General features: G+C 35.5%; 10 protein-coding genes and 1 long non-coding RNA gene across 16 annotated transcripts; 6 read left to right on the top strand and 5 right to left on the bottom strand.

Annotated features, from left to right (window-relative positions):
- Nucleotides 1-5,611: 5,611 nt before the first annotated feature.
- Nucleotides 5,612-7,713, top strand: LOC124632033. The gene is made up of 2 exons (XM_047166687.1): nt 5,612-6,048; nt 7,043-7,713. Exons 1-2 carry the CDS (start codon nt 5,811-5,813, stop codon nt 7,711-7,713), a joined length of 909 nt encoding a protein of 302 aa, XP_047022643.1. The 5' UTR covers nt 5,612-5,810.
- Nucleotides 7,714-30,319: 22,606 nt separating this feature from the next.
- Nucleotides 30,320-31,718, bottom strand: LOC124631998. Its single transcript, XM_047166649.1, has 3 exons — nt 31,598-31,718; nt 31,052-31,507; nt 30,320-30,960 (listed from the first exon to the last, which is right to left on the bottom strand). The coding sequence occupies exons 1-3, from the start codon at nt 31,716-31,718 to the stop codon at nt 30,320-30,322; spliced, it is 1,218 nt and encodes a 405-aa protein (XP_047022605.1).
- A 75-nt stretch (nt 31,719-31,793) lies between these two features.
- Nucleotides 31,794-37,343, top strand: LOC124632032. Its single transcript, XM_047166685.1, has 10 exons — nt 31,794-31,828; nt 31,895-31,958; nt 32,030-32,188; nt 33,013-33,109; nt 33,191-33,320; nt 34,417-34,501; nt 34,584-34,755; nt 35,197-35,382; nt 36,033-37,168; nt 37,233-37,343. Exons 1-10 carry the CDS (start codon nt 31,794-31,796, stop codon nt 37,341-37,343), a joined length of 2,175 nt encoding a protein of 724 aa, XP_047022641.1.
- Nucleotides 37,344-37,943: 600 nt separating this feature from the next.
- On the bottom strand, nt 37,944-41,819 carry LOC124632152. Its single transcript, XM_047166839.1, has 8 exons — nt 41,691-41,819; nt 40,625-40,774; nt 40,007-40,103; nt 39,699-39,831; nt 39,529-39,619; nt 39,049-39,214; nt 38,424-38,963; nt 37,944-38,350 (listed from the first exon to the last, which is right to left on the bottom strand). The coding sequence occupies exons 1-8, from the start codon at nt 41,817-41,819 to the stop codon at nt 37,944-37,946; spliced, it is 1,713 nt and encodes a 570-aa protein (XP_047022795.1).
- A 1,418-nt stretch (nt 41,820-43,237) lies between these two features.
- Nucleotides 43,238-52,646, top strand: LOC124632178 (ribulose-phosphate 3-epimerase). The gene is made up of 5 exons (XM_047166894.1): nt 43,238-43,299; nt 51,350-51,700; nt 51,835-51,942; nt 52,087-52,308; nt 52,424-52,646. The coding sequence occupies exons 2-5, from the start codon at nt 51,464-51,466 to the stop codon at nt 52,532-52,534; spliced, it is 678 nt and encodes a 225-aa protein (XP_047022850.1). The 5' UTR covers nt 43,238-43,299; nt 51,350-51,463; the 3' UTR covers nt 52,535-52,646.
- LOC124632179 lies at nt 49,148-51,059 on the bottom strand. Its single transcript, XR_006984593.1, has 2 exons — nt 50,920-51,059; nt 49,148-49,212 (listed from the first exon to the last, which is right to left on the bottom strand). It is a non-coding gene; the product is annotated as an uncharacterized LOC124632179 (long non-coding RNA).
- On the bottom strand, nt 52,642-54,162 carry LOC124632177 (putative methyltransferase C9orf114). The gene is made up of 3 exons (XM_047166893.1): nt 53,497-54,162; nt 53,130-53,402; nt 52,642-53,057 (listed from the first exon to the last, which is right to left on the bottom strand). The coding sequence occupies exons 1-3, from the start codon at nt 54,045-54,047 to the stop codon at nt 52,664-52,666; spliced, it is 1,218 nt and encodes a 405-aa protein (XP_047022849.1). The 5' UTR covers nt 54,048-54,162; the 3' UTR covers nt 52,642-52,663.
- A 27-nt stretch (nt 54,163-54,189) lies between these two features.
- Nucleotides 54,190-62,587, top strand: LOC124632176 (bifunctional purine biosynthesis protein ATIC). 2 transcript variants are annotated; one of them, XM_047166890.1, is made up of 11 exons: nt 54,190-54,318; nt 56,448-56,572; nt 56,918-57,134; nt 57,226-57,501; nt 57,696-57,808; nt 58,072-58,295; nt 58,622-58,870; nt 59,284-59,505; nt 60,939-61,116; nt 61,480-61,643; nt 61,925-62,587. In XM_047166890.1, the coding sequence occupies exons 2-11, from the start codon at nt 56,551-56,553 to the stop codon at nt 62,042-62,044; spliced, it is 1,785 nt and encodes a 594-aa protein (XP_047022846.1). In that variant the 5' UTR covers nt 54,190-54,318; nt 56,448-56,550; the 3' UTR covers nt 62,045-62,587. The 2 variants fall into 2 exon arrangements, with proteins under 2 accessions (XP_047022846.1, XP_047022847.1); XM_047166891.1 differs by lacking the exon at nt 54,190-54,318 and adding an exon at nt 54,434-54,531.
- A 1,795-nt stretch (nt 62,588-64,382) lies between these two features.
- On the top strand, nt 64,383-85,764 carry LOC124631759 (nuclear factor NF-kappa-B p110 subunit). 2 transcript variants are annotated; one of them, XM_047166341.1, is made up of 22 exons: nt 64,383-64,765; nt 66,097-66,239; nt 67,194-67,339; nt 68,093-68,198; nt 69,382-69,514; nt 69,714-69,818; nt 70,768-70,879; nt 71,247-71,428; nt 71,682-71,731; nt 72,154-72,213; nt 73,004-73,247; nt 73,516-73,553; nt 73,639-73,695; nt 73,912-74,043; nt 77,767-77,876; nt 78,120-78,295; nt 78,575-78,712; nt 80,009-80,187; nt 81,147-81,260; nt 81,596-81,763; nt 83,522-83,692; nt 84,350-85,764. In XM_047166341.1, exons 1-22 carry the CDS (start codon nt 64,600-64,602, stop codon nt 84,446-84,448), a joined length of 2,829 nt encoding a protein of 942 aa, XP_047022297.1. In that variant the 5' UTR covers nt 64,383-64,599; the 3' UTR covers nt 84,449-85,764. The 2 variants fall into 2 exon arrangements, with proteins under 2 accessions (XP_047022297.1, XP_047022296.1); XM_047166340.1 differs by having other exon boundaries at nt 83,519-83,692.
- A 694-nt stretch (nt 85,765-86,458) lies between these two features.
- LOC124631705 (origin recognition complex subunit 2) lies at nt 86,459-91,281 on the top strand. Of its 2 annotated transcripts, none has more exons than XM_047166255.1 (8): nt 86,459-86,631; nt 86,754-86,933; nt 87,250-87,477; nt 87,595-87,686; nt 87,760-87,927; nt 88,015-88,546; nt 88,708-88,938; nt 90,997-91,281. In XM_047166255.1, exons 1-8 carry the CDS (start codon nt 86,580-86,582, stop codon nt 91,200-91,202), a joined length of 1,689 nt encoding a protein of 562 aa, XP_047022211.1. In that variant the 5' UTR covers nt 86,459-86,579; the 3' UTR covers nt 91,203-91,281. The 2 variants fall into 2 exon arrangements, with proteins under 2 accessions (XP_047022211.1, XP_047022210.1); XM_047166254.1 differs by having other exon boundaries at nt 86,748-86,933.
- Nucleotides 91,277-96,943, bottom strand: LOC124631706 (acidic leucine-rich nuclear phosphoprotein 32 family member A). 3 transcript variants are annotated; one of them, XM_047166257.1, is made up of 7 exons: nt 96,753-96,943; nt 94,736-95,112; nt 94,473-94,558; nt 93,678-93,815; nt 93,436-93,507; nt 93,186-93,305; nt 91,277-93,099 (listed from the first exon to the last, which is right to left on the bottom strand). In XM_047166257.1, the coding sequence occupies exons 1-7, from the start codon at nt 96,798-96,800 to the stop codon at nt 93,017-93,019; spliced, it is 924 nt and encodes a 307-aa protein (XP_047022213.1). In that variant the 5' UTR covers nt 96,801-96,943; the 3' UTR covers nt 91,277-93,016. The 3 variants fall into 3 exon arrangements, with proteins under 3 accessions (XP_047022213.1, XP_047022214.1, XP_047022215.1); XM_047166258.1 differs by lacking the exon at nt 93,678-93,815 and having other exon boundaries at nt 96,753-96,937; XM_047166259.1 differs by lacking the exon at nt 93,678-93,815 and having other exon boundaries at nt 93,436-93,501; nt 96,753-96,937.
- Between the last annotated feature and the right edge of the window lie 33,941 nt (nt 96,944-130,884).

The following is a 130,884-nucleotide window of genomic DNA, read 5'->3' as shown; positions in this document are numbered from 1 at the left end:
CTGATTATCGAGATAGCTGTAGTTTTTTTATTCCGATGGTAAACTAAAGTTAGCTAAGTACTTATCTGTATGTGACCCTGACTATTTCATTTAGAACACACCAAAAAACAGTACGTAGGTACTAATACTAATGAAAGCCTACAAACCTACTTACCGGCCGACCCAACACATTAGGGCTCAATTACATGACGGTGATCGCTACACGATATACAATTAGAGATACTTAGCCGTAATGAAAACGTTATATCTACATTTTGGCTAGATTCACTCAACTTTAGAACGATTTAATGGGTCCTAACTCTAAGCCACTCAGTGGTCGGGATTTGAATGTTCGGGAATTGAAATCCCTGAAACGTAAATAGATGACCCGATTGAAACGAAAATACGGATAGGGATTTTCAAAAGCATATAAAACTAAGAATCCATTTTTGTACTACGTAGTAATTATAGCCTGAATTGTTCAGCACTAGATATCCAGATCCAAGATGTGATCCACTTAAATCTTCTTCAATCAAGTAATCTCCGTTTGATAACTTATCCTAAGATAAGCTTAGCAATTAACATATGCAGATTAATCTAAGATGACAGACATAGACCCGTTTGCGTGCTATCGCAACTCCTTAACTCCTTAGCATACCTATGTCATTTTCATATTTCCGTATAATTAAACTTTCGGTTATCTCGGCACCCTATATATCATGTCCTATGACACGCCTCATGGTTTTTAGATCGTATCTATGTATACTAATATTTTAAATCTGAAGAGTTTGTTTGTTTGAACACGCCAATCTCAGAAAGTACTGGTCCGATTTGAAAAATTCTTTCAGTGTTCGCCCGTGGTGTTAGCCCATTTATCGAGAAACGCTATAGGCTATATATCATCACACCAAGACTTATAGGAGCAGAGCAGTAATGAATAGTGTTTCAAAATCGGGAGATATTTTGTTCTTTTGAAAGCTTCTGCTGCGTGCGCTGCGTAAACGGTTAAAGTTTCGCTAAAATGGTGTATGACAGGATTGGTTCCCTTTAAAAGTTCTAAAAAATGTCTCATCATAACCTTTACACAGGGATCTTACCAAAATCTGTTCCTCATGGGGTGAAACGGGGGTTGATAGTTCGCATGGAAGTCCTATTTTAGAAGTGAGGGTCTTAAAATTTGTAGTTAGCCCGCTTACGATTAAAAAAAATTGTAAGGACTAAGTCGCATGCGACCGCTAGTAATAGATAGCTAGATATATCAGATTCAATTCTCAAAAGGTTTTCTACGAACTGAACGTACGCGAAAACTGTGATATTATTCCAAGAACCATGTTTGACAATAAATTATAAGGAACCCTTTTAATTTTTTATTTAATAATTCAAACGCATGTAGGTTTTACTTACGTTTGCGAATTTTTATTATAAGTTACAATAAACATTCGTTGTTTGGAGTAGAAGAAAAAAAAACTAATTTACACACTGCTTAAATAAGAAACTTCTGAAAGGCTTTAAAGTTTAAAGACACTCGAATTATATTTACATACGGTGGTAAACTGAAAATGCTTTCGAAAGCAATTTAAATTTTAGCTCACTTAAAATGGTTTTCCAAATGGTTTTTGGAAAAAAGAACTCAATAACTTCTTTTAAATAACTTTAAATGTTAAATTAACAGTTTGATAACTAATCACAGTTCAATAAGTTTAACATTTTAAGGATTGTTGAGATTATTAGCCCTCTAGAGCTTGAGACTTTCCAAATTGAAAAATTGATTAAGCGTTTTTCCAACAACCTAAATCGGATTTCATTTCAAGAAACTATGTAAGAACTTAAATCCTGGCATCAAATCATCATTTCGATATTGGATTCCAAATGTAAAATTAATTTGTTGTGATTAAGTTAATTGAAAACAAGATTTCAAATTGTATGCATTCTAGAGCCGAGCCTGTCAAGTCTGAAAAGGTTACGTTAATATTGTTCTTCAGGTTAGAGTAGAACTACTTGCTTTACACCACCCAAAATACTGGAGGAACCCTAACAAAATTGATAGCATATCTGTCCTGCTGTCATGAGTGAAACCAAGGAACGGATTAAAATTAATTGTTTCTAGAGATTAATTGGGGCAGCCGTCATTTTTATCCAGTACTGAGTACCCATATAACATAGCTTTCTCATAGCACAAGTAAGGGACTTACCTACAGAAACAATAGTTGATTCGAAGATGTGTTCAAGTATTTCTAACATAAATATGATTTTGAAACTGTCAATTCATCCCTTGAAGCTAGTTTTTGTCCAACTTAAAAATCACATCGTTATCTCTCACGATCATTAGTGAATTAGGACCACGCCTAACGTTTTTACGCAAACTAATTTGCGTGGGATCAACCTCAGTCTGGTATATCAGTCTAGTTTTTGTAAAAACTTCTTAAAACTTTTCCCTAAGAAATAAAATTGGCCGCAGAAAGTGCTTCAAATATCAAAAGTATTTTATATTTTACGCCAACTACGTACCACCCCACGTGTTTTTTTTTTTTTTAACAAAGAAAATTTACTGTACATAACAGTGAGATGATTAAGGGCAAGATATTGCATTACTTTCGGCTATTTGAGCTAAGCTTTTAGCCAACTAAAGAAACAGATACTAACGAAATTAGGACAATATTATTGTTTGTTATACGAATTTCTTCAAAAATTATAATTTATTTTATTAGTAACCTTCATTTCCATAGACTATGTGTAATTGTAAAAAAAAATCGGTATAAAAGCTTTTAAGAGCTCAATTATACAGCATCTCATCAGATTGCATGAGAATACATATTCATATCCACGCGTATACATATGACATTATACGTAGATATACGTTAAAGCCACAGCCGAGAAAAAACATGAGTATAATAAATCAAACGATTTTCGCACCATAACATCACGTACTTGGAATACATTATTTTTAATTATGATGTTTTTTATTTGTCTGTAGATAAAAAAATAGAGCCATGTATATTTTACAGAAAAAGTGTGTCTGAGGTACGTTGAGTATAGCCTCTGCAGAAGTGTGTGTAATAAATCCTTTTTGCTACTTCCTTTCTTTAGGTAGGTATTACAAATCAAATACCTGTAACACCTAGTGGTAAAAGCATAGCCTTTGGAGTGCGGGTTCGATTTCAGATCAGGCCAGTAAAAATGTAATTTTTCTATTTCCTAACTTCTTTTTTCTATCTTGGGAAAAAGTGAAGTTAAACATCTTAAGGAAACTTAGAGTAGGGACCCTAAAGCGAGACGTTCGAAAGACAGACGCTAAAATAATTAAATACGTTGAAAAATCGAATCCCCCACGTGCGAATCGCAAACGTGCGTTTTCCTGGAACAAAATCCATCCTCCGAGCCTTTTTCCCAATCATGTTGGGGTCGGCTTCCAGTCTAACCGGATTCAGCTGAGTACCAGTGCTTTACAAGAAGCGACTGCCTATCTGACCTCCTCAACCCAGTTACCCGGGCAACCCGATACCCCTTGGTTAGACTGGCGTCAGACTTACTGGCTTCTGACTACCCGTAACGACTGCCAAGGATGTTCAATGACAGCCGGGACCTACAGTTTAACGGGCCATCCGAAACACAGTCAACGGTGTCTAAGATATACTTAGAAAGTACATACAAACTTAGAAAAGTTGCATTGGTACTTGCCTGACTTGGGATCGAACCCGCGCCCTCATACCTACTTGAGAGGTTAGTCCTTTACCCACTAGGCCACCACGACAAACCTGGAACAAAATATTATGTTCCTGGAACAAAATATTAAATAGTTATTCGCCAAACACTTGAAGCGCCGAGAGCAACTGTAAATGGAATAAAATAGTCCTATTCGAGTTAGGTCCGATAAAACGATTGATTTTCCTGACATTTTATGAAGCAATAACTAAGGAAACTAAGGGTTAGTATAATCATCGGCAAGGATATTGAGCCCTGACCTTCACCTGCGCAGAAGCGATTTATTGGTTTATTGCCTTATGAGTACAATGCGCAAAGCGATCGCCACTCTTCCGCCGAGAGCTCATTATTCGTGCCGATAACAATACAATATTTTACCTAACGCTGTATAATGCTACGTTCACACGCACGCCGCGCAGCCCGGCGGGCTGCTTGGCGTGCTGCGCGGCGTGCAGCCCGTCGCGGGCAGGCGTACATCCAAGCTGTTCACACGCGCGCCGTCGTGTCAGTCAGTGCAAGAATGGCGAGCCGCGAGGATCTCGGTGTTGTTGCTGTCATAGCCTTTGGCTTAACTTATTTTTATTGGAAAAAGAATCAAAATGATGAACGACGTTAACCATTCCGCCATGTTGTAATCTCCGATTGTAGCGACTTTCTTAGAACGTTTAATCGTCACGAAAGCGCAGGAGAGACTGACTGCCCGCGCGCGTGTAAACAGTCGCCGGGCGCCCGCACATTCATCCTTTGAACTTTGCCAAAAAACCGACACTCGACCGATTCGCGGCATTCACGGGCACGGGCGCGTTCACGGGCTCGGGCGTACCGTTTACACGCTCGTGAACGTGACTGTGCCCGTTGAATGTCGATTTGAACGCGCGCGTGTGAACGTACCATTAAATTTGTAGGCCTTTGACAACTTGTATATCCATGCTCTATAGTTCCTATTTAATATAAAAAAGGGGATAGGAAAAATGATTTCACTGTTGGGAAACCAGTGACCCGGGAGACATAGGCTATATTTTATCCTGAAACGGGAAGAAGTTTTCACGGAACAAGAGTGACAGATAGTCCCTAAAAATGGATCCATGGTTTTATACAATGACGCTTTTTCTCTTTTTACATTTTATGCAAATCCTGCGGTCAAAATTATATTTGCTGGAAGAATATTTTTGCATCAAATATTCTCTCGAAAGTATTTTGTGTTATTTCACTTCAGCAATTTCAATATGTTCAAATTACTTACTTTTAACCGAAAATAAAAATGTTTCCAAAATCCCAAAGTATAAATCTTGAAATGGTGAAATGTTATTCAATTTGTAAAAGCATTTACTTTGGGTATTTTGTGAATCTCTCCTTATTTGCACTTCAGGGATTATTTAATAACAAAACAAAAAATACATTTGTCCTCATATTATATCTCGTCGTTTTAGAGAATGATAAAATAAAATACAACTAGTTTAATCCTTACAATTAAGCGGATGTGTAAATACTTAAGTGACTTAAAAATATAAAAGAAAATCAGTAAAATAAAGAAAAGCTCCACAAATCGCTGAGACAAGGAAATAAAGATTTTCAATGAGTCAAGCAATACATGAAAAAGGTGTTCACAGACCATTTTCACTAAAAGTTAGACTACAGCAGAACATTTTATTACACAACTGTAGCAAACAGAAGCGTGCTGTTGGGGCCAATTTGGCATCTTATTGCGACTCTAAAGACGCGTAATTGGCAAAGTAACTAAAATAAGTAAAACAATAAATCTTACAGATGGCAAACATAAAAGTGACAAATTGCTTTGTAACTGAAGTCGGTATATTAGCTAAGTTGAAGGACGTCAAACATCGAATGTTGTAGTAATTGTTTGACTTACGTAACTTGCGAAGAGTCCCTAACGCGGTGTCCTGCGTGAGCGACGAACGCGACGCGACGCGACGCTGCGAACGCGACGAACGCGATCAACTCAACGGCATGCCCTACATGTGGCCTATGTGACAGTCTGCGGCAAGACGCGACGTAACGCGCACTTGATTTGAGTGCGACCAGATGCGACAACACGAACTACAACGTATGTGGAATAGGAACTCATTTGTGTATTGGTAACTTTTTAGTATTGTTTTCTAAACTGAGAAATGTCATGGCAGGGTTGTCAAGATTTGATAGGTTGTAAGATTAGAATAAACAATACAGAAGTGTTTATTTTTCAACAAGTGACCCACATCGTACATATTGTAATGGTTGATTCAGAAGCGTTGATCGCCGCAGTGCGTGAGCAAAGATTGTTGTGGGACAAAAAACATAAACATTATAGGAATCGTTTATTAGTACAAAGAAGTTGGAAGAATGTTGCCGAAGCAGTAGAATGCACAGGTAAGTTTTAATTACATTATTAACAAGTTTAGTAATTGACTCTTGCAATCATTTTGTTAATCTTTACTGGCTGTTCTTCTGGCCTGCCGCTTCCGCTAAGTGACGAAACCTTCAATGTTCATTAAAATAATTCGCGAATATCTCTCTTGTATGTATGGCTGCCTGACTTGAGGCATTATATCTTCTTGATCTTCGAAGATCAGGGGATGAAGTTGACGCCAAATTTTCGCAATTACTCTCAAGATCACGTATTATATTGTGAAGTAGAGTTATAGCTTTTATAGTGTTAATTGTATTTTCAATATCTGTCTCAATTGGCGTATTAAGTAATCCAAATCTTGACGCTATTGAACCAAAAGAACACTCAACGACCATCCTGGCTCGAGACAATCTATGGTTGAACCGCTCTTTAATATCTCCCTCACTGACATTTTTTTGTGCGTAAGGCTTCAGAAGGTATGTTTTTAATGGGAATGCAGCATCACCCGCAAATACAAAAGGCGCTTTAATGAGGGTATTAGGTAAAAAGTCGGGTTCCGGTATTTGTAATTTTTGATGTTCTATTGCTTGTTTTAAAGTACATGCGTCAAAAACTCCAGCGTCGTTATCTTTTCCATAGGCCCCAATATCAACCATTATAAATTTATAGTTTGCGTCAGTTAAGGCTAGTAATACAATAGAGAAAAATCCCTTATAATTGTAGTACATAGAACCAGATTTTTTTGGTTTCTTAATACGTACGTGTTTGCCATCAAGGCTACCAATGCAATTAGGAAATTGCCATTTCTCCCAAAAATCTTTTGCGATACTTTTCCACAGTTCCGTTGTAGGTATAGGCATATGTTTTATTACTAAAGTCTTCCAAATTGCAGTACACACTTCTTTCACTATGTTTGAAATGGCAGTTTTTGATATACGGAAATTGAATGATAACTTTCTATATGGTGTTCCAGTAACCAAATATCTGTAAATAATAATATTGTTTTAATTTCAGCTGATGATGTAAAAAAGAAGTGGAAGAATTTAAGAGATTCGTATAACAGAGAGCTTAAAAAAGTAGAAAAGCCAAGATCGGGTTCGGACGCAGATCAAAATGGTCAATATCAAGGCGATTGGCCACATTTTGAATCAATGCAATTTTTGAAGACAATTTTGAAACCTCGTAAAACGACGAGTAATATTCAAAATAACATATTAGATGAAGATGACATTATTGATGATGATACAATGATGTCTATTCTTTCTGAGCAATCGGCATACAATACGCAAACCGATGAATCGCAGTTCAATACAGATGATACCAATTTGGAAACAATTGATGGCCCTACGGCACAGATACTACATGATACCTCGACACCTGGACCGTCGTATACCCCATCGCGAGCTATTGGAATGTTGGCTAACCAAAAGGTACAAGAAGGTGGAGCAAAAAGTATTGAAGAAACCTTAATAACACTCGAACGAGAAAAGATAGACCTAATGAAGAAAAATTTAAATGAAGACGACGACGACTTGAACTGGTTCAAGTCTATAATGCCGTATGTGAAAAAACTACCATCTCTGAATAAATTATTATTTCGGACTAAGGTTCAAGAGATGCTCATCAACGAAATATCAAAACTGAATACCCCATCAAACACAGAATCTTCAATGACCCCTCATTGAAGATTCTGTTTTTGATGGGGTATTCAGTTTTACTACTTCACTTCTGGTGACTCATCTCAGTGATAATTTCATTATAATTAAAATACACATTTTCAATAATACAATATAATGTAGTTTTATTTCCATGTACTCACCGCAATGTCAAAAGTAATCTTTCTTCAATAGAAATGGGTTTTTGAAAATTTGTTGTTTTTAATTGAAATTCAGACTTGATATAACAAATAATGTAATCGAAAGTAGTCGGTAACACTCCACAATATTGTTTAAACATTTTAGAATCGTTTCTTAATTTTGGATATAAATGATGGAACTCGCCAAATGTGTTTCTTTGTAAAAATATTATATTTGTTTTCTTTCTGTGCTTTTTACGATATTTTTTTAAAAGTCTGTACTTTAAATATGAACTTTCAAACAAAATTGTACTGTACTTCTCCATGATTCGAGAAGTAATGACCAAAATCACGTAGGACATCTGTCGCGTATAGCATCGCGTCGCATTACGTCGCGTCGTGTCGCGTCGCGTCGCGTCGCGTTCGTCGCTCACGCAGGACACCGCGTAAGACATGTTGGCTATGTCCTATGTCCAGACTGTCGAAGGCAAGCGCCCCGGCCCAAAGCCGTGTAACAGCTAGCCCCTTTATTTCGTAGTAGGAACGAAGGAACTATAGAATTATAAATAACACATCATCATCAGCCTATTGCAGTCCACTGCTGGCCATAGGCCAAAGTGCACGCCACTGAGATCGATTTTCGGCTTCTCGCATCCAGCTCCTGCCAGCCGTCTTGCGCAATTCATCACTCCACCGTGCCTGAGGACGTCCTACACTACGTTTGCCGAGGCGTAGTCTGCACTCTAGAACTCGTTTACCCCAACGGTTATCGGTTCTTCGGCTAATATGGCCAGCCCACTGCCAAATAACACATGCATTCAGTAAATTACACTATCGCAAATATAAACAACAGTGCATACCTATGTAAAGCAGGACGCATGCCCTTGGTCGGCTATAATTATGTTTAATAACCAGGCGTATATAAAAATAAGCTCTGCAGCCATTAAAAACTACAATTGCTTGTAAGTATTAAAGTGTCTTCTTTGTAAGTATTCATCTTTCAATTTCCTTTCTTCAGAATTTCGAGAAAATAACACAATTTTTATGCTAATATTGCGAAACCTGTGATTTCAGATTTGAAAACACCTACTTACCTATTCCGGCTACTGGGATAAAAGCTAAGTAAATACGACACGGTCTGAATTATATTAGTATTTCTTTGAACTCCTGGTATTTCGAGTAATCATTAAAAGAGAAAATATTTTTGAAATATCTCTTGCAGCGCTTCCCACTAGCCGATTCTCAGTTCGGTTTTTCTCAGTAACGTTGCTAGGTTTATCGGTACATACGCGCGACATTAAACTATTGACGACTACCGGTGCGAAGAATTCGAGCAACATAATTATTTTGCCCTCCGAAATATGTCTAGCGTATACCCACGATATTACTGCCCGCGACAGAAATCCGTAGGTGTAAAAGTATTATTATGTAAATCCACACCACTACAAAAACAATGTCTACAGTCTACAGTGACACGATACTTATCCGAATGACAATCTTAAAACTTCTGAAACAATATTTGTTACTGATTAGAAGTTAAGTAAGTACTATAGTTATAGCAATTCGCATTATTCATTGGTGAATATTTGCTAAGCCTTGTAACCGGAGGCAAGTTTCGCCTTTATAACCAAGTTCACAATCAGTATTATAATAAATCCTACTCACTGGCCCTACCTAGGTAATATTCTCAGCATCCTAACTTATCTTTATGCCTTTCGTAAAACAGCCCGCCTTGTGGCTCGAATGTTTACTATAACTATGAAACTTTATAACATTTGCTTCAAGAGCCTAATCGTAACACTGTCTTGATACATTTGATTCTGTCAATTTCAAAGTAGTCGAATTGTCACTTGTTTCTAGTATTGTAGAGCATACCGACCTTTCTTATGATAATACCGCGGAGCCGAGACTAGAGAATCTAATACCGTTTACTGTTTCAATGCTGTTTCTATTCCTGAAGTCCCTATTGTAGCTGGTGACGTCACGGGCTGTGACGCATGTGGTGCAACCCTTTCAAACAAATGAGGTCGAACCTTGCTAAATTCTGAAGGTTTACACCTTTTTTAAACGTTTAAGATATAAGATGTCTGAATAAAACTGTTTTATTATCGAGTTGAGAATGACTTAACAAGGTTCGTGTATACATATTTTTAAATTCAAAAGAAAATGAGTAAGCTGGAATCTTCAGGTAAGTGGAATCTGAACATTTCCAGAAAATATTTTTTGCAAAAGCATGTCTCTTATTCTCTATTATGACGTTTAATTTAATAATATTTAAAATGTTTGGAAAACCGGCAACAGGAAAACAGGAAAGAACAAAACCGTCATACATCCTGTATTTAAAAAATAAATAACGTTGCGTTCGACTTAATCCTCACTTCGGGCAAAACTCTAAACCTATATTCCTTTTTTCTTGTATAAGACGAGATTCGATCCAAAGTTACATGGATTGTTCTTTGTTAAATCAAATTGCGCCAAATCTTCGAGCTTTGTGTTTTGTGTTCCCTTTCCCAACTTCTTGTGAGTGATACACTAAACCGGGTCGTTGGGCGATTACAAGTAAGTGCTCCACTTTGTACCCATCTTTAGAAGATCTCATTACGAAATATAATTGTGTCAGTCACTTCCTTACGCTCTGAATATATCTTTACCTCATTTAATTAAGTTATTTGTGAAGGTTAAGCTCTACAAAAACATGTTTAGGTTTTTTTTCGGAAAATGTTTTGTAAATTAATACGAATCGCGAATTAGCGAACACTAATTGACGTAAAAGGTTTTCCGATGTAGTTACAAGTTTGATACGAGCGGCATTACCTACAGACTAACTAGACCTACGGATGCCAAGTTATTGATTAATAGTCATTGACGTTAATTGGACACATAACCCAGTATTAAATAAATATTTATGTAAAAAGTTTCATAACGAACACAAGTTGGCTTTATGGCATTCGTATTTTTACAACGACGCAGCACATTGTATGGCTTAGATAGGGTAAAACATCTTGCTTAAATTTCTTAGAACATTACGTAAAGTTGCCCTTCTTAGCTAATCGGTTGTGATAATGACGACATCAAAGACTAAGAGCTAAAGCTTTCAAGTAATGCAACGCCGAAGAAAGAAAAAAGTTTGTGCCATTAGTGGCAAATTAACTTGACACAGGTATTTACTTGCTTTTGTCTTGTAAAAGTTCACATTCTAGTTCATTCGTATACCAAACAGATACTAGATAAGTATTACCCCAAAATACAGTAACTTTACTTCCCTCTCTTATAAGGTCTAAAAGCTGCTTTGTCGTCTGATAGTTTGATCGAGCCACGAGTGAGATCATAAATCAGTATGAAGATAAATCACAGTGAACCGATGGATATCAGACGGACTTACAAGTTTGTTCGGATTCACGATTGCCTTCAAAATAAAACTATCATGCAACCATCGGGCCAACTATAGGCTGACAATTTACTCTGCTGTGTGCGGGGCTCTTGTTTTACTTCAAAGTATTTCTGTCGCAGCAATTTAAAAAGTTTGACACTACCCATATAACCATTTTTGCGAACATAACGTAACCGTTTCGACACTTAGCGTCGACACTGATCTATCTCGAAACATAATCTCGTCGACGTTCCGTGTTAGCGCCGTCGCTGCAACTAAAAATGGGGAAGATCTCGACACAATAAACAAGTAACATTTGGTTTCTAATTTACGTCGCCGTGTCGTAACATTGTTACCATATTTTAACCAGAGTTAGCACTAATCATTCAATCATTCATTCGTTCGATCAATTTCGTTGGCTCGTGCGTGAGTGACACGACGAATACAAAATACAAGAAATCCCATAATGATGGTTTACTTACCTTGAGTTGATGAACTCAAGGTAAGTTAACAAAGTTTTGGTTTTCATTAATTAATATGGTTTATAATGCTCAAATCTTATTGGGAAAAAAAGTTTACTGTGTAATTTCTTTGAATATGTTGATATTTCCAACGCGCCACCGTAATATCATGTTTTCATAATTCTGGCGAAAGAAAAACTTATGTTAAATAAAATAAAAATATAAAATTATGCACATCGAGTGCTTAAAAGCTTCCATTTAAATACAATATCAAATATTTTAATCCTAATACAAATTATTTTAGCAAGATTTACTCATAAAATTGATAAATAATGAACTATGAAAAAACATTTTTGATGTTTGTTATGAAAAATATGCTCGTCGCAACTAGTCACAAAGTTACGATAATGTGTCGACACGTGTCGACATGTTACGGTAAATTGTTACAAAATTACTAGATTTTTAAGATGGTTTCTCTTAATATTTGGTTACAGTGTTTCCCAAAGTTTTTATCAAGTCAAGATGCCTTTTTTCATTGTTCTAACCAAAGGAGGCTCATCAGAATTAATATCGCTTGTGCCGAGTACTTGAGTTAAAGACGAAGACGTCTTGTTTTGGCCGAGAAAACGAAAAAACAGCGATTTGGAGCTCGAAAGTTGAAACTTTGGCACTAGGGACTATACCACTAAGCTCCTCCACTAAATTCCGTACTGTTTTCCTGTAAATGGCCTAGAAAATAATAAGTTTTAAGTTCAATAAAATGGGTATCCGTCAATGTGCCCTACCAACAATGCACATCATGAAAAAAATATTAGGTATTAAAAAAAAAACGACGAGTACAATTAGGTACTTGAGATATTTTGGGACGTACTTATTTCTTTAACTCTTCTGTAAAAAGTTGAAGTCCATCGGAATTTACGTAAGGTTTTTGGTTGTTTACTTATTAAATGGTTTCATTAAATGGTTGATAACGGCAGAAAACATAGACAGTTTGAGAATAACTGGCTCTCGTCATGTTTTTATATATGCAAGTTATTGTTAAAGTGTTCTGGAACATCGACTACACATGTTACTACCCAGTTACAACACAATTGTGTCAACATTGCACACTGGTTACAAACCAAACGCAAAGTTTCTAAAATGTGTGGTTACAAATTAAGCTGTAAAGTATCGACACAGCGACCACACAAAGTTACTGAATCTAGTTTCCGTCACATTTTTACTGAACCGTTACAACTCATAAAAGCTAATCCCTACACAGTCACGTTGTGTCGTATCAGTTACGAAACTGTTGCGACTTGTTACATCTTTATCATATCTGCGACCAAAAATGGCTGTATGGGTACAGAATAATGTCTGAGCAGTACTTACAAGTGAGTGACGTTGCAGTATTGAGCCGCAGTAGCCGTGATTTTGGAACCAAGTTCCCCTCATTTAAATGGTAGAAATCGTCAAGTGGGTAATGAAAATGTCTCTTATGCACGCCTTGTGCACACAATCTACGCAGGATGAGAATGCTGAGAGGCAGCGAGAGCGCCAACAATTGAGCGACACGGATCAGCAAAAGGCTGTATGTGGCATATCCACTGAGCTGGTATTATGTATTGTCATCATCAAAATAACTATAAGAATTCACAATGTATAACGTAACAAAGGTTGAAAGCTTATGAACGCCTCAAGTAAGTACCTGAGTCAGTTACGGAATGCACTTCTTTTTGGATTTTAAATCGTTCCAGAATCATACACATACTGCAATGTTATCAAGAACCAACCTTAACACGAAGAATGTGCAATATGTTTTGCATAATCTAGATTAGCCATGACTGATGGGTCACCATCTACCCTTTTCATAACTTAAATTATTTTATACTGTGAATATGTACGTGTTTAAAGCCTGGAAAGTTGAGTACCCGTAACAATTTGTGCATTTTTTATTTTATCAAGAACAAAAATGACGTACACAAAACAGGCTGCTAAAAACGTAACGGCACTCTTGACCTCCTCCGTCTATTGTAATTATTCAGCAATTTCCATTCTAATGTCTGTTATAATCTTCACGAAGACGCCGTTTCATTAACAGATATTTCCGAGTAGATGGAAAAATCTTCGTTATGTACCACTTTTTAATGTTATATACTCAAGCTGTTTTAACCCACAACGTTAAATTGATGACCAATGAAAGTTTAACCACATCTTTATGATAAAAAAAGTAATAGATAATGTCATACATGCATCCACTCAAAGGCTTTCCTTTGTCCATAATAATAGCCAGCTTTTTGGTAACAGGAAGTGCGACGGTTTAGATAGAGATCATTAAATAGAGTATAGTTTAGTTTAGTATACCTTACTTAAGTCAGGGATATCTACTTAAAAAAAGATACCTGCAATTGCATAATATAATGCCGATTCTTGACGATTTTAAAAATTAATCAACTATTTTCTCCAAGATTCTGTACCCTGTCATGATAATTATACCAAATAGATACATTAGAACACTGGAATTAATTATTAAGTCGGTATCCTTCGTATTCCGTATCACATTGACGCCCTCACAGTGAGACTTAACTGAATTCATTATAGGTAGGTACCGAGTAATATTCCGAGCATATGCACAGCGTTGCAGCTGACAATTCTACTATCTAGTTACAGAATATGTTGCATATTTTGAAATACCTTGTTAGCTGGCTCTTGGCTGACAAATATTTTCACTGCTTAAGTCTCGACGTAATCCCTTTCGCTATCTTGGCTACAAACTTGTGGAACGTTGACTTTTCATTACAAAGATATGTATTTAATTAAGCTTCTCAGACGTTCGTTTTAAATGAGTAGCTGTCGTAAACTCACAATATAGTATTGCCACCTCTAACCACATCACTTTTACTCGTATATTCTTGTACACAATTATACAGTACTTACCGCTAACTACAATATGGAGTTTACGGAACCGGGTTCATCTGCAGCTTTACATTAAATGCGCTCTAATCCTATAGTTATTGCCCCCATGGCACATTACAACTTAATACAGGACTAATAGAAGCCTCAAGTATTTCAAATTCTACTTGATATTTCACAAAATACTTACATATAAATGGAATTTGATTTGATGAAGAGACACTACGAGGAATTTTCAGATTCAAATTCTTGTTTGTCTGTAGCTCGTGGACATCTTATATGTGTAATCAATCTTATGTGGTCAATGTTACACCCCTGAGATTGTAATCCAAAGCTTTCACTCTCCATTACGCGGTCGCGTACTGCGGATCATTAGCTATATAGACGTCTAGGGTCTAATCTCACAAAATGTAATTGGATTTCTCTCTCCGAAAAATACTTCTGTTACCTAGGTGACACCAGCTCAGAAATAATTACATTCAATTTGTATCTAGCCTCACTTTAAAAGTTACTTACGCGCTACGGAACATTTTACGCTTGTCAATCTTCAAATCAGATTACATTAAATATATATTCCGGTGTTCATCTCTTCTGCCCGCCAACTCATTAATCTACATCATAGAAGACAGCTACCGTTGGCATAAAGCCCCTATTCATTAACAAATAAGATAGGTTTATAGTAAATGTAAGCTTTCAGGGATCGTAGTTAAAGTAGGAACGAATTAACGATCCATAAAGCTTTATCGACCAAAAGAAAAATATAGGCAAATATAACTTTGTGTATTAGTAAAAAGAGATTGTCATAATTGTATCCACACAAAACACAAGGTACTGTTGTACCACATAAAGTCTGTATTTCCATAGAGGCTTCTTAAAACTTATGCTTTTAAGTATACTTTATTCTTTATAATATGTATCTTCTTCACAAGAGCTCTAAAATGTTTTTCATACCGACTAGAATAAATTAAATGTTGAACTGTCTAAACTTTTTAAGAACTTGTGTATCTATATTTAGTTCGGACATAAGTACTTAGGAGTATTTTTGGAACTCCGAGACTAGGTACAGTATCTATAAAATATATTTGAATGATAAAATATAATTGGAAGTGGCTTTTCGCAGTACTTTGAATTTAGGGCTCTTTCATAGATAAAGCTGGTCATTTATTATGAATGCTAGTTTCCAAAACTACACTAGAACTATTTAATTTGCGACCGCAAACACCCTCTGCGTTTGAACATAACAATAAAACTTTTAATTAAGTTTTATAGCGAGGACCCTTCACAGGATTGTATGACACATCAACTATTAATGACTAACCAAATTGTTATAATTGATAGTTATATGATATTAAAATTTTAGAAAGTTATGACTGACATAATATCACATTTTTCTTGGTATTTTTAACCGATTTTCCAAAAAGGAGGAGATTCTCAATTCGAATGTTTATACTTTTATATTTCGTTCGGTTTCGGTTCGCGCATATCTCCGTTGTTTACCAACAGATTTGAACATATTTTTTCTGGTTGAAAGGATATACTTCCGAAATGGTGCCGTTGTCATCAGTTTCAGGATCTGATGATGGAAACCCTGAGAAACCGGTTCGATAATTGTAGCCATGCATAGTAACACTCAATTTGCCCCGCCCCGTTTCTCCTACAAACATATAAAAACTTAGTCATCGTAGTAAAACACTGAAACAGTTTCTTTTTCCGGTATTCTTCGTTTCTTATCCGTTCTTATTAGGGACGATTTTCATCTAAACGTTCCCTTTAGTAAACCATTTACCAAAATTGCGCTGTAAGAATACCCCTGGAATTGTCTTTATTTTTTTCAGAATAACCCGTGAAATAGACGTGCAAACATAACATTAAAGTGAATGGTTCGAATGTAGAAGAAAACAAATCAAATTAATATTGTTTCTGTGATAAATGTAATTTTTGTAGCTACGGTCAGATAAACCCTAACTCAAGACCCAACTCAAGAGTTCTGTGAATATACAAAGAATTGGAATATACTAAAAGTTAACGGGTCAATCGTAATAAATCTGTAGCTTTCGTAGAAATTCAGGAACTTAATAATAAAAAAAAACTTTTGTACCAACGTAACCAATATAATAAGTTTAATTAAAATTGATTTTGTTAGCTTATCAAGAAGATATTTCGTGAAGTAGAGTCAAATAGTAACGTGGACATGAATTATCGAATAATTTTGATACTAAAATTGATTAAATGATATTTAAATTTAATTTACTCTCTGTTTTGGAATAAATAATAGTTTGAATAAAGGATGCGGACTGTTATATAGTTAGGTGATTTGGAATAAAAGGTCCAATTTCCAAATATTAGGTATATTAGAATTTTCTGCAGTAAAACACAAATGAGTACATAAAACGTCACTGGTAAATGTCACTGCATGAGAGATACACTGGATAAGATAAAGTCACTGGATGAGAGAGTCACTGGATGAGAGAGTCACTGGATGAGAGAGTCACTGGATGAGAGAGTCACTGGATGAAAGAGTCACTGGATGAGAGAGTCACTGGATGAACGACTGGTTAGATCGGATTATTAATTAGTACTGCCCGCTGTCTCACGGGATGACAAACATCGCGCTGGGTGGTCTCTCACACATGCTTAAAGTGCATACAGTGTATAACAGCCCCCGAGGGTAAGACTAAACTTCACCTGAAGAGTGAAGTTTACGTTTATGATGTCCGGATTTTAGGTGCAGGAATTTCAGTAGAGTCGGCAATTTCTAAAGGTTCCTCATTTTTATCAATATTCTTCTTGTTTTTCTTATCTGTCATACGGTGACATTTGCCTGATCTGATACACTTATATAATAAGTATAGGGTTAAGATTAAAACTACGATACTAATTAAAATAGTAGTATAACAATAATATTCACTGTATAAAACTATATGTGGTTTTTCAGTTATTCTGTCTAAACCTTTTATAATAAGGCTTGTTGCTTTAGTATGTTCTGCCATAACAGAATCAAGATTAACATTTTTTAAATTCAATTTTGGAATATTTTGTTTAAGTTTATTGAATGTTACATTATTACAGCATGAATCGTTTATCAAATTAAAATTTGAGTTTATTTGTTGCATTCTAATAATTTTAGTAACCTTTGGAATTAACCTTAACTCTTTATAATATGCTATACAATGTCTCGGGATACTCAGTATACCTGTGCCTGAAATAGTTGTTTCTGTGTTACTTAGATTGTGACAGTCAATTAACAATTTGGAAGGTTTGTTTATTACATATATCCACTTATTATTATTCAATCTTTGCCAAATTTCATAATTACCTTGTAAGAATTTGGTTTCACATTGATTCGGCACACAAATTAGGGCCTTTGAAATTATTTCCGATTCGCAGATCGGAGTTACGGAACTAGAATAAGTATCTAATGTTTCACATATATAATACGAGCTATATAAAACTTTACAATTAGTTAAACTATCTAGCTTACAATAAGACGATAAATCCTTAGTTATTCCTAAATATTTAGTAGAGGGCACTATTGTAGAAAACGTGTTATTTGTGAGTGTTACAGGAAATGGGATACAATTATATAAGTTAAAATCTTTGGCTGTTACAAGGGGAACCCTCAAAACAAAAACAATTTTATCATCTTTAAAGTAACAAGCAATTTCAGATACATTAATTAATAGGTAAATATTTTCTAAAGATAGACTAACAGGAAATTGATTATAGTCAGCCAGAAATCTATAATTTTCAGCCAATTCGGAAAATAATTGCTTAGGGGTGATAATAGAAGGAAATAAAATATTTGATTTACTAAACATAATGCCATTAATAATATCTTCTAACTTAAAGGACAGTGCTAATAAACTTCCCTCTAACATGTTTACAATTTCATTTAATTTAGCTCGTAACAACAAGTTACCTGATAACGAAGTTACATTCAACAAATGACGCGACAATAATTCAACAGCACTATTTAAACGTTGTTCATTTATAGTAATATTTTTTGTAATTTCTTTAATGGAAGACAGAGTTGAAGTGGTAATTAGAATATTTTCTTTTATCAATCTAGACAATTGGGTTTGATCCTTTTCGACAGTTTGAATAGCATTGCTGTATCTTATGGCGTCTTCTTCATCCATTACACCAAAAAGGTGTTTGAACACTGTACCGATACCACCAAACCAGGCTGATCTTTTAGATCGATTATCAATCAAATAAGAAATTGATTCAAAATCGCGTAATATGTCTTGGTACCGAGTAGATAAAGGTTGGAGCAAGTTCAGACATTCGATATCAGTAAACAACTTACTTTGTTTACATAAGCGCTTGGAGGAGTCTATCACACCGTACAGATTGTTAATATGTGGTCGTATAAAAGAAATATCAGAAGGTATAATAACGCTAAGATAACCATCTATTATTTTTAGAGAACCAACAGGGTCGAAGTATATACCGGGGCTATTCACAGTGGGTTGGATGAAGGGTTCTTGTGCCAGGGATAGTGAACTGTAATAAAACATTAAGTACATTATAATAATATTCTAAATAAGACTTGAAGGTTTTAACACTAAGACATTAAGTTACGGTTCACAACGACGGGCAAGTTTAACTTCGTCATAATGATGAGTCACGTGACGTCTGTTTATGAGCAACGTTAGGTTATTTTTACCGTTTATTTTTACAACTTTGTAAGGACCTTTCCATATGGGAGATAAGGCCTTACGCAGCCTGAGATGGTTCTTTAAATAAACAAAATCGCCAACATGATACTTTACAGGACGAGTGCGGGTATCGTAATAAGCTTTGGAAGACTCTTTGGACTTTGTTATGTTTTCAATTGCCTTATCTCTTGCATATTTAAGACGATGTTGTAACATTCTAACATAGTCTGGATAAGTGACGTGTGGGACTGGTTCATATATGGAATTAGGTATGTATGGTTTGTGGCCAAAGATCAATTCATATGGTGAAAAATTAGTTGTTGTATGAATTGCTGTATTATATGCCAACATAGCAGTGTATACATATCTAGCCCAATTATTTTGATTTTCGGAAACATAAGATTTTAAATATTCTTTAAGAGTAGAGTGGCTGCGCTCTACAGCACCTTGAGTCTGAGGGTGGTATGCGGAAGAAAACAATTGCTTTATTTTTAAGAAGGAACAGGTCATTTTGAATAGTTGCGCTGTGAAATTGGTACCCTGATCTGTTAGTATAGTCTTAGGAATGCCAAACAAGGATATGAAATGAACTAGGCATTCGCTGGTCTCTTCAGCAGTGGCATTTTTAATAGGATAAGCTACAGAATACTTTGTTAAATCGTCTTGAAGAGTGAGTATGTATTTAAGGTTTCCTGGACTTGAATCTGGAAGCGGGCCAACAATATCAAGGGATAATCTTTCAAAAGGCGCTGTGGACGTAGTTGTAATCTGCATGGGTGCCCTGTTTGTTTTTCGTAAGGCTTTATTTTGTTGACATAAAACACAAGTCTTGACGTAATTTTCTATGTCTCTGCGCATTTCTTTCCAGTAATACTGTTCTCTAATTTTATTGTACATCCGGGTGGATCCAAGATGTCCTGCGACAGGGATATCGTGGTTTTCTCTAAGAATTTTATTTATTTCACTAGGGCTCGGATAATATATCTTATTACAATAAATATGGACTTGTATTCCAGTATTATTAAACAGATACGTTAGCATATTATAGATTTTGACATAAACGTGCCTATCAAAAGGATTTTTAAAATCGGTTATACTTATTTGAGTTATAGAATCATTATTGGATACTAAGTGATTCCTAAGGTTTTGTAAGGACTCGAATATTTCGCCGTAAGTGCAGGTGTCAAAATGGTGCACTTTGGTGAACAAGAAATAATAAATTTTATTATTATCTGAAAATGATTTATATGAATATAGAGTTCTTTCAGAGTTAAAAATCGTTTCAGAGTTTTCTACGTTTGACAAGACATCTTGAACATAGGGTATGGAGTCGTCTAGATCTAATGATGTGGGAATTATTAGAATTTTATTTTTGCTTTTTAATAAACTATCGTTGTGTTCAACTATTATAGTGTTATACTGTGCGGTTAGAGAAGTTTTTAAGAATTTTGAATATGTTTCATCAAGATAAGGTATTGCATTTCTGTGATTACTAGTAGAGGGTTGAAGAGGGGAAGGCGTACAGTCCAGTGAACTAGGGTCCGTTAATTCACCTTTAGGGTCATTTTGATTTATAGGGTTCACAGGATAACGAGAGAGGGCGTCAGCTGCGGAATTTAGTTTGCCTTTTCGATAGATAATTTCATACTCGAACTCTTCAAGTTGAAGACGCCAACGTTGTAATTTACTACTAGGATCAGTATGATTAAACAGCCATTTTAATGGCCGATGGTCGGTTATTATATAAAATTTTCGGCCAAATAGGTAAGGTCTGAAAGTTTTACAACCCCAAACTATAGCAAAAAGTTCTTTCTCAGTAGTGCTATAGTTTGTCTCGTTTTTATTCAAGGTTCTGGATGCATAAGCTATAGGATGGTCCTTACCTACTGGGCCTTGAGAGAGTATTGCTGATATGGCATAATTGGATGCATCACAAGTGAGTGTAAAAGGTTTTGTAAAGTCTGGGTATATGAGGACAGGAGCAGTGACTAGTTTATTTTTAAGGGTCTCAAAGGCCAATTGCTGTTCGTTGGACCAAATAAAAGAATTATCTTTTTTGAGAAGAAGTGTAAGGGGTTTTGATAATTTTGAAAACTCGGGAATAAAACGTCTGTAGTAGGATATTAGACCTAAAAAGGATTTTATGTCTTTTGGACATTTTGGAATTGGAAAGTCTTGAACAGATTTAACTTTATTAGGATCTGGTTTTACACCGTTTTCGGTAATAATATGTCCAAGGTAGCCTACTTCTTTCCGTAAGAATTCGCATTTATCAGCTTGTAATTTTAGATTAAAGTCACGGAGTTTTTGGAAAACAGCGGTCAAATTATTTATATGTTGCATTAAATCATAAGAATATATTACTATATCGTCTAAATAAACGAAACACCTTTCACCTTGAAGGCCCGTCAAGACATTGTTCATTAAGCGTTGGAAAGTTGATGGTGCATTTTTCAGACCAAACGGCATTCTTGTAAATTCAAAGTGTCCTTGGGGAACATTAAATGCGGTTTTACAGGCGTCTTGGGGAGCCATTTTGATCTGATGAAATCCTGAAACGAGGTCAAGAGTTGAGAAATATTTGGAATTTCCTAATTGATCTAAAATTTCGACAATATTAGGAATGGGGTAGGTTTCTCCAATCGTATTATCATTTAATTTCCTATAATCAATGACAATACGCCATTTTTTCTGGCCCGATGCATCAATTTTTTTTGGAACTACCCATATTGGAGAAGACCAAGGTGAAACAGAAGGTTGGATTATTTTCTGATCTAACATCTTTTGAATTTGTGAGTTAACTTCTTGTTTGTGTATTTCAGGAAAACGGTAGGACTTAACATTAATTGGGTGATCTGATGAAGTTCGAATTTCATGTTGAATGGCGTCAGTTGACGTCAGCTGATCGCCTGGTAAGTGAAATATATCGGAATATCTTGAACATACTTCATAAAGGGCTTCAACTTCTTCAGAATTTAGGTGGGAGACGCGGAGGAGTTTGAGAACTTCTTGAGTTCTATTCAAGCAAGATTTATTTGAATTATTTGGTTGGAAAGGGTCGTGATCGACGGGGTGTAAGGTAAGTTGAAGATTCGACTTCAGCGTAATAGGTTCCTCAGAAGCGTTCAAAATTGTGAGGTTTATCCTATTGTTTTCTTTAACTTTAACTAAACAGTTTGCTATAAAAAGGGTATCACTGATATGTTGATCTAGGATAAGACCTTCTTTTAATTCAGGGTTCGTGACCGTACATTCTACAATCATTTCTGAACGAGCCGGAATATGATAAGTAGGGTCAGTTAAGTTTAATTTTATTTTATTATTTTCTAGGTGAAGTATTTGCTGATTATAATCAATAAAGCATTGAAAACGGGTAAATAAATCATTTCCTATAATACCGTCATAGTTAAGATGAATATTTTCAACAACATGGAAATTGAAAGAAATTGACTCTTTCCCAAATATAAGACTTAGATCAAAACTGCCTAAGGTTGGTACTGTATCTTCAGTATTATCTATGCCCTTTAATTTAATTATGTTGTTTTTTAGGGTAAGATTAGAATAAGATTGGATGGAAGATTTTCGGATGAGACAAACAGAAGACCCGGTATCGACAAGTAACGTAAGTGGTTTGTTGGAAACACATGTCTGGACAATAACATGAGGTAAGGATACTTTAGTAGGTTTGCAGGATATTTCATATATTACATTATCTTTATTAAGGACACTTGCTTGGGGCTGGTTACCCTTGTGGTCCTTGGATATAGAAGATTGGACGCTTATTTGGGGCTGGCTACCCTTGTGGTCCTTGGATATAGAAGATTGGACGCTTATTTGGGGCTGGCTACCCTTGTGGTCCTTGGATATAGGGGAGGTGTCGTTGTTATTAATGGGTCTAGCAGAAAATTGTGATTTGGGTCTCACGAGACACCTCCGTGAGCCCATTATTCGTTTAAATCATTATTATTTGAGTAGTCATGACTATAGTGTTTGATTTCATCTTCGTCATTTACGTTTGGGTGATTTTCGGGATTATATTCAGTATGATCTTTGATCATGTAATTTACATGAGCGGGTCCCGGTTTTGGGTAGTTTTGACTTGAGGCTGGCTGTGCCGTTTGTGGAACCCTAAATCTATTATTGTTATACTCACGTTTTTTACAGACTTCAAGAGTATGACCTTGAGCTTTACAGTAGCGACAGAACAACCCTTGATAATTTTGAGCCATAGGTCTATGCGATTGAGGTTTAGTGTTTACATTGTTTATAGCAGGTCTAAAGGTATAGTGTGGTTTTTGGACATAGTTAGATACTTGAGAATTTCGTTTGTATAGCGAATTTAATATTTTTTCTTCGGAAATGGCTAAGTTTATAGCTTCATTGAGGTTAGAAGGGTTTTTACCACGGACTAAGTTTGAGATGTTAGATTTAAGGCCAAGTAAGAAAGTATGAAGAGCCAGTTCTTCCATAGCTGCTGTACGACCCGCTAGTTCTGATTTTTTCTTATTAGATAAGGTCACTTCAGTTAATAATTTAGAGAGGCATGTTTCAACGCGCAATGAAAATTGATGAACTTGTTCGCTGGTTTGTTGACGACATTCCTGCAAATCGGTTAAAAGATGAGAATAATGCTTCCTTTCGCCAAATTGTGTCTTTAAAAACTCACGCAATTGATCCCACGATTCGTATTCTTTTATAGATACAGCAGTTTCAGCTTTACCTTCTAGTTGAGAAAGGATATATTTGAATAATATTTTTTTTTGTTCTGCCGTAGCTAATTCAAATGCATTATCACAATTATTTATGAATGAATTTAATTTGTCACGTGAGCCATCAAAAGTTTTTATGAATTTAAATAATGTACTTATTTGGATAGTTTCACCCTTTTCTTGTTTCAATTGCGGATTTGTAGCCATGTTTATAGCAAATATTTAATTTAATAAAGTGAAGGTAATTTTATTTAATAAAGAGTAATATATAGTACGGTGTAACAGGCGGCCACCTAAGTCGCTGTCTGTTATTCGCAAAACTCTGTGTCAGCAGTTGCTATGTGGTATCGGTATGCAGGTGTGCGATGAGCGACGAAGCTTCTTAGAATTGACAATAATAACTGTGAGAAAGTTATGTTAAATAATATGTTGTAATAAAAGTGACAATAATGTAAATGTTGTAATTTTGAAATTTAATAGTTGTTCAAACGAGGTGATGGAAGTTTCACTCGGATCACGAAGTTTCACTCGGATCACGCACTTGCACTTGCACTATAACCACTTTATAAATCACTTTATAGTTACTTACAGGAACGCGAAGAAAATGTACAGGAACATGGTTTTCTTTGCAGGAACGGCCACGACGAGCACTTTCACGATCAGAGAAGTATGCTTGGAGACGAACCAGGGATACCTTGTATCCCACCGCTGCCACCAGATTTGTTATATAGTTAGGTGATTTGGAATAAAAGGTCCAATTTCCAAATATTAGGTATATTAGAATTTTCTGCAGTAAAACACAAATGAGTACATAAAACGTCACTGGTAAATGTCACTGCATGAGAGATACACTGGATAAGATAAAGTCACTGGATGAGAGAGTCACTGGATGAGAGAGTCACTGGATGAGAGAGTCACTGGATGAGAGAGTCACTGGATGAAAGAGTCACTGGATGAGAGAGTCACTGGATGAACGACTGGTTAGATCGGATTATTAATTAGTACTGCCCGCTGTCTCACGGGATGACAAACATCGCGCTGGGTGGTCTCTCACACATGCTTAAAGTGCATACAGTGTATAACAGGACGTTTATGAAGAGAAACTCGATATTATTGCGGTACTTATCTATCATAGAAAAATATAATGTAAATATGGTAGCACATCTTCTGGTAGCATCGCAAGCTCTTACGATAACCATACGTAGTGTAGTACCATCATAAGTTGTACACGACAATTTGTTACACTTAATATTTATTTCCGTAATTTTCCCTTCTCCGTGATCCTGTATGAGCCTAACAGATGTTACACCCTCGTTTTCCCACACTAAGTTACAATATTTCACTTTTGTATTAGTTAAAGAGCATCTTTATATCTGATGTCTCTATAATAACCAAAAAATAAAGCTCGCAAAACATTTTAGAATAGAGAACGAAAAAAACACTGTCTAGACCAATGTTAGAAGAAACCCATTGTATCACATTTATTATCAAGAGATGCTCTATTTACATGCTATTCATTTGAGATTGAAGTAAAGTGAAAAGAAAAAGAAAACATATTCTAACAAAATGTTTAAATTTTATAAAACAGCAACTAATAACTTTGAAGTGGTATTAATCCATAAATGACAAGAAAAACATCAAAATAGTTGCCTTTAAAATATTTATTTGAGTCAAAAGATTTTATTTTAAAAAAATATCGTGCATATTTCATATTCAATTCGTATCACTGAAAACAAGGTTGGAGATAAACCAGAATATCAGATAGCAAACGAGAACGGACTTCATTTTTCATGATGTCCATCGATTTGAATAATATTCTTTCTTAGAGTTTGAAAGTTCACATACCTAGTTGTGTAAACGATGTTAGAGGCATTTGAAAAGAATGACTTGCTGGATAATGCCCCGAAGAGAAAACTTCGCGTTTGCAAAGGACTTTTGCAAACGAATCCGAGAGGCGAACACTTATTTTTCTCAAGCTTTACTACTATCTGTATAATACACCTAACTACCTGATATTTCGTATGTTACATGGGTAGATACTCTGAAACAAATGGATTAGATAGTTCATGTTGCTTGTATTCCGCCTATGTATTCCACTTGAGATTCATTTCACCTATCTACTTATATGGATTCCACGAACATGATATTGACAATTTCAGGTATTGGGAAATTGTGTAGTACAAAACACTTTTTGATTCACTTTTTTATACTCAGTTACTTGTAAAGCAAAGAAGTATTGAACTTTAAAAAAAAAAAAAAGTTTAAAATCATTGTTTTATTTTACGTACAACTTGACTTGAAATGGCACATTCATATTCAGTTCAATCAAGAAAAAATAACAAACAATCATAACAAAATTCCCCAATTCAGTATTTAATTTAAAGATAGTGTTAAAATATTCATTGACCAGACGTGCAGACAAGCGACATTAAAAGTAATAACCGTGCTCTCTGGCTTGAACTGCACCGCATCTGTACAGATGTAATTAAGTTTTTCATAATAAACAGATTCCTGAGTTTTCAATTAAATGCAACAAGTTTGCACTTTTATATTTTATTTTGATGATCGCTGTTATCTATCCAGACGCTATCCATAATAAAAAAAAGACGCAGAAAATTATCAGTGAGTAGGTAAGTATAATAGAGAGTAACCGCATAGTGCAGATTGGTTGCCAATTTTTTTCTAAGTATATACGTTATTCTATTTTCTATATTCTACGTATAACTTTCCTTATGTACCTGAGTATATGATTTAGTTTTTCAGCTTTGAGTATATACTAATATAATGTAGCCTTCATTTGTAAATGCAGACTAAAAATAACGTTAAAAAACTCACGTCAAAAGCTACTTCACTGTACATTAATCATAATCAGTGTGAGTAATTGGCGCTATTTTTGGCGGCACTTGTGCTTTACACTCTAGTCCCATTTTTGTCCATTCGTTTACATTTTATGTTCATCGGAGTGCACAGACTTGCTCCATGAATGTCAACTAAGGTCAGCTAGGTCAATATTGGTTTGAACTCGAAGAGCTCTTGATTGCATAGCTGTCTTATCGTTACGTGTAATAACTGGCGCGTACATGTGAACTAAGCTGCTTATATATATTAAATTACACTGTCTAAATAGCATCCATGGGTGGAATAACACAATCTATTCGCTTCTATTATGTTTGCATGTCAAGTTTGTTTGAGTATTTTAGAATTTTCGCACAGCTGTCTTTGGTGTGGAAACCTAGCAACTCCTACTGAGTAGCATTCAGAGACTTCAGCTTCACCAGGGTTTACGATCCCTCCCTTGCACGCGGTGTAACAACGCCAACATCCAAACTCCGGGCTGCTTTGTGAAAGTTTCTAAAACTCACAAAGCAATATCCAACTGACCTAGGAATCGAACATGAGCATACGAGCAGTTTAGTGTTGTTAGTGAAAATTACTCCAACAGTTTGCCAAATGCTGGTTTGTTTGGAGAGATAAAATTAAAACCTTGTTCGAAATTGTATCGTAGGTACTAGATTCAAAAATACTGTTTAGGTTCCCGTCCGTGGGTTCCGCAAGCAACTCACACAGCTCTCTGAACTGGAAACTACTTCGTTTTGCAATTAAAACTTTAATCAATTAACTTTTAACTGAACACTCGTATTACTTGGCTCTCTTAAACTCACGGAGGACAAACCGTGCTTAAACTTTACATTACCTCCATAATATAGGCATATAAAAGAAATCGTTTTGTAAGCCGATACAAAATAAATATCCACGCAAAGATTTAAACCTTCACATCTGTATGCAATAGACAGTCTTTTCAATTTAAACCACATTAAAGATTCTTCAAATAACAGGAAATGTTTTTTGTTTGAAATGAACCATGTTGATTTCCATTGTTCAGATTATATCAAAGACGAACTGGCGTCCTGTTTGTTAAAACCAGAATCAAAGAATATTATAGACAGCAGCTATAATCACAAAGGTGTCAACTTGACGAGATAATTTATGAAACCTTATCTTTATATTATTTCAGACTTTTGCTAAAAATATAGGCTAAAATGCAGGTTTAAGAAGAAGCTCATGTTGTAACAATTTTACACAATATATATTTTTTTAATATTTTTTTTTGTGATACGAAGAAGCCGTATCTCCAAGAAAAAATATTGTACAGGTAAAATCATTTTTTTTTTACACTAGGATTTTATTTGCTGGCTTTACTATTCTGGAAGTACCTACTAATTTCTACCACTTACGTATTTTTATGGATTACGCTGTCGTGTTTAAAATTGACTTTGTTCTAAATGAGTGGATAAAATAAAGTGAACGAAGGCATCTTCGCGGACAACATTCAGCGTAAACTACAGAATTCTTTTGATAAGAATTCTAGCGAGTTCAGTCGATACCTTGCCATGAGAAGTCGATCCAAAGCGATGCTATCTGTTACAGTGTCGATGCTGCTCTCAAGAAGTGTCGTAACCTGAAACCTTACAACTGATTCAGAAAATATTATCCTTAAGTTTTTGTGTATCTTCGTCTTAGAGTGGAAACCTTGGAAATGCAATTCTAATTACAAAGGAAACGACGTGAAGCTCATCCTACTTTCAACTGAAAGGTTAAGATTTTTAAACCTCGTGGGCTTACTACGTGACATACATAATCACAGAAGTTGAAAAAGCATAACAGCAAGTCTACTAGGACCTCATTTCCTAATTTTCGCTATCGATTTTATACCAATTTGTTAAGAATGATAAGACGCTTAAGTCAACTTGGCATTCTTTTGCAGAAAAGTTACGCGTAATAAGGGACCCAAATTAGTGCGATAATGTAAATATTTTCCAAGTTTAGAATAAGATGTTTTACACGCTGAACTGTCGTTTCGTAACCAAAAAGTTTGGCTCGAATAAATATTCCATTTAAAGAGATATTCTACAACCAAACAAACAAACAAACAAAGTTTTCCTCTTTATAATATTAGTATAGAAAACATGTGTAGGAACATAGGTCTACGAAGAGGCAGGTACGGATGCCTAATACTGAATGACTTTTGATCATATTTTTGGAATAATAATGTTATTGTTTTATGACAAAAAAAAAACTTCTAGAACCTTACAAGGAACCTCTTTATTTTGGGAAAGTCAGTAATTAGTGGAAAATATGGTAATCAACAAGGAGAAACAATATCAACAAAGTAACCATAGATCATGCGTCGACTCATCAAACTCTACGCCACATTGTTTAATCCGTAATAACAAAAATTAATTAATTGTTCTAATTAATTACGTCTCGAGGAATTTCCTAAAATTGGGTTATAACGAGCGTTACGATATTAATCGCTTAATGTGTATTTATGTTGATGAAAATTAAATTCCCTGTCTCAAGATACCTTTACTCATAATAATACTCATATGTATAGAGTTTTAAACTGTGTAGAGGTTTATGTTTTTCCTATTAATACTGACTTCGTATTGTTAGTCAGCAAAAGAAACTGTGTGCCTTGTAAATAATTCACTCTAATGATACTTGTACTTGCATGTTGCCGATGCTTTGAATCTCTCCCTTTATTGTGCATTATATAGCCACCGGACAGATAGACCCTGGACATAAAACGGGTTTTACAACCCCCAGGAGGTTCCAAATAATAAGGGCGTCAATTTGAATTTTATGAACCAACGCTATTAAACGTCATGGTATTTGAATTACATAATAAAAAAATGCTTGAAAACTGATAAGCACTTAACAGGTTATTGATAGCGTTAATGATAAAAGAAGTTTTATGTTACGTAGGTATAAAATGCTATCAACATTCTTGTAAATATGTGGAGCTTATGAATCGGTAAATCTCGTTAAAATTACGACGCAATTTACCAAGAAAAAAGTTTTACACTTGAAGCATGTTATACACGCCATGGTAAATGAGACTGACCGAGTCACAATCAGAAAGCATTTTGCAATATACTTCTGTAACCCATGAAGAACTAACCTATTCCATTTTGCGCTACGCTTTCGACTAACTTCATCTCACTAAGCGCTTATAATAATAAAATCCCCTGGCGGAGCAAATTTCTGATGTAAATAAGCAGCCAAATAAACTTTAATTAAATCTCAGATTACAATGACCAGCATAATCGAATGAACCCAAATAATTGGCCGAAAGCATCTAACACGTAATCATTTAAGCGCGAATTTTGATTGGGCATTGTCACGTTTCGATTACGGCTAAGCTGATTTCATTATAGGTACGTATTTTTTATCTGATAAATCAAGTGCTTTACAAAATGTACTTAGGTACCACTTAAATATTTACGAATTGGTGTGTACAGAGTATATGAAGAAAAGGAATTATCATCCTCAACCTAGTTTTAGATACCTATGTAAAGAAAGAAAACTGAAATAAGAGCGCATTTATTAAAGTAAAAAAACCTTAACAAAAAGTTACAAATATTAACAAAATTAATACTACTTTATTAACACTATGAAAAAGTGCCGAACAGCAATAACAGTTTTTAATAACTGTGTCGTCATATTTTTTATCTAGACCGTTGCAACCATCTCTCAAGTCTTTTGGTTTATTTAAAGACATAACTTTCTGGTAAGGCTTTCTGTTGAGTTTTTCTTCAAAAGCATAGTAGTCATCTCTGTGTTGCTTTTTATGCTTTCTGCTCTTCATATCCATTTCGTATTCCTCGTACATATCAATTCTTAGAGGTTCTTCGTCTTCTTCATAATATAAGTTATCTTCTAATTGTAATTTGTTTTGGCGGAGATGCTTCTTATGGCATGGTTTCTTGGTTTTTGATTCTTCGTTAGTAACAGATGGTGGATAGTAAGGATGTGGAATGCCTGCAGGGCAAGGTACAAGACTCGGGGCAACACCTATTTGAATACCAGCTGGAATAGCCGCTGGAATAGCTGCTGGTATACCCGCTGGGTACCCAGGCGGTACTCCCATCGGAAAACCCATTGGAACACCCATTGGAATGCCTATCGGGGGTAAACCTATACCAAAACCCAAGCCGTTAGGAAAAGACATTGTCGACTTCGAGGTCGTTGTTTTTGGAGTGCCTGTTGAGAAAAAGGGGTTTTAACGTAATAAATAATAGTATTTTTTTTACTCTTACACTGCTTACGCTTGATATCAATAAGTAAATCTTACCGGTCTTAGTCGGAAGATTGCAAACACATTGGTCACCATCTTCACAGTGTATGCCAGGTAAGCTTCTTAAACCAATAGCTTTATCTTTTGAATTATTATTTTGCTGAAATTCTGTTTTCTTGGATTTAGATTCAGCATCGTGGAAAAAATGGAATTGTTTGTTTTCAAATTCGTTGAAATACTGCTTAAAATCATCGGGCTCAGAAAGAAGTTCTACTACTGGCCATTTCTGATCGAATTCTGGTGTCGAAGATGGAACACTTTTGGTCATTTTGAAAACTGATGAACTAGGAAGATCCTTTTCTTGAATATGGCGCTTTATAAGAATTTCATCAGACAGTCTTTTGTCTAACGTTCTCGATTTTGGATTTGGACTTTGAGTTTTTGTGAACTTCTTCACTGTGTGAAACATCGATTTGCGAGTCGTGGAACCAGATGTGTTAGTATATTGTAGATCTGGAACACAAAGTAAGATTACATTATTGGATAACATTATCTAAGTATTTTATTATTTCACACGTCCTTTGACATAAGTGTAAATCTAACCTTGTAAGAAAAGATTCTTGTCATCTTGTTCACTATTCAATAAATCGTCTTTTTTCAAAACGAAGTTATTTGTCTCGCAAATATAAACTGTATACAATATAAAGGAAAACACAAAAAACATAACCAGCTGATACTAAATTGCACATTTTAAATGTCACACAGCTTTCTTCATAGCATCAAAATAATCTACGTGGCCATGGTGGTCATGACTAAACATTGGAACATATTTATGTATTGTTGTTATTAATTTATTATGATAATTTTTAAATTAATTGTCTTATTTTGTTACGTTCACAGTTTTAGTGCAATTTCGGTGGATTTTTGTAAAATATGTCTCAATCACACTCTTTGCAAATACAAGGTACCTAATAGATACTAAACTTAGGAAATGTCTGCGTATTTACTAAGTGTAAAATATTTTTGGTTATCTAGACACAAGGGCCCAGTCCTTCCTGCAAATCTTACGATAGCTCAGCATTACTCACAAGTCAGGATATAATTGAGCTAGTTAACAAAATAAATGAAAGGAGGAATTTTGTTGCTATGGGCCACTCAAGATTTCTTCCGCAAGCTGCTGATATGAAAAAAGTCGTGAGTAAAGATATTTGTAATTCTTATTTAACGAATGCCGATAATAACTATTTATGTAGAGTAAAAACCAAACTCCGTTTGAACCGATTCGAGTCTGAGAACATCGTCATCCTCCGAGCCTTTTTCCCAACTACGTTGGGGTCGGCTTCAAGTCTACCGGATGTAGCTGTGTACCAGTACTTTACAAGGAGCGCCTGCCGTATCTGACCCCCTCAACCCAAGTAACCCGGCCAACCCACTTGGTTAGACTGGTGTCAGACTTACTGACTTCTGATTACTCGTAACGACTGCCAAGGATGTTCAATGACAGCCGGGACCTACAGTTTAACATGCCATCGACACAGGCACAGTCATTGGTGCCTAAGATATACTTAGAATGTACACAAACTTAGAAAAGTTGCATTGATACTTGCCTGACCAGCCTGAAATGGCACCCGCGCTCTCATACTCGAGAGGTTGATTCTTTGCCCACTAGGCCACCACGACTTTTTTGAACCGAGTATGAGACTCAAATAAAAAATTAACGCTTATTTTCTAAAAGTTTCTTTTATAGTCTACTTTGTAAGATATTTCTGTCTGATGAAGTGGCAGCATGATAGAAAACAGGTTACATACATCACTGTACATTTTGCTTCCTTAAGATGTCGTCATAAGCAATAATATATTTACCTACACGTACCAAATTCAATCACGATTTTTTCGTGTTAGTTATTATTAGGAAGCCAAATATTACAAAATAGGTCTCACCTCAAATTACTTACAAACCAACATTTCAATAAATATCTATATTATCATTACTTCCCATGTTATTATTATTATTTCAGAAATGGTCCAATCTGCTGGCAATTTCTGCACAGCGATGGGCCGATCAATGTGATCCTTCAATACGTCCGGACAAAGAAGATCAATGCAGAGATTTAAGTAATAATATTCGATGATCATGCGTATGTAGATGGATCATGGTATTATGTTGTTAATAACCTTAATAAATTAATATTTCAGAAAACTTAAGCGTAGGGCAAAATATTGCTAGTGTTTTGGGTACTTCTCCCGGCCTAAGTGTAAAGGGTTTCGTTGAAATGTGGTTCATAGAAGTCCTAGATTTTACAGGGAGTGTCACTTATTACAATAAGTAAGTATAAATATGTAATACAAATATAGGTAAAGACATAATGTGTCCAAAACAAACCAAAGTATACTTAAAAATACAGACAAAAATATTTTTACAAAACGCGGAGTGTAATGTGCTCTCTAATTCTTTTTCCCTATTTCTTAGCATAACTAAAGTCACTTTTAAGTTAGAAAAAATAATTATAACATTTACTAAATTGTGTTTGTGGTAATAATCATGCTTTATTTACTGGCCTAACAAGCATTGACTTATTGTCAGAATGTTTTAAAGCTCACCCTGTTCAAAACTGAGTATCCCCACACCCACATGTAGTTACGGGTAAATACTAAGAAAATCGGTCCTCACGACACGAAATGTTGACTCGTGCATAAACGTTAAATTTTATATTATAACTTTCCACAAAGCGGGGACGATGGAGCACAGAGGTCCAATGTGACACGTGTCACTTTTATAACCACCAGTACCGTTTTCCTTTTACCACGCATATGTGTACGATGGGTCCGGGTCAAATGACGACAGACTGTCACATCGTTGGAACCTAAAGGCAGGTCCAGACATGTATCATTTGCCCAATCCGATCACCGTATCCGATCACCGTGTCAAGTTGTGGAAGCCTCCAATTTGCTCCGTATCCGTCTGACTGACTCACGTCCTTATCTGTATCACCTTTGATGATCGGACGAAAACCGACAAGACATCGGCCGGGGTTTATCATAACGGTGTTTCGAGATCGCCTATCATAATACGCATATCATTACCCGTCCACATATGCGTTGACTATACGGTCTGTACGATCATTGGATCGGGAAAATGATACATGTCTGGACCCGCCTTAATGTGTTTAATTTCTATACACGTCTCTACTTAAAATTAGGCTCTTATCGAGCCAACAATAAGGGCCTTTTGTGCATTACAGAAACGCAATTACAACATTGTTAGTTTCTAAATTTCTTCTCGCTATGACGAATTCACTATCAGACGAACATATATATTGTTGCACAAAATGCAATTAAATGTAATACTTACCTAATTGATTACATAATAAATTTTTGCCCTTTTTTTTCACAATTACCTATATTCATTTTCTTACTTACAGATCAACGGATACCAAGACCAATTCCTTTACACAATTAATATGGGCTAAAACAGAATTTGTCGGATGTGGGGCATCAAAATTTTACGTAAAATCAATTTCATTTAAGTAATTTATTCAATAGTTCAATAATTTTATCTTAAGTGAATCTTACCTATCAAATGTTTTAGGTAGATGAAAGACATGCAATGTTAGAAAGACTCGTCTGTAATTTTGCCCCTCGGGGCAATTTACATGGGAAACCAGTGTATTCCATAGGATTTCCTGGAACACAGTGTGAAGACAAAATGATACCAGATAAAAGATATAAGGGACTGTGTAGTTACCAAGATGATGCCACAAGTAATTAAAAATTATAATCATAAGGCCTGATCAAACCCAATATAAGATTTTCTTTTAATTTATAACCAGGGAGTGTATCATACGTTTAAAAAGTTTTATAAGCAGAGACTTCTGGAGATTAGTGTTTATCGTAACAGTTTAGTTGTTCTCATTAGTCTACTCTAGCTTTATCTCTTGCATAGTTTATATGTAAATAAAATGAAGTTGCATATGTGCCTATATGGTCAAAAAGAATCACCTCTTATATTCTATATGCATACAAGAGGTGATTCTTTAATTTGTGACATTAGATGTATGTGTATTCTGATGAATTATGAATATACATTCATCTAATGTAACAACATATTCAAAAAGCCTACGTTCCTACCTAGTACCTTTATCTATACATTAATCATCTCAAATTTTGACATCAAAATGATTAATGGCATTGCTTGATTACAGTTACAAAATTAACTAGTCAACGACGTCCAGTGAATAGTTTACTTAAGATCCTGAATTTATCAAATGATTCTGTGAAACAAGACATAGATCCCATCCGCAATAATTTTAAACATAACTCAAATAATCATTCTAGCAACCAAAAAAGGAATCAAAAAACAAGGCATATTTTGTTAAACAGAACATACGGTACGTAAAATTGTCATTCTTCTCTTAGCACACTAAGTTAAGACTGATAACTGTAATCACGTGGACAACTTAATTATTATTGTTTACTATTTCAGGTGCTATCAAACAAGTTCCACAACTACGCAAGCAGCTCAATGCGCATAGTTACATAAATTTTTCACAAAATAACAACGAATACCATTATCCACACGAACGTGGCCACTCACACCTTTATCATGGACATGGACCGCTGCGACACACTTACGAAATGACCACAATTTCAAATACAAATCAAGATTTTAGACGATACGACTACACAACCTTGTCAATGAATTTATATTTTAGTACTAATTATAGAAGATTTAATCAAAAGCTACAATGCACCCGTAAAATTAGTCCAATTCAAGATTCTTGTTCGAACCAATGCACAAGGGCACCAGAAAGTTGTTGCCATCTAATGACTACATGTCCATCCACGTGTGCGGATATGTTTTGCATGCAGCCAGAAAAAGACCACCCCTGCCCACCGTCACTTATTACTCCCCGCGAGACTTGCGCTCATACACAGCAAACATGTCCACCAGCAAGTACAAATTGCAACCACAATGTAAATTGCCCATGTAGTATACCATGTACTACAAATACATGTTTCCTTAAAACTACTTGTCCAGGAGCAATTCTACAGAACAATGATTTTAACGATTATAGACGAGCTGGAATATACCAATATTACGACATGATCCCAAATGCTATACTTCGAAGTGGCAATCAAAATGTTCAAGAAAACAAGTCTCCGAATGATTCGTTATCACACAACTGGAATTATAACAGGTCTTACAAATTAATCGGTGGAGCGAGAGTTAATGACCAAGTACCAAAAGCTATGACTGAGTATCAAAAACATAAACCAGATGAACTAGACTACTTATACCATTCTTTTGATTCCGATTTGAGAAAAAAGCGCCAACTTGAAAATCAAATGGAAGTAAAACCCTTTTGGCAAATTGAAAATTTTAGTCACAACTTACCTCAACTCAAAAGTATGAGATTTACAACATTGTTAAATAATAACAATCGGAAAACCTCTGTCAAATGGTTAACAAGTATGGAACCAATAACACAGAGAGCAACAGATTACGATGTGGTTCAGCCTGACCACGTTACAGAAAAATATTTATCATTTGATGAATTAATGCATCTTAGAAAAAATAGCGATGAATACGCTCAATACAACCTACGACGGGGAGGCAATTTGCGACAGAAGGGGAAAGCTGCTCCAGCTAAGCCGAAAGCTGCTCCAGCTAAGCCGAAAGCTGCTGCAGCTAAGCCGAAAGCTGCTCCAGCTAAGAAGGCTGATAAACCTACCACGAAGACTGATAAAACTACCAAGAAGGCTGATGTAACTACCAAATCAACATCAGAATATACTATTAATACGCCATTTGAACGAGTAAAGCATTGTACGAGAAAAATTACTTGTACTTGGACAATGATTCAAATGGGCGGCAATGATGGCGATGGAAAGAATGGTAAAATCAATATAGGAATGGAAGTAGGTTCAAGAACGCCTCCCGGTTATGTGGAAGGATGCACACGAACATCCACTTGTACACGTGATTTCCAGGACCGAAATAAAGCACCCACTTCATCTGATGAGCATTCCAGCGATGCACCGGAAGATGAAGATTATTGTGAACGTCGATCTCTTAATGTTCGAAGACGAAATTCTGATACCAAAACTTCAACCGATCCATTACTAAGATACCTGCATCACACAACTACTGCTACTGAGGTTGCCAGTACACCTGTTAGTTATTCTTATTCTGAAAGCGTTACTAAGAGCTCTAAAGCTCACAACTGTATTTGCGAAGAAGGAAAAAGAAGAGAAAAAAGAGAAGCATTGCGACGGTCCCAAGACATCAAATATGGTCAAACGAAAAGTTCTTTTCTATGTGGTAGTGATATTTGTGATGTGCTTCTAAACAAAATTCGTACACCTAATCACGAAATAAATTCAATAGACTATGCATGTTCGTGCAATAGCGCTATTACCCTTGGTCCCTTTGCAGTTTTATGTTTTCTTAAATTGTTATTGTTATATTGTCATTATAAATAATAACACTTAAGTGAATCGTTTTCATTTATTAAGAAAGTGACTAAACTGCTTTTATAAACAATATTAAACTAAAGTTTCGACAAATTAGGAATTAAGGATGCATTTCACTCTTTGAGTCAATCCTGGTTTTGTTGTTATATAAAATTAGAAGCAACAATTCCTTGTAAAAAATCATTAAGAATCAGTCCTATCAGCAAGTCAATCCCGCATTATTAATATCATTAACAAAGGAAACATACTTGTAAACTTTTACACGTTGGGCGCAAAAGATGCTTCCAGTGGCTTCTATGTTTATATTATAGCAGTTATACTCCGATTTAGTCAAAAATATTCTATGCTCTTTTCATGCTCTATGTTTAAAAAAAAAAACATAATAAAAAATATAATATTGTTGGTATTGGTGATGGTTTTTATGCAGATTTTTCTTCTTCTTTTTTATTTAAGCATTATATGTGATACAAATTGCTCATTTTGAGTTAGTATTCTGGTTAATATTTTGCAAAAACTTTTTCATAACGCCATGCCCGCTTTTATACAAATTTATACTATCCGGGGACAACATAGCGATTGCAGTCGTACTTTCAATGGAGGTATCAGAATCTAAAATATCGTCTAAAAAATCGTTGGTAACTGTGCTTATTTTTAAATCTTCTAGGACCAAGTCTGACACAGGCAAATTTATATCATCATAGTAGGTTTCTATGCTTTCTATGCTTTCAGTGTTACTCTCTTCCTCATCTTCAGGAAAAAAGTAATGCCCAGTGAACTCGTTATTTTGTTTAACTTCTGCAAGTTCTGCCTGAACCATAACACGTTGAACTGAAGACAAAGGTGGAGTATTTGGACTGCTTTTCTCAGATATCGGCATTTTGTCTAAAAGTAAAAAGTAATTATATAGGAACATATGTCTAGAATGAAGTTACATTTAACTCCAATTAAATATTACCACCACTTCTGAATATCACAGCTTCAATCAAATCGACTAAAAATGTAGAATTTACGAATTCACTCGTCATTGGTTTTGATGTTGTAGGCAGCTCTTTTTTACTGTACACTCCGTCAATGAAAGCTGCCACACCGACATCATCAAATGAGGCTTCAGAATTACTAATCGTATGTGATTTTGATGTGGATAGTAGGTCTTTTATCAGAGGATCGTTTATTAACTTTTTCTTCAGTAATTCTACGAAGTTGTCTACAGCCATAATATTTTTGCATGAACTTGTATTAGTACGTGAAGTTATCAATTGCTTCGTATAATCAAATAAATGAGAAAAGTAATCGAATGGTGTAAAGATTTCTCTTCCTAATGTGACATCAGAAATAAACTGTATGCTTTCAGTTGACGTAGATATCACATCTTCAGTAATAGTTTCTGTAACGGCCGGAAAAACATTTGTGGTAGTATTTTCAGTCACATCGTCGGATCGATAGGAAATAGCGCTATTTTCTTCTTGTGCATCATTTATCGTTATAGAGTTTTGAACTACAAAAATATGGAATATTGTTATTCGACTACATAAACCTATTAATAAAATCACTCGAAAGAAAGAATATGCAACAATGCTTACGACACAGTGCTTCATATACCGAATCACAAGAGCCATCAATAGGACATCTAGAGCAAGGTACACCACTCGAATAAACAGATCTGTTTCGAATATTGCCGGCGGGGGCAAAATTGCATACCAATCTATAAATCGTTCTATATTTTTTATTTGCATCGTCAAGGCGTTCCTGATTCAAAAGGAATTATGTTAATTGATAATTTAATCATTAGATAGTCGATCACCTATCACTATCTACTCTTAAGAAAGTTCGGCAATATGTCACATATTTTGCCGATAGTATACAGGTACTCTCAGTAAAGAGAAAGAGCTATGCAACTTATTAGAATACACATACTGTTTTAGTGGGACTGCGATTAGAATTCCTGACAGCCACTAAAGAATTGGTCATAAGAAAGCCCAAACTACAAGAACAAACAGGAGCTCATAGTCAACTCCATGATAAATGTTGCATATCTATGATACTTTATAGTGCGTTCATACTTTAAATTTAACTCCGCCACAGCCGACTTGATTTGACTCCTCCCAAACAAGTTGTGTAAAATAATCATAATGGGAATTACTGGTTTCAGACCTGCAATTTAGAATTTATCAACAAATATGCTTCTTTTGTACTTATTTAAGGTGTAGTGAATTACATCCTTTTAACTTACGGTTTATATCGTAACATTATCGAAGAATTGATGTTCAGCAATTCCATGTACCACACGTCGACCAGGGCAAAGGGTACTAGTCCGGAAGATTCACCGTGTATCGTAGCAATATTTTGACCAACTGTTAATTTTCCTTTAAAGAAATTATATTAAAATACACGCAACAGAAGACGGTGACGGAAGACAAAATGACTAGGTTTTTAAAAATTCCAAGAGCCTTTATTCCTTTGAATGAAAATAGATGAGTTGATTCAGTTTGTACAGGTATGAAGCATATACCTAGATATTAGTTTTTTGAAAACCCTTACCTAAATCTCGACAAGTATCTTGAATGTCAGGTACCCTGTGTTTTACACACTGGTCCGCCCACCTTTGCGCTGAAATTTCTAACTCTTTGTTCCATTCCTGTTGTTTTAAAATTCATTCAAATAAATTAGAAGTGGGTCTTTTTAGAGTTTCGTACCTGCCTAAAAGGTAAAACGGTACGCTACTACTAAGACTTCGCTGTCCGTCTATTAGTCCAATCATTTTAGGTTTAGGCACGATATCAATGTAGGGGGCTTCCATATAAGAAACATATTTTTATGTATTTAGGTACGGAACCCTTTTTTTAACGACGTTAAAAATCATCAAATGACCCCTCCTGCTGTGGGTTAGCAGCAGTGAGGGAGTGTCAGACTCTTACTGACTAAAAACCGCCGCGTTCTGTCGTAGGCCTTTTATGTACCAGGGCCGCGGTAACTCTTTCGAACAATTCCGCAGCCCCGTCAGACCTTGGCCCTGCTGGCCCCCCCTGGAAGTACGGAACCCTTCGTTGTGAGTTCAACTCGCACTTTACCGTTTTTTTTATTTATAAAAACTACCTATCGACTCGGTATAAGTGAAGTCATGAAAAGACGAATTAATCATAAATATAAAATGGTTACCATCTTTAGCATACTTTCAGCAGGTGGAAGAGATCGGATTTCACCGGCGGCGACTTTATTACGTCGACTGTTTATTTTATCCAGAATGATTTGTCTATCATTTGCGGTCAAAATTGTTTTTTCATAAGCTGTACAATGGCTGGCTTGTCCCTGAAACAGTGATCAAAACCATCACCATAGCCTACGCAGAAGTAAAACGACCTACCTGATTACCAATTACTTAAAGCTTCATTTTCTTACTTCACCGAGGTACTTTAAACCTAACAAATATTATAAAGATAAAAAAAATGTTTTAAATGGATAGGTACACTCAAAAACTACTGGACTGATTTTTTGAAATTATGTCACTGTTGGAAAGGTACTTTCTTCTCGAGTACAGTTATCGGCACAGATATTGAGCCCTGACCTTCACCTGCGCAGAAGCGATTTACTGCCTTATTGTGTCTAAACACACTATGCCGACGATACGCGACGAACTTCAGTCGGGCGTAAGTTCAGCGGAAATTCGGCGGCAACGTATTCTGTAGAAAACACATTATAGGCGACCGAAGTTCGGTTCGACTGTCGACGGAGATCGGGAGCGACGAGCAGCGGGAGGTAAGCATGCCCCCGCCCGCGTCCTGCGTAAATTGCGCAACTGAACTTCTGCCGCGTAAGTTCGGCACTGATGGTGTGTCATATAAGGCGATTACGTTGGAACGTAAAATCAGCCGCGGAACTTTGGTCGCGTACGTTCGGCATAGTGTGTTTAGACACATTGCCTTTTGCGTACGGGTGCGCAAAGCGATCCCCACTCTTCCGCCGAGAGCTCAATATCCGTGCCGTTAACTATAACATAGGCTAAATTTTATACCAGTACGGGGAGTAATTCCCACGCGACGTGGGTGGAACCGCGGGAAAACGGTTAGTATCTAACACATATATTAATAAAGAGGTACTTAAAGGCTCCGAAATTACTGAACTGATTTGGAAGTACCTACTAGTAGTACCTGGTACTACTACTAGCTATCTACCTAAGTACGTTATTAAAGGCATATATTAATTTTGGTATGTTTTAGGTACTTACTTTATATTTGCACAATGTATGTTGCTTACTGCTATTGCAATAATTGGTGCCACAGTAATCTACTGCAATACATTTTGGTAAAAATATTATAGAAATTGTAATAAATATTATATTCGTTAACGTCAACATATCTAATCTAATCCAGATAAAAAAAATCTTACAAAATCATGTACCTTAACTCCAGGTGGTCGAGATTTAATTAACTCGTATCATCAATATTCGTAGATACCTACGAGAGAGAGGGTGAGGCCACACGAGAAGTGCTGTGTCGCAATGTTCTTACGGCAAGCCTGCGGCACCGCAACAGGCTTGGCTAGGCTTGCCCAGTTGAGGACCTGGATAAACAACTGAGCGGTAGAGATGGGTAACTCAGGAGTGATAGATACAAATGATATGAATCATTCCATTTGAATCAATCACTCTTCATATCTTTACATATCCGAATGTGTCAGTAGTTCAGTATATCTTTCTTTACACCTCACTCACTCGTCGGTCATCGCGTCGGGTACTAACTAATCTGTGGCGTCGGATAGCTTCGTCGCGCGCCATTGGTTGAACATCAAGTGAGCCGTCTCGCTCGCACCCATACGATTACGAATGTCGTTACTTTGACCACAATAAGTTGACACCCAATAATAAGTTGTTAACTCTATTGCTCACGCATAAGGCTTATAATTGTTTGTCCTTAGTGAATATTTCGGTATTATAATCTTGTCAAATGTATTGAAAACTTACCGCCTACCGAACAAACATGTTTTGACTCGAAATACACATTTTGAACTAAAATTTATTTTTCACGTAAATAATTTCGTAGGTAGACAGTCCTAAGCCTGTGTAAAGTATGAAAGGAAATCAGAAGGCTATTTCTATTTTTATTTTCTAATACTTACTAAACTAATGCTTATACTCAATACTAGATTGCGATTGACTATTCATTGAACTAATTAACATAAAAGAAGTAGGTTGTACCTACAGTCATAAGAATAGTATTTTTTTTTAATTAGAAAAAAGTTGTTCAATCGCAACCGCTCAATATATCAGAAAGATGCAAACAACAACCAACCTATCACTATATCTGAATGATCTATTTGAATGAGTGAGCCGCACACGAGCTGCGAGTTTAAACGAGCTACTGAGTTATACTGAGCTACTGATATAAAGATATGAAAGAGTGATTCATATCCCAGTGATTGAAAGATGCATATCTATCTTTTCTTTTCAATGACACATTTTGCCCATGTCTACTGAGCGGCGCCGCTGCCGCACCCCACTGCTTGCACCCCTCCCCGCCTCGTCTGCCTCGCACCTTGGTCCGTTGCTCAGGTTTCGTTTCGCGCCGTTACGTATAAGAGACGTCGATCCTTACATTTCTTCTATCCTTCCTTAATCCTACATACTCCGTTAATTTACTGAATTTGAATTTGCAGCCACATCGGACAGATGTGCCCACAACCCTTAAGACAAAATAGCACTTATTCAGTATTGTATTATTTTAGTTACAATTCACATTTTGTGTTATCGATAAAATAGTCGTATATATTTATCCCATCCTTGGCTATAGCGAGCGGCCATTCTATTGGCCAATATGAATGGCGCCGGCGCGCAAAAGATAACGAAAAGGCGGGAACCATTGAAGTGGAAAGGCGCGCTTTTTAATTTTGAAGCAAATTAAAATTAAAATATTAGGTTTTCTCGGGACTATATTTGTAAATAATAGTGTGAATACAGTGTAAATAAATAGTTGTAAATAAATAGTTGTAAATATGGGGAAGAAGAGGCGGCGGAAAGATGATCTCATAGATGTCCCTCCAGACGTGATTCGGCCTGAGTCCGTAGATTCGGACTCCGAACTTTCGGTGGTGTCGGCATGCTCCAACTCCAAAGTCGAGGAGTCTAAAGATAAATATGCCATTTACAAAGTCAAAGGCTACGCACGGAAGTATCCGGAGGACTGTAAGAAGGAGGAGTTGGTTGTCTTCCTTAACCATATTGACGAAGGCAGGACTTTTACTGACAGAGATCGTATGGCTCTATCTAAGGGCATACGGGAGCATGGTGTGTCTGGGGTGATGCACTTGCGAAGCATTAATAGATACAAGGTTGGCGTCACTTTCGACTTACCGAACAACGCAAATATGTTCCTGAAGAACAAAAAACTGCTGGAGCAATTATCGCTCAGAGCGTCTATTCCTGCTGGTGATACTGAGGTCACTGGGGTACTCACTTCAGTACCAGTTGATATGGCAAATAAAGAAATTTTTTCGTTGATTGGTAGTTCAAAAAATGTCATCCAGGTAAGGCGTTTCATGCGCAGGGTAAGAGGTGATGGAGGTAAGTTCTCTTTCGTTCCTACACAGGCAGTAGCGGTTACTTTTGCCTCAACCATCTTACCGCAGTACATATATTTGGATTCTTGGCGGCATGAGGTAAATAAATATATCCCTCCTGTTAAGCAATGCCTTAAATGCATGCGATATGGGCATATCGCCAAATTTTGTAAAAACTCGGAAGTCTGCTCGATCTGTTCTGAGCAACACAATTTTAAAAAATGTAACGTTGCTCCGCAGGATGCCAAATGTGCAAATTGCAAGGGCAATCACATTGCAATATCTTCAGCTTGTCCAATTAAAAAACAGCAGGTAGAGGAAAATAAAATAAAATCTCGAAACGCCACTTATTCAGACCTTTTTAATGTGAATTCATTCCCAGCTCTAACGGCACGCAATATTGACACGCAAATAAATAATCTTATGAAATCAGACAAATTTATAAATACATTAGTGGAAACACTTACGAAAATATTAAGCAATAAACAAACACCCATTAATTCAATGTCGATTAAAGAAGCTCTCAAATCAACTTTATGTGATAAATTTTCTTCTGCCTGTTAATGGATATTTCGGAATTAAATATTGTCCAATGGAATGCACAAAGCTTAAATAGTAACAAACATATATTTATTGACTTTCTTTATAGACACAATATTCATCTGGCAATCATTAGTGAAACGTGGTTAAAACCGCAACACGATTTTAAAATTAAACATTATAATATTGAAAGAAATGATATTGGTAACAAACATAATGGTGTTGCAATAATCATTCATAAAAGTATTAATTATACTCAAATTAAAACCTTCTGTGATAACTCATTACAAAATATTTGTGTTAAAATAAAAGTAAATAACAAAGAGTTATGTATAGTCAGTCTTTATAGTCCTTTGAATTGTAATCCGCAATTCTCAAAGGAAAAATTGGATCTATTAATAAAATCTATTCCTGAACCTTTCATATTGGCTGGTGATTTTAATGCTCATCACACATCTTGGGGCTGTGGCTCGGACTCTGTGCGTGGGCGCAGTATTCTACAGGTTATTGATGATAATAATTTGGTTCTGCTCAATGATGGTCAACCAACTACTGTTGGCTCCTTGACTTGGCGTCCTAATGCGTTGGATTTGACATTAGTTTCATCATCTTTAGCGCTGAATAGGCATGATGACAGTAATCAAAAATCATTAAAATAATATATTTATTAAATTAAACTTGAAGCTTGGAATATAAAACGCGCATTGTTTTCTTTATTAATAATGTGATTAATATGTATTTTTATAAAATAAAATTACGAAATAAGGCAATCCGCCATGATATCTTGAACACCAATCAGAGCTCGTGACGTCATCTCTGAAAACAACTCGCGCGAAAGCGCGAGAACGTCACATTTCGTTATTGTGAACTTCCACTGTGATCTTTGTTTTTAATTAATTAATTGTTTATAACACGAGTTATGGAGCCCGGATTTATCAAGGCAAACAGCGCTAATTTGCCTAGAATTGATATCATAATGCTGGGAAAGTTTTTGGCATCAAATAAAGATTTTTGTTCAGCTGAATTTAGAAATGTTAAAACTTCCATGTAAGTATACTAGTTTAATTAAAAAACAATGAGAGATGAAACCTAACCTCGAAATAGTTATTTACATTATAAACTATGCTAGAATCTAGAGAACTATGTAATAACTTACATCAAAGTGATCTTCACAAACATAAAGTTGTACCCTGGGCAATATTGCTTTTGAATCTCGCTTTGCAAGTTTAAGCCACTTGTTTCGTATTTTTTTATTGTGAGGAACGTACACAAATAACTTATCAGGAGTTGTTTAGGATGTGTTCTTACACTGGGGGACCCCACAACACCTATGCCCTTTCGAATTCATATTTAATAACACAAAAAACTTAATTATTGCACGAGCGTTGTTTACTCGCGTCTTGTAATTTCAGTCGTGACGTCACAAGTGACGACATGACACTGACAAGCGTTTTCGCGCTGGATTCAAAGTGGACAGAGAAAAATGCAATTATTTGATAAAAAAACTTCGCATTTTCTTAAAATTAATAATTTTTCATATAAAATAGACGTATACCTACATCATACAAAGGAATTTAAAAATTTGTCATCATGCCTATTGTGAATGGAACGTACATGATTGTCCTCTTGGTAGCAGTTATCACATCCCTGTAATCATAAAAGCAGTGATTAGCAATAATAGTTACATTAACAACAGTCATTATTCTTCTAATGTTGAGCATTTGCCTGTTTATCCAAATTACAAATTGGTAGATTGGAAGAGATATACCAGTAGTGTTGATGAATTGCTATATGATTTTGAAATCGACAGTTTATGTATTACTGACACATATCTTAGATTTTGTAGCATTTTGCGCACAGCAGCCGCCAATTCTATAGTCAGTTCTGCACATTCTTCCAATAGATCTTGTTGCATTAGAAGTAATAAGCGACCTTCGCTTCCTTGGTGGAATCAAAAGTGCGCGGAAGCTGTAATAAACTTCAGAAACGCATATGTGGAATTTAAAAATAATCCATCCGAAGAAACTTATTTGCAATTTAAAAGGTTACGGGCAGTTAAAAAACTGGTTTTAAAAACAGAAAGGCAAAAAAGTTGGTTTTCCCTTTGTGAAACTTTTAATAGATCTACACCGATATCAATAATATGGAAATTTATGCGCAAATATAATAAAACATACAATGTCAGTGGTCATGAAGACGATACATGGATTTTAGATTTTCTTAAAAAATATACACCAGATTTTGTCCCATCAAGTGAAAAAATTTTCACTTCTGGTTGTAATTCTAGTAATTGCTACATGCTTGATCCCTTTACATTGCAAGAGTTGATGGCGGCTATAACTTCCAGGAGAGATACCACATGTGGTCTTGACGGAATGCCGTATATACTTTTCAAAAAACTTAATATTTCAGGTTTAAAATTATTTCTACAAATTTTGAATTTGTTATGGGAAAATGATATTATACCCCATAATTGGAAGGTTGATTGCCTAGTACCCATTCTAAAACCTGATAAAACTAAAATGTGTCCTGATTCTTATCGCCCCATAGCTCTTACTTCTTGTGTTGGTAAATTGTTTGAACAACTGTTAAAACAACGCTTAGAATTTTATATAGAAAAAAATAGTATCTTACCATCAAATCAATTTGGTTTTCGTAGGAATCGTTCCGCTCGTGAAAGTATTTGTCAACTGCAGCTTGATATTTATAAATCCATAACAGCAAATGAAAATTTGGTTGGAGTGTTCTTTGATGTTGCAGGTGCATTTAATAGTGTAAATATAGATATTCTATGTGATGAGTTATCACAGATAGGGATTCCGGGAAAAATCATTAATTGGCTATCAAATTTCCTTAATAATAGGGAAGTATTCGTAAAATTTAATAGGCACCTTTATGGTCCTAGACTATCGGCTAAGGGAGTTTGTCAAGGTGGAATATTGTCACCTTTAATATTTATATTGTATATACATAGATTAAATTTAATTTTAGGGGCTCAAGTTAAAAATCTACAGTTTGCAGATGATCTTGTGGTTTATTCATCTGGGAAGAACATTTCGCAAGTAGTTGAGACAGTCAATGTTGCATTAACACATTTGCACAATTACTTCTCTTACCTTGATCTCACTATCAATCCATTAAAGTCCAAAGTAGTCGTTTTCGGTAAGCGGAATCATAATTTACCCGCTGTGTTGTATCATAATTGTGCATTACCCAGCTCTCTTGAAGTTAGATTTTTGGGAGTTATATTTACACACAATTTGTCCTGGAGTAATTACATTAGGAATATTGTTGCCAAAGCAAATAGAGGTTTTAATGTTTTAAAATCCTTGAGTGGAACTTACTGGGGAGCAGACCCAAAAATATTATTATTGTTATATAAATCTTTAGTACGTAGTCACTTTGAATATGGTTTTTATTGCTTTGCTGCAGATTCAAAACATGTAAATAGTTTAAATATTTTGCAAAACAAATGTTTGCGGGTTATTACTGGGGCATTCAGAAGTACTCCTGTGAACGCTTTGCAGATTGAATGTAATGTTGCACCTCTAGCTATTCGTTTTGATTTCTTATTGGAAAGATTCTTTCTGAAGCTTTATAGTGTTTCTGGTAATAGTCTTTTAAACAATCTTGTACATTTAGCTACACATACTACTTTAAAACCTTTTTATATATTACAAAGTCTTAAAAAATTTAGAGCTTTTATTGAAAATATTAACATTCATCAATCAAAACATATCCTGCCTTGTTATGAAGGTTCATTTAGTAGTAAATTTCCAGCTATAACTGTCATTATAAAGAAGAGAAAAGAATTGTCTTCTAAAGAGGATGTGTATAATATGTTGTCAGAGTGGTCAGATCACAAATTTGTATATACTGATGGTTCCAAGAATGATAGAGCGGCTTCTTTTGCTATTTATGAGCCTACTTCAAATATCGGTATAGGCATGAAAGTTGACAAAAATGCCAGTATTTTTACAGCTGAAGCTGTTGCAATCTTGAGTGCACTGAAACATATAAAAAAATCCAATTTAGAGTCTAGTAAATGGGTCATAATAAGTGATAGCATGAGTGTCCTACAAAATATAGCAAATAATAAATTCCATGCTAACACTAACTACATTATTCATCTGATTAAGGAAATGTGGGTACAATTGATTGAGTCAAATATTGAAGTTCAATTTGTATGGGTACCATCTCATATTGGCGTTAAAGGAAATGAAAAAGCAGACTATCTTGCCAAAAAAATTGTCGAACTAGAGGATTCAATTCCCAGCAGCGATAAAAGTGTTTCCATACCTTACACAGATGTAGTTAGTCTCTTAAGGCAACGCATGTGTGAAGCGTGGAGGAGACATTCATATAATTGTGTGCACAATGAAAATGTGGGTTCATGGTTTAATACTCTCGATGTCCAAGTTAATACTGTACCTTGGTTCTGTAAAAATAACATTTTTTTTAATAGGAAATTTTATTCAATTATTTGTCGTATGCGTTTTGGTCATTGCAGATTAAATTATCATCTTCATCGTCTCAAAATGGTCAGCTCAGCATATTGTGATTATTGTCAATTGCAAAAGGTTCAAACACTACATCACATCTTTTTTGAGTGTTCGTCTTTCAACATTCAGCGCCTTGTGTTGTCGGATGAGCTTCTAAAAATTTACAAAAATCCTGAAATGGTCCCGCTTAGCTTACAGGAGTTGCTTATGAATGCTTCAACTTATACAGGGTTACTGGTAAGTAGACCGCATCCTTTCAGGAGGTGATAGTATAGGTCAATACGGACAAATTTGACCCTGGGATACACTGGGCAAAAGTTAACCCGTTTCAAGATAATCGAATTTTAAGATCTTTTCTTTACAAGTCGTCTAGGTACACGTATACATTTTTATTACTAGTTAAAAGTCTCGTTTTTGCGGATTTTTGTGTGTTTTGTGGCTTTTTGGATAGCTAGATAAATGTAGATGTTTTTTAAGTATTCTGCACAAAAAAATGAAGAGTAATATTTTTGAGAAAATATCTACTAAAAAAGTAATTGCTGTTCGCTATAATTTCCTCTGTGATTTGTACAGTTTTATGGTTTGTTATTATGAAATGATTCATCTTCTATCCAAAAACACACAAAAATCCACAAAAACAAGACTTTTGACTAATAATGAAAATTTATACGTGTACCTAGACGACTGATCTTGAAATTCGATTATCTTGAAACGGGTTAACTTTTGCCCAGTGTATCCCAGGGTCAAATTTGTCCGTATTGACCTCATAGATATAATATTAATAAACAAGATTGCGCACGCTCAAAATATATATTTACGAAAATGAACTCTATTCTAACGCAATAAGGTACTAAATTGGTTGCATAATACACAGAGGCAAATCCGAGCCGAGAGGGATAGTTCGAACGGAGGCTGTTTGTCTCTTTCTAACACCTTGCCAGCATAAAAAAAATGTTGTGATCAAAAGTTTTGTCTTCCCAAAAACAATTTAATCACTTATATTTTTATCTTATTTTAACAATTGTAAGTCAACAAATTAATAACAATCGCATTAATTTATTCGTATTTATTATTAAAACATAAACAACATAAATTTTTGTTTTGCTTTTTTTTATTTTCTAGCGGTAACCCTGAACATTCTTGGCGCGTAATCAGCATTTAAAATTTTGTTTATTTTTTTTTGTATTAAATCAATTTAAACTATTAAAATGGTGAAAAAGTGCTGTGTTTCTACTTGCAAAAGTGAATCCTATGGTGGTTGCAATATATCGTTCCACAGGTTAGCTAATAATAACATTTTCGTAAACCAAACAACTAGGGTGCCCATGAATTCTTGTAACGGGGGTAAAATATGGGTGATGGATTTTAAAACTGTTGTACTATTGTTATAGCTTCCCAAAAAATGAAGAAAGGCGACATAAATGGCTCAGCAGTCTATATATGAAGTAGAAATACAAAAAAAACAGTCTTCACTTCGAATCTTCCTGCTTTTATACTGCTAATTTCCGCTAATTATTAAAAGCCTTTATTAGTATCTTAAGGTCACAAACTGCGTAAGTTAAAACTTCAATACTAATCTGTGTTTAATAATCTTAGCAAATTCGGATTTGTCTCACATAGCTTAATCTCATAGTCACCCTATTAGAAAGGGACAGACAGCCTCCGTACTAACTGTTTCACTCGGCTCGTTTTTTGGGTTTATATGCGCAGTCCTGTTTACTAATATTATGTCTATGATTGACCTATACTATCACCTCCTGAAAGGATGCGGTCTACTTACCAGTAACCCTGTATATATTTGTACAGATTCATATTGGAAACAGTTAATGACATTTAAATGTTCATAAAAGTTAGCATTACCTTTGTATATATAATTTATATATAGTTTTTAAAATATTCTATTATATTTGTCTAATTTATGGTGTATATAAATAAATAATAGCATATGAATAGGGGAAAAAGGTGAAACCTTTAAATAACATTAACTTGACGTAAAAAATACGTTGACACTGTCTTTAAAAAAAAAAAAAAAAAAAAAAATTGATATGACTTGACATGAAATTATGCCTTTAACGGCTGGATTAGGAAAAAAAAACCTGGATAATAAAAGAAGACAATGACTTGACAAAAAATTATTGATTTGACATGAATTAAACACGTATGACAAAATTTTAAAAAAATATTACGAAAGAAATAAATACCTACGAAAGACTAGGCAGTATGGTCGAAAGACTTTAGCCTGCCCTATGGGCAAAAAAAAAAAAAAAAAAAAAAAAAAAAAAAGCAAAAGATAACCTAAATGTCAAGTGTCACCTCTAAAGAAACTTTATCAAATTGTATTACGGCATAGAAATAGTTAGTTTCATCTTTAAAGATTTCAGTGTTTACAAAGAAATAAGAAAAGATGAGTCGAAATTTAAAAGCACTGATCGGTCCTTCGATCTTGAACTCTGATTTGTCAAGACTCTACGAGGAATCTCAAAAATTGCTGGATAATGGTGCTGATTATTTACATTTAGATGTTATGGATGGCCACTTCGTCCCTAATTTGACTTTGGGCCACCCGGTAGTAAAATGCTTACGCAACAAAATTAAAGATGTATTTTTTGAGACCCACATGATGGTTTCAAAACCAGAACAGGTTAGTTTCAAAACAATAAAAATACTTTTTTTTGTTGTATTTATTTTAAAACTAGACTAAAACTTACTAAAATCTCAGGTTTACAATTGAAAATTAATTGTTCTAGCTATGTTCACACATATTTTATGTTTCAGTGGATTGTGCCAATGGCAGACGCTGGAGTTAATCAATATACATTCCATATTGAACCAGTTGATAATGTTGTAGAAGTATGTCGAAAAATAAGGGAAAATGGGATGAAGGTATAACTGTTTAAAGTCTACTACTGGTTGGATGCCATTTATCAAATAAAATTTAACTGTTACACTACAGTACTATGGCAACTACACTCATTGGATTACCGGGAAAGTATTCAGGATAGTCGATAATAAGTTTTTAATTTCTAGGTTGGGCTTGCAATAAAACCAGGTACACCAGTTTCAGAAGTTGAAAAATACATATCCATATCTGATATGGTGCTTATAATGACAGTTGAACCAGGCTTTGGTGGTCAAAAGTTTATGGAGGACCAAATGACCAAAGTGAAATACCTGAGAGAACACTATCCACTACTGGATATTGAAGTGGATGGTGGGGTAGGACCAGCTACCATAAGTTGCTGTGCCAATGTAAGTGTAACAAGCTTTATTTTTTTTCCTATAAACTACACCTTTTGGGATTAGTGTTTCTTATTATCATAAATACGTAATGTGTTAAATAGTGCATTAAATATTTTAATTACAGGCAGGGGCTAACATGATTGTATCGGGAACAGCTGTTATAGGAGCAGCTGATCAGGCAGCAACCATCAGATCACTGAGAGACACTGTTCAACAAGCTATTGAGAAAAGATAATTCATGTTCCTAGCATTTGACTTGAAAGTCACACATTCTTCCATTATATTTAAGGGTTTAAAAGACATATTTTTCTACTGAGGTTATTTTGAAATAAAACTATTAAATCATTTGACGTGTTTATTATAATTAGTCAAATCTACTTAAATCTAAATTATTATCAGTGCCTGAATCTGATAATTCCACTTTTGAGGTGGGGAATGATGAACTTACAGCGATACCAGTACCTGTAAAGGCCATTGGCTCATTTGTAGCTTTCAATTTGTTTCTAAGACCTGCCAGAGTAATGAGAACTGCTTCTTCAGTTCTGATAGTTCTAGAACCTTGAGTAGGTAACACATTGATGTAATGATTGAACAGTAAATTGGCTTCTTCAGCCTTCAGTTGCTCATCATTTTCTAATGCTGCTTCAATACCATGTAACCCTCCAAAAACAATAAGTGCATGATTATATTTAACATCTCTGTCTGGCAGTTCATCAATAGGAGAACCTTTGTCAGAAGTGCCTATGGTTAAATCATACCTGCAAAAATAATTTTATTAGTTACCTACACATAAAATATTACAACAAATAGAATAATTAAAAAGTACATACCCATCCTTATAAGGACTCTGTGTAAACACTTGACTCAAGTTGTTTGCAATTCTGACAGTATATCCCCAATAAACCCCAGTTTCAGCTCTTGGAGTAGTGAGGCTGACAATCTTGCCCTTAAGCTTCTTACCCCCCTCCTGAGTAGGAAGCATTTTTACTGTTACTCTGATACCTGGGTTCAAAAGCTTGTCAGTGGAAATGTCTTGAAGAAGTCCGACATTGACTTGAGAACCTCTTCCTGGCTTCGTCTTTTTATTCATTGTAATTCCTTCCCTAGAAAAAAAGCAATATTGTCAGTAAATAGATAATTATGAACTTAGTAAACTCTTAAATAAAAATGTACAATTATTTTTAAAATTAGCTATACCTGAACTGAAAATCATTAGACATTCTCAAGTGATGTGGTGCGTCCAAGGGATTGAGGAGTCCAGCAAATTCTAAATCTTTGTGTAAAGGAAAGAAATGTTTCCTCAAGTACTGAGGACACTCCAAATATTGTAAAATACGAGCCAATTGCACACAAGATTTACGTGCAACGACGACACCATCACCATCTTCTAATTTGGACTTCTTAGTGTTTATCTTGTCGCCGATATCGTCGTAAACGATCACTTCGTCTACACAGAATACACAGGCCGCTCTGGCTATCTGACCCGCTAAATAAGTCCGCAGTTCCGCTGACTGGGCATTTTCCAATATAGAACCCGGTACAGCTATACTAACAGTCGAAATCTCGGCATTCTTCTTCTCCCGAGCAACCTCTGCCTGCACCTTAGCTTCATTTTCGCGTTCCAAAGCGACTCTCTTTTCACGCTTTACAATTTTTTCCTCATTTCTCTGACGTTTCAAAGCTTTCCTTTCTTGATTTATTTCACGCCAACTCTTGCCCGAAGGTTTGGTTGCTGCTGGTTCTGCCATAACTTTTATTTTATAATAAATAATTTATTTTTCCATGCTATAATCACAACATAACCTAAAAAATTTGCGCTCTCATATGGCTCTCATGCGCCTTGGCTCTAGAAATGTCAGTGCCAATTTTAATGTCACTGTCATTAATGGATGGATGGAAGTATACACAGATAATTTTAGTATTTTCCTATTTTTAAAACAAATCCCATTGATTGAACTTTGTAAAGTTTATAATTGTAATGCAGTGAGTGCTTTCTGATATCTTATTTCTAAGCTAGAGGTAAGTTGACTTCCATATTATAAAGGTCTGTTTAATCAAGTTAAGTAATTTGAATTTACTATTATCAGCTCAACTTTATTAAACAAAACATGTGATAACTTCCATCAATCATAACCTCTTTCAAATACTGTCAAGACCTCAATGGAATTTATTTAAACGTTTGAATTATGAATAATAACTATGATATTCTTGAATATTTTGTGAACTGAGTAGGTAGGTTACGAATGGTACTTACTGTAGCAATATCAACTAAGAAAGACCAGCAATATTATTATCTTAAAGAAAATGCCAATACTACCAATTACGATAGCTGTATTACCTAGAGAATCTAGGGCTTGCTCGGCTCGCTGTTCTCAATTAATTTGCAGGCTGCAACACGGCCAAAAGTACAGACTAGATGCATTTTCGAATTTATTATACCTACCAACAAATCAAGTAAAAAAATCCCAGTTTATTTGGCCGGTGGTAAAATTATCAACACATTTAAAAATAGTGCATAACGATAACTTAAATAAATATTCTGCTATAAGTCAAGAACTAATTAATTATGCATAACTAATTCAAGGTAAACTTGCTATCCTCAGACCTTATCCAAGAAAAGAACAATAGCAATTAGGTAATTTAAAATTTATAAACAAACTCAATACATAATTCCAATACATTAATTAGATAAGCAAGACAAGTTATAACTATTTTACATAGGCATAAAATTTTACCAGCTCTTGTTTTCTTAACTTGTCAACAGTTCACAATTATTTTTTTTATCCTAACTTTTAAAACAAGTGTTACAAGTTGCTAGTTATGTATTGTTCAAGCAAAATCAATAATTGCAAATAATATAAATTGCTTTTAGACATTTTGATTTAAATGTAATACAGGTGGGTATTACATTTACATAAGCAGTTGTTATGTGCTTGTTTTTATGTTACTTTCTTCGTTCTGTGGTGGAGGGCAGTCATTTTGGGAGCTGTCTTTTGTAAATTTGACCTTCAAAAAGTGCTGATTTAAACCTACTTTGAATAAATTACTCTTAATCTTCATCGTTCCTAATTACTCTTGAAATTATTGTATTTTTCAAAGGTTTTTGTGTACAAATGATGTACGGTAGACCGCACATCAGTGGTAACTGTCATGCACCTTAACCCAATAGTAATAAGTACGATTTTCCTATAAAACTGTTACCACTGACCTGAAGTTGACTGTACCAACACTATTATTTCATATCAATCCATAGATACGGAATAGTAGATAGGAATCAACTGATTTTCATTGAAGGCAAACAACTAAATACTACAGGCTCCTAGAGTGTCCATGTATTGGATTCATACCACCAATAGCCCTCTGTCAAACAGTATTGGGATCCTAAATCTAAGTATAAATCTGTTAATGCAATTATTGGACAAAAACACAATTTATCATGTTTTTGTTGATCACTTTCAAGTAGATCACTTACATACGTAAGCACATAATGACATGGAAACATTGAAAGTTGATGTTTGTTAATTTTCAGTAATGTTGTCATTGCAGAGCAATAACTCTAGTTATTTACATCACAATATATAATCAAGAACATTAGGGCTGACTCTTCTATGTAACCATGTACATGCTTGATAAAAATTATTTGGGTAGGTAGGTATGTATGAAGTAGATATTATGTGATTTAAAAACTGTATAACTAAAGTAATATATTTGTGTATAAACAGGGGATTAAAGTAATTAATGTCAAAAATATTGTCATTATATCTGATTTTTCTTACAAAACCCTTTTTTTAATAAGGGCACTCTGCACTCATATTCTAGTTACCCCAATTTTATGAGATGGGTAAATAGTAAATAAATATTATATTAGGTACAACCAGTTAATGAAAGTGTAGTTTAAGAAAAGATGTTTACAAACACGTCATTTTAGCATAAGTATTTTTTTTGGCATTGAACTGCAGAGTTTTCGTTGTAATTTGCAAGATAGTTTTTGTCCCTTAAATGTAAATTTCATCTTTTCCTCATTAGCTAAAGCAGCCTATAGGATAGTGACGTAAAATATAAATACCTCAGTCTCCATACTTTTTTATCCATACATAAAATATATGACAACCCTAGTGCTCTGGTAAACAAGATTGTGTTGTTATCAGGAACCCCTGCATAAGGTCAAGTGTTCGGAGCTAATATAAGCTCCCCAAGAACAATTATCACATATCGTCATTACAATAAAGTAATTCATAAGACACACACAACATGGCAGCCAATGGAAAATTAGGTAAGTGACACTCCCATAAGTGTTATAAAAATATTAATATTAGCCTCTTGTAAATTAAATAATAAATATGAATTAATTAATACCTAACACCAAAGTTAGGAGGTTCTGAAATATTTTTATTTAGTAATTCGGTACTGAAAAGAAATATGTAGCTTTGTGAGAAACCACCACTCGAACATTCTTAGTATTAGTATTATACATTTAGTCCAATCTTATACTTACGGCACAATGACATAAGTGTCGTATCGCGAGACCACAATTGATTGATCTAATGTGACCTTATTTAGAGTTGTTTTTTATTTCGTAATACTCACGTCATTGATACTTATTATTGTTCTTCCACAGCTCTTCTTAGCGTGTCTGACAAGACCGGCTTGCTGCCTTTAGCCAAATGCTTATCAGAAATTGGTCTGGGGCTCGTGGCTAGTGGGGGTACAGCCACAGCCATCCGCAATGCGGGCCTCGCTGTCACCGAAGTATCTGACATCACTAAGGCCCCTGAAATGCTCGGAGGGCGGGTAAAGACCTTGCACCCAGCTGTACATGCTGGTATTCTGTCAAGGTGAGTTCTAGGAAAGAAAAAGGTTTATTCTTGACAATGACTGTTTGACGAATTCAATTACACTAATGCCACCTCCATATCTGCTTTTCAGAGTGACCCCCTCAGACCAGGAGGACATGAAGCGTCAGAACTTCGACATGATCAGCGTAGTGGTGTGCAACTTATACCCGTTCGTTCAAACAGTATCGAAGCCCGGCGTCACCATTGCTGACGCTGTTGAGAACATCGATATCGGTGGCGTGACCCTACTCCGCGCGGCCGCCAAGAACCACGACAGAGTGACCATCATCTGTGACCCCAACGATTATGATACAGTTATTCAGGAACTCAAGCAGAACAAGGACCATCAAACTTCTCTTGATACCAGGTATGTGCCAGTCAATAACTCTGTTAAAATACTTCGAAAGATATGAGTAGTTTTTCGAAATACTAAAATCTCGATGTCATTGACAGGTCTTTCATATTAAGTTATGGAAAATTAAAGGTAATTAACATTGTGTGTATAAAAACGATTTGAAGGATGATCTTCATTTATTTCTACAAATAACTTCTCATTTGCAGGAAGCGATTGGCGCTTAAAGCATTCACACACACATCGGAGTATGATCTCGCTATAACCGACTATTTCCGTAAACAGTATTCTGCTGGACAGTCCCAGCTCACCCTGAGATATGGTAAGAAGTTTTACATTCACCTACGAGTTGGTATATTCATAAGACAGTGAAGTCTGGGATCATCAGTTCATAACATGCAATTAGGCCATCAAGCTACCTAATTTGCCGTGAACTTCGAGTGACCTCACTTTTTCCCTTACAAAAAATTACATCAAACATAGCCAAAATATGTCGCTTTTTTTCGTTTGTGCCACTCTAACCCTTGATAGTAAGTTATAAAATGGACAAAAAAACTGAGACTAAACAACAATTTCTCTATTCAGGTATGAATCCTCATCAGAAGCCAGCGCAAGTTTTCACGACCCGCGATCGTCTTCCTCTAACTACCCTGAACGGTTCGCCCGGCTTCATCAACTTGTGTGATGCATTGAACGCATGGCAGTTGGTCAAAGAGCTTAAGGAAGCTCTAGGCCTACCCGCCGCGACGAGCTTCAAACACGTGTCTCCTGCTGGGGCAGCTGTCGGCTTGCCTTTGAGCCAGGAAGAGGTATGATTGTGCATTGATTGTCATAATAATAGCTTTTTTTTTGTAAACAAATATATATGACAAAATATCTCTGAATTCATAACCAGCATAATCCGCGCTTGGCATGTATGAAAATCACGTTAGTTATTTATTATCGTGAGATGACTGGTGTCTAACTAAAATAAATAATTCTATTTCATAAGATAAGATTCAATAAGAGTACTACTGTTTATTATAAAACAATATAACAGATAAGGAAAAAGTTAAGAGCTTCGCGTTTTGTCTCTATGTTTCATATTATTCTCTTATTTAGATGTAAAATTTACATAATATATTTTTTTCCTCAGGCATCCGTCTGCATGGTAGCAGATTTACTACCGAACCTGACTCCATTAGCTTGTGCATACGCGCGGGCCCGCGGCGCCGACCGCATGAGTTCGTTCGGTGATTTCGTGGCTATATCTGACGAATGCGACGCCATCACAGCTCGCATCATCTCTCGGGAAGTCTCTGATGGTATTGTGGCACCCGGATACTCGGCTGAAGCCTTGGAAATACTTAAGAAGAAGAAGGGTGGAAGCTATTGCGTTTTGCAGGTAATTTATAAGTTATGGTCATATTTTTTTAGCAGATTCGTTTACATAAAAAATATAAACATCCAAATTAACAAGCTTCCTCTTTCTGGGAAGTCGAATTTTGCAAAATATAAGTTTTCATATACTTCTCTTTCATTCATTTATTTGACACTAGCTTCCGCCAGCGGCTTCGCCCGCGTGGTGTGTTGATAAAAAGTAGCCTATGTGTTAATCCAGGGTATCACCTATCTAAATGCCAAATTTCAATCAAATCGGTCCAGCCGTTTTTGCGTGATTGAATAACAAACATACATCCATACATTCTCACAAACTTTCACATTTATAATATAAGTAGGATGAGATCCCATCACATTACAAACATTAACTATAAAAAAAAAACATTATCTTAAATTGATCCTTAAACTTCATTTTAGATGGACCCCAACTACGAGCCCGACCTAATCGAGCAAAAGACAATATTTGGGCTCACCCTAGAACAGAGACGCAATGACGCTAAGATCACTCCGGAACTGTTCAAGAATGTCGTGACGAACAAGAATGCGCTTCCAGAGAACGCCGTGAGAGATCTGATTGTGGCTACCATTGCTTTGAAATATACGCAAAGTAACTCCGTGTGTTATGCTCGAGATGGACAGGTAAGACTTGTTATATTATATCTACTTACTATGTGAGCTTTTTAAATTCCTTAAGATATTATAATTTATTTGTAACGCGTAATCAATAAAATTATTGAGAGCTGGTGACCTTTAACAATCGAATCGTCAGATGCGCTGATAACAAAGAATGCTGAAGTGATGTAATGAACACGAATATACTATACGATGCGGCGCTAATGTCTATGCCATTTCTTAGTAATTACAGGCGATTTAAAAAAGTCAAAATGTAGTTCATTTTTCCACCGGGCTTGAACTGTGGCGTAGACTCTAGATACTTTTCCATGACTTAGCTACATACTGTTCAAATTTAAAAACAGGAAAATCCTAGTAACTAATTATTTTTGTTGTTTATTTTTTTTGCTGTGTAAATCCCTCTTATCACTGCACTTTCATATCTTATCCATTGCTCCTATAAGCAGTAGTACAAATACCGATATACACATAGTATCAGGCATTTATTATTACTTCGCATTAGCTAGTCTATAAATAATTTTATATTAGAGGAGCTACTGGCTAACTAACAGTTGCGCATCACAATTGATCAAAGGCAGAAAAATGCTTGACATGGTTGTCCAACTCTTATATAGTAGATATATACAGAGTAAGGATAAGAAACCAGCAAGTCTGTCAACCAGTCTTATCATGTAAAACAGAGTTAAGCAGGTCAAAAAAGCAGGGCCCCGATTCTCCTAAGTTAATAATGTCAAAATCTAATAGAAATCGAATCGCAATTGACCGTAATAGCAGTTTTAACCATATCGGGCATTCTGCTACTAATAAAAGACCAATCGTATTCGATTGACATTTGATTGGTGTGCGATTGGTCTGCTATTTTGATGATTTTGGTCTATACGGTAGTTTGCTGTACAATCATTATGCAATCGTAAATCATTTGCAGACAAAATGATTCATTATTGAATGACAGAAAAGGATAAAAACGTTTATTTCAAAGAAAAAATAGCGGAATGCCACATACGCTTCAATCATAATCGAGTCGGGATTGGTACTCAGTCGAATCGAGTCGAACGTCAATCGGTCGCTTAAGTAAAATTAGGAGAATCGGGCCCCTGATGCTCGCAACTCAACAACTGGTATTCAACCAGATAGATAGATCAGATATAGATAGATCAGATAGATAGATAGTCATTTTACAGTACACTGTTTGGAACATCACTTATAGTGTAATAGTTATTATAAGCACTATGAAAAGAGTGTCTATGGACATTCTTGGTGATTCTTCTCCATAAGGCATACTTGGAACCGTGCACCTAACTATTGAAGTTTCGTAAGAACCTATAATAAGTATTTATGAAACAAAAACCTTTGACTTTAAACCTTTGTGTATGTCGTGTGACTGTAAGTTGGATCTTAGGGAAAGGCTAGGCAGATGTTTAAAATCTCATTTTTTACAGGTGGTAGGCATTGGCGCTGGCCAACAGTCCCGCATCCATTGCACGCGTCTGGCGGGCGGTAAGGCTGCTTTGTGGTGGATGAGGCGCCACCCGAGAGTTCTCGCCATGCGCTTCAAGCAAGGCGTCAACCGCGCCGTGCAATCCAATGCTATTGACAACTACGTTAATGGAACCATCGGTTCGTATATACACATATTGATGTTTAATATCACGAAAATAAAAACAGTTTGATTTATTAGAGTAGGTTTTGGCGAATGGAGATGAATTCAAATCTCGTGAACGACATAGTAACTTCACAGGCTATTCACGAATGTATGACACTACTAGTAAACAAGTAATAACGCTCGCTATATGGTTCATCCAAATCTCTTCAGCTACATAAAAGCGTCTTAAATATATTTCAGAATTTATAAAATATTATAAATCTGAATCTAATAAGATTCAGGTTCGTTAATAACAAATGATTAATCAACCGAATTTATATTGTTATATAGTTAGGTTAGCTTTATAGTAGCAAGTAATCAACCTTTTTTCTCCCTAGGCTCAGATCTACCGTTCGACCAATGGAACTCTCTATTCGACGGCGAGGCGCCTGCCTTGCTGACTGAGAAGGAACGCGAAGAATGGATCAAGAAGATGGACCGCGTAGCTCTCGCTTCGGACGCATTCTTCCCATTCCGTGATAACATCGATAGGGCCGTGCAGGTCAGTATTACTAGAAGATATAATAGCGATAAATAGTCTATCTGACCATTAATATTTTCCAAATAGGAACTGAATAAAATATAAAGGCTTCAGCTTTATAAGTTTAAAGTATTGATAACATATGGATCCACCAGGCCTATGTTCAATAAGATTATGCTTATCTAAAATTTATGAATTTGTTGCTTAGTTATCCAGAATATTAAGTGTTTCTGCCATCCGGAATATATGTAAACTAGACTCATATTACAAGAAAATATTAATGTATTTGTATGTTTTCGTAGTGCGGCGTTGAATACATCGGCAGCCCAGCAGGATCCAACAACGACAAAGAAGTGATTGAAGCATGCAATGAACACAAGATTGTACTTGCCCATACCAACCTCAGGCTCTTCCACCATTAACAACATAATTAAAAGATAATTAATATTCGAATAAGGAGGAGCAATCTCCAAATATATTCTTTAAAAAAATATATTATGTACTGTCAACATCATGTTCAAGAGATGCTACCGTTTTTGTTAACACATGTATTCAAGGCATTTTTTTATTACATGGATTGTAAAATGTCCTATATACAAATTATTTCTATATACAAAATTTTTGATTTGTTGAAGATTTGGCCTAAAATGTTTTTTACTTAGAATATTTTAAGATGTTGGTATGTAATTGTTTTCTTTTTTACAAATTAGTGATAAGATCATTACATTATTCTTATTTAAATGCCTAAAATATTATACCAGGCATATGTTAACAATAAAATTGTTAATTCCAAGTAAAGTGTGATTCAATCATTCCAGTATGTAATAAGCAATTAATTTGCATTCAAATTGTCAATACAATTTGGTAATGTGTACACTTACATTATATAGTTTTCCTAATGGTTTTATTGCCAATCAAATGTATTTTCTCGATAAGTGTTTTGAAATAATAAAATATTATAAAAATTACAAGGACTTTCAATATTGAACAGTAAAATATTAACGGATGAAGGAAGCACTAATCTAATAAATCGAATTAATAACCGTTGCATGAAACTCCCCAGTAACGATAAAAGTAACTTTGGTAGGCCTAGTTTGATACCCACGTGATTTGTTAGTTTTTATGAATCCTAAACTCTAAACAGTATTTGTATGTCTCGGGAATTCCACCGTTAGGATAAGTTATGTAAATCCGCAAAATTAAGCACATATTAATACAAAAGGTGGAGTTGGTATAGACACTAAACAGTCCAGACAGCCTTCTGACTGGCCGACAACGAAGTCATAGTGATAGGGTCTCGTTTTACCCTTTGAGTCTGGATAACTAAAAAGAAAACACGAGGTTTAACATAGGTAGGAGGTACCTATTGCAGATCATTCAATTCTACAAATACTGGAGGTACCTGCGGTACTAATTACCGCATATTATGTAGTATGTCATGAAGTGCATACAAAGAGTACTAAAGTATACCCAGGTGCATAGCACGTAGCCCTAGCGAATAAAGATATAATTTCTTCTGATATATATGCAAGTACGTCATACAAAAAATAAATAGCCGTTGCAAACTTTTGGATCGTCAAAATTAGAAATACGTGCGAACACGCAATCGCCATCTTGTAAACATTCAGTGAACGTTATAGATAAACGCACAGTGGGTTACGTGTTATATGACCTATACATAAATATTATAACTATACATAGTCGGGTGCTCGGGGATTTTTGTGACTCACACGGCTGGTTCTTCCCCGGAACGATAACGTCAATGTTGCATTACAGTAATACCAGACTATGACATGGTCCCAAAAATATGGGAAATCAATATATCATGACAACTTTTTAATGTCATTACATAACCTAAAAAAGCGATATATAATTAACAAACTTATTAAAAGTGGGTTATTAAATATAATTACTAATTACACTGAATTGCTCTATCTTATCATGTACAAATAAATTTAAAAAACGACTATGAGCAAATATTTAAGACAAATGACTAATGACATTTTTTTATGGTTATAGATAAGACATACTTAAATCGTGTATTTTTTTTCTTTTGATCTAATTAAAGATATAAACATTAAGAACATTAAGAAGAAGAATTTTCCACGTCTTGTAGAGTGTTGACTCAGCAGAAAAGACGCTGCTGAGCTGCTGAGATGAGAATGCGAAGATGAATGTGGTGTTATGCGAATGGATTGAGCAAGAATTAGTATATAAGAGGACGTTTGCGAGTGACAAAGAAGCTGCGTGGAAAGGAAGGGCGTTACATGTGAGATGAAGGGTATAGAATGATGATGAAATGATGAGTATAGAAGGAGAAAGCATATAGCGTGGACCCCGAATAACATGGCGTCAATGTAGGCGGACCTTTTTGGGCGTTGAGGTTGCTACTTTCTCTTCAGACGAGAATGTTTTTTGTTCATATGAATGGATATTCACATAATGAAAATAAGTATATGTAGTCAAGAGTAACCTTCAATATATCAATATCAAAGTTTGGTTATAGCCAAACTATTTAAACGAGACAAAAAAAACTCATTAATGTATTAATCTTTTTTAATTAATCAATTTTTTTAGTATACAAGAACTAATTACGGCTCATTAGCTATCTGAGAAGCAGAGGGGTGTTTATATAAAAGCATTTTAAGTGGTATAAAAATCACAAATAACTACACTGATCTTTTATAGAAAAGTTGTTTTAAAAATTTTGAGGTTCTTATGGGGAAAATTAAAGAACAGCACATGGCAATATATGAGTACTGTCAAACGCAGATAAACATTCTCAATGTCGAAGTCGTTCGTAGTTTTTAGTTTCTGCGATGCGCTAAAATACAATATTGAATAATTGTACTGTTGAATTATTTGCAAAAAAACTGGAATATATACCTATGCGTTGATACAAATTGTGATAAACACAGTGTATTGATGTAAAAAGTTTAATTTCTTGTGATTGACTGTGCGTGATATAAGTGTGAAAATGTCTACAAGCAGTGACCACGATATGAGCGATGCCTCCAGCTCTCCCATGTCGTTTAACATATACTCTCCTCCTCATAGTTCTCCGTCGCAGCAAGTTCCTCAGCTCGCAACTGACCTCACTGAGCTGACTTGCGCTGACAATAAGCGACAATTTCTTAGACACGGTGAGTGCTCTTATTTCTCTAATACGTAAGTACTGTGCAATAAGAAGCGTGGAATGTAAAGTAGGCATAATGCTATGCAAGCTGATAAAAATGAAATTCCAACAATTTATTATCAGAACTACTATGAAAGTGCAGCATATTGACTATCAACATTCTCTTTGTTATTAATAAACGATTTTAAAAATATGTGACCTCTAAAACATTAAAATGAATTAGTACTTATATTCTAGGAACATTGGTATTTGTTTTATATGCCATAAAGTAAAAACTAGCAATATATTTTAAAACATTCATAAGTAGGTATGTAAGTCCATAAATGTGGAACTTTTCTTATTAGTATGAAATCCTTTACATCTCAACTTTGACATAGTTCAAACAGGCTATATAAATCTCCCTGTTTTACCTCCTTTGTACCAGGGAGTAAAACCAAAGTTACACAAATTACTTAGTACTTTAAAATGTGTCCAAGTTAATGATAACAAATAATTTGCTTTAATATAAACACAGGAAGGAAGCTATTGTTTTACGTTTCGCACATCAGTGGACTGAAAAAGTCACCTTATTTTAAAGAGTATAGAGCACAGAATATAACAACAAATTGTATACTACAAACTTTGATCTCATGTTAGACACTTTTTCCATATTTGACAGAAGTTCACCAAGACTATACCCAATCCATTTTTCTTAAAAAACCTGACCTACCAACTACCTTTAAAAATTGAAACTAAAACGTCCTATGAAACAGTTGTTTTAAGAAAACTGATGTTTATGTTGTTGCTGAACTTAGGTCTCAGTTGTTCAGTTTCAATATTGATTGTTTAAGTGCTTGGCAAATATGATTTACAGTAGATTGTTCATTTACTATTCTGAGAATCCAACATGCTCTAAATAAATAAGCAACTACAGTTTCGAACAAAACTAAATTTTTTCTAGATTAACTACTATAACATTGTAAAAAACTAGCGGCTTGGTATGAGTTTCACTATGTGAATAAATGAAGAACCACTCGACTGATTTTGTGCAAACTTCACATTAATCATCCTCTAAATTCTAAATAGTCTGAACAAATGAAAACTGACTTTTATATATATTTAATTATTAATATTTTTTTGTAAGTATATTATTTATAAAGACAATGAAGTTTCATCCGCTTGGTGAGGGAAATACTTCCCCTACCAGAATAAATAGTAGACAATACATTATTCTGATTTATTACCATTCAGCTGTTTGTGTGTGAAGAAGTGACAAACATACACACACACACACACACCTTCATGATATTAATAAAATAACGTAATTGTCAATGTCATTAACCAAGATGTTTTATACAGCCATGAAACCATTTCTGCGTATCACGGAACAGCCTCAGAATCACTTCAGATTTCGGTATGTCAGCGAGATGGTTGGCACACATGGATGTCTGCTGGGAAAATCTTATGGCTCCAACAAAACAAAGACTCATCCTACTGTTGAGGTAAGTTTATAACCTTGTAACATTTTCCTCAAAGTTTCTGAGATATAAAATACAGCTTCTCAGTATGATTCATGTAAGGAAGTAAACAGCAACAACCTAAAATAAATAAAAAAATACTGAGTAGCAGATAAACTGTCTTCTCCCTCTTTCTCTGTTCTACGCAACAATAGGAAAATTAACATCAAAACAAAAAAAACCCTAAATAAGGCTATAACTTAACTTAAAGTAATGAAAAAAAAAATCAAAAGTCATTTATTCAAAGTAGGCTGAAAATCAGCACTTTTTGAAGGTCAAATTTACAAAAGACAGCCCCCAAAACGCCCGCCCTTCACATATCCTAATGGTAGCACAAATATCGTCTGTGGCAAAGGCTGTGCTATGTTCTCTTTTTTTGTTTTGGTGGGAAATCCGCAAATGACCCGCCCCGAGTCTGAGACTGCCACACATGATAAAATTGCGAAATTGTAGATTACTATTGACAAAAAAAGAGGGACAGCAATAATTTTTCGGGGAAATACCCGTCGCACTCAATTAATGTTGCTCATATTTTGGTTAACTTTTAACTGACTGCCTCTTTGGTCTAGTGGTTGCAAGCGCAGCTGCTGTGCTCGAGGTCTCGGGTTCGATTCCCGGGTCGGGCCGAAATCGCTTTGTGGGTTTTCTTAAACTTTCGCAAGCAGCCCGTAGTCTGGAAGTTGGTGATTGATTCACCCGTGCATCGGACACCACGTAAATGTCAGTCCTGCGCCTGATCTCTTTCCGGTCGTGTCGGATTGCCGTCCTATCGGGTTATGAGAGTGAAGGAATAGGGAGTGCACCTGTGTCTGCGCAAATGCTCGTGCACTATAATATGTCCTGCGCAGCTGGCTGATCTCCTTAAATGAGAACAGCCGCCGTGGCCGAAATCGGCCGTGGACGCCATTATAACTTTTAAATCTCGTATTATCTTTACAGCTACTTAATTACAGAGGTAAGGCTCTGATAAGGTGTCGTTTGGCTCAACACAACAACCCTGATGAACACCCACACAAGTTGCTTGAAGATGAACAGGATCGAGACATGAGTTACCTTGTTCCTGATCAGGGAAGCTATAAAGTCGGGTAAGTGTAGCTACCTAGTAGTACCTTGTGGTGTCAGCTAATGGTGACAGAATTTTGTTTGTCATGCAGACATCCCTATGTAGATAACGATGTTCAAAATATGCATAGGTAGGTAGGTAAAGGTAACAAGATAATTTATTGAGTACTAGCTGATCCCGCGAACTTCGTATCGTTTAAACCTTCCCTGGAACTCTACAAACATTTTAAAACCAAAAAAAGCCAAATCGGTCCAGCTATTCTCGAGTTTTAGTGAGACTAACGAACAGCAATTGATTTTTATATATAAGATTGTTAATAGGTATATTTTTACAGTGCAGAGATAGCTAATGTTATTAATTTAAATATTTCGTAAAGCAAAGTCTACATTGTTTTACCAAATATTTATGTAATGATGATTTTTCAAAACTTTCTCGCTGTTTGGAAAAGTTTCACGAAATAAGAGGAACTTCTTTTTTGTCTAAAATTTATAAAAATATCTTCCTGTTGATTCCATATTAATTACCGCTCGTCCACAGCTCTCAAAATGCAACTAAATCATGAAAAATAGTTTACCACAAATACCAAGCAAAAAAGGAATCAATTGAAGGTCACATCAATTAATAATAGGAATCAGTAGTAATATGATTTATTTCATTTAGCTACAAACTAATACAAACTTATCGTAGAGGAATTTCTATATGTATACTATAAATGTCTGAGTATATAAATGAAGCTGAATAGGTACCTATAACAAATTTTTGTACAAATCACTAGATTCGGCGGGATCGGCATTATACACACTGCGAAAAAAGATGTGGCAGCACTACTATTCAAGAAGTTTTCCGAACAATGCAAGAATACGAATGTGAACTTGAAAGATGTAAGTGGAACACTTGAAATATTCTTATTCACAGATATAAAAAATAGCTTCAGATATCCGCCTCTATAAACGAATCAACAAACCTTTCATTATTATTCATAGACTTACTGTCATAAGCATCTATTATCATAACGTATTACTTAATTCTATTTAACATGCAGACTTGCAAATATTTTGGGAAGTCAATCTATAACGGACGTGTGTGTGTGTATATTTGGGTTATAATAAGGCATTGTTTAAAAGCTCCGTGTTCCTGTAACGAATCCTTTGTTTACACACTTATGTATACTTGCGATTCGTATTTTTACAAGCTATTTTTGTTTCGTTTTTAATCTTTGACTTCTTCAGGCATGTAATGGCGGAATACAATAATGTCTTTGGGTCCTCGAGTCTTCTAGACTCTAGAGATTTGTCTAGAAAGATAGCCAGACCTTACTGGTTATGGCAACTTATTTATGCTTATACATATTCTGCCATATACCTATGCCTTATGACTTGTATTACCCATTTCCACGTTTTAGCACAATCCATCCAAACAACCTCTCCAAGTCCCTGCGACACCATGGACACTCCTAGGGACCCGATCTTGCTTCGCACGGGATAACAGTATTTCCTCACTATTTTATGTATGTTATTACACATACAAACCTTCCTCTTTAATCACTCTATCTATTTAAAAAAACCTAATGAAAATCGGTTGCGTAGTTTTGAAGATTTTAGCGCACAAAGGGACATACGGATATAAGGCATAGGAACAGACAAAGCGACTTTGTTTTATACTACGTAGTGATGCTGGTTGACTCGTTAGAGAAAAGACTGACATTCTTTGGTAACAAGGCAACCAAACACTCGAGTGTGACTTGTTTGAGTCATGGCATGGCAGAGCTCTATTGGCCCTACGTAGGTAAATCGGTAAATGCTCCCAAAAGACATGCGATAATGGGGTTTGCGATTCAACGCGACCACAGTTGTGTTCGTGAAGTTGACGCGATTAGTTTACTGAGAGTTAAGCGCGAGCGCACACCCACGCGCCAGATTAAAAAGTTATGTTTATTTATTTTTGACGAATTATTTAGTTGCTTAGGTACTCGTACTGTGAGAAGACTCGAAGTGACTGTGTTATTATAATGTTCTTCTGTATAGACTGCGGTATGTATATTTTATTGTTTTTTTTTGTTTCTAGCTTCAAGTACAATGCGAGAATATGGCCAAAACTATAAATTTGAATATCGTTCGCTTGAAATTCAGTGCACATGACACTGTTACTGGTCAAGAGATATGTGAACCTGTGTTCTCAGAACCTATTCATAATATGAGTAAGTATTGTACTATTACCTACGCATAAGTTAGAAAGAAATTAGTTCTTATTGGTATAAATGTGATTCTAGTTTAAATAGCAATAGGTACCTACAATTTCATATACCTATGTCTTATTGTAGGTTGTGTCATTCTTCAGCTGCCTTGTTGTAGTTTGTTCATCTTTCAGAAATTTATTTTGTTATTTCATGTTTTTAGAGAGTGCTGCTACTAACGATTTGAAGATATGCCGCATAAGTCGGTCCTCCGGCAGTGCATCTGGGGGAGAAGATGTCTTCATACTTGTCGAGAAAGTTAACAAAAGTAAGTGAACAAGCCCCCCTTAAATGTAGGACGAAGCATTTTCTCATAAGTGCATCGATATAGCGGAAAACTTTATAGACAAGAAAGTTGTTACTTAAAAGTTTATAAAAAAACACTGGCGGTTTTCCCCCGCTTGAAATATAGCCTATTTTCATCGGGGACAGTGAAAGAATTACAAACAAAACAATAAAATCTTTCCTCTTCATAAAATTAGTGTAGATTTCATGAGTTTTGTAGGAGTATGTATCTGCTACTTTGGAAAACCCCATTATAAAATTGGTTGAACATATCACCCAAATACCGGAAGCCGTCAAAAACCCTCAAAAATCACGGCTCGTATTTTCCAATGTATAAAGTCTATTCTATTATTATCAGTATTACATACAAAATAAAACAGAGTAGACTCAAAAACTACAGCACAGGTATTCATTCAATAAAAGTAAACCCGAGAAGTCGACAAAATTATGACGCTAGATTCACATACTTTTTTATTTCGTAAAAAAAAAAAATGCAAATGCACTCATACCATACTCACTTGGTTTCTGATTGAATTCATATTGTCATTAGTATTATTGATTTCCTGTTTTATTACGATAACAGTGTTGGGATTTATGAGAATAAATTCGTGTAATGTCAATACTGGAATATTTCTCTTAAAAACATTTATCATGTTGTGAATTGGCATCAAATACCAAATACATATTGCTATAAACAATAAAATGTCGAATACTTTATTTTATAGCAACTTCTATTGAATTAAGGGAGGGCTTCTGTTGAAGTTTTTTCTCTATTAATATCAATCGTAAACGTTATTATCTTCGAATAATTAGTTCTGAAACCTTTGATACAAATTTCCTACTATGTCATTCTACTGCTCTGTACTATTACTTCATAAAAAAATATTACGATTATATGATCAACATTTATAGTGTACGTATGCATTCCTCAGAGAACATAATGATTCGCTTCTTCGAGATGGACGAGAATGGTGAAAGAGGTTGGTCTAGCTACGGCCAGTTTATGCAGAGTGATGTTCATCACCAATACGCCATTGTTTTTAGGTGAGTACTGATTAGACCAGAATTAATGTTCAAACTCAATTCTTAATAAGCGTTCCATATGCTGACTAGAACCCACTATGTTTTTCGAAGAATCCCGCTCGTCTTTGAGAGTTGCGTTTGAGCACATACAAAATATTGGAGACTAGCTTTCCGCCCGCGGTTTCACCCGCGTCCCGATCTAATTGCTTCCCGTAGCCGGATGGTGATAAAAACCGATGTCCTTCTCCTGGCTCTAAACTACCTCCCTGCCAATTTTCAGCTAAATCGGTTCAGCCGTTCTTGAGTTATAAGTGGAGTAACTAACACGACTTTCTTTTATATATACTATAGATTTTTAGAACAAACATTTTTTTTATCCTCTTGACAGGACTCCGCCATACAAAAATCCCGAGACTTCTGTCGATGTGCACGTGTTCATAGAACTAGTGCGTCCCACTGACGGCCGTACCAGCGAACCTAAGGAGTTCAAGTACAAAGCGAACCAAGCTTACAAACAGATCAAGAAAAGGAAAACCGGATCGTCTTACTGCTCTATCGGTAGTTCTTCAAGTAAGTTGATTAATTTACCTATAGCAAATTTCTACCGTTGTATCAGTTTCTGATAGCCACGGGAAGTAGGAACTATTTCGCGGACCCGGATAAAAAGTAGCCTATATATAGGCTTCCTCGATTAATGATTTTTCAAATTAGACCAGTAGTTCCTGGGTTCATCATCATCATCAGCCAAATATATAGCCAAAATCTTTTGCTTTAAATACTTTCCTACTTTATAGATTTGACAAATACTCGTAATTTGTTACAGGTGGATCTCTGAAAAGTGGCTGCGACATTCCCATATCTGTTGTCAATCATGTAAGTTATTCCAGATATATAAGTTATTTATGAGTATCCAAAGTAAACCTGTTTGTATATCACCAGGCTGTATGAATAACGGGCAATAGGGACGCTTTAGAGTTCCACAACATTGATTAGGTACTTACGTTAAAATCGTACAAAAATCTTCTCGCGCGTACGACCCGCACCATTTTTTCTATTCATAATGTCTCATATAAGTGGTTCCTACATAAAAAAAAATAAAATCTTGCGAAGTACTAAAAAACCATTGATAACTATAGAAATGGTTTTTAAAACACCACTTGAAATCTCAGATTGTACCTTTAAATACTGTATATATGTATAATTTACACTAACATGTAAAAAATACATAAGTATATCTAAAGATTAACGTATTCATAGATAATGTGTTGTAATAATTTTTTATGTTTATTTTTTAGCAAGCTGAAGAAATTATGGAGCGCGATCCCGATCCGACTTCGATGTATATCTTGCCTCAGGTTAGTTAATAAAAAAACTTTGAAGTCTGGACAATTTGCAAAAGTACATACCAGAAAATATGTTTAAGTATCATTAAGTCATAATTTTACCGATAAAAAATTCTAACTATTAAAAACATGGCTATAAACAAAATTATGTTCCTAAGTATATTTAAGTTCATAAAAAAGTAAAAAATGTGCAACACACTTTCTAAGTTTTACTACGTGAAAGCAACAATGGAAAAAAACTAACAAAAAATACAATAAAATAACCCTTAAAATACTAGGAAGGGGCTTTTGTCTAGGAAACACATGTTTCGCGTTCTATCATGTCGGTCAATATTGAGACTTACTGATCATGATTTATTACGGTACATAAATCTGTTGTTTGTTACCCGACCGCCAAGAGAGCTTAATGTACCTAAGTACCTATGTTGGTATTGTTTTATGTTCGTATATCGTAAATGTATAGTAAAACTTACTGAATCGATTTGAAAATATTCTTTCACTAGGAAGCTACACTTTCTGCTGTGATCATGGGCTAAGCTTAATCTGGATACGAGAAGTTTCCCGGGGAATATATAAGACAACTAGCCGTTTTCCCGCGGTTTCACCCGCGTCCCGTGGGAGCTACTGCCCGCACCGGGATAAAATAGCTTATGTTACCCGCAGATAATATAGCTTTCTAATGGTGAAAGAATATTTAAAATCGGTCCAGTAGTTTTTGAGTTTTGTCCACAACCAAATAAACAAAGTTTTCCTCTTTATAATATTTAGTATAGATATTCTAAGACGCAAAGGTATTTCACAGGTGCACAACCCGACTTCGCCGAACCAATGTGATCTTGGCAGCGCTCTATTCTCAGCCCCTGGGTCTGAGTCCAGCATGTCTCCGATGTCCAGCCCCATGTGGAGCGAGCCCCACAGTGTGATGCTCCCGGAGCCACCCATCGCAGACTTGAAGCTTAACTCCGCAGACTTCGAACAGATCACAGCAACAAACAACGATCCCGCCAGCCATCAGATACCAGAGGAAATTAAAAGCTTTTTGAATGGTACGTTTTATTTTATTACTGTTTAGCGCCTGTTCCCTATATTTTATCTATGTATTTGTTGTTTTGCTTACTAGGGATAGAATTTTGTTTTTAGTCCCATACGAGTTGTGTCAAAATGCTATCTCAAACAACAAATAGATAGAAAAGAACTTTGGGAACGGCTGTAAGTATTGTACTTTTTACATCCTCTTATAAACACAAGTACACTTTAAAGTACAAATTCAGCTAAAATAAGTTTTGAATCAATAAAAATGTTTTGTTTTTACAGAATACATGAAAAGTTACGGAGAAACTCTTCCTGAAGAAGTAAGTGCTAGATATAATATAAGTCGATTAAACGGTGTGTCGCGTCATTATTAAAACGATTAATATTTTTATAATTTTGTTTTAGAAAAATAGTATGGAGTTTATTCGTTCATTGCTAGTCGCTGACTCGGGACGACCAAAGGTTAGTACCATATGTTTTATATTCTTAATTTAAATGTAGTTCTTGATCAATATGTTGGTCAACGTACATGAAACACCATATAATATTTTTTACACAATAGCTGTATCAATACAAAAAAATACGTGTTAAATCATAATTCGTTATTAAATCTGTTAAACTTGAAAGTGTATTTTCCACAGTTCTATTGTTAATTAATAACTGGTAATTCAATTACAGCAAGACGCGAAGGCACATTTCCTGACACCACGAGCGCGTGAAGGCTTCCCCAAAGATGAGGGCGAACTCAAAAAGTCGAAGACGGAGTACCCGGCATTCTACAAAACGGAGGATGGCATCGAAGTTAAGAAGGTACTGCGCTTTTACCTTCCGGCAACGAATTAGTTTTGAAGTACAACGTGACATTTGATATGGTAATTCCAACAAAGGAGAATGGGAAAGTTGTATGAAGTCAAAATATCAGCTGTTTCTATTCATTTGTTTGCTGCTAATAAACTAAGCAGGAGGGTCAGAAATTATTGAATAAATACATATTTCGGTGACACTCGCACATAAGCATTATAACCGCGGTCATGTATGTATAATATATGTGCAAACAATAGACCAAATTCTCTGTTAAATAAGTCATAAAACTTTTTTCTACTGGCAATTCTCATAATTTCATGAGCGGCGACGTACGTGATGGTTCGACCTACAATACAGGGTGGCCCATCCATAGGCGTCCAAAATAAAAAATTAGAAGCTCTATGCTATGGGGTATCCGAATCACCCCCATGTATGTTCAGCGATTTTTTGTAGTTTAGGAGCGCTAGACTTGTTTTTAATTTTTTTCCGTAATTTTCATTTCAACATTGTTTTTTCTATTTTACCTTTTTTCCTAACGTTTACAGATGTTTTTTTTTGTTATTAATCATCATGATAATAGCTAACACCTGAAAAAAGCAGTTTGGCTAAACATTCTAGAACTTACATTACTGTTGGAGTTCAGTAGCCAAAAATGTTAAGGGCTTAAAAAAAAATAATAAAGGGTTTCTAAGCAGATTTCTAATTTTGAACTTCAGATAAAATTTTATTTAAGTTCTAGAATGTTTAGCCAAACTGCTTTTTTTCAGGTGTTAGCTACTATCATGATGATTAATTACACAAAAAAACATCTGTAAACGTTAGGAAAAAAATGATAAAATAGAAAAAACAATGTTGAAATAAAAATTACGGGAAAAAAATAAAACAATTCTAGCTCCTAAACTACAAAAAATCGCTTAACATACATGGGGTTGATTCGGATACCCTATAGCATAGAGCTTCTAAATTTTTCTTTTGGACGCCTATGGATGGGCCACCCTGTATAATAAATAGACAGTGCAATGTTTTGTTGTGAAATGTTGCCTACATTAAATTGTGGATCAATTGATTCTGCTCATTGTTCCGATCAAATTATATCGCGGTTTCGTAGGTATCACGTTGTATATTTATTTATTCAATAATTTCTGGGGCTCTTGGTTGGTTTATTAGCAACAAACAAATGAATAGAAACAGCGGATATTTTGACTTCATACAACTTGTCCATTCTTCTTTTTTGAAATTACCAAATCAAATGTCACGTTGAGAATACTTCAATACTCCTTCGTCGTTTTAAAGTAAAAGTCTTTGCCTTCTTCATATATATATCCTCGTAGAATCGTGATTTTCTGTTCCCATTTATAAATACGGTAGGTAACAGGAAAAACATAAATTTTCATTATCCTAATCCAAATCGAGTACCAAATCATCGTATCCCAAAATATCGAACACCTTAAATCGAAAGCACAAATAATCGAATGTTTGAAACATCGCAAGGTCAAATATTCGAATGAACAACACATCGATCTGCAATACATCGGGTGTTGAAAATATCGAATGTCCATTTCATTGCGCCTTTAATACACCATTTCACCAATCATATCAATTGTATGGAATGAGCTGTGAAATGGTCATTCGATATTTTCAACCCTCGATGTATTGCAGATTGATGTGTTGGCCATTTGAATATTTGATCTTGCGATGTTTCAAACATTCGGTTATTCGTGCTTTTGATTTGAGGTTTTCGGTATTGTGAGATTTGATGTTTTAGGAACTTGCGGAACTTTTTACTTGCGTGCAAAAAAAAACGGCCCGTACGCTTTCCTTCAGAACACGATATATAAAAATCAAGATGAGACATGCAAAAACTAATAAGTCATTTGAAGGTATGTTTCATATACTTTATTTGTGCATACTCCATACTTCAATAAACTGGATGTTTTTGATGATATTGACGTTAATTCGGACACCCTCATTTCAGATTTTTAAGAACGCAATCTCCGTTGCATTGCGTTGTGTCAAAAGCAAATCAATTTATTGTTTATTCAGTAATTGGTTATTGTACTGATTTAGTGACCATTTACCTTGAGTTTTATTGTTTTAACTCTATGTTCAAATAGTTACGACTCCAACTGTGTGCGTTTGAGTTACAGCACTGATCTAGGCTGGATTGAGTCAGCGCGAAAAGCGCAGTAAATCCAGCCTTTATCGGTGCTGCAACTTGAGCCCACTCTGACGGAATAATAACCATTTTACCATAGAGTAAAAACAATAAAACTCAAGGTAAATGGTTACTAAATTAGTACAATAACCAATTACTGGATAAAAAATAAATTGATTAGCTATTGACACAATGCAATGCAACTGAGATTGTGTTCTTAGAAATCAGAAATGAGGGTGTATGAATAAACGAGTCAATATCATCAAAAACATCCAGTTTATTGAAGTATGGAGTATGCACAAATAAAGTATGTGAAATATACCTTCAAATGACATTATTGGTTTTTGCATGTATCATCTTGATTTTTATATATCGTGTTCTGAATGAAAGCGTACGGGGTGGGCCGATTTTGCATACAAGTGTATTTGGTGTAGGATACCCCTAGCGAAGTAGTCCCAACGTCACGGAATACGGACAAATCTCGCGGCTGGCAGAACAATTATATATTTTAAAGCTTGAAACTTCTTATTTGCATCCGTCTTACAGTGGGTATGAACAATTGACTCCTGACTCCTACGAAGTTTGACTGATGGTTTTGGAATCTGGAGGCGAGGGTCTTCTGGAGGCGAGGGTCTTCTTGCGCCTGTACGACTGGCGCGAGGAGGCTCAGCGCCGGGGGGAAACTCCGCTGCCGCGGCAAGTTGTCGCGCAGCGGGCGGAGCTCCGGCGCGATCTCATGGTGGCCTTGAGGGAGCGACTGTCGCAACCCAGTGCAGGGCACGCCACCATCGTGGCGGTAAGTCCCCTCTTTGAGGAGTGGCTCGGGAGGAGTCACGGCGCCCTCACGTACCGCATGGCGCAGGTCCTCACCGGACACGGTTGTTTCGGGAGGTACCTGCACCGAATCGGTCGTGAGGAGGCGTCCGGGTGTCACCATTGTGCGGACAGCCCCGAGGACACGGTGGACCACACAGTCCAGGTGTGCCCCGCATGGGAGGGGCACCGCCGGGTCCTCGTCGAGGCTTTGGGCGGCGGCGACCTCTCGCGTCCGGCCCTGGTTCAGGCCATGGTCCGGGACGAGAGGGAATGGGATGCCGTCGCCTCCTTCTGCGAAGCGGTCATGCTCGAGAAGGAGGAGGCGGAACGCCAGAGAGTTCGCACCTCTCATCCCGGCCGCCGCGCTGGACCAGGTAGACACCATGGGCGCCGGGTGTCGCGAGATGACTCCCGGCCACCGTAGGCGTGGGTCTGTGGGCAGTGAGTTCGGGTGGCTCATCGCCCCTCTGTCTACTTAGACGACAGGCAGGGCCAAGGCCTGCCGGGGCTGCGGGTTGTTCGAAAGAGATACCGCGGCCCTGGTACACAAAAGGCCTATGACGGAACACGACGGTTTTTAGTCAGTAAGAGTCTGACACTCCCTCTCCGCTGCTAACCCACAGCGGGAGGGGTCATTCGATGATTTTTGACGTCGTTAAAAAAAAAAAAATGGTCTTGGAATACCTACTCTTCTTTCTTGTTTAACCTACGCACTCCTTAAATCCTATGAATTAAGTTTCACTTATTTTTTTTTTCAGATTGTAAAAGACTTGTGCGAAATGATCAGAAATAAAAAGGGTTTCAAAAAGGCTGAAGTCAGAAGCCGCTTGGAGAGGTTATTTGAAATAAGACTGTCAAATGGAGATACGTAAGTTTACCTATACTGGACATACTTAAAATTCTTCAAACGAACGAATCAATTAAAAGTTTTGTGACATCTAAAAGCTCATAATAATTTACAAAACTTTGCACTAATGAATTGAAGTGTAAAATAAAAATTACCATTAATAATACTATATTTTGGAAGCCAGTTCAAAATAAATAGAAAAGTCAATTATATATCAGCCATTTCTGTATTAAACATTTTTAATAATACTCTTTTTAATTCTAGATTCCTCCACATGGCATTGTGCAGTAACCAGCCAAGTCTTGAGTACATCGTGAAAATAATCCATAGTGTTAAGGCTACGCACCTCCTTGATTGTGCCAATGATAGGCAACAGACTACACTACACATCGCCGTTGTCAATGATATGCCGAAAATGGTGTCTTTGTTTGTTGCGAAAGGTAAAATGGACGTTTGTATAAATCGATAATTTAATGGCACATCGGTCAAATAAAATGAAACAGTATTTGACTTTTCCAATTACTAGGTGTCTAGGCTTTCTTTAAGCCTTACCAGTCGCCCTGAAGTTAGTAAAGATATATTTATTATTTATATTTTCTACAAATTAAAAAATAAAAACAAAAAATTGATGGCCACCGATATCGGGCACAGGGTCCAAGGCATTTAGTATTATTGTCATTTTGATATTATAAATATAGTAACGTTTGTTTCTGTTATAGGATCGAACCCAATGTTAAAGGATGACGAGGACCTCAATGTGATCCACTACGCCGTGAAGTACAAGTCGTGTCTTGAAGTCCTTCTGGACTCCATTAAGAAGAACGATGTGCCCTGTGATTTGAACGATTACAATGGTGGTAAGTTCGTGTTCAATTTAAAAAATTCTTTGCGCCAACTTCATGTAAGGAGGTAGCTTAGTATTTGAAGGTATGCTTTCTTAACCTAAACTATCATTATTCTTTTATATGTAGATCATAAAAAATTACGATTCACATTTATTTTGTGGCTGCTAACATAATAAATCAGTGTAGGTTGTACAAAATATCAAAAGAACAGTGCTTCTACTTTACCGATATACGAAGAAGGTCGTTGTTGTCCCAACCTAAAATATGCACTGCTGGGCAAAGGCCTCCTCTGAGCAGGAGTGATTGGTCTATACTCACCGCGCTGGGCATGCGTGTTAGTCAGCGTACCGGCCCAATTGGGCCTTAAGGTGTCTCCGGGTTGTTCGGGGGCTGCGGGTTGTTCGAAAGAGATACCGCGGCCCTGGTACACAAAAGGCCTATGACGGAACACGACGGTTTTTAGTCAGTAAGGAGTCTGACACTCCCTCACCGCTGCTAACCCACAGCGGGAGGGGTCATTTGATGATTTTTGACGTCGTTAAAAAAAAAAAAAAAAGGTGTCTACACGGCGCTTGTGCATTTTGAGGCATGTGCGCAGGTTACATGCACATTAAAAACGTGCGCATCCTGTAACTCGCGTATGTACCAAAGCAAAATACCCACCCGCTTGCTCTTGTGACTTGGCACTTGTCACTTGCGCATGTTAACTTGCTCCAGCTACATGCACCGTGTAGACGCACCCTTAATTATTTTATGCCCCAATGGGTTGAGTAATGTACTCTGCATCACATTATATCTAATACCTGTAACCTGTTTAACCAACCCAACAAAGATTTCAGACACATACGCGAATATTAGGAATTTTATTAAAATTACTTTTATGGTCACGGGCAGACTGCCCGGCTGCCCTATGAAGCTAATATAAGCGTGTTAAAAAACCCAATAAAGAGTACTTTATGGTTGATTTATATTAGGCCGGGACGTGGCCGAAAATCGATCTCAGTGTCGTGCACTTGGAGAGGCCTATGTCCAGCAGTGGACTGCTATAGGCTGATGATGATGATGATGATGACGGGACATGGCCGAGGCGTGCCGTGTACGTGGCTCGAACGGGACACGGACGTGAAACGTTACATACATTTTGTATGACGAGCGTCGTTTGTGGCCCGGACGGGCCACGGACGGGCTTTTACTTCATACAAAATGTATGTAACGTTTCACGAGCCACGTACACGGCACGCCCCGGACACGGCCCGGCCTAATATAAATCAACCCTATAAATCATCCCTTATGCTGTGTTTTGTACAGAGAAGCAGTCAGCCCTGCACATGGCGGTGGTGTCGGGCTGGGCGGGCGGCGCTCGGCTGCTGCTGTCGGCCGGCGCCAGCTACAGCGTGCGCGACGCGTCCGGCCGCACGCCGCTGCACCTCGCCGCCTACGACGACCAGCTGCCCGTGTTGAGGACGCTGCTCGAATTTATACCCCCGGTAAGTCTTAAGCTGATATCAGACGCTTCTGCAAGGCTAAGGCATGCCGGGTTAGCGGTATTGTTCGAAAAAGTTACCGCAGCCTGGTACATAAGGCGATTAACACACGGCACCGCGCACCGCTGCGGAGGGCGGTGGCGCTCGAACAAAAGAGCACCGCTTGAACGCGCGGTCAAGCGGTGTACGTGTGTTAGGCATCAACGGATTTAATACAGGTCAATGCGACATGAGATCCGCTTCACCGCCTACCGCGGCGGTGCGCGGTGCCGTGTGTTAATCGCCTAAGACACCATGGGCGCCGGGTGTCTCGAGTTGACTCCCGGCCACCGTAGGCGTGGGTCTGTGGGCGGTGAGTTCGGGTGGCTCATCGCTCCTCCGTCTGTATAGACAACAGACCTGTGTCGGAAGCGCGCGTTTTTCCACGCGGTCCTCAAAGAGATGGCAGCAACCCCAGTGGGGCCTAACAGGGCCAAGGTCCGCCGGAGCTGCGGAATTGTTCGAAAGAGTTACCGAGGCCCTGGTACATAAAAGGCCTACGAAAGAACATGGTGGGTTTTAGTCAGCAAGAGTCTGGCACTCCCTCGCCGCTGCTAACCCACAGCGGGAGGAAAAATGTGATGATATCCCATCAGAAAAAAAACAGACGCTGCTATTTCCGTTCATTTTCGCCTTTCACTCGATATGAAATATCTGAACGTTAAATGAAACACGATTGCGAAATGAATTCGTTAGTGAAATGATCCACCGGCGCACGTTGGATACTGACATATTTCATTTCGGTACGAGTGATATCCAAGTTTTTAAGGCAATCTTGCATTTTTTAAATAATATTCAAAAAATAAATGTACTATATATCGAATATTTTTTGTGTCGTTCGAGCCATCATTTGTACAGCTTACATACATAAACAATATTGCTTTTCAAGTGCATCAGAAAACTCATTTTTTTTTCTTTTCTAGAGCGAAATTGACGTGATGGACGACGCTGGAAACACGGCGCTACAAATCGTCTGTGGCGGCACGACCGTCAGGGAAAATTCTGTAGAAATAGCACGACTGTTGCTTGAGAAGAAGGTATGTATCACAATGCGCTTATATCAGTCTCTAACTGCGGATTCCAATAACCTGTCTATCGATTTGCTTACTGGAGAGAATGTTAAAATCTTTTCTCTAAAATCGAATCTTCAATAGATTGGTTAATGAAAACATCCAAAAAGAAATAGACCTAGTAGATGTTAAAAACCATGGAGAACAAAATGACTAGAAGAGATGCTGTTTTGGTCATGCCCGTTCTTAGAAGGCTCCTGAACTACCTAGATATATATATGGCGTCTTAGCTTATGTCTCCTCTTTCCCACGTAAAAACAGTTCAAATTAATATCTTAATCATAATTTTGTCTATATTTCAGGCGTACCCTCTGAAACACGAGGATTGCAACGAGTCCGCGTGGAGACTTGTCAGGAAGAAGCCAGAGCTCAAAGAGTTGATGAAGGCTTACGTCACGTCCGTAGAGTGCATCGACGAAGACGACATTAAGTCCGAACCGGAGGACGATTTCGAGTCTGCTGACGAAGGCGTAAGTACTTTGTGATCATGGATATTATTTATTTCATTTAAAAGGCTGTTCATAATTCATGAGCTCTAGCAAATTAGAGAATTTTCCATATTGAAAATTCTTAGCTACATCTGCCACAAATGACAACAAATGAAATGTTGACCACGATCACTCTGCAAAGAGTGCTACGACTAAGATGATGATGGTTACCTTACATTTAACAAACTTTGAACTTTTGGAAAACTACCGCTACATTCTACTGTTACAATTTTCTAATACCTTTAGTCCGTAGAGGATGCAAGTTGTTGTGCCTTTAGAGGATTCCCCTGTAAACTTTATCTAGAAATAGGCTAATCGAATTCGGTACTTTTAATGAACTGTAACGAACTGTCCAAAACGGTTACTTTCTATGCAATTTGTATGAAAATGTGAAATATGACGTCTCAGATTTTTCACATCAAGCTGTGTACATAATTTCTTTAAAACAACGATAAAAAAATAAATATTATTTTTCCATTAAAACGATAAATGAAAGTGGCATTATTTTGAGATGCTGTTGAGTTTGAATGTGTGCGTGACAGCCCAGAACGTTCTAGCTATTTGTTACATTCTTAGTTGCAATACAGACCTCATGTGCTACCATAGACATAATATTAGTAAACAGGACTGCGCACATAAACCCAAAAAACGAGCCGAGTGAAACAGTTAGTACAGAGGCTGTCTGTCCCTTTCTAATAGGGTGACTATGAGATTAAGCTATGTGAGACAAATCCGAATTTGCTAAGATTATTAAACACAGATTGGTATTGAAGTTTTAACTTTCGCAGTTTGTGACCTTAAGATACTTATAAAGGCTTTTAATAATTAGCGGGAATTAGCAGTATAAAAGCAGGAAGATTCGAAGTGAAGTCTGTTTTTTTTTGTATTTCTACTTCATATATAGACTGCTGAGCCATTTATGTCGCCTTTCTTCATTTTTTGGGAAGCTATAACAATAGTACAACAGTTTTAAAATCCATCACCCATATCTTCACTCATTACAAGAATTCATGGGCACCCTAGTTGTTTGGTTTACAAAAATGTTATTATTAGCTAACCTGTGGAACGATATATTGCAACCACCATAGGATTCACTTTTACAAGTATAAACGCAACACTTTTTCACCATTTAAATAGTTTAAATTGATTTAATACAAAAAATGTAAACAAAATTTTAAATGCTGATTACGCGCCAAGAATGTTCAGGGTTACCGCTAGAAAAAAAAAAAAAAACAAAAAAAATTATGTTGTTTATGTTTTAAGAATAATAATTTATATAAATAATTGATTCGTATAATAAATTAATGCGATTTTTATTAATTTGTTGACTTACAATTGTTAAAATAAGATAAAAATATATGTGATTCAATTGTTTTTTTGGGAAGACAAAACTGTTGATCACAACATTTTTTTATGCTGGCAAGGTGTTAGAAAGAGACAAACGGCCTCCGTTCTAACTATCCCTCTCGGCTCGGATTTGCCTCTGTGTATTATGCAACAAATTTAGTACCTTATTGCGTTGGAATAGAGTTCATTTTCGTAGATATATATTTTGAGCGTGCGCAATCTTGTTTATTATATTACATCTATGTGTGCTACACCCGTCTTTCATTTCATTCGCTAACTGTGAAGTCCAGAGCAGTTAAAACTGAACCTAATTAGTGTGCAAACAGATGCTTTGCTTTGCTATGAAATGTCAAAATCCTAGTGAAATAGCAGATTGTAATGTGTTGGCAGGAGTACTTGGAGACGGGTCTGGCGGAGCTGAGCGCGTACAGCCGCGAGGTGGCGGCGCTGGTGGACGGCGCGGCGGCGTGGCGCGAGCTGGCGCGGCGCCTGCGCCTGGACGCGCTGCTGGACTGGTACGCCGCGCAGCCCAGCCCCACGCTCACGCTGCTCAAACACCTCAAGGTAACACAACTCTTCACTATACTTTCTACACTCTACTCCATTTGTATGTACTTTCTAAGCATATCTTGGACACCAAAGTCTGTGTTGCGGATGGCACGTTAAACTGTAGGTCCCGGCTGTCAGTGATCATCTTTGGCAATTGTTACGGGTAATCAGAAGCCAGTAAGTCTGACAACCAGTCTTACCGTTAGTTATCCGGGCAACCCAATACAACGGGTATTGGGTTTCCCGGATAACTGGGTTGAGGAGGTCAGATAGGGCAGTCGCTCCTTGTAAAAAAACTGGTACTCAGCCGCATCCGGTTTGACTAGAAGCCGACCCCGACATACTTGGGAAAAGGCTCGGAACATGATGATCAATGATGACTCTACTCCGTTGGGGTCTTATATAACAACAATTGATAAAACATGTCAAGCTTGACCAATGCAGTTCGTAAAGAAACCAGTAAGGCTGCGTGATAAACTCACAGATTACAATCCCTACTCAAATAAAATTGGTTAATATATTAATACAAATAACGTACATAAACATTGGTATATTTGTTTACCAGATTTTTTATTCCGTTATGTTTGAGTAAGGTGACCCCTAAATACCATTTAATCCTCCCAATAAAAAAAAAACATAAATAAGGTATTTTAACCAAAACCATATTTTCAGGAGTCTCGAGATGACATATCTTCCAAGTCCTTGGCCTTGATTTTGGAAGACATGGGACAAATTGAAGCGGCACGTGTCATAAGGAGATATATCGATTGACAAGACCCAGCGTACTAAAATAGTTGTACTTTAAACTAGACTTTTGTATTAAGAATGTTGAATGAATCAAATTGATTTATGTGATAATTTGGATTTAAAAAATATATTTTTATAATTAAATTTATTGGATTCGATAAAAATAAGATGTGATGAAAACAATGTTGTAATGACAAAATGTTTAATGTTGCATGTTGAATGTTGAGTTAAGCTATGAAACCAAAACACAATCTTGTTTTTATCACTATTTAAGGTTTAAAAGCTTGACACAGAAATATGTTCTGTTACAGAATTTCGTTTATAACAAAGAAAAACTATTATTATAAAAAGACATGTTAATATCTGGGAGAAAAAGAAAAACTGTTGAATAAAAAAAAAAAGAAAGTCTATGGAAAATGTTGCATTTTTATTGATAGCCAACTAGTTGGCAGATTTGTGGACAATCAGGAGGGCAATCTTTAACTTGCTTTGCTTTTTTAATTGTACAAGTTCAGTTCACACAGTTCTGAAAGCACCAAAGTGTCTTACATGTATAGAAATAAGCACAATAAACAATAAGTACAGTAATTTTACTTTAGTACGACGAAGGATTAGGTTATAATGTTTTCTTAAGTGTTATCTTAAACATTTTTCTTTATATGATCGTTGGCTACCTATTTTCTATGTAATACGTTATGGTCGTCTCATTTTTGTAAAATGATGGCCATATAATTGTTATATGAGTATTGATCTCCAGAAAGCAGAAATTCAATGTTCATTTATTTTTAAGTTAAATCAATTGTGTAATTCTTATTTCTAATCTATATTTTAAGTTACATTTTATTTGTTAAAACTTTTGTTTCATTTTTTTTTTACAACTTTCGTGAATCATTTTCTTTGTACTAAATTGTACATTTTTTCTCAAAATATGACTAATTATTATTGATATGAGCGAATGTGCTATATTAGTTATAGGTAATTACGTTTACTCAATAATTTGACCTGTATAATAAATTGTTGCTCAGTCGAAAATACAATATGTAATTGTTGAAGTCTATGATTGTTAATTAAAATCATAATATGCAATGTGTTGAGGCTTCATTTACTTATCTATTGTAGCTTGATACTACACCGTTAGTTTGTTATTGTTTTGGCAATAATCTTTCGACTGTGCTGTTTTGCACGAACATAACGGTCTTCAATGGACAGAATCAAGAAATACTGGCCCCTAAAATAATTTTTAATCTCCTGCACCCCAAATCAAACATTTTATAATATGAACGTATTTTTAATTAAGACCAAATTGTAAAAGATTTTTTTATTAAAATATTTTAGTTAAACTTGTATTTTTTTTATTGGGCACATTTGACTGAATAGAACATTTATTGTGTGAAGGTTTTTGCATCTTACATTTTGCACGAACGAGTTCTGGATATTATGAAGGCGACACGGTTCCGAAATCGAACACACTGAAGCCCTTTTGTGACAGATTCCGACCATTATCGTGGTATGCATTATAGGACAAACAAGGAATAACACTGCTTCTGCTATTGATATGGAATGTTGCGTATAATAGAATTTTATTTTGCTAAAATGGCTTTATATTGCTATACAAAGATCTTAAAATAAAGCAAAGCTCAGTTATATTTTACCATTCGGACTAGGGTACCTATGCAGGCAGGCAAGATGATACTTCAGTCAACCTCAGGACAACCAAAACCTTTTAGTTTTGTAGTCATTGGCTAGTGCTATAGTATAGTATCACATACGCCTGCACTCACTGTATCATGTATGTATATTTTATAAAAATAAGTTATCTTAAGAACTAGTCGCTAAAATTGCAAAAAATGGGTAACGGGATTAACGAGGCTAGTTGAATAACGCATAACGCTTTTATTTTTATTTCCATACAAGAGATATGGTGTAGGGGTGGTTTTGCATCTATGGTTCATCTGTAGTTTCCATGTGTCTATGTCCATTGTTCAGACCAAAGACAATCCGACTGACATTGACAATTGACATAATAATAAAAAAACGCGCGCCGCAAGCTAACAGGTGTTTTTGTTTGAGATAATAGAATATATCGCCGGTTGATTTGGTTCGCCTTGATATTAATTTCAACAACTTGGAACAAACTATTATTTATCATATTAATATGGCCAGTGGTGGTTTTCATCTTCGTTTTGGTGATGGCCAGACTAAAATAGGTAAATCATTTATATTTATCACATACTATAAAAGAAAACCCCTTCTCATAAAAAAATGTACGCCCTTAAAATGGGTAAGTAGGCAGATAGTTCATAAAAAATCCAATTAAAATTAGTTTCAGAAAATCGTGATGAAACAATCGAATCGCCGTCAAGAAGAACGACCAGAGTAAGAAACAGACCAAAGAAGTTCGGTGATTTCTTAGACATAACACCAACCAAGCGAAGACCATACAAGGACATCAGCAGCTCTGAGGATGAAGCAGATGTTGATGATGGCAGTGCTCCACAGAAACCTACAGGTTGGTTTAATATTCAGAAGCCATAATAATGCATTAACTAGCATTCAGAAGCTATAATAATGCATTAACTAGCGTGATTAAATAAAAACATTGATAGATGTGCTAAAAGTATTTAATCACAGCAAAAGGTACTCTATTAGGTCTGAATTGTCTCTATGCTAATACTGAGTGCATATATGGAATTACCAACTGGTAACTCCATACCGGCCATCTTTGGTTTGAGTAAAGCATTTTCCATCAGTTTAAAAAAAAATTTGATTCTAATATCTAAACTAAGATAATATAATATCTAATGTCCACAATATTTTTTATACAGCTTTGTTCAGTGAAGATGATGTGGAAGGCCAGGATATGTTTAAGTTTAAATCCCGACACACCAAACAGGATCTACAGAATAAAGTAAAAGCAGCTATTAGTAACTCTCCCAGAGGTGTAGATTCACCAATGAAGACGCCAAGGAAACTGCTACATTCAGCAGTCAATAGTCCATTCTCTTCAGTAGTTCGGGCCACACCTAAACAAGTTAAAGATATAATAAAGAAAAGTAAGTAAACTTTTAACAGATATCATATTTCGTATTGTTCTGTTTCCAAATTCATAATATTTAAAGTTGTGTTTCATGTCAATTCATGCAGTTCAAAGTTTATTTAAATTTTTTCAGGAATTATTCACGAAGTGGAATCTGATAGTGGTGACAGTGATTTTTCTGGGGGCAGCAGTGACTTTGTGCCTGAAGAAAGTGATCACGATGAGGTAGTAAACACATGAAAACCTATTTGTAGAGACTATTCCAAAGAAATCTGCTTAAATCTAAATGTTATTTCAGACTAATTCAAATTCATCACCAGCAGCATCTTCAGATGATGAAGAAGAAGAACAACCAAAGAAAGCATTAGGCAAGGCTGTAGAAAACAAAGATAATAAGACCAAACTGAAAGATTCTGAATATTTTGTCACCCCCGATAACTATTTCATGATGCATTCCAGTAAAAAGGTAACTTTATATTTGCAGTTACAGACTACTTACTACCATGCTATATATTTGTGAACATGTATTGATAAAATGTTTCTTTAATTACAGATCGCTACTTCAGATCATACTTTAGCACGACTCAAAAACTTGAATGTAAATGAAAATGAAATCGATGACATTCAAATATCACTGGAGCACAAAAAGAGTATAAATGAACTCAACATAACATATACTCAACTGTTCAACAAATGGCTGTATGTACTAAGTGAAAACTTTAACATTATACTGTACGGAGTTGGCTCAAAACGCTCTGTACTTCAACAATTTCAAAAACAGAAACTGAAAGACTTTCCATGTATTGTAGTCAATGGTTTTTTTCCAAGTTTAACCATTAAGAGCATTGTTGAAACGATTGTTATTGATCTGCTAGAAAATAGCCATGTGCCCTCGAATGTGGGAGACATTGTAAACTTAATTGATACTCAGTTGTCTGAAAATGGTGTGGATCTATTTCTCATAGTACACAATATAGACGGCACTATGCTGCGGAATGCTAAAGCTCAGTCAACATTAGCTAGTATATCACAAATCAAGAATGTTCACACTATTGCAACCATTGACCATATAAATGCTCCATTATGTAAGTATTCTACATTTGTACATATATATCAGCATCTATGAATCTGCCATACAACCTTTAGTAAGAATCAGTTAAACTGAGTAGAAGATATATTCTCCCGAGGTTTACAGACTCAATCCTTTATTGCACTTTTAGTAAATGTTTTCCGTTTTTTTTTTCAGTATGGGATCACACAAAACTAAGTAAATTTAAATTCACATGGTGGGATGTGACAACGTTTGTGCCATACGCGGAAGAAACTTCATATGAAAATTCATTGATGACGCATCGCAGTGGTGCACTACAACTGTCTTCTCTGAAGAGTGTTTATCAATCGCTCACTACAAATGCTAAAGGAATCTTTAAAATAATAATTGAGTTTCAATTGGAAAATCAAAAACAACATTACCAAGGTAGGTCACAACATTTCAGTCATTCATTATTTATCAATATGTCAGCTGTGTAGCTAAACAGTCAGTATCGAAATGTATAATACGTTGGAAGCGCGACCACGAGCAACTGTGAATTCAGTAGGCTATCTTAGGGGATGGCGTCTAACGAGGCAGGGCTCTTATAATCTGCTAATGGGTGTTTTTCAGAAAAGAATACCCTGTGACGCACAGGAAATTTTTTATTTTTATTTCGTGAATTCTATTATATTTACTCTAATATTAAAGAATATATTGTTAACTAGCTAAATCTGCATTTTAAATTAAAATTATAAGATGATTTTAAGAAATATTAAAGTTTTTCTGTCAGCGTATGATGCATAGTATTCCTGAACGTCACAAAATATAATTAATTAAAAATAAAACAAACAAGTATTAAAATGAAATCAACTTATAGTAGCATAAAGATATACTTAAAATCTTTTAAAAACAAACAAAACGATAGCATAATTCTATAAGATTATTAAATAATCAGCTAAATAATTTCACTTTCGTCACTTCTTGGACACATCTCACTAGAAAAGTTGTTATTACTAATGATATCCGCTACAATTTCCAAAATCAAGCCTAGTGAGAAATTTTAGATACTAACAAAATACTATGATGCCAAAATAAGCGCTATAAAATGAAAAATATATATTTTAAAACCATTTTGTAACATCCAGAATATGGGACAGTGACTATTATGAAAATTTCGTGATGGATAAGAATAATTTGAGCAATGTCCACACTGCCGTTTTCAAAACACAATTACAAAGAATAAAGTATTATAGTTCGGCCATTCAGAGAATGCGTTCCTGACACGTCGCGATTGAACTGACGACGTAATAACATTCATTGATTATTGATATAATAATGTTGTTTTAATGCTCCTCAATTGTTAAAACGGTAAACAACCAGCAAAAATATTTTTATCGTAACTGCAACGCCATTGCAAAGTTACGTCGTCAGTTCAATCGCGACGTGTCAGGAACGCATTCTCTGAATGGCCGAACTATAACTCACAAATTTTTTAGATATAAACCTTTACACACACATATATAAACAAAACCGATTAAATGTAAGCCTTTTCGTTTGATACCTACCACACGCGCGGACAGGACGCTCCCATAAATTATTTAATTGTACACTAAGCTTTACAATTCAAGATCGTTACGATTTTGTTCCGGTAGTATGTAACGTGACGCACAGGAGGTGACGTTTTCATCTCACGAGACTTTTAAAATTGAAAATAACTAATATTTATTTAAACTACCTTGTTTTTAGCCTTACTAATCTAATAATGATGAGTTGTTTATGTTATATACAGTGTTATAGAGTTAAAAAAACAATTTATTAACCTTTTAAATACTGCCACTATCCGGACCAAAAATTTTGCGCGCCGATGACACCAACATTGTCGTCACAGTTTTCGCCTTAACTGACTTTAAAACGGCAATGGCGGAATCCTAATACGATCATAAAGTTGCCAAGAAGGTAGAAAAAACACAAATTAGTAGATTTTGTCTTCAGTACGATATCAAATTCACCGTGACGAAACCGGATTTTCCGGAACAATGATTTTCGTAGGACAACATTAAAATAATGATATTTCTTAAAATAACAATAAATGTATGGCATAAAAATTAAAAATACGTTTTTAGAAATACAGAAACTAAGTTCAAAAACTTAAACATACCTAAAAACGAATATTTTAGAAGTTAGATGTATTTGAAATCTCCAAGAGCGCCATGGGACACACGATATTTATACGTCCTCTTCAGGTTTATTTTAAATATAAAAATAACTATCCACTTTTTATGCTACATATCGATTTAATTGTACATTAAAATATATACCTAAATTAATCAAAAACTCACTTTCACACGTGCCATATAAAAAAATCAAATTAAAAATGTTTGAATGTGTGGGACAGGCCCATTTTGCTAGGGTCAAGTTTTCTGAAAAACACCCTAATGTACTTATATTGCCGATTACACTGTCAAAAATACTAACGGCATTTATTTTGTTTTTGGATTTCAGGACTGCCGTTCAGGGATTTGTATTCCAAGTGTCGGGAACAGTTTTTAGTAAGTTCTGATCTAGCTTTAAGAGCTCAACTAACTGAGTTTCTAGATCATAAACTAGTGAAAATGAAGCGAACATATGATGGGAGTGAAAATTTGGTAATACCCATTGACAATGTATTAATGCAACAGTTTTTAGAACAGCAAACTAGTGCTAACTGATTATTTATTGATGAACTAAGCCTGCTATAAATTTAACTGTTTTTGATAAGGAGTAAATAATTAAAAAACCTGAGTTATATTTAGCTTTTATTTTACAATCCCAGAAATAAAGTCTTAATAGGATTATATATAATATATATCAACAGGCCAAAGTTGTAAATTACTTAAACTTAATGACTTACACAATATAATAAAATTATTAACTAAAATTCTCTTCAACATATCTGGCACGTTGACCATGATGCATCAACCAAACATTTCATTGATATTCATAAGTGCATTAATTGCTATTTTTAAAATTTAAAAAGATTGTAGAAAAATACTCTCTGAACTCATCAGACATCAAAGATTTGATCTAATTAATCAGATTACGATATTTTACTACGCCCATTGAAAATTGTTTCTTGTCTTACTGAAAATGTTCAGTTATCATTAGTGAGATTACGAATAATTTGATATTGCATTTTTGAATCCCATTGTGATTGATTGTATCTTGAAATTTATTAATCTGCGCATTTAAACAATATTGATAAAATATTGTCACATTAACCTTTGACCGCCAGGCTACTTACTGCTATCTTACTAAAATAATGTACTCAAAACATATTTCTTTTGGACTAGCGTAGATCTGGCTAAGCCTTGACGGTACATTTTAGGGAAAAATGTGTGAAACCGCAGTACAGCGGCAGCGTTTATTCCGCGCTAGTTCTTAAAAATATGGTCAATTGTCACGGGATTCTCCTCTTAACTAATAAGTAGCTAAATCCGGAGGGAAATAGCACGTCAAATTATAATAAAAGCACTCATTAGATTGTACAAGCATCCAATCATGGTATTAGCTGCATTGTTCATACAAAGCCGTGGCGGCATAAAGGTTAATAATACAGAACTATAACAGTTCTCGCAAAACTCAATGGCGGTCGGCAACTGAATTCCGAGCAAAAGAATAAAGCATACCTCCCTCCGCCGATGGCTAAAATTGGTATTCGGGTAAAGTCTCGCGCAATACAGACAGAGAGTTTGGCGAGAATATAACAGATTTAGCGATAAATAATTCTGAGAAAATACAAATAAATATTTATGAGGGCATTACTTTAGCTTTTGTTCTTGTAAAAATATTTAAATCTCCCTCTTTTACCTTATAAACTCGAAATCATGGATGTTGTTGGATATTCCACATTATTATCATAATTATAGTAAATAATTTTCTACACGAAAATTGACACCAATGTCATAGATTTTAAATTTTTTGTATGTCTTTATCAGTCTAACTTGGTCATCAAAAAACAGGCGGCGCCCATATCAGAATTGAAGTTGTATTTCCAAGGGCAATTTTGGAACAGTTTTTTCTAACAATTTACTTATGTTCTTTTCTTACAGCTAATTAATACAATTCATCATAACTGTAGATCAAATGAGAGCTATTTTAACCTATAATCATGCACTTCCATTTCAATGATTAGACTAAAATTAAGCATATCAATAGAATAAAAAATGATTATTACATAAACAATTTAATTGAAACATTAACTGTCGGACAACAAACTACAGATTTCACACAATGTCCATTGGGACATCAACATTAATCAATGATAGAAAAAACTTCAAATTGTACGACGTCCAGGGACGCGTTAACCACTAGAGTGAAAGCAATTTAGTCTAGCCTCATTGGGTATCGGGTATCGATCTCACGAATGACAACTAGTCTACGGGGATGACTGAGGGTTTTCGTGATTGTGAACAGGTTTATTGTCCGATGCATCGGAGCGCTGTACACTTACAAACTAGTAAGATAATTCCGCTTAAGGCAACACTCAATTTTCGTCGTCGTCCTCGTGTTTCCGTTTTTTACCCCGAGTGCTCTCTTCTGGCTCTCCGTCTGCATTCTCCTCACCATCTGTACGATAAAAGCCATGGTGTAAATGATTTTGCAATGTGGGTATGTTTTTATTGAGGTTTGTATAGATAGATGAATCATTGTACCTTGTACTTTAGAATTTTGATTTCCCTCACGGTCGTTTTCTACTTCCTCGTCGTCTACATCCTCGTCATCTTCCTCTGCGTCGCTTCCGTCGTATAAAGAACTGGCAGAGCTCTCCTCTTCTGTTGAAAGACAATGTCAAAAAATTCATAACAGGGACCTTCATTTAATTTTAAATATAGTAGTTACAACATGATAAACTACTTCTGATTGATTTCAACAAATATTAGATTTTTACACAGCAGCACTTACCAAGATTATCATTGTAGACTGCACTGAGTGAAACATCCTCATCATCCTCCTCTTCTTCTTCCACATCTGTACCTGAAACAAGTAAATACTGATGTAAATGTATACAAAAAACTACATTTTTCACATATTTCAGCCAATTAAATGATAAATACCAATCCAATCCACAGAGAAGCTACCGAGTCTCTTTACATACACAGACAAATGTTACACAAGCATCACTGACAAAAAATAATGATGCTTACTCTTTAAAAGAAAACCCATGTGGAATAGAAGACCATAAACAGTGTATAATATCATTGGAAGAGAGGTTCTCTCGTCTGCTGGTCTTTCTGATATGCTATCATCATTTATCACCAACGGACCCAAATCTATGTCCAAATCTGTAATGCAGTATTTAATAAACCCTCTCAATGAATGCTATTGGCTGATCTTGTTTCATTTAAAATAAGCATAGCATTCAGTTATTGATGTGATAGTGTCATATGATTGATGCATGTAGTTTTTACAGAATTGAGCAGTGTAAGCTTTTATAATTAAGAAATTAAAATTATATGTCCATAGAGGAAAAACCGCTATAGTACCAGCATTCTAACATAAGCTTCTATTGTCGCCAGATATTGTTTTTGAGATGGAAGTGAGAATTGGTTCGCAGGAAACTTAATGACTTTTTTTTCCGTCAATAAAAAAAAAACGATCCACTTCATTTAATATTGCATCAGTAGTTTGGCGTGAAAGCGCGTTAGACAGTGTTTCTTCCGCATTTATAGCATTAGTAAGGATAACAACATTAGGAATGATTGCAATATCAAATGAGTATGATGATACAAATGATGTCATAATAAAAACTTGAGTGATACTCCAGTTGGGGTTCACTTTGAATGATAGTGTAATAACACAAATATTACTTATTTTTAAAATGCAACAAATTAATTAATTTCTTGTTATTAAGTATTAACTTAGGTAGAGGTATTAAAAAAGGATGGGAAAATAACATCATTTAAGATTTAAACAATCTCATTGTGAAAATGTATACTAACCGTCTTCTTCACTCTCATTATCTCCATTTAATTCATCTTCTTCCTCTGCATCACTGTCCTCAGCTTCTCTATCTTGTTTGTCAAATCTGAAATTAAAATTTCAATAAACTCTTGTGAACTTTCCAATGCAAAAACATATAAAAAGTCTATAAAAGTGCATGATTGTAATATGTAATCTTACGGCTAGGCATGTTGCATGCCTTTGTTTACAATTAATAAGTTATATTTAAAAGTAAATTTAATTGAATAAGTGGTTAACTTACCCATCTAAATATTTTAAGGAGGGGTGAAGTGCGAACACCTTACTCCTGTATTCGTCAATACTAGTGACTTCATTGTTAAACAAATCAAGATTCTTTAAATGTTCAAAGTCCTCCAATGGCTTGAGAGTATCTAAATCTTTTATTTTGTTCCCTGATAAGTTAAGGTGTGTTAGCTTTTTACACCCATTGAGAAAGTTTAATCCGTTGGATATCCTGTTGTCAGAGAGCTCTAATTTCCTGAGCTTGGGCAGTTTTGGGAAACCTTTGAGTGTTGTGAGACCAACGTTATTGAGACTGAGATTTTCAAGATTGATATATTCATCTGTTAAACCAACTATATTGGTGCTCCTGCAATTATCCAGGTTTAATTCTTTTACCTGAAAAAAAAGAAAATAATAAATTCTACAGTCAACTATACCTACCTACAGTTGCTTGTATGAGAGATGTGGGTTAGTGAAAATAGAAGAATAAATTAAATTTTTACTAGGATCTGGCTGAATATTTACATATTGGATAGTAAATTTTGGTTAACTTCATAATGTCATACTTAATCCCTAAATAGAACCTGTGAGTGTAACTTGTAGAACTAGAAAACATTAACCATATTTTAGATATAACTACAATGACTGCTGCATACCTACCTACACGGAGTAGGTACCTACATAGAACAAGAGCAAGGTTATTCCGTGTTTTATATTTTCGGCGCGTGCATTCTGTACGAGCACGCATGAAAAACACGTTGTATTGGAAAATCATTGTTTTTTTTTATAAGTCTATCAAACCTCACAGAAGGAAAATCTGAGGGGGATTGATATAATGGGTAATGTTACTGGCTTGCTGAGTATTTGTTGAAAGCAAAGTCAAGTCAACCAAAACGTCAAAATGGTGTTAGTTAGTTGTCAAAGACACAGGCGTAGTTTGTAAAATCCATGATATGAGTGATTATTTCGGGGAAATATTCATTGAAACATGAAAGGAATGTGTTCGTATAGTAGTTTGTATAACTATATGTATTTGCGGTGTTGTAGTTGCGGATAGAAATAAGATCGTTTTTACTTTGCAATGGCGGATGACACGAATCATCGCGACGCAATAAAAATGGCCGCTATATTGGTAAGGCGTGCGTCAATAATATGATAGCAGTTGGAAGTGTAAATAGACCAAAATATTAACAAAAATATATTCCGTGATACATATATGCTTATTTGTAATCAACTTGCCAATATTTTCATGACTTTACTGGGAGTTTTCTCTAGCTAGGTGAAAGGGCGCGAAATTATATCATGTAGTGGCTACAAGTAGGCAAACTTTATTCTCTTAACAGCAGAATGTAACAGATGTATTTAGAAGATTTATGGAGCGTAAAATGTAGTAAACAATAATCCAAGTTGTTTGTTATACGGTTTCATGTATAATGAACGTAATAACTTGGAAATTTCGTAAAATACAATTGACATTGACAACACATTAATCAATGAGCCCTTTTACAAAGCACAAGTTTTCGGGATGAATATTACCTAACAAATAGAAGAAAGTAGAGTGTTATATTCAATTTGATAGAAATTTGAGTTTTAGCCGCGTAATTAGTCTTAAATACAAGTACATAACACGTCCGACATCCATAAGTTTCGACACTTAACCTCAATAAACGAATATTTACAATAAGAATGCTTCGTCTGCTTGTAAAATCTTAACAAGACAGGGAATTATTCAGCAGGAAATCTATCGAAGCATAGAAAACAGCAGCCTAGGCAAATACTTCATTAGAATGTATAATAATTAGGTGCACATGAATGAAACGTAACAATCGGCAATGGCTAATTTCTATACATAATAATGCCACATCTTTAATTAGGACGCGGATATACAATCTACTGTATATCTAAATGCCATGAACCGAAGATTATATTGAATAACTAACAATAATCTTAATTTTTAGGTATTACATTTATGTACCTGATGAAATACGTATCGACAAAACATTCCAATAATATATCGAAAAATAGATTTGGTTTACCTGTGAAGGATTTCTTCCTCTTAATTCCAAAGCAACCCTCTTTTCCATCTTTAAGAGTGTGTTGATTTCCAGTTTAAAACACTTTTCGCGTATATAATATTTCTCAAGGAACTAAATCACTAAGCTTGGGTTTCAAAACAGAAGGAAACTATAGATACACGAGTGACGTCGTACTAGAGGCGCCGTCTGGTGGCTAAATAACGCAACCGGATACAGTACAGTTGAGCAATTGATTAATGTTTTTTGATAACGCTATTGAATAAACGCATATAAAATGAGTTTGTTTATTACATAAAAACGTAAAAAATATTATCAAATTATCTCCTGCACTAGAAACTATTTGTTTGAACTATTTAAGGTTAAGATTTTGTTGAGTTGTTCTGGCTTATGTTGGTACTGTGCAGTTGCCAGTGTGACGGCCGAAAGGCGGCATTTACAAAAACTGTTGTGGTACGTAGCCGGCAAAGCGTGTTCGTGTATTTTTGATTCTTTGTGATACTGGATATTGTAAGATTATTAATTGAAAACAAAGTTAATAAATCGACTTCTGAATACTTTTCGTTTTAATTTATGTAGTAAAAGAGTACTTCATAATTAGATATTTGTTCTTGTATATATTCATTTAGTATTTTATGATCACACTATCAATATTTATAATCATTACTACTACCCACTACAAAGGTTCTTATGCAGTACCAGTAATTTTTATTTTTCCAATTTTGTTCAAGGGAAGTACCTAATAGTTTTGGAAATGTGGAAAAGGATAGTTAAGACTTAGGTTAAAAGGTGGTTTATCTTGCTGACAATAAACCTTTTAGGCTATATTGATTTCTGACACTTACGCGAATATTAGACATTTAAATAAAACTACTTTTACGGATTTTATCGCGTTATATTAATATTATTTAATCCCGACGTTTCGGATCCTTTACAGCATCCATGGTCACGGGCAGACTGATTAAATAATATTAATATAACGCGATAAAATCCGTAAAAGTAGCTTTATTTAAATGCCTTTTAGGCCATTTTTAAATTGGCTTAAGTTTATTTTGACGAATTATATTTTATTTCAAATAAACAAGTAAGAAGCAAGTATGATATGATCATATGTATGTGATGTAAACAAGGCGACATTGTCGCATTACAACAATCATTGAATCATCATCATCGATTAGCAGAAAAAATAACATTTAAAATCCGGACCCGCCTTTTCTTGGGCCACACAATTGGTCATGGTACAATAGATTAATTTGATTTATGATCCACCATAAATTGAATTTTAATTGCAAGATACAAGTTAAGTTGAAATATTTACAATAAAAATTAAAACTATCTAAGCTATAATTAGGTACAAACTTAAAATTATTATCTACTTACAACTAAAGTTCTACAAACTAGAATAAAAATGATACTGGTTATTTCTCATTAGTATTCGAATACAACAACTTGCGCTTAGATATACCTACATTTGCTTGTTTTCTGCCATCTAGTTTAAAAAAACTGCATCCATTTTTGATACGTTAAGAGTTGTGTGGTTTCAGTAAGAAATGGGTTACGTAATATACGCACGTAGGACCAAAAAAAAGATGGACGGATTGTTTAAATAAAACTACTTTTACGGATTTTATCGCGTTATATTAATATTATTTAATCCCGACGTTTCGGATCCTTTACAAATCTGATGTAATGCTGGGCCTTGTCTAGTGTGTGTTCACAAACTGCTGACTGTCTGGAACGGCGGTGTTTGACATCGGCGATGTGTTCTTTTACGCGGGTCCTTATGCTTCTTTTAGTTTGGCCTATGTAAGAGAGACCACAATCACATTCAAACTTGTATACACCCGCTTGTATACACTAGACAAGGCCCAGCATTACATCAGATTTGATAAACCACAAGTCCTTGCAAGAGAAAACCGATTCCTACCTAGGATGATTCGCGAGGCTATTGAAATTAAAAAACATCCAAATTTCAATAGAGAAGATGGCTGGTGCATACCACCTGCTTGGAATCCCATCATAGAAACTATTAAATCAAAATCCAAGCCTACAACTGCTCGACCTATGGATACAGTGAGCTCGTTTTGCGTGAATCGGATTGTCAATAATAATCAACAAAATGTAGGGTAGCTGTTTGTAACTAATATATCAAGACGACCAACACCTTAGTCTGCCCGTGACCATGGATGCTGTAAAGGATCCGAAACGTCGGGATTAAATAATATTAATATAACGCGATAAAATCCGTAAAAGTAGTTTTATTCAAATGTCTAATATTCGCGTAAGTGTCAGAAATCAATATGGATGGATTGTGTGAAAGTAGATATGGCAAGAAAGAATGTTGTGAGATGATGGCAGATAGAAGAGTACCTAAGGAAGGAGAAAACATGCTGCGCTAACCCCAAATAGGATTGGGATAAGGGCAGGAGGATGAGGGCCTAATGTTACTGTTGTTACTGTTACAGCATTTTTATCGTCCCACTGCTGGGCACAGGCCTCCTCTCACACGGAGAAGGATTGAGCATTAATCACCACGCTTGCTCAATGCGGGTTGGTGATTTCAGATTTAATAGTCCAGGTTTCTTCAAGATGTTTCCTTGACCTTTTATCAGCCATTGGTGTCCAAGATATACTTAGAAAGTACATACAAACTTAGAAAAGTTGCATTGGTACTTGCCTGACCTAGAATCGAACCCACACCCTCATACTCGAGAGAATTGGTTCTTTACCCACTAGGCCACCACGACTTTTTTTAAGTATAGCTTCAATGTTTGTCAAAAACGGTTAAGGTAAGATTTACTCAGGCTTCTGTGGTAGGTACAGATGTCACGGGTTCGATTCCCGTTCGGGCAACTGAAAGGCTCAGGGGCTGGGGGTGTTTGTAAATGTGCAATGGGTAAACCACGGAACAGAGTAATGTAATGGAAGCGCCTTCCAACAAGAATACTATTAAACACTAGCTTCTGCTTCCAGCGGTTTCACCCGCATCCCGGGGGAACCTCTGCACGAACCCGGATAAAAAGTAGCCTAGAGCCTTCCTCGATAAATGGGTTATCTAACACTGAAAGAAACAAATCGGACCAGTAGTTCCTGAGATTAGCGCGTTCAAGCAAACAAACAAACTCTTCAGCTTTATAATATTATTATAGATTGGGTTTTTTTTGCGTGAGTCATGCATTGAAATATATTATTCGAGGTTTGCACAGATTGAAGAATACTTCCTAATCAAGTTGTAAGAATCCATTTTAATTCCATGTTGCCAAGTGTCTAACTCAGTTGTACTTCTTTTTACACATTAGGTACCTGGGGGTATTAAGGCCTAGCTAAGGGAAATTTGTAATAAAATGAAAAATGACCGTCATAATCAACAAGTTTTATTAGTAATCAGTCATTTACTTAAATAACTACAAAAAATAGCATCTTCTGCTTTAAATTAAAAGAATATTTAACTTTTTTAAAAACTCTCTCTGAAGGCTTTATTATATTCTAAGGGAAGGTAAAAAGGCCTGTAGTTAAAACTATCGAAAAATCAACTTAAACTTTGTAAATTGGTATTTTTGATATTAATAATCATACAAATAAAGTAATAGGAACATAAATGGTCTTGGAATATTAAATAAATTGCCTCTATTCGCATCCACTAGGATACTGAAAGTCATCAGTATCTTCTATCGACAAACCGACACACTGCTCATGATACCACTTGATGCATTGCGAGCATTGTTTCATTGCCAGTTCACAATGCCCGTTTGGGAGGCGTCGTGGTTCTTAGAACTGAAAACAAACATAAATAAATTAGACATATATACATACCTATACACATACATGCATTCCAAAAATACAACCCTTATTTATAAATAAGGGTTGTATTTTTGTAGTAGTACTATAGTAGTAGTAGTTTAAAAAAGTCGAAGTATAATAAGGCCTACAGTCAAATTTTATAGGCCTTAATATCTGCGAACCGCGTGCTTACAAAAAACAAAATAAATATATTTTTTAATACGATAAACCCCTTAATATGGTAAGGTAGGTGCAAGCATACAATAATTAACGAACAGACAGTCAATGCAGGTATGTATCTGTGATATTACAAAATTTACTTACGTTTTTCTGGAGCCAATTTTTATAATTCCGGCCTCGCGACCTCTCCTCAAAATTTTTTCGACGATACTGGCGCCGTGGCCAATGAAAGAGCGCGTTCGCCGCTTCGCAGCGACGTGTACACGCGCTATGCATGTGTGAGTGTAACCTCGATCGTCAACTGTTATATTTCGTACGATTTTTGACATTTAGGCCTTATTATCCGACAGGCCTTAATACCCGCGGGTACTTAATCTGCAGTGTCTGTGAAGGCAGCTTACTTGTCTAGCCTTTTCTGGGCCATCCCGTTAGCCACGACTTCCAGTCTAACCAGATGCGGCTGATTACGTACGTTTGAACCAAAAAGTAGTCAGCAATATAATCTGTAACTGTAGCCAATGACCTACGATAGTAAGTCTAAACTCGCAAGAAAAAATTACCAAGGTCGGGCATCATGGTAAAATGACGAATGGTTTGAAACCGAATTTATTATAATCGAACTTTGGGATCTATTGTAGAATTTTGATACCTACATGTTATATTGTGTGTATAAATAAGTAGGTATGTTTAGCATCATAGACTTACTTGACCGTTAAACTTCACGGGTTTGATGATACTTGGCAGTACAATAGGTTTATACGTCAGGATAACATAGGTAACACTGTAAGATACCATGTTCCTCCTGGAGCCGTTTGTGTACCAGGGCCCCGGTATTTCTTCCGAAGGGCCCCGTTAGGTCCTAGGAGCCTTGATTTTTGACTTTGCTTTGATGATATAGGTACAACTCTTTATTGCGAAACTCTAACTCTCAAATCTGCCAGAATGACAGATATTTTGATAGACTGCTGTCGATGTGTATTTTATGATATTTTACAATTTCTATTTTTCATTTTCATAGTTTATTTTTATAATAATAATTAAGTATGTTACGCAAAAGTGTGCGTCATATTGTGGTTAAAGTTCGCAATTTTTTAACCTTTTTTGTTTTCGTTACGTTTTTGTATGTATTCTTTACGAAGAAATTCCATCGAAATGGATTAATAACAAAAATCCCTACGAGTGCACGTAAATACGTCGAATTTAAGCCTCAAGATGAAATGAAACTGCAAATAAACTCAATTAAACGTTACATAGATAAACATAATAGCGAGCAGCGTGTCTTAAACATAGAGTTCTTTGGTCCCATTGATACAAAAGCCCCCGTTTTTGTTGTATTCGTTGACAAGTTCAAAATAAATCTGAAATATTTGTTGGTATCTTTGACAAACTTATCGGGAATAGAAGATGCACTGATAATTTTTTCACATGCTGTCTATGACGAGAATGTCAATAATTTAATAAGAACAATAGATTTCACACGTGTGCTACAAATATTTTACCCGTATTCTACACAGCTGTATCCTAATGCATTTCCGGGGTATCAAGAGGGTGATTGTCCTCATAACATGGATATGGACACGGCCCGATCTATTAATTGTACCGGTGCAGATACACCAGACATACATGGCCGATATAGAGATCCCCAACAGGCTCAAATGAAGCACTACTGGTGGTGGACAATGAATAAAGTGTTTGATAATTTGTCAATCATTAAAGACCACAAAGGAATATTTACATTTTTAGAAGATGATGTGTTTCTAATGGAGGATTTTATTTACATGAACTTAAAGATGAAGAGTATTGGCGCACTTATAACTAAATGTGAAATGTCGGCCTTGTTTTCACCTATGTTTGAGTTTTCGTATTTTCAGAATGTAAGTTCGTATGCTGTTGAATTGACGACTTGGGATCCTAAACATTATCCAACTGTGTTGTCGTTTGATTCCTCTGTGTGGAGCTCGATTGCAGCACATTATTACCTCTTTTGCTACATTGACGATTATTCTTGGGCCCGATCCCTATACTACCTGTCTTTAAACAGAAAAGATGGCGGCAGGTTTAAAGTAATGTCCAGTACAATGCCGAGAGCCTTTAAAACAAGTTCTTCAGCTTTGTACGACCACATTCTTGATAACGAAATGATACATACAGTATGTAGAATTTTGGACATGCAAGAACGCAACAAGCTTAACTTATATCCACCTTATTTAGAAGTATATCTTAACATCGAATTGGATGAAGATGATTTTGTTATTTTCGATTACGTCGATAACAATGGTGGATGGAACGACCCACGGGATAAAAGTATGTGTAGTAATATAACTACAAATAAGATAAAGAAAGTTATTATGGACATGGCTCATGAATTCCATCAATACGATTTGGGACACCCTAATTGAATTATCTGAAATTTTTAAGTGCCTTTCATTTAAATTTATAATACTTATATTTTTTATCAATTTTGTATTACTAAAATATTATTACTTGCGCCTTACCACCTTATCTCATTGTCTATATTAGTATATTCTAATAAGAATATATGAATGCAGATTTTAATACAGACTACAGAATTCGTACAGATATAACACACAACACATAATTTTTTATGTTTGATGTTATGTTTTGATTTATCAAACATAAAAATGCTGTGTTGTTTGATCTAATGTGAAATGTTAGATGGCAGACAGAGTTAATCACCTTTACCAAATTTACCTATCTGGAAATTGTCAGACTTAAAAACATTTACTACAAGTAAGGTAGACACGTGGGTACGTCAGAGCTTTTAGACGCTACGAAAGAAAAACGTGCGTAGCAATGAGTTGAATTGCGTAGCAAGTTACGCTAATGCTTCCACAGAAGTGATACACTCATCCTACCTTAATAACAAAATATATACCTACTTAATTAAATTCTGATTCAGAGCATTGCCGTGTGATCACTATACATAAGATTAATTAAAAATGTTAAAATACAATTTTAGTTCTGTCACAGATAGAACCTGACACATACTTCACGCTTGAAAAATAAAACTCACACAATACGAAAGGAAATAAAACGTAATATCTCCAGCGATCATCGTAACAATAAGTTCTTGTTACTTTCGTCCGTCAGTCAGGCGCAGACGACTTTATTCGGAGATAATGTTACAATTAAGTTGGAGACAAAGGAGAGCATGTCAGTGTAAGGATGGCGCGTGGCGGCTTGGCGGGCCGGCGGCGTGTCGCGGGCGGGGCGGGGGCCGAGTGCGCACGCAGCCTCGGCCCGGCCGCGAGCAACAGTCTGCTCGCGTGAGCCGCGGCTCGCGACTCGGCCACACCACGCCGCGGTATCATGCCCCATGGTAAGCACCACTGTCATCACTACCCGCGACACATCCCCACTCTGTCAGCTGCCTCTGCACTTCTCGCAACTAGCTCAGCTCCCACTCCCGTCACACCTTTCTGTGATGATTCCATCATTTCACTCATGTTTTTATTATTTATTTACGCTGTTACGGAACGGAATGGTCAAATTTAAAATTAATGAATTACAACAAAAAAATTGTGTGTTTTATAGTCGTTTTTATGTGAAAGCGTGATGGTATTAGGGAAATTTTAATGTCGCTTTAATTCGTCGGAATGAATAAGCCGAGGGCACCTGCGTCCATTAGCAACAATAGAATTGAAAGCATAAAAGGCTTATTGTAGTAATTTAGATATTTTTATCGGCTGTTATAAAGGTGTGTTAAATTTATTGGTGTTACAAATGAAAGAAGAAAGCGACCTGGCTGCTAAAAAAGTGAATTAAGAAATAAGTTTGCTGATGTTTGGTAAGTACTCGTAGTAACTAATTAGATGATTGAATTATCAAAATATTTTAAGAGTTTGTCTATTGGCCAATCTCATATATAGCCTCAGGATAGGGGCAATTGATTGACTATTGGTTATCTAGATTGTAAGACTTAAAACTAATTTGAATGTTAGTTACATTCTTCGAAAAGGAAATACTCACGTGCAATGTCAAGTGTTTCAAGTTCTCGTTGCAATGTTTGTTGCAACTTGAAAGTTTTGTTAGTAGTATGTGCCAGTGTAGCAAATTGAATAAGTTTTGTAATTTCTACGACCAAATGGCAATAATGTACAATCTCTTTTCTGGAGGAATTCGATAAAAAATAGCACGTATATCATTTTAATAAAATGCTGTATATATCATCAAATTCATCAACTGTTTGGGCTCCTCATGTATGTTATTTATTAAATTGTAGTCAGGTTATTAAACTGTTACCCGCGATTCCATCTGTATACCGAGGAAACTACTTCCGAAGCCCGGGTAAAAATCCTATGTACTTTCTTAGGCTATACACTATCCATGTCCATGGATGTAAGTATAGTGACGTCTGACAGAGGGCAATGGAAGAAAAAGAGATGTTGCGCCGAACCCAAATGACTTGGGAACAGGACAGGAAGATGATCATGATGATGACACTATTTATGCCCTTTACCGAAGTAAAGGACCGGTTTCGTAGCATGAAAACGCGAAAGACTTACACTGTAGATTACAGTGTAAGTTTACACTGTAGATTACAGTTATTCATTCTTATACAGTTATTTAATAACTGTAGATTACAGTTATTTATTCATTATTTTAATCAAGTTTTGTTATAAACTATATCTTGAATATATGCCTCATGTATTCAAGATCCATTCATTATTTTGCCATTGAAGATCTAATTTGGACATTAGCTTCATAAAGATTATGTCTTTCAATCTGTAATAGAAAAACAACGCATGGATCGTTTATTGTAATCTGCAGTAAATGATACGCCCATTAAACATTTCCTAATCAAATTCAGTGTCAGAATGAACACGGGGAAATTAGAGGAGGATGGGTTTACAGAAGTTCACAATTGTTTTCTAACCGCATATTACATTACGCGATCAAATGAGCTTACGGACGTATCGTGTGGTTTCCAGACAGCATAGCGCTTTATACTGAAAGAGAGTACATTCGTCCTAGTCATCTAATTACAAATAGGGATTAATTATATTAATACAACAATTAATTTACAAGTATTGTCGCATCATTTTACGTTAGCGTTTTGGTGATATTGCTTTGAGGATTAGTTTCAAGTAAACTTCGATAATTTCCTCTACTATTTATTAAAGCTCACTTAATGGTATTTATGGAGCCAATAAAAAAAAAACAGAATGATACTGTAACAATGGCTGGTAATGCTGCTCGCATTCATACCGCGATTTATATTCCGGTTTTAATATATTCCATTTTGATTACATATAGGTTATTTATTTACACTACGGTAAAACATAACATATCAGTTTGTTTCACTACTATAAATAATCTGCTATGGTGCACTACTTTAAATAATATTCAATGCCAAATTAGAAAGAAAACGAAAAACGATGGATGGATTGTGTGAAAGTAGATATGGTAAGAAAGAATGTTACTTGTGAGATGACGGCAGATAGAAGAGTATGGAAGAAGAAAACATGCTGCGCCGACCCCAAAAGAAATTGGGATAAGGGCAGGAGGATGATGATAATTAGAAAGAAATCCTTAGCCAATTGATACTTATCGCAATAGGCATCGATATAAATGAAAAGTGGTTGCCTTTACAAGATTATGAACTCCTTAGGTGATAAAAGATTTGTTTCTTTATAATCGATTAAGTATTACTCGACTTAATTTACGAAACAACGAATATTTCAACTTCGGGCTCATTGCAACCTCTTGCTACAACTCTCGTCGTCTCGTCTCTACTTCGATGATAGATTTGCAATTTATGCTTTATTAATTCACTGGTGTTTTATTTGTTTTTGTATACATCGCGATTTGAAATTAATTTCTTTAACTTAGTTTAGCACCTAAATTCGAAATTAGATCAATAGAATTTTAATAACCAAGTATATATCTGATGTCGCATAGGTTTTCTCATAACATATTTTTCATAAAATATTGAGATAATAAAATTTATAACCGTCAACAATTCTTGAATAGTTTTGTTTACGTCGCAATGTCTTTTTCTTCGCTTCCTCCGAAGTTTACTTTCCGAGTGTGTTGAGCTGTGACGCGTATTTACCTTATATCTTAATCTGTAATATGTTTTCTGCATGTAGTCTTGAGATTACAAATAAATTCATTCACAACCACTACGTGGCCTGAACTTTCGTAGTCTGATCTACGCCGTAGCCATGCTACAACGCTACGGCGTAGCACCATGTCCATTTCGATTAAAATGCTACGTCTATGATATTCCAACAGTGTTTCGATAAGAATAAAAAACACTTGAAGACGTTTGAAACAATTATTTAAATTAATTTGTCGGAGGCCAGACGTGAAATAGATGCCATAACTTCGCTGAAATGTTAATTAATAAAACGAGTTTCATCTGCCAGATTTAACAAATGCCAAAGGGTTAATTAAAAAAAGCTGAATTCGTCTGGTTATAAAAATGGAATGGAACATTAAAACTGACTACCTTAAGAAAAATCTTAGGTAGGTATATCGTGATGATATCTGGGAAAAGATTATCGAATAAAACTTAGAACCAATAAAAAAGGACTCACGCCTAAAAATAACATAGCAACAATAAGATATTCATTCCTATTTAAGTGGCAGCTGTCAATTGTCATCTTCAGACAATTTTCAAGAACGAATTTCGACAAGATACCTTTATCCGTCGCCAAGGTAATACGCACAAGGAAAAATCTTTTGGGAGCAATTTCGCTCTCTGAATTTATACTGTTAGGAATCTCCAATTAAACTTTTAGATGTGATGACGTCGTGGGCGTTCTGTGTACGTTTCCATAGGTTCGTAAAGGTGATTGGCCGATTGTAGGGGGCTGTGGGGTGTCACAAAAGAGGGGGGATAAGCCTAGGCATCGGCTTCCTAGGTATTCACGAGGGATTGCTGTGAATGACGTTGTTACGCTTTATCTGAGACTCGGTCTTACCTCGACGACGTGTAAAACTGACGTAGGTATAAAACTTACGGATTGTACGCTATACATCTTTATCTTAAAAAGAAAATGGTCTGTGAAATTTATAAGATTACTTTATTTATTATCACTCAATAACAGACAAAGTTATTTCAATGTTCTTTAATATTGAGTTTTCTCCTTTTCAAGTAGAAGAACCAAAAAAAATTCACAAAAAGTTCTAAAAAAAAGTCGACTAGAAAAAATATTGATCGTTCGGTAGTTCATTGTTTTATCAGAATAAGTATTTATACAACAGTATTCCTCGTACGACATAGCCAAGCTGATTAGTACGGCCACTAAACCACTACTGCAACACGTCTGGATCCCGGCCAGTATAATCGCAATACATTATGTAAATTCTAATTAGCAATCCTTGTCGAGCGTTATAGCCGTGTATTTATTGGCTAGTCTATGGCAGTGAGTGCCGGCCGTGGTGCCGGCTTACACCGTCATTACCGATATATGATGGGCTTTGTGAGCGCATTACTCTAGCGTACATAGTGCCATTGGTTAAACATTCAGTTATGAAGAGTAAAATGGCAGTGTATAATATTACGATATAATTTTATTTAGGCAATATGTTTGATTACAAATTTATTCCAAGAGCTATAAGTCATTTCAACTTGAATAACCTCTTAAACTATCGTTATCGCCTATCGTCCAGATTGGTGGACACGGTCGAAAGATCGGGAAGGGTGGAAGCGAGATGGGGAGGCCTTTGCCCAGCAGTGGGACACTACAGGCTAGATATAATAATAATAATATAATAAAATAGACTCCACCTACATTTTATTACAAAAAGCCGCACATGGCATAACACCTCAACACACACAATAAATACACACATATACACTACACGCTACATTTACTTGGCAACCGCCCGTAAATGTAGTCAAAACTATCCAAAAGGCTAAGAAACAGAAATGTTTACCCAAAAATAACCTCTTAAAGCGTGCTTTTTTTATAAACGCATACCCTAGTAAGCGAATATTTGCCAGTAACACGGACGAAAAGGACATTTTATTACCCAATATCTCTGGACAAAATTGGCGTACAAATTCCTATACACCATCAAACAGATATGCATTCCTATTATCGCCCACCCACACATACACACACACACAAAGCAATGAGCACATGGCTTTATGTCCAAATTAAACGACTTACAAGGGTTATTTATAAGCCTATTATCAACAGCCAAATTGCTGTTAAAAGCGCTAATTAGTCCAAACGTCCCACAGCACAAACCTTGGGCTTATAATTAAGACAGATTCATTTACTTGCGTACTTCAGTGATGAAACTTGATTATAAACGTGCTTAGTTTGTTTAACTTTTGAAAGGATTACAAAGAACTTTTACTTTTTGGTTGAAGTTGGGCGAAAATTAAATAGAAACAATTTGGGATTTTTGTGCAATAATTAAAAACTTTCACGAATTGAGACTAACTTTTTAAATTTAATATTGCCTCAATTTAATATTAATTTAGTAGTATCTAATACTTTTGAAACAATCATTAAAAATCTGCCCTTTTTTAACAAATTCATTTGAAAATGAAAATGAAAATATTATCTTATAATGAAAATGAAAATATAAAATATTTGAATATAATTAAGAGAAAATTGTCTTAAACATTTGATACGTGTTCTTAATATTAATTAATAGTTTATTATACCAAAGAATATCTAATAATTTTTGAAACAATAATTAAAAATCTGCCCTTTTTTAACAAATTCATTTGAAAATGAAAATGAAAATATAAAATATTTGAATATAACTAAGAGAAAATTGTCTAAAACATTTGATAGGTGTTCCTAATATTAATTAATAGTTTATTATACCAAAGAATATCTAATAATTTTTGAAACAATAATTAAAAATCTGCATTTTTTTAACAAGTTCATTTGAATATAACTAAAAGAAAACTTGTTCCAAACATTTGATACGTGGTCTTAATATTAATAAATAGTATTTCCATACCAAAGAAATCTTTAAATTCTTTTATTTGCAAAGTTATCAGTTCTTTAAGTTTTGCATTGTTTTTAAGTTTCAATAAAATCTAAATTCACATGTTGGCAATAACTTACTCAATTTTGCTGCATTCACTATCTATCTTTGCCAAGATTTTGCGAAAGAAAATAAAATTTTAAATAAAATACCTTCTACGGAGAACACTCGTATCTTGTAGCAAAGTCTCGCGATTGTAGCGTCCCAAGCGATTTGAAAGTTGTTTCGTCCACAGGTGAATAAAATTCACACTGCAGTAAAACAACCGTGTAAGGAAACCTTTTTACTTACAAACTAAACTGTGGAAACATCTTAGCTTTCAAAAGCAAGAGTTTTGGTATAGAAATATAGCTAGAATATTTATTTATTTATTTACATCTCTCAAAGTTACTATGCCTTTACAGACTTAATCTAATTCGACATAGTACCTACTTACAATTAATATTTCCTTAACTATAACTTAACTATATAACACAGTACAAAACAACTACTAGTCCTTACATAGCTATATAGCCTAATATAGCTTCATTTACGTACAAGAGACTTGTTGGTAAATATTTTACAGAGTAATGACTTGGTTAAACGAGTGTGCTTCGACATACCTATCTTTTTGCATGGTCAACTCATTTACACTAATCAAGCAGACACAAGGCCTTTGGTAAGGTCAAGATATTTGGGTGTTTATACCATCACTGTGTTTGGTTAGTTTTTATAGCTGTGTCAACAAAAACGTATTAAGGAAAGCGAGCTTTCAAACAAGCTGAAGGTTATAAACATTTTAGTATACCCAAAAATATAGTTCTTGTTAAAAATACTTCCATAATTTTAATTCATTATTTCATTACAGTCAGCTATGAGAAAAATTTAATCCAGCAAAAGATTTGTTAGATCATTTAACGAGGCTTCAGGGTAAAAGCAATCCTTTCAAGTGTCTAGAGAGATGTGACCGCGTCGTTCCAATTCGCTTGCTCTTCACTTGTTTCTGCGTTAGGTAACAAAAGTAACAATTGTTTGTTTGTTTTATTTATCTAAATCTCTGTATAACTGGTATTTGGCACGCGGTGTTCGAGTGGACGTGACTTCTAGATGGGATTGTGGACTACTTTCATTGAAATGATATTGGTATAATGCATTTTATGTTCGAATCGTGTCTTTTCATTTCCTACACTTAGTTTTGCGAGCTAACAGATAGATACATTATTAATTATGTGCTGTTAAGTAAATCTGTTGATTATTATTAAAAATGTAATAATACATGATCGCGAGCATACAAAACCCTATGTATGTATGTAAACAAAGAAATTAAAAAAACTCACTGCCCTGGCAATAAAAACAACCAGTAGCCCAGTTAAATGTTTGATACGATGAAGAATGTAGTGGATAATATCGAGTGGCGGTATTCTTTTGTTTTTCTTTAAGCCCCGCGCTTGAGGCGAAGCTCTCGAACAGGAATCCTTTTGAATTAACCTGACCAATCCCGCACTGGGGACTGAAGTGCACACACGAGAACTTACTTTTTATTTCATGTGGATTGTTTCAAACTGATTTTTAACATCGTAGATTTTTATTCAAAGCCATTTTTTTAAATAAGGCTGATTAAATTAGAACTTTTTCATGTCGATAACGTTGGAAAGCATCCCCAAAAATATCCCTTTTCACCGCTTCCTAATGTATTATTGTAACAAATGACTTTTATAATAAGTCAAGATGAGCGAAAATGTTGAAAGAACATAAGACTATTGCGTATTAAAACGTAAACGGTTCATAAATCCGCACTGAATTTATCTTCTCCTCATTGAATAACTTGGACAGCTGTCGCGCCGTGTCACAGAACACAGCTCTCTCTATAAAATATCAGCTTCATCATTCTTCATAAACCGTTAATCCTAAGTTACCTAATTTTCTGTTTCTCTGACTTCTGATTTCATTGAATTGAAATTAACTTAAATGATTTGGGATCGGAACATTTGTAAAGATTACAATAGAGTTTAATCGTAGCTTTTATTTCTTATCTGCTTCATATAAAAATAAAATAATCTACCTACATCACCTACTCTTGATTTACAATTTAGAGCAGTCTTTTTCTATTTTATTGACTGGCTTGCACTTTCGCGTTTCTCACTACTTGCAACAACAGTAATAGACTACATACAAACTACCTCTATGTATAAAGATGGAATCCCACTGTTTAACGTGCTCTCGAAAACAAGGAGTCTCGAGATGTCAAGTATGGCAATTGCAGCTTAGGAGTAACTTCGACGATCGATCAACGATGTTATTAAGCCCCACTAGTTTGTAGTTTAACGTAGTCCGGATTCATATGACAGACATGCATACTTACTGTTTGATTTTGTCGATGTTGAATTTGAACGCATTAAAACATACTTAAAAAAAAAGCAACGGCCACAGCATACTGCTGCGAAAATACAAAGACATTAAACATATACTAACGATAGTATAACTCCATGGTTATACCATTGATATAAGTAATACTAAGGTTCATTATGTTTGAGATAAAGCGAGCAAGAACGGTGAGATTGAGTCTGCGTTATCTCCCATCGTTGTCACGTGCTCGGATAAAAAATCTATTATAATTTTTACTTCATTTAATCCTTGCGCTTTCATGATGCTTATTAAATAGCATCAAAATAGAACATTGCAGGTTTCTTTTTCGTATCTTAATATCTGAAACGTTAAGAATCAAGAACGCAGAACTGATACAATTACGAACACATTCAGTCCGCAACTTTGCTTGTTTTTTTAAACCCTCGACACAATAAGGGTCCGGTACAATACCTTCCCTCAGAAGAACCGTAAGTATTAAAACAAAAAGAAACACAGAGATCTTTTGTTCCAATTTCACGCTAAAATAGAATATAATAAAAAGATTGTATGAAACTTTCACCGTTCGATGTTGATGGCAAACGTCAGATTTTTTGGCTGTGATGGATCGTTTATGGATTACATTTTCACTCCAATATTGTTTCGATGGATGGAGTATTTTGTTGACTCTGGGAAGATTAAGTGGCTATTTGACGTCTGAGCGGAACCAATGAAGAGGACGGAACACTTTTTTTGTGAAAAAGTCCGAAATAATATTCTCAAAAAGGAATTTGGTTTTAGTTGTCACCTTAGTTATGCAATCAGCTGTAGAACGTGCAAAATGCTGTTTACAAAGGAATTCTGGCTACAGAATGCATAGAACATTAACCTAGTTCAGTGATCACAGAATTACACAACTAATTATCCGTAAATTGAAAACGTGGGAAAATCATTGAACAAATTCCGGTGTCAACGTTCATTGCATAATAAGGTTTATAGCAAGTTCAATCCCTCGGAAATACCAAGTTAATGTATGTAGATTTGTGCCGATGGATCATTCGCTCGCAATATTCATTCGCATTGTGGGATCAAATGAATGTATTTATGGTGTTGTTTTCGCGTTCATAAAATAAGATATGGTCTATTTTATAACTCCTTTTTTATGGGGTATTTTTAATGGAGAACTTTTATTACTAAAATACCTTTTTTTAGCAAACAATTATAAATTTAAAATCAATCATCTATTTTAAGCTTAAATTACAGCAGCATTAAGTGCATGCAGATTAAATAAAACTAGTTATTTTAATGCCCACTCCATAATTTTGTAGGCAAATTATCAACAATGGAAAATTAACTGATTAATTAAAGAGATATCCGGATAGCTATTTACAGGTGAACACACAGGGTTGTTATATGCGTTATTATGCATACTATCTGTGGCACTTTGTATTCATTTATTAATGTTCATTACTGTATACTGTACAGTAGTGAAATGTGGATAAAAGGCATATACAGTCGACTCTCGTTAATTCGAAACTCGAGAGACTCTTAAAATATTACGAATTATCGAGTTTTTGAAATATTAAATGGTTTGAAATTTGTGAGAGAAAATAAATAAAACTTCGAATTATTAAGTGTTGATCAATTATTATTTGTTAACTGCTATTTTATAACTAAATATGTCAAAAGTTTAAAGACACATTTGTGTGTATTCATAATGTGAATTAATTAATCTTTTGAAACAGCTCCGTTATACTGCTTCAAAACAGATTGCTGCTACTCACACTGCTCTCTAACTCTGACTTACATTCTTTCCGCCTCTTTCTCTCTGCAACTTTGAATTCTCGAGTGTTGGACGACTAAGAATTAGAATTAACGCGTCGTTTTGTTATATAGCAATGCTTTTTTCGTTCGAATTACCAAGTGCATAAAAATGTATTGATTTAGTTCGGAATATAAAGAGATTTTGTAGGGAACTCGTGATAACTTTGAATTAACGAAAGGTTCGAAATATCACAGGTTTGAATTAACAAGAGTCGGCTGTAATACAGTTTTACGATATGATATAAAAGTTTCCTTTGTTTCACATTCCATGAAAATTTATGAAAATCTGCATTACTAAAGCCTGACACTGATAAATAATTTTTAATCAGTACCTTGACTTTGTCGACTTTCAGTGTAAAGCAATGCAATATAAATAAAGCACTCCGTTACATTAGTATTCTTAGTGCGAAATAAATTATTTGAAACATCTCGCGTTACATATTTTTGTATAAATTCCCGAGTAGCGGACGTCCCAGGAGTGAACCTTCCTTGCCTAATTTTCTATTCAAAATGATTTACTGTTTTATCTTTGTATGTGATTTTTTACAGCTGACGTATGAATTTGTACTGAGTTTAAGATTAACACTTTGGTGCCGTCACTTCTATTTGTTTCTTTAATTTTTCTATTGCTCCTCGTACGTTGAACTTCTGTGAGAAAAGGAAACGACGACTGAAAATAGAACTGAATTTTCATTTTAAATAATATTTACTTTAGTCAGCTTTTCGTTTACAGAGCACTATTTGACTTATCTATCGGTTTTCAGTAAAATGAAAAGAGTATTTTAGCGTCAGGTGTGGAAAAGAGTCGAGTTTACCTTCGAATTGGTTTTTTGCTCCACCTCAAAGTAATCAAACAGGTCAGGTGTAAATCTGCTCGCTATTTGCAGTCAATTGCTGTTCTAGCAATCAGTAATGATGTGACTCGAACATCGATGTGCAATCATACATACTTGTGCATCATTGAGGTCCATTAAAAAGTTTCATAGCTAGCCTATTTCAATCGCAAAGTACATACAAGTGAATCAAAAAGGTTGTAAAAGTAATGGCTACATAAAAGCCTGGAGTTTTAAGTTTGTTACGATACAACTATGTACATAATTTTCACACATATTTTTACGTTACATTAAACTTTGAGGGCCTTACTACAAAAACTTTAAACCCTGTTTTACACTTGTCTAATAAAATTTTGGCTGCAAAATGAACCATATGTCAACGTCATAATTTGTCATTTTTTTAGACAAGGCATAAACTGACGTTTAAAAGTTTTTGTGGTAAGACGGTGAATGTCTTTTTTATACTCGGCTTTTATAAACTTTCTGGCTGTGCGCATTACTGGTTTAAAACCTAGCCTCTGCCCAGTCATCGTCACAAAATGTATGATATTTAGTGAAGAGGATATGCTAGTTTTCTATAGTAAATATCAACGTAGTTATTTCATAAATATAATGTGTTGACGTAGTTCGTTTACCCCGTACATGTTTAACCTTTCACAAGCAGGTAAAGTCAGACAATAATATTTCTATTGTTTGCGGATCCTCGGAGGCTTTCCGCTAATGAATTAATGTATAAATCCCACGATAAATCCTTATCTAGGTCGAGTGAGTTCTCTTGTCAGGTTGCTTTTGACATTTATTCAACGCAATTATAAAGTTTATTCCTAACAAAAATTAAATGTGAACCTGTAAGGAGCAATAATATTATTCTTATTTTTCTTGCTGTTTTTATATTAGCGCTCTTTTAAATACCATTTTACTTATCTCTATTGTTTTTCCAATCAATAATTATGCTTATTATAATTCATTAGTGCATACTCCCAAATAAAGGTAAAAAACAAACAATATAGTCAGGCAAAGTTACATTACGAACGTACGTACAATATTAGTAAAAATTCATTCACGAGAGAGCAAAATCATGTGCAACAGATATAAAAAGCTTTTATGTAACGGGTACTTGGCTAACACTGTATATTGTATACACTGTCATAATATACGCAAGATGATAAAAACGTAATGTAGTATGAAACAATAGCTAGTCATGGCTTGCCTGTGGCAGTTAAGAGACAGTTTCCTTCGTACCTAATACACTCTCGGGCTCAGTATTATGCGCTACTCTCTTTTGCATGCCACACGAGTATGAAAAGATGCTTCTTTGTCCTTCATCAGTGTTGGTTTCTTTCAGAAGTAAACAAAAGGACTTTCGAAAAGCGACGTGAAAATTTATTACTTTTTGCTTTGCTTTTTTCTCTCAAGCTTGGTGGATAAAATGGTAAGAATCGATAATATATTGAGACATTAAACACAAGAATCACTTAATCTGTATAAGTATATTGTAATACATAAGTATGCTAAAAAAATATAAAGCGTCTCTAAATAGTTGGGTTTGCCTGTAACTGTATATTGTAGAGTGTATCAAAGATAGCAATGTATAATGGATAGCCGTTGTGATATCTGACCCGAAGCGCCGACTGAAATCGATGAGGCATTCTATTAAGCTGTACCTAAGTTTTTTATACTAAAAAAAATATTTTAAATTCTTAAATAATTCCCTTATAAACTAAATAAATATAGGTATGCTAAAAACATAGGTAATATTTAACAGATTGACCCAATTCCTACTCCTGAATAAGATCTAAATTGTTGATACGATCCGTGATTTCCGTAGAAAAAATAAATAGTAATCACAATTATTAAAATAAATTGTAATTAGTGATCGATTTATTTCATCCTTGAAGCAAAATAGGCGTGATGTAATGTCATGTTTTTGTGATTTATTTTTCACTTCTAGGCACTGTTACTGCAGAACTGTTCTGCCGTACAAGTTTGTTCGCTTTTTTCCATAACAATGTGAACTTATAATACGGGAGGTGTATGTAGCGTTGCAGAAAGTGTTGGCAATATTTATTGCTGAGCTTCACGGCGTATATCAAGAGCAGTGTTCGGCCGGCCGTGTATCCGGCAAGCGTGGCCGAGTTTCGAGCGGAACAGATCTCCGGGGATTCCGCGTGCATTGTCATACACAGCCTCCCAGCCTATCAATTTCGTCTACATCATTTTATACAGCACTGCCGTTCCAAATGCAACTTTATTAATTAGTAGGTGAACACAAAATTGCTCGGTCACTACTTATATGGGTCAGCCTTTCGTGTTTTTTTGTAGATGCGATAGGCTGTGATTAATACAGGTCACAGCAACAAGTGATGTTATCTTGTTACGTTTCTATCTGTAGGAGCGCATTACGGTAACCGAGTTACATCTCCGACGGGTTATTTAGTTTGCTTCTTGTTGAATATTGCAGGAATGATTTAATTGCGAATGCGTCTACAAGATAAACACAGTGGGCGTATCGAGTAAGAGGCTGTTGATAACTCGAAACAGAATCCTTAATTAAATCTTAGAGACGTTTTCGAAGTACATAGCATATAGCAATCCAAAATATAATTTAGGTATTACAATTATTGCCTACCTTTGATACAACGCGTTCTTGAATTTAGGGTACAAACGAACGAACATCGAAGTGAACCAATCAGTAAGGGTTCTTTTTTATCCTTTTTGAGTTTCGTATCTCCAAAAAGAAATATATTTTAATGAGGATATCAAAATCCTGTTTCTCTATAAGCTAACTTTCAGAATTTTTCAACTCGTTATTTGATATTATTGCAAATAGGTAAAATATTCATCATGCATAAAGCATGAAGCAATTTTTACTAAGCATATATTAAAAATCCAATCTACCTACGGTGCTATATTGGTATAGGTACTTGTCAAAAAAGCTTGCTACGATACTAATTTAATACATAATGCCTTCAGTAGGCTTTATGACACGTGCAGGATCTGAGGGGGTCGGTGACTTTGTCACAATCCTCGGGGCGTTGAAATAAATAAACAAATGTTATTCAGGGAACACTTTATCTGCTTGTGGGTTATAGGGATGTTTACCCCGTATTTGGAAAAAGTTTTATAGAAAGTGTGGCTGTAAAAGTAATTTGTTGTTACGGCATTTTTGTCCGGGTAAGCTTGTTTACGTGTCCAAACAAATATATTATGGCGAGGCCTAATAACAGAAAAATCTATATCTTATTATCTCACCTCCTATTTGTCTGGTGCCTCTGTGAAAAAAACAAATAAATATGAAACCATAAAATATTACGTCGGTAAGAATGTCTGGGTCGCCACGAATGTTTTTCACACGAAATATAGTTATGCCGATCACAATTTCTATTTCATTTTCTGTCAGTATACTGTAATACACGTTCTTAGGCCAGTGGCAGGCTTTAACAAAATTGCGTAGCTACCTTTTACCAGCATATAAATAAGAACATTATTTTGTTCCATGCGTAGCGAATTCGTATACGTAACAAAACCTTTTATTTTGAGGGTAACGTCTTTGTCAGAGAAAAGTGATTTTAGTCAGATCTAAAACTGCTGTTTTTGTTGGAATAATTGTGTCAATTTCTTCATTATTGACTGAAATATTCCTCTTGTTATGTTGATCGTAATTCTCTTCCAACGCGTAAATATTTTCGGCATTCCTTGCAAGGCAATCCAAGTTGTCAAACAAAAGTAATAAATGGTAGGTCAGGACTAATCCGCCATGGTTGTTTATGGAGCGAGTCACGGCTCAGGGATATATTTCTAAGTTTAACTTTTCCGCATAAAATCTCCACTAATTTGTTTGGCTCATTTCGGGTCACGTAGCTCCGTATTGCCGGCACAGGTGAAAGTAAACACTAAAGTTTCAGTTCGTTTAGTACGAAAACGTTAGGACAGTTTATGATGTTTAGGGACGTGTCATCAGCGACGTTTTAATATGTACATTGTGAGAGGTGTCTTGAGAGACTTGCGTTTACAGGTTGATTATAACAAGTCGTAATTTCAATTTTAATGAAATAAAAAATAACTATTTAATTAATTTTGTAAATAAATTGGCGTTAATTTGGCAAACTGTTTCTATTGGCGCCGATTAGACCAATTTTTTATTTTTAAGAGTTGTTTTTACCTAATAGAAATGTTTAGAACACGAAACAGACGTCTTTTACTCGCTGGATATCAATTTCAGCAGACATAACTCCTGTTTATTTCAATGATAAGGCTGTGTTTATAGCAGTTTTATAGTACAATAACAAAAACACCAGTTTATTATCCAGTAAAGCGTATGTAACAAGGCAGGTATAATCTTTAGCAGGTATACATAAACGTTATGCCCAAATTTTTAGGGAAAAAATCTTCTTCTTTTCTAGTACATAAATAGTCGTGGTACTTACATGTATAAAATTTTATTTTATTATCTTTCTCTTCTGTAATCTTGACCATAAGTAATGTAATGTAATGTTACACAATGGTCAATTCCAAACGTCTTGGAAGGCAGAATAATTTGTAAACAATTTAATAAATCTGACATGTTCCTAACGAGTTTGTGATGGCGTAAGGGAGAAGTTAGTCCACACAAACTGTAATAACCTCTTACAAAAGTTTTTTTGTTACAAAGTTAATAAAGAAGTCTCTGTAACTTAATTCAAGATTCATGGGAGCCTCTATGCAACTTCGATGTTTCAAAGTTTGACGTATAAATTGGCTTACTTGCTTAAGTTAGGCACCATTATTTGTAATTGATGATCGATTTTTTCCAGACTCTTAATCTTTACATCACCTTCGTTTTTATCATTTCAAAGTTTTGCTATAAAATAAAGCTAGTCTATTTCTGCATTTGTTATAAAACTCATAAAACTGATAAACAAGTTCCTGAAGTACGAATCCCAAATAATTAATGTTGGTGGAGCTCTTACTTCGTAGCCAGATTCTCAGAAATTCAATTATTTTGTAAAACGATCTTCGTAACAAGTATCTTATTGGGTTCGCTCTCCAATGGGAGTACGCGAGATTAAACGGGGAGGGAGTACGCTCAGAGTTCAAAGCTCGATATGACTGCAACAAAATTAAATGATCGGGGTCCGATACCGATTACCTTATACATGGCAGATGAAAGCTTTGTACAGGGACTCGTTTTACCTTTACGATTGTATATTAGCTCTTATCGTTTGTACCTAACATTATATTATATTTTTTAGCCTTAGTTTTTCTTTTCAGTAAATTTGTTTTCTTACACATGTTATTATTTTGTTTGTGGTTATTTTTTTTAGACGAAGCCTTCCAAATGTTCGTTACAGTAATAATTTCTAAGTGAGGTGGTGCTACATTGAGTCGTTAACGCAAAATACGGCAATTGGCTTAACTTAGCGAGGGCATGAGTAAAATGATTAATTATGATAAACTTTGTAACATTACATTTACATATCTGGATTATATATGTGTAAGCAAACCATACATTGTGATATATTATGTAAAATTTATAAGGATATGAGGCCAACTAAAAATACCTGTCTTAGAGTCAGTACAAGTTGGATTTCCCATAAAAAGAAGACTTTGGTCATATTTTAACTTATAGTTACTTGGTTTTAGAAATGACGCCGAAAATAATATAAAGAAACGGACAGGAGTTGTAAAATGCTCAAATTATAACCTTGCTAATTTCAACACGTATTTTGAACTAGCTTCTGCCCGCGACTTCGTACGCGGATCCTGTCCCTTATGCCAGCGACTACGGGGTCAGCAAAATCAAAGATCTGAATAGTCTGATATTGAATTTTAAGGGCCCGTTGACTTGAAAACAACGGAATACGCATAACCATTAGAAACGTTCCATATATTAAATTTTTGTACTTTGACGACAAAAGCACAGCAGACTAAACAAAACGCTGAGAACTGAACCGCAATAGACGTGACCATAGGGATAAAAGTAGTGATTCTAATTAGTCCGCATTTAAGTTGTGTGGGGCAAAAATATTACACGTATTATTACCTAAAAAAACATTAAATAGACGACAAAGTCGTGGTGACTTAGTGGAAGTCGTGGTGGTTTAGTGGGTAGAGAACCAATCTCTCAAGTATGAGCGTGCGTCTTTGATTCCAGGTCTGGCAAGTGCCTGCCAATGCAACTTTTCTAAGTTCGTATGTACTTTCTACGTATATTTTGGATACCAATGACCGTTATTTGGAGGGGATGTTAAACTGTAGGTTCCGGCTATCATTGAACATTCTTGGCAGTCGTTATGGGTAGTGAGTCTTACCAAGGGGTGCTGGGTTGAGCGGGTAACCGGGTTATGGAGGTCAGATAGGCAGTCGCTCCTTGTAAAACACTGGTACTCAGTTGCATCGTGACTGGAAGTCGACCCTAACATATGTAATTGGGACAAAGGCTCTTGAGATAATAACGACAATAATAATGAGATATAGGCACCGCAGGACATCTGAGGCTGATGACGGGGAGTAGCGACCCCGCGGGGCTATATATACTGAGTTCTCCAGGGAGAGTATACTGTCCCCCCATCTCCGGCTGGTCGGAGTGAACCATGACGTGGGTAGGTCTCACGCCTCTGGCTTGGCTTGGCCGTCCAGAGTGGAGCAGGATTAGTAGCCCTGCTCAGAGGGTAGGTGCCTCATGGGAAGCACAGGGAGCGCGTAATCTGCGTTTAAAGTACGCCGAGGTATCCTCACCCTTCAGCCGCTCATGTCCCTGTTGCCCTCTTGTTGCTATTCAGTGACTGGTTCCCGGGGGCCCAGTAAGTGAGGTGGCGAGTCTCCACCTGCCATTTTTACATGTAGCTAATACATTGTCATCCACTAACATCCCATCACAATAGCCCAATTAGTTTTCCTCCATAGTTAGCAATAGTTTAGCACAGAACCGGGGATTGTCTTTTTTTTAACGACGTCCACCGGGGATTGTCCTTGAGTTCATTTCTATATTGTATAAAGGGATAATTGTCGGTTTTGTGTCACCATTTCATTAAAGTTGTCTCAAAAGGGCTTCAGCGTGTTGGCTTCGGCCCCACGTTTGCCTCCCAAAAATTCGGAACTCTGTAGTTCCGAGGTCTGGAAGAGACATACAAAATAATAATGAGATATAACGCAACAAAGTCGGAGAGTGGGGGCTCGTGACGCCACGTCTAGGTATGTAAAATTTGTACTAAGCAGTGACTTAACACAAAATTCAAGCGTGTTATATCTACGTTATTATTTGTTTGTGAGAAGGAGAAAAGAAAAAATACGTGTCCATTATTTTAAGGTTATCTAAAAGACGGACTAATTACTTTTTTTGATTCACCATACCTATTTCATAACATTTATTTCTATACATTTCAAGTGTAGTATTGCTCTTGAAGTTCCACATCAGGTGTTCCAGATCTTCGATGTTTATACGTCAATAGAGAGTGCTTATCAGATTGAACCACTTTTGCTAAAACGTCATATCTTCATATGCTGTCTAGCTGGGTTCCTGGAGTTCCACATCAGGTGTTTTACATCTTCAATTTTTATAAGTCAACAGAGAGTGCTTATCAGATTGAACAACTTTTGCTAAAACGTCATACCTCGATATGCTATAGTCTGGCTGGGCCCCTGGAGTTCCACATCAGGTGTTTTAGATCTTCAATTTGTATAAGTCAATAGAAAGTGCTTATCAAATTGAACAACTTTTGCTAAAACGTCATACCTGTATATGGTACAGAGAAGCTGGGCTCTTGAGGTTCCACATCAGGTGTTCCAGATCTTAAAATTTATTATCTCAGCTGAAAAGCATTTTTATTCATTACATGAAACAATTTTTGCCATGGCACCATTTTTGTATCTCTTATAGTTTTGTTGGTCTGTTGGAGTTCTGCATCAGGTCTTCAAGTTTCGAAGATAAATTATAGCCTATATGTTGACCAGGCTTAATACTGATACAACAAAGAAAAAATCATTGACATCCGTTCAGTAGTTCGGAAGATTAGCGTGTACAAACAAACAGACATACAGACATACAGACATACAGACATACGACAGAATTTTTTTTTTGGATTTGTGCTCCATTACTGTTTCTAAACCCCACCCAATTATTTTTTTTTTAATATATTCAATGTACAGACACAGTTTTTTTACAGATTTATTATATGTATAGATTATTCTCTAAGAAGTTCAGTGTCAAAAAGCTCAAATAAGAATGTGAAAATATCTGAATAAGCTAGTTTTATTCGTAGGTACTATGACAGTGAGAATGACAAGTGATAAGATTTTATGGAACGGCTCATGTTATAAAATCACAAGCACGCTGCCAAATCACTAAGAATTTTTTATTGAAGGCCCATAAAGTTTCGTTTGGAAAATTGTATAATACCAATTTCATTCGTAACCACTTTAAGTAGGTTGGTATAATATTTGGGACATTTCCAGTTTTATGAAACACATATCTAGTTTGTTTTCTCGCCTGACAATGCTTTTATGTGCCATTTTATTATTGAAAGTTATAATGTACATTTTCACCTTCGATATTATTATTGCTTGGAAATTTTATTTATTGCCTACGTTATGACAAATACAGATAGAATAACAAGTTATTTGTAGGTTAAATGTTCTTCTCACTCAACCAATAGTTACTGATATATACATAATTAAATAACAAATTACATGTAGAAGTCCATCCCTAAAGCTAATTAATTTACTAACAGCTATTTATTGCTCAAGATTTCCGTCAATTGTTTAGGTGCTAAAATGTCAAAGCATATGATTTCGATATCAGAAGTCGAAACTGAAAGTAAAAAAAAAACGACCAAGAGTTGGTGTTCCTTCTTTTTTGACGTCGGAGCTAATAGAAAAGTGCCGTGGAATGTGAAATGAATACCTCTATGTTTCGCTTTGTGCTCCAACTTTTATACAAAACAATATCAATATTTCGTGGAAACTTTTCGCGGTCAAAATTTTACGGCTTCAGAATATATTGTAGAACTATTTGATTTGTTGTATAAATAAACTAGTGTGGATAATACTTTAGTTTTATTGTATGTTTACGGTTATAAAACTATGATACTGGCATAATATGTTTACTTATTTTTGTTTTATAATACAGTATTTTACGAGCGAAGCGGTCTTTCATTGGTTTTGATTTCAAATATTAACAACGGACTCCGTATTTGTTTTAACTGTTCAAATAAGAACCAATGCGGCTTTCAGGTACAAATCCTTGGTGGGAAATGGGTTACTAATCCATCATACCGATCGTACACTCAGTATGTAGGTCGCGTAAAATTCACTGACCCCAAAGTTCACAGTCATCGAACTATGGGGGAACTACAGGCGATTGATTGGTTGGTTATCTACCTGCCCCAGGCCCGCGAGTGCTGCAAATCCTTTAAATTGGACGTTGAGCTTCAGAAAGTGGCTATAATGGAAACATAAGCTCCTGTATTATACTTCGATCAGTTTCGCACCCAGTGGGCGATATTCGAAGCTGTGTGATATTAATTAGTTTTGTAAACTCGAGCACTTTAAAGCTTTTTGTGTAACGCCGGGCTTACTTGATTTTATTTTGTTTGAACGGATTTTAGGCTACTGCAGGTTGGAATTTTCATTGAATGAAAATACACGTGCCTCAAGTTTTGTACGCAATGAATTTAAAATATTGTTGTTAGTTTTCGAGCTCAATGTTTAACTTACCGCACTACACTACTGTGGCAATGCAGCTTCGTTTCTCAGAGCTACAGGAAGTCTTTAATTAATTAGTTCATGTAGGTGTTTTGGTGTAGACTAACACAAATTCAAATAAGTCACAAGTAGGACATGAGTCGACATCGGTCTTTATTACTGAATAAATTATTACATGATCACTTTTATCATACGTGCATACTTAATTACGATTACCTATTCCGTTGTGCATACGAGAAAGGTAAAATTGCATACCCCGTACTATTCTAGAAATTCTCATCTAATGTTAATTACAAACTGGTATTAAAACAAATGTTATCATCCAGACTCATGGGTATAATGGTCGGGTGTAATAAGAGATAAAGTTGGGTAAAAGGCTGCGCTAGAATAGTAGCGCACAACTGGGACCACCGGCCTATAATTAACTATTTACTTAGTTATGACAAGATTACGTATTATGAGCGAGCTTTAGTGCCAACGTTTAGGAGAATATAACTAATAGATTTACACGTACACAGCCTGGAAGAAAGTAGCTTCGAATTTCGAGGATCAAAAGTTTTGTTGCTGGCGAGTTAAACAATGGCTTGTTAGCGTTTCCTACGGATTGAGACTGGGTTTTAGTTTCGAACTTTGGAATACATTCTATTGTTTCTGCTTGCCCTGTACTTTCCTCGCCAATAATGGTATACTAAAAAGCGAGCTTCTGAATCAACTTGAACTTTGTTGTTCTTTTTGTTACTCGAGACGCAAGTTAGGTAGCTATTACTTTTATCCGACACTCATCGATTGATCTAATAGAGTGGCAGCTGTTAGATCTGTTGACATTATCATAGAGTAGACAAATGATAAGATGATCTTAACTACGCCGAGTGCAAAAGAGACGTCTTCTTCTGACGTAGCCTTTCATAGACGCAACACCCACGACTTGGGATGAAATTGGATCGCTCCTCATAAAAATCTAAAGTGCGCTACGAAACTGAAGGTACTATGATTATTTTCTTTCATCGTTCATTAGGGAAAATGAGGTAAATCTTTGTCTTTCATAAATAGTATCATATTCGTTCTAGAGTAGGGTTTCTCTAGTGGCAACAAATAAAATATATGTACAAAGACAGGAAAAATATGTTAAGAAAAATCATACTGTAGTACAGAACCCTTAAATAAACTGTTTCGTGACATGTTTGTATGTGTACAAAAACGACGTATAGCTATAACCTGTACGTTTCAATTTGGCTCATAACTTATGTTACAGGCCGGAATATCACGATTTATATCGATAATATAACTTTGATTAACGATTGGCAAGCCTGCATTGGGGCACAGATACAATAATAATAAACATACTGCGCCACTAGGAAACCATCAATCAAACCTTAGTATTGTATGAACGGACATACAGATATAATGCATAATAGCTTAGGGCTTGTTCAATAGAAATGGCCTTTTATGAAGGCCTACCACAATGTGTAGGTCATTTGCTGTCAAAGACGTAACAGTCGCGAGTTTGTCGAATAACGCTTTCTTATAATACTATGAAAGTAAATCGATTTTTAATTTGTCATTCGATATGTAAGTTGTGTTGTTGAAGACTTAAATAGATGTTAAATTCTTACATGATTACAATGCTTATATGAAAGTGATAATGAATAACACCTATGCCTTATATTATTCATTTTTATTAGTAGTATTTAAAAGTAAATATATTCTAAAATGAGGAGGTGTTCGTATTTCGCAGCAACTGGGCTCTAATTCAAGATGATTTACGACTGTCGTTCCGACGACAAACTGAGACTCAATTAAGATTGTGACGGATTGGATGTACTATTTAAATTTTAATGTAATTGCGATTGAGAGGCAGTGGAATCATGGACTTTGTGAGATATTTTGTATATAAGTACCCAGTAACGTTATATTGATGCATTTCCGATTTATTATAAAGAGTCACATTAAAAAAAATATATACTCCTATTGGGATCGTAAAGTTTTATGTTGATCAAAAATAGAATGGAAATGTAAATATTCGAAAACTCATACTGTATTGTAATGTACTCAATTATTTCCTTAAAGCTGTAGTACCTATGAAAAGGACAATGCCAGGGTCTGGGCTCAAAGTTTGCCCAGCAGTGGGAGTAGTTCCAGCTGGTTCCATAGTGCACTCTGAACACGAAATCCAAATATTTTTGAAATCGGTCCCAGAGGTCCCGAGAAAAACCGGTTCTAATGTTAAACTTGAACAGTCACTTTATAAAGCCCAAGCCATTTGCCCAGTAGTGGATATTGTTAAAATAGGTTCCTTACTTCACTCTTAACGCGGAATCCAAATGTTTTTGAAATCGGTCCCAGAGGTCCCGAGAAAAACCGGTTCAAATGTTCTCCATATAGATAGTCTCTTAACAAAGCCTAAGCCTTTTGCCCAGTAGTGAAAGTGGTCGAAATAGGTTCTTTACTGCACTGTTAACACGAAATCCAAATATTTTGGAAATCGGTCCCAGAGGTCCCGAGAAAAACCGGTTCTAATGTTAAACTTGATCAGTCAATTTATAAAGCCCAAGCCGTTTGCCCAGTAGTGGGAATGGTTAGAATAGGTTCTTTACTTCACTGTTAATACGAAATCAAAATATTTTAGAAATCGGTCCCAGAGGTCCCGAGAAAAACCGGTTCTAATGTTAAACTTGAACAGTCACTTTATAAAGCCCAAGCCATTTGCCCAGTAGTGGGAATGGTTAGAATAGGTTCTTTACTTCACTGTTAATACGAAATCCAAATATTTTAGAAATCGATCCCAGAGGTCCCGAGAAAAAACCGGTTCTAATGTTAGCCAGCCATTGTTAGCAAGCCGTTTTAAGCAGCAACAAACCTAACAACCTCTTTTCTTGAAATAACATTCAGGTAGTTAGTGGTTTCACTGTTAACAGGATAAAAAAACAGAAATAGACGTTTAAAGGTAATTGTTGTTTCTCTTGCTTTTCATTCTCTATCTACCACAATCAGTCCTAAATTCGTGTAGCGTCATGCAATTAATATTCGTAATGGCAATGGAAAAATCTTATCAAGACGAATAAAATAAGCTCGAACACGAGGTAGTAAATAGATACCGTTGAGGAGTTCCCTCGTCTCACTGTCGTCTCCATCGTCAGGTCCTCCACAGTTTTGTGGTGTTGGAAATATATACCCGAATGACAAGTTTTTATTCAATGTGTGCTTACAATTTCCGACAGTTCCCTATTGTTTTAAGGTTTCTATCACCAGACCCTGGACCCAATAACAAAGGAACCATTTGGAAAGTAAATCCTTTCAAACAATAAAATGATTGTTTAAATCGGTTGGTAAACGACGGAGTTATGCACGTACAAACGTAAAAAGAATACAAACGAACTGAAAAACTCCTCCATTTTTTGAAGTCGGTAAAAAAAAAAATCTCGTTCAACACATCGTATTTGTCGATTAATATTATAATGCATTTCAATTAAGGTAATAAAAGTGGAATAGTTAAGAGTTTGTAAGCATATTTTTCGTAATATTGAATAAGAGTCAAACCAGTTTTTCTCAGGACTCCTGGGATAGATTTCGAAATATTTCGGTCTGGGACCTATTATAAGCCTATGGAACATAATACACTATGCAGCTACTGTGGGCAACTCTTGAGCCCAACTTCCATACAAAGAATAGCATTGTCCTTTGAAACTATTATGAGAACGCTCCAACGGTTTCAATAACAAGAGTGTAAAATAAACTGACTAAAGTAATGTTAACCCCGCTATATAAAATAAATAATGTCAGAGTTGTTACGTATATTGATATGTTATTGAAATGGCTCACGTCGTACTTGATGGTGGCTCATAAATATTTTTTGTATTATTTTTGTAGCTCAGATAAAAATGATGACGGCTTTACATAATAGGTATCATGTTTACGTTTAATATTTATAAAATAAAAGAGGTAAATAATAGCCACGTCAGTATTGTAATCGTTGGCATAATTTCACAACCCTGAAAGCCTTAATAAGCAATTAAAAACACAAACAAACGAATGCATAATACCAATAAAGCTTTCATTTAACAAACCGGAGTTCCAAGAATAAACTGAAAGTAAACATAAAATTTAATTTCGACCGGAAGGCTAACTTTCTCTATTACACCTTAAATTAACAGGCTGTTAATATTCAGTGGCCCGTGAAGGACTTTCCGTTCTATTATCTAGGTAAACACTACGGAAGGGAATTCGCACCCTGACGAAATACGAACAACCGATTTCGTAAGAGAGCTGTGTACCTTTGGGATTCAAATTGATTACTTTTTGTTTGGGTGCTGGTTTTTAAATCATTGGACCTTTAGTTTAACATGTCTATGCCTCTATGGCGTCCACGACCGATTTCGGCCACGGCGGCTGTTCTCATTTTAAGGAGATCAGCCAGCTGCGCAGGACATATTATAGTGCACGAGCATTTGCGCAGACACAGGTGCACTCACTATTCCTTAACTCTCATAGCCCGATGGGACGGTAATCCGACACGACCGGAGAGAGATCAGGCGCAGGACCGACATTTACGTGCTCTCCGATGTACGGGTGTATCAATCACCAGCTTCCAGGCTCCGGGCTGCTTTGTGAAAGTCTTCTAAAACCCACAAAGCGATTTCGGCCCGACTCGGGAATCGAACCCGAGACCTCGTGCTCAGCAGCCGCACTTGCGACAGCTAGACCAACGAGGCAGTTAAAAGTTTTTTTTTTTTTTTTTTAACATGTAGTGGTGCGATCCACTCTAAAATATAAAAAAAGAGGATTTTTTTGTTTGTTTGTGGCACCGAAACTATTGAACCGTTTTGAATAATTCTTTCACTGATAGAAATCTACACCCTTCCTGAGTAATACCTATAGCCTATATTTTATTCCGGTACGAGCAGTAGTTTCTACTGACAGTGAGTTCTAGTAGAAACTACTGTTACTGTACTGTGTGTACGGTTTCCCGTGGAAAAACGTTCATATTAGATAAATCTAAGATTACATCGCACGGTTTTTATCATAAATCACTAAACAAAAAATTAATTATGAAGTACATATTTACTAAATACTTACCTATTTACAAAACTCCTTGATCTATACCTATACTATGTGGTACTTGAATAATGCTGGCCACATACAGATGTAGGTCTTGTTTGAGTATGTGTTAATACCTCTTGAACCCTCATTCCGAATTAATGTATTGGGTTCGAACGATCGCAATTATGTACTAGTACGATGGAGTAACGCACTGCCGACCGCTAAATAAGCCCAAACCAGTGATATAGAGGGTACATGATTTGCTGTAAATCATATACTGGTTTCTACTTTGGAAAATGTCGGTACCTATTCACAAACGAAATTTTTCGAAAAATTAACTTTAGTCATCGATGTACCTATTGTAAAAATATAATCGTCTTTATGTATTAATTGATTAATTCTCAATGACGAGCTGAAAATAAACTCGCAATAAAGTACAGTTATTTCACACAAGTACAGTAAATTATGTGAATATACATACATTTGCCGTAAGCACACAAGTTATAAAGTAAAATTAAGTTAATTAGCCGAGTGGAAGTTTATTAAAGATTGCATGTTCCCTGTGTTGCCACTGCTGGCAAGTTCCGGACTTATTCCGGCAAATTAACCATTAAACTGATGGGAACAAAGGACTACTTTGAGCGTGTTACATGCCTAATTCCTATACTTATGTCTAGTCTATTATTTATGTAAAGTTTGCCTCCGCAGTACTACTTTAAGACTAAACAGTCGTCTATAGGGTTTGATGACACTAGTCTAATTGAAAATCAACATTTCTTACAATTCGGTTTACATTTTTATTACTGTCTTAGTCCATAATAATGAATTTCACATAAGCCTGTGATTGATAGTTTCATAACTCTTTCTCTCTCTATATATTGTTTTTTACAAGACTCCTTGCTTTTCTTAAAAACAACTTTTATTATGCCGTCGTCTGAATATACCTAATTCACTGGGTAACGTGATTTATTCCAAACCACCACATTACATTACCACGAATAACAAAAACAGCACTATATACTTACTGGAACTTTGACTTCTCGGTGTGCCAGGTAATATAAAACTTTAGACAGGTATGCTTTTGACGTATTCAGCGAAGAACTTTCGTATATCATACAGAGTTCGACTAACTATGCCAAACATGAGTTGCACTCAGCAGATGGGTTAGCAACTAATTAGCAACGAGACTCCGCTTACTTAAATAAATAAATAATGTCGCGACACCTTTTTCACACACGGTCGGTTAGCCCCATGGTAAGTTATTAATTAACTTGTGTTATGGGTGCTAACACAACTGATAAACTATATATAGCTACATATATACATATTTATAAATACACCCAGACCACGGCCAACAAGCATGCTCATCACACAAATGTCGACCGAACCGGGGATCGAACCCGGGATCTCAGGTTCGGCAGTCCGGCATGGTGACCATTGCGCCATCGAGGTCGTTATTATGTGGATAGTGAATGAAAACAAATGTAGGAAGGAAG

The sequence above is a fragment of the Helicoverpa zea genome, chromosome 7, assembly GCF_022581195.2.
Source record: "Helicoverpa zea isolate HzStark_Cry1AcR chromosome 7, ilHelZeax1.1, whole genome shotgun sequence".
NCBI classification, from domain to species: Eukaryota; Metazoa; Arthropoda; class Insecta; order Lepidoptera; family Noctuidae; genus Helicoverpa; species Helicoverpa zea.
Note: the sequence above shows the minus strand (reverse complement) of the source record. Positions and strands in the feature narration are given on the sequence as shown.

Coding starts and splice junctions, on each gene's coding strand:
- LOC124632152 (XM_047166839.1), bottom strand. CDS start 41,819: ATGTTGACGTTAACGAATATAATATTTATTACAATTTCTATAATATTT. Junction 39,215..39,528: donor GTGGCGGAGTTAAATTTAAA/GTATGAACGCAC, acceptor CTTTTGAATCAG/GAACGCCTTGACGATGCAAA. Junction 38,964..39,048: donor GGTATATGAAGCACTGTGTC/GTAAGCATTGTT, acceptor ATATTTTTGTAG/TTCAAAACTCTATAACGATA.
- LOC124632176 (XM_047166890.1), top strand. CDS start 56,551: ATGGCAGCCAATGGAAAATTAG. Junction 57,135..57,225: donor CATGCTGGTATTCTGTCAAG/GTGAGTTCTAGG, acceptor TCTGCTTTTCAG/AGTGACCCCCTCAGACCAGG. Junction 58,871..59,283: donor GAAGCTATTGCGTTTTGCAG/GTAATTTATAAG, acceptor ACTTCATTTTAG/ATGGACCCCAACTACGAGCC.
- LOC124632178 (XM_047166894.1), top strand. CDS start 51,464: ATGAGTCGAAATTTAAAAGCACTGATCGGTCCTTCGATCTTGAACTCT. Junction 51,701..51,834: donor TGGTTTCAAAACCAGAACAG/GTTAGTTTCAAA, acceptor TTTATGTTTCAG/TGGATTGTGCCAATGGCAGA. Junction 52,309..52,423: donor CCATAAGTTGCTGTGCCAAT/GTAAGTGTAACA, acceptor TTTTAATTACAG/GCAGGGGCTAACATGATTGT.
- LOC124631705 (XM_047166254.1), top strand. CDS start 86,580: ATGGCCAGTGGTGGTTTTCATCTTCGTTTTGGTGATGGCCAGACTAAA. Junction 86,632..86,747: donor TGATGGCCAGACTAAAATAG/GTAAATCATTTA, acceptor AATTAAAATTAG/TTTCAGAAAATCGTGATGAA. Junction 86,934..87,249: donor TGCTCCACAGAAACCTACAG/GTTGGTTTAATA, acceptor TTTTTTATACAG/CTTTGTTCAGTGAAGATGAT.
- LOC124632033 (XM_047166687.1), top strand. CDS start 5,811: ATGTCATGGCAGGGTTGTCAAGATTTGATAGGTTGTAAGATTAGAATA. Junction 6,049..7,042: donor CGAAGCAGTAGAATGCACAG/GTAAGTTTTAAT, acceptor TTTTAATTTCAG/CTGATGATGTAAAAAAGAAG.
- LOC124632032 (XM_047166685.1), top strand. CDS start 31,794: ATGGTGGTCATGACTAAACATTGGAACATATTTAT. Junction 33,110..33,190: donor AGATCAATGCAGAGATTTAA/GTAATAATATTC, acceptor TTAATATTTCAG/AAAACTTAAGCGTAGGGCAA. Junction 34,502..34,583: donor GTGGGGCATCAAAATTTTAC/GTAAAATCAATT, acceptor CAAATGTTTTAG/GTAGATGAAAGACATGCAAT.
- LOC124631706 (XM_047166257.1), bottom strand. CDS start 96,800: ATGGAAAAGAGGGTTGCTTTGGAATTAAGAGGAAGAAATCCTTCACAG. Junction 94,559..94,735: donor TCCTTAAAATATTTAGATGG/GTAAGTTAACCA, acceptor TTTTAATTTCAG/ATTTGACAAACAAGATAGAG. Junction 93,508..93,677: donor CATGGGTTTTCTTTTAAAGA/GTAAGCATCATT, acceptor TACTTGTTTCAG/GTACAGATGTGGAAGAAGAA.
- LOC124632177 (XM_047166893.1), bottom strand. CDS start 54,047: ATGGCAGAACCAGCAGCAACCAAACCTTCGGGCAAGAGTTGGCGTGAA. Junction 53,403..53,496: donor TCTAATGATTTTCAGTTCAG/GTATAGCTAATT, acceptor CTTTTTTTCTAG/GGAAGGAATTACAATGAATA. Junction 53,058..53,129: donor CAGAGTCCTTATAAGGATGG/GTATGTACTTTT, acceptor TTATTTTTGCAG/GTATGATTTAACCATAGGCA.
- LOC124631759 (XM_047166340.1), top strand. CDS start 64,600: ATGTCTACAAGCAGTGACCACGATATGAGCGATGCCTCCAGCTCTCCC. Junction 72,214..73,003: donor CGATGTATATCTTGCCTCAG/GTTAGTTAATAA, acceptor GGTATTTCACAG/GTGCACAACCCGACTTCGCC. Junction 81,261..81,595: donor GACTGTTGCTTGAGAAGAAG/GTATGTATCACA, acceptor TCTATATTTCAG/GCGTACCCTCTGAAACACGA.
- LOC124631998 (XM_047166649.1), bottom strand. CDS start 31,718: ATGTTTTTTGTGTTTTCCTTTATATTGTATACAGTTTATATTTGCGAG. Junction 31,508..31,597: donor CAAGAATCTTTTCTTACAAG/GTTAGATTTACA, acceptor TTTGTGTTCCAG/ATCTACAATATACTAACACA. Junction 30,961..31,051: donor CAATCTTCCGACTAAGACCG/GTAAGATTTACT, acceptor TTTTCTCAACAG/GCACTCCAAAAACAACGACC.